Source organism: Lissotriton vulgaris, chromosome 7 (genome assembly GCF_964263255.1).
Source record: "Lissotriton vulgaris chromosome 7, aLisVul1.2, whole genome shotgun sequence".
NCBI lineage: Eukaryota > Metazoa > Chordata > Amphibia > Caudata > Salamandridae > Lissotriton > Lissotriton vulgaris.
The window spans coordinates 149,547,741-149,691,919 of NC_141695.1; the positions used below are offsets into that span (position 1 = coordinate 149,547,741).

Here is a 144,179-nt window from a genome sequence, read left to right on the forward strand (position 1 = left end):
CCCTGGAAGCTCGCTCTGCCAAGTATGAAGCAGGCATTCACTTAGAAGCATAAGTCTTCTTCCCTTGCACCTCAGCAGGGCAAACACTTCCAAATATCAAACTGACTGATCATTAAAACTGAAACGTTATTGTCTTTCCAGAAACACTTAACTCCTTTCCCATCACACACAACAATCTACCAGTCTGCGGAGTCTGTGTGTCTACATCACAGTAATGAAGGAAGTAGACCAGTGACTCACCTTATTGATGTATTTCACTACACCCACAATAGAATGCCTCATCCCTCCTGGGTCAAGGCCATTGTGATGAAACTGGATACATGTGGTGCTATCTACTAGGGATTTAAAAATAAATCAAATGTGCCACTTAGAGGTATGTCAGGTCTAACCTGTTTAAAGAGCAGATCACAAGCACGCTATCACTGTTAGCAGTAGTAAGGTGTACACAGTCCTATGGCCAGCAAAAACTGATAAAGGAAACAGAGAAAAAATCTACGAGAATACCACATAAAAGATGGTCATTACCAACAGTCATGAAGGCTTAAAGATACATGAAGATAGCCCCTTGTAATTTCCAAACCAAAAATGTGTCATACTGCCATCACCACAGTAGCTAAAGTATGACAAGTATCATAGCCAATTTGATGACTGATTTGTTTGCCTCAGACAGCTTTCTCTGTGTTTACTTGTTAGCACCCAAAAAAAGGGATGTGGCAGAGAAGGATCAATATTATAACGCATAGGAAAGTCGCACAAATGTTAGTGCATTCTGTGTTGTAGAACTGTAAATATTCATTGTGGGGAGACATTGGCCAGAGGTGGAGAGGAAAATGGGGATTATCAGCTACAGAGCTTGATAATCTTCACTTTTTGGAGTCCTCTCTCAGAGGTGAGTCGACCTATTCCTGTGAAGAAGCTGCTCAAGATTCAGATGATACTACAAAGAAGGGAATGCAGTTAACTAGTCATGCAGCCTGCAGTACATTTCAAGGTTAATAAGACAAGCTAATCAGGATCAGCCATGCTATCCCTCTTTCAATGGCACATTTGTCTCAGACACAATGCCAGGAGGAAGTTAAACCCCTTTGAAGCCTGGTTCATTGGTCAAACCTGCCCCATGCACCCAGCCACTACTACTGAGACCTCTCGGACCAAGGAGATCACAAATCAATCAATAATCAATCAATCAGGGAATTGTAACCTCGCTACTCACCCCTGAGGGTCACAAGGCACTGAGGGGAGGAGGTGTTCAGAGGTATGTTAGACAAAGAGCCAAGTCTTGAAGGTCTTCCTGAAGATGGTCAGGGAGGGGCGCATCTGATGTCTGCCGGTAGCTCGTTCCAGGTCTTAGCTGCAATGTGAGAGAAGGATCTTACACCTGCTCTTGCTCTGTGGATGTGCAGGTTTTCAGCCAGTACGAGGTTGGAGGATCGAAGGTTTCTTTTGGGTTTGTGGAAGTTGATTCTGTCGTTGAGGTATTTGGGTCCGTTGTTGTGTTGGCATTTGTAGGTGTGGGTGAGAATTTTGAAAGTGACTCTTTTCTCCACAGAGAGCCAGTGGAGCCTTCGCAGGTGTTTGCTGATGTGTGCATGCTGGGGGATGCAAAGGACGTGTCAGGTAGCTGTGTTCTGTCTTGTCTGCAGTTTGTGGAGTAGCGACTTGTTTATGCCGGCGTAGAGTGCGTTTCCATTGTCGAGTCTGCTGGTGATGAGTGCGTGGTTGACTGTTTTCCTTGACTCGGGGGGGGGGGATCCATTTGAAGGTCTTGCGGAGGATGCAGAGGGTGTCGTGCAATACTAAAATAACTTAGTAAGTTTTGACTAATTATATAAATGCTCAAGGTATCTGTCTCCTTATTGCTCTTCAAAGTTCACCACTCAGGAATGTTTCACTGCTCCAAAAATTCCATCTACTCTTTTTCTGCTCTCTCAGTACTGTCAAACTCTACCATCCACATCACTCCATTTCCTCTCAATAAGTGACGTACATGTACACATACATATACTACCTACTCAAAGCAACAATGTGACTACAGGTGTAACCCAACCTAAAGGCAAAGCTGGCCCTATGGAGGTGGGATTAGCCGACACACAGCATGCTGTTTTATAGAGTGCCTCACTTTGGGCGAAATATTTGTAGCCAGGATGTAGTTAGTTCAAATTGTGGTCCTGTTTGTAAAACCTAACTCTCAGCATCAGATGGTTCGAGTCAAGTGGCCACAGTAAATTATTGATGATGCTACCAATGATTAACAAGGAGGGATTGTAGACCTCTAGGGTCATTTCAAACTTTATTGGGAGTAACACAATTTACTTTAACACGATATCCTTGAGGTGACATTTTGCTGAAAATTCCGGAGTCACAGGTATCCTTGGTAGCACACCCTTTCATGCTGTACATTTTCTGCGACCCACCTGAAACACAAACACAGCACACTTCAGTTTCCCATCCTCTAGTGTACTTTGTAAATTGGTAAAACTGTATAACTCTGCATAATATTCATTGTTTGTCTGGGTGGAAGATTGTGTGAGTATGAAAAGCTGTACATCACATAACTTGCATGTTTCATGATAGAACTGAGTCTTTTTTCTACACAGAGGCATCAAACAATGGCCTTATTTCTGTTCAGTTATTATGCTAAGAACGTAATAAGAGAACATAGTGGCACATGCATCATTGTAAATTGCAGTGGCGGGGCCGCACTTTTTGCATCACCCCAAATGCAATAATCGCTATTTAGTTAATTGCTAAATTTGCGATTACTTAAATTGTAATTGCATTTAGGGAATTGCAAATTGTGATTCCCTAAATGCAATGCAACAATAAAAAAAAATTAATTGGTGAAAACTTTGAAAAATGCACAAAAGTGCATTTTTCAAAGTTCTATGTTGCACACACACATGCCCTTTGGGCATGTATGCGAAATTGCAATTTCAGGGGTACATCATAGTGTCCTTTTGGGACACTTGCACCCTTGAAATTGTATGTGCAATTTCCGAGTACCTATTTTCTACTCAAAAATTGCATATGCAATTCCCATTGATTCCTATGGGCCTCTAGGCCCATAGGAATGAATGGGAAGCATTTCCTTATTTGTGTTTTGCAATTTGCAAGTCGCAAATGAGGAATGTGTAGGAATCGCACATTTTTTGCGATTCTTTCATGCATAAGCATTTGCGATTCCTAAATTACGATTTCATAATATTCACAATTTAGAACTCAGAAATGCATACTTTGATGCATGTGCCCCATAATGTGCTATTGACTGCACTTGGTGGGAACCTCATACCCAGATGGGTAAATTGCACAGAGCAAAAATAACAAATTTCTAGAATGAACACTTTTGCTGCCATAAGTCACTTCAATATTATATTATGTGCTTGTTACTTGTTCATTGTACTGCATTCTACATTCTTAAAATCTTTAAGCCGACACATGTTTCGCTTGGTGTTTGTATTGATCTAATAAGCTGCCTGAAGGCTGAATTGAGCAATAAAACATGAAACCAAAAGTTGAAACAAATAAAGAACCTCAAGTTCCTCTTACATTTTCTCAGGTATGCAGTAAGTATATTAGTGGAATTAGGGCAGCATGTGCTTGATTAACAATACATTTTAAGAGCTTAACACTCCACTGCAATAAGTGAGGACTGGTGCCCAACCGCCAAGCAGCCAGTACAATGAGATATACGGATACCACTGATGTATACTTTAGTGAACAGACAGCAAGTGCACTTAGAGGGATAATCACTTGTTATGTGGCTATCACAGCATAATGTTTTATAAATGTGTTGTAATATCATAGCTGCTGTGGTTGTTCATGCTAGCATTTACTAAACCATTGTACATATGGGGCTCAACCACTTTTAATCTTTTTTAGTTCATAGAATGAAGCAAATCTTGGGGGGATCTACTTTGGCTTACCATGCAATAAAACATAATAGGAAGAGCATCTTATTTATTTTATTTTTATTTAAGGAGTTTTATATAGCTCTGGCCCGACCCAGGAATATTGCAGCGCTTTCCAACAATTTTTCACAAAAGAAATAAAAATAGAGTAGTGTTAAGCACAGATGTTCGGAAAGTCCAAGAGCTCTGTGCAATGTTGAGGTAGTACGTGAGTCCTGAGGTAACCTCAATGATTGCACATTGTCTTGGGTTGAACTGAGGTAGGTCCTTGTGAATACACAGATAGAGAGCAATAGCTTGCTTTACGGCAGCTGATATCCATTTGGGAGGGAACAGTTGAGGAAGAGGACTTTAAGGTGTTTTTTGAATTTGCAAAGTATGAGATAGTTCGGTAATCAGCTGAGATAGAGTTCCCGATTTTGGGCGCGTTTCCGGCGAAAGACCGTGCACCTTTATTTTTGTTTGCGTGTTTTCATAGGGATGAGAAGTAGGGAGATGGAGATCCTGAGGTTTCTGGTCTGGCCAGCCCTCTTGACTATGGCGGCCAGATACTCCAGCTTTCCTGTGTGTAGGGCTTTGTGCGTGAGGCAGGCAGTTCTGAAACTAGCACACTGTTTGATTGTGAGCCATATTAGTTCCATAAGTGCTGGTGAAATGTGATCGTATTTCCTAATTCTAGTTACCATTCTGGCTGCTGCGTTGAGGGGAGTTTTTAGGGGAGCTAGGTGGGATTTTGCTGTACCAGTGAGGGTTGCGTTACCATAGTCGAGTCTGGATAGTACCAGTGATTGGGTGGCTTGTTTCAGATCTTTTGTGTGGATGAATGGTTTCATTTTATTGAGTAGGTTCAGATTGAGGAAGGCACTCTCTGCTGAGTTTGTAATGTGATTTGCAATGTCGAGTTTTGGGTTGAGGGTGATTCCTAGTGATTTTACGGAGTTTGCCAGAGTGAGATTACCGTTGAGGGCATCCAAAGCATTTAGCCATTCTGCAATTTAAGGGTTCTCTTCTTTGTTGGAGATGAGGAGGATTTCCACTTTTTCTTGATTACGTTTTAGGCGATTTAGAGACAGCCAGTGTTGGATTTCTTTTAGACTGTTGTTTAGTTTGATGATTTCATCTAAGGAGGAGAGTTCTGGATATATTTGGGTGTCATCAGCATAAAGGTGGAAGGGTATGTTAGCATTTTTAAGTATGGTGGTGAGGGGTTCCATGTATATGTTGAACAGTTATGGTGGGAGCACTGAACCTTGTTGGACTCCCCTGCTGACAGGGTGTAGGTCGGAGGAAGAGTGTTTGATTTTCATCCTTTTCGAACGGTTGTGTAGGAAGGAGGAGAACCAGAGTAAGACCACCTCCTCAGCACCTACCCTTTCTTGTAGGGCTTTGATGAGTAGTTGGTGATCACCCGATAGGAGAATGAGTAGGCAACATTGGTCGGAATCGAGGGATTTATGGATGTCGTCTGTGATGTTGAGGATCGCGGTCTCGGTACTGTATCCTTTTCTAAACCCAGATTGGTGAAGATCCCAAAGGTTGATGTTGTCCATGTGTTGAGTCAATTGTGAGAGGACATATTTCTTGAGGATTTTGGATAAGAGAGGGAGATTGGAGATGGGTCTGAAGTTATTCAGGTCCTTGGAGTGAAGGCTTGTTATTTTTAGTAGTGGCGTGATTTGGCCGACTTTGAGGCAGTCAAGTATGCTTCCTTGGAGGCCTTCATAGAGGATTCAGGGGGGTTGGAGGTGTGTTGCTTGATGAGTCTAAACAGTTTGTTGGGTCTGCTCTTTCCGTTGTCCATAGCGGAGCAGAAAAAGGTGGATTTTTCACTGCAGATGTGTTTTTTGAACTTTCTTTGAGCTGCTTTGAGTTGTTTGAGTAGGTTAGTGGAGGGGTTGCTTCTCCAAAGACTTTCTGTAGCTCTTAGTTGCCTGTGTTTGTTGTTAATGTCCATGTTGAACCAGGATCTAGATGGAATGTTACTGTTTTTTTTTGTTTCAGGGGGGCTACTTGGACTAGAATGGATGTCAAGGTAGTGTTGTAATGGGCAGTGAGTTCTGTAGTGGATACATCATCCGTGGAAGTAGTGAGGAGGGAGTTACCCTTTTCTCTAGGTCAGTCATGTTGATCTGAGAGAGGTTTCTGGTCCATTCAGCGTGGTCTTTGGTGAGGGGTTGGAGAGTGATCGGTTGGGTTAGGTGGAAGATGATGAGTTGATGATCTGACCACCTACTGGCAGGGTGTGATTTATCGGGACTGTGTCACGTTTGGCGATAATGGCATCCAGTATTGCTCCTTTGTTGTTGGTTTCCTCTGTGCAGAGTTGGGTAAGGATGTTGTTGTGTAACAGCTCATTCAGGTTCTGGATTAGCAGGTTGTTTTCTTCTTTCCAGTGTAGGCTGAGGTCACCCGAATTAGGTTATTTGCATCTCGGAGAGAGCAGTGAGCAATCAGATCAGACAGGTGTTCAGTGAATGTGGAGGAGTTGCCTGGGGTGGTAGATCAGGTGGCAGGTTATTGTTTTGTTGTTGCTAATGTTAATGTTGATGGTGAGGCATTCAAAGGAGTTGTAGTTGAAAGAGTCTGTTTCCGTCACTGAGATATTGTCTCTGTGGATGATTGCTATGCCTCCTCCTCTTTGGTCTATTCTATCTTTGTTAGTGATTGCAAAGCCTGGGAGACGACAGTGTCCAGAAGTGGTAGGGAATAATCATTTAGCCAAGTTTCGGTGATAAATGCTAAGTCTCTGTCATGGGTGAGGATGGATTCTGCTAGCTCAGTGGCATGTTTGGTGGCTGATCTGCAGTTGGTGAGGGTCATCTCTGTTTTGGAATTCTTCGTTCCGGGAGCTATTGATATGATAGTGCAGGTGGCCGGAGGTCTGGGGGATTTCAGAGGGGCCTGGTCTCTTCCTAATCCGGTGATAACCTGGATTTTGGATTGTGGGGTGATAGGGGTAGGATTATCGTACGAGGAGGCAAGGTCTGCCGCTTCACTCTCAGAAATTGCATCTCTAGTTCTTTTGGGTCTGTATGTCGGATAGGAGAGGGGGGTAGAGATCCAACTCTGGTGGGGGTTTTGGGAGGCTTTAGTTTGTAAAGGTGGGGAAGGAGCTGGTGTGCAGAGACTAAAGGGGCACGGCAAGTTTGTATAGGATTTCACTAAAACCCTGGATTATGGTTGCTATCTGGGTTTCCGGTAAGGTGAGTTGCTGCCTAGTCTCTAAGTTGGTGGGGTATCTGTGAGGGTCCTGGGTGGATATGCTAGACCTGGGGGGAAAGACTTGTGTTGTTGTGTTGCCTTCTTGTGGTTGTGGTTGCCCGTGTGGGTTTTGGGCTGGCAGTGAGTGCAGGGTGGCCAGGGTCGTGTTGGGGTGTTGGTGTTTTATTGTAGTTGGGTTTAGAGGAAGATGGGAGTCAGCGATTGTGAGTTAGGGTTGTTCGGGGTGAATTAGGGAGGAAGATGGTGGGTGGCGGGTGGCGTGAGAGCCGTCGGGGGACGTATGTAGGTCTTGTTCTCTCTAGGGGTGGTGCAGGTGATGTCGCCTGGCGAAGGGTGTGTGTGGTAGCTAGGGAGCACTGGAAAGCTGGATGAGTTCTGAGCGTGGGCTTGGTTCTTCAGGGGGAGGACTATGGGCAGGAAGTGGGGGAGTACATGAGAGTGGGTAGTCCGGAGAGAGGGGAAAAGGTTGTCAAAGGACTCTAGATTGTTGTTATTGGCTTGTATCAGGACTGTGCCATTGGAGTATATGGTCACAGTGGTATTTCCAGTACGTCTTGGCGGTTTGGAGTGGATAGTGTCAGCTTGCAGCTGTGTGTGGTGCTGGTAGTTTTGGGAATTGTGAGCTGAGATCTGAGAATGGAGTTCAATATTTCAGGTCTTTTAGTGTGGAAGATGAGATCCATTTTTACCTGACCTTTGAAGGAGCAATGGCAGGTGTCTGCGAACGTTGATTCTGGATGTTATTTGATCAGTTTTTGCTCACATTTTTTTATTCGCTTTGGGTGAAAGGTTAGGCGGGAAGCTGATCGAGAAGGAGTTTGGGCTGTGTGGTTGAGTGGTTTGCATAAGGGGGAAGGTGTGGTCTGTCGTGGTAGAAGGCATAGTGTCTAGGTATGATGGGACAGGTTTCCTTTTTGGAAGGCGGTGGAGAGTATCCAGAGCTGTCTTAAGATGGTAGAATGAGAGTGATACAGAGGTTTGTGTTAATATTCTAGTGCTAGTTGTTGAGCCTAACACCTAGGCATCTAACACCAGTCTACAGATGACAACATGTTTTCCAGCCCAGGTAGTCCATGCCACAGCAGTTCCTACTGGTTTGAAAATAATACAACTGCAGGGCCTTGTTCTGATTGGGAGAATGCTTTGTCAATATGATATTCAATAACATACTCATTCAACAATTCTGATTGGGCATGCTTTCAACCAATTAGAAAATATTTCATAAAGGTAAGACCATTTTGATCTGGCTACTAGTCGTTTTCTGTGTTTGGGTGCAAAACCTGCATTTTTTGCCTTTTTGTAGTCTGCTCTTCGGGTGTATTTTTTTGCTTGCAGTTTTATACATTCTGATCTTGGTTCACAAGGAGGGTTCTACAAGAGCACCACACTAAGTTACATATACATTTCTGTCTTGTAGGGAAGCATGATGTAAAGATCTGGATTGTAGGTATCTAGTTGCAGAATAGGTTCAGAAAAGAGAAGCCAAGTAATTGTCAATGGTGAGGTTGTATATGGCCCAAAAAAGAAGATGTTTAATAAGCAACACTTACTCATAGACATCCAGTAACGGAGAGGATGATGGACAGAAATGCTAGTTTTCCTGCTCAGCCACAGAATAAGACGAGTGGCTGCACTCTAGTTAAATCACAGTTTTTAGGGGAGATAGCAGACAATACCAGAAAAGAGGATTTCAATACTCCAACCTTGCGATGATGAGGGCCTGAAATAGGTTTTTTCTGGAACATCTCCCCAAGAACTGAGTAATTTTCCCGATTACTTTAAGCATAAAGAAGCAGGTGGTAAGCTTCTCAATTTGTTCCATGAAAGAGTTTGTAATCAAAAATAACATAAAGAATTATTAGACAAAACGTGCCTATGGACAATAATTTGGTAGAGCCTCAAAACAAATCACCAGTCCAGTAATCCCCCACCTATGCAATATAGTCAAATGGATCCTGGAGAGATACAAATACTGAATTTTTAGTGAAGACAGAGTATTCGTCACAATTTCAGATGATTTTGTGGAAACAATTGTTTTTATTTCAATTGGCTGTAAGTGCTGTAGTGTTAAACTTGACCAGGTATTTTTTATTAATTTATCACAAAATGTCACATCTCTATCATTCTCCGGTCTGCAGAACATTAAATTTAGCTCTGTCTCCTAGGGCATCAGGATGTGCTGATTAACCAGCTAGAGTTGCATACAAATTATATTTGAAACATGAGTCTTGTCACTTGTGTGAATTAATTTATTATTCAATAATTCCACTTTGTGTTTAGATGTTGTAGTCACATCTCGTTATAAATATAATTTGTATGTAACTCTAGCTGGTTAATCAGCACATCCTGATACCCTAGGAGACAGAGCTAAATTTAATGTTCTGCAGACCGGATTATTATACAGTCACTCAAGAGTAGTGGGTGATACCTAGGAGCACGGAAAATAGCAGTAACCTATAATTCAAGTGGCAGTGCACTGTCCAACACTACAATTGGACATCTCTATCATTCTCTTTCAATTATATGTAAAGCATCATATGTGTTTGCACCCAAGTGACTTATATTAAATGTGATACAGTGCTCATGACTTGTATACAGAATATGTCACATACATTAGCATTCAGGCCCAATACTCTACTTACACATTCTCATTACCTCACTTCCACCACATCTACAAACTTCAGGCACAATCTTTATAAATCCACCATAATTAGACATACCCTCTCTATACACCTAATAACTTTCCCACCGACACTCCTCCACCCTGTGCTACACTAAGTACTTTGCTGCTTCATCGAACACTATCCCAGTTATCAATGTCTGCTCACCCTTCTTGAGCACCGTCCCACCCTTTCAGTCCTCTAAACACTGAGGGACATATTTAGAAGGGTATTTTTCCGCCCGTACGTCACTTTTAGCAATATTCTAGTGGTGATATGCCCTTCTCCATATTTACAAAATGCCATTAAGTAATGGTGTAAGGCTCAACGCCACCTTGTAAATAAGGCCTCTTTACATGGGTCCCTTAGCCTGAAAGGGGCATGCCATGATTCTACCTGTGATCGTTCCACTCAACACCCATCGCTTTTGACACTGCCCCAGATTGACAAGGATATGTGAATCTGAGGCAGCACCAAAAACTATTGCCATAAAAGAGCAGGCATTAGAACAGCAAAGCGAGGAGAAATACTTTTATTCCTCCTCCTTTATGCTTTTCCATGTGTGATGCATTCCACAGCAGACATAGAAAGCGCCTCCACCTGTACATAACAAATTGTGAGAAAGAGAACACAATGCATTGTCTGGTAACATCATGTTGTAGCAAATGTACTTCCTTCTGATGCTTTGCTATGTTGGACAGAAAAATATAACATGCTCAGCCGACTCAGTCACCTGAGGGCCGAACAGGCAATTCGATTGCAATCGGCCCCACAAAATAGTTTGGGGCACAGCAGCTAATTTTAGGGCCAGCACTAGGGAGAGGGAAGGAGAGTGTCACATGTCAGCAAATTTGGCACTCTCCTGCTTGTTTCATCTCACTCAGCGCAGAATTTGCGGCTACTGCACTGCGCTGCATGAGAAATTGGTACATCTGGCCCTAAGTCTCTTGGATCTAGCAGACATCAAATGAATCTGTGCAAAGACATCAAACAGGGTACTCATGTTTTGACACCAAGCCATCAACATTCCAAGAGACCATCTAACTATGGGAGTGCAGGTGCAGCGCAATGTGGCTCAAAACGTGAGACTCTAAGGCTATGGGGGATACAAGAGGAGGCTCGACAGAACTAATGGAGGGCATACACACTCCAGAAGGGGTAGGGGCAGATCAGGGGGATTAGTGGGGGATGGCTCCAACTTGGTGGGAAGTAATTTGGATAGAATATCGCTATTGCTAGTAGACAGACCAGGTTATCAGTCTAAACTATCCCGGTCAGAGATAGGAAGATATCTGTTGGAGGTCGAGACTGAAACCCCATCCCCAGCAGCAACCCTGGAGGGCAAGTGCCTGGATCCCATCGTTTCCTTGGGTGCCAAATGCTTATAAAACAAGCATTTGCAATGTAAATTGGTCCCGCATTTGAGAGAGTCAGATGTATTGGAAATGTAAATGACAATGTCTTTTACACATGTGTTTTGGATTGCAGTGTAGTGGGTGTATGTGGTGTGGAGTGGAATTATGTGGGTTGGATTGGAATTGTTAGTTGTGGAATTTTGTGTGGTGAAATTGTGTGAAGCTGATTTGTGTAGTGAAATTATGTGGCATGGTGTGCAGTGGAAATATGTGGATAGTAATTATGTGAGATTGTGCGTTATAGAGTGGAATTATGTAGAACCACATTTTGCGTTGTGGAATGGTATGATGTGGAGTTTAATTATGTGGTGTGTTGTTGAATTTTGTGGCATGGTGTGGAATTCTGTGGTGTGAATTGGATGCCTGTGGTGTGTTGTGTAATTGTGTTGTTGAGTTGAAATATGTGGTTTGTAGTCAAACTATGTGGTGTGGAAAAGAAATGTGTAGAGTTGAATTGTGTGGCTTGGAAGTGTGTGGCGTTGTGTGAAATTATGTGGTATGGTGTGGGGTGCCCAAACTGAGGTAGCATGGTGGGAAAAAAGAACAACAGTTAAAATACTGTCCTGAGCAATTGGCATTGTTGAAATTCATGCAAGCAGACCTCCTATCACATTTTGTACAATTTCAGTGGCCCATGCTTACATTTGCCTGCAGTCAGTGGCACCTCACACAATAAAGCTTTGCAATGAAACATGATATATAACTTCCACTATGCCACTAAGTAAGTCTAATGATTTTAGTACTGAAGCACATAGCATATTACAGCAAATGTCTACCAACAATTTTATCTGTGCACACAGGCCTTCTTTTTTCTTTTTTTTGATCTTTTGCAATATACCCAACTACTCTGTTGCTCTCCTGTCTGTCCTACCCCCATTATTCCCATCTCTCCTCAGCTTTTAATTTTTTTTTTTTTGCAGAGTTTTATATTGCGCAAACTTGACCCGAATCGGTTATCAGAGGGCTTTACATAGCACCAGTTACGTTACGTGAGGACACACATTCTTTTTTTTAGGCACTGGGAGATCAAGTGATTTGCCCAGAATCACGGGATGTTGAGCGTCATTTTCAAAACTCGAACCCAATTCCCCAAATTCGAGGTCGACCGTCCTAGCCGTTAGGCCAACTCTTCTCCTCACTTGAACCCCTCTGTGTGCTTAAACGCTGATCCCCTGTCTTTCGCCCCTCCCCATAGTGTTTTTTTCTGCAGTTTTTATTTTCAATCTTCAAATCAGTCTAGGAAGTGTGTTCATCAAGCTTTGAAAACCATTCATCAAGAACGCCCTCATCATCAGCACACCAACCGCTAATAGCACAGATGAAGGTTACAAAAGTGCAAAAAGTCCACGGTTGGCAAATTTGAAGATTTCATAGAACAGCATACCAACCCCCTGCACTCCTTAATTGGTCTTACTCGCCTCAGGCTGCTGCCTAAGCCTTCTCAAATCTATTTACAGATGTGCCAGGTGAGCTCTAACAGGTCAAAGCCCAAATTCTGCTAGTGGCGGCTGATTGGTGTAAGCCATGAGGTTCGCAGCCGGCAAGGACAAGATGTGGTGGTGGGCCTCAGCAAGGCCTACCAGTACTAGGGGTTCTCCCTTCTCTGCACAGAGTCCTCAGACCATAGAATAGAAGTTGGCACAGAAACTGGAATAGAAAATACAAGATTTATCAAACCTCATGAGGTGGAACTACATTCACACAACAATCTTCGGTAATGTATGAAGTAGCACACTGAATGGAAGGAGCTTGGTCCTTTTATTCCCCCACAGGGGCTCAAATGAAGGCGGTACAAGTACAAAATGCTGGTTGTAGGTACATATAAGGTCATACAGAAATGCAGTCAATAAGTGGGAGGAGCCAACATTTGCTAATTCTGGTGAACACATCCTGACAGTTACAGACTAACAGCAGCTGCATGGACAGATGCAAGCTCAAGTGAGCAAGTGCGAAGGTGGAAGATGCTAAATATAGTTAGTCTCTAGGCAGATTTCAAGAGCAGTTAACAGAAAGGTAGGACAGAGCACATGGCGAGCACATGGTAGCACATGTCAAACAAAAGGGCTGACAATAATACAAAATGGATTCCACAAAACGGACAAGATAGTCTCTAAATGCAGATGCTTCTGCTAATACTAACCTAATCGCTGCCAAATTACAACAAAGGGGCCAAGTCAAAGGCACCACCCAAAGTTGGCACCTACTACACAATGCTCAGCATTTCATCTTTGTGAAAACAAATCCAACAATTTCAATCATGAGTTCAGGTACAGAGCATAGTTCAGCCTATGGGCAGTCTTTTCCCCCAAAAGCTATGCCTTCCTGCTCAAGAAAATGGGGATACAGATGAGCCACTTTGAAGGGAACAGAATTTTACTGATGTGACTAGTTTGCCTGTAATGAAGCTGCTTTGAGAGCATTGTTCATTGGAGAAAGTACTACATAGAGCCACCTTGAGTCTTTACCTCCCACTTAAATTGTATGCATATGGGATCTTCTTTAACAAACACTCAAAGCTAAATTTGAAGAGTGGCTAATCGTCCTATCTGTCTCTGGGCAAAACTTCACAGGGCAACCACTAAAGAACAGATGGGTTCTTGTAGGGCAATTACACTGAAAAACAAAAAACACATAAGCTCATGTGCAAACAACAATCGAATACCGGCAGGTACGACTTAGGCACCTACTGCAGAACAGACAGGTTCCTATAGGATTTTACTATAGAACACAGATGGTTACATATAGGTTTAAACGTACTGTATAGTTGTTTATTACTATCCATATGACAACTATGCTTGCTACTACGGCTCCACTGTGATCAACATGGCAAGCCACTTGAGTAACTCGTTGCTTTCTATTCGTCTTCTAGTTACTTTATACTTCTTATGATTTGTCAGCACTCTCATTTTCGTTTCTGGTTGTCATCTCACCATTATTTTTATCATTATTAGTGTATCACCATTATGTATTTGTTCATTTCTTTAAAATGTAATAAAAATGACTTTAAAAAAAAAAGAAAACAGGAAAAAATACGTATATAACAGACAGCTTCCTGAAAGGCATCTACTATAGAACACAGATGTGCTCTTGTAGGGCCAAGGACAACAGCACAAAGAGGTGTGGGTGAAGCAACTGTTCAACCAGGGACGACTACGGGAGAACAGACTACGGGAGAACAGACGGGTTTCATGGGGTCATTCCGAAATAAGGTAGACGATTTTTCATTTATCACACAGCAAGTACTCTCTCCAGCCTACGTTTTTTAACGACTTAATGCAGCTAAAAAACCTAAAAAAAGCTCAATCTAAACTGGGGTCCTTGCAGCAATTAGTCTCCAAACTATCCAGCGTTTTGTCTGTTGCTTACTATATTAATTTGCTTGTATTACGATCTCTTCTACGCGCTCAATCAATACACAGTGAAACAAGTCTGAAACTTGAGCACAATCATCCACGTCATATCGTCTACAGTCTCTGCCATGAGCCACCTGAGACAATCAGTGCTCGTGGAACAGGGGCTGCCTTCTTACCTTAAATGTGCATCCGAGCTCAAAAAATGGAATGACATAACTTTTTTAATGATCTATCAAACTGAATTATGCACTGAAAAGCTGCCCTTGCGTTCATTCCCTTAAGCGTGCTTGGGAAGTGAAATCTGCTCAGGTCTGTTGCTTTGGAATCTTTCAAGGAGGAACCTGTGGTGGTACCTAGACATGATGTGCAAATTATTTAAGAGAGGAGACGTAGCTACTGCCTGTTCCTGATGTAAGCACAACCACGACTCCATTAGCACGGCTGCTTCCTGTTTATGTCTTCAACAACCAATCACAGAGTTGCATCTGAAATATAATGAAACGCTTCGCAAATATCCATCATAGTTGAAAGCCATTTATCATGTCTATGAAATCAGCAACAGGTAATAAACTACGCTTCTGGGAAGGGTCACTGGCGCAGCAGGCTTGGCGAATGATTCACGGGACGGCTATGAGAGTCGAACCTTTACCTGAAAATGATCACTTCTCTGAAATCGTGGGAAAAAAACATCAAAGAGGTAGACGGATTTCCAGGTTATCTGCCTTGAATCTATTTGTTTTTGACGAAGCACAAAGCTATCTCAGAATAATTAAGAAATGTACTGCACAGCAAACAACAATACCCATCGAAAATACTGGAATATAAATCTCCAGAAAGGAATGTACCAACGGCGCCAGACTATTTTTGCCGGCTATAACTCATCATCAATCATATGGGTCAATGTGACAGACTCAACTCGGCAATTAAAATATCAGAACCACAATACATAAGTCACGCTGGAAATTAAGTATGCAGACCGTGAACAATTACACCACTCCAGATACAGCTACGTAGTCTCCATTTTAATTCATATGTCTTGGTAATAAATCTCACTAACTCCAAAATCTCCATTGCTTTTTTAGTTTGTTCAAGGCAATCAGAAAGCAGGCCCAGTTCCAAGGTAAATTAAACAAAAAAATGTGCAATGCAATAGGTCCCGCATTCAAATGCAAGACATATGGCATTGGATATAAGTGGCCGCCTTTGTCCAGGCTGCTTGAAAGCGAAAGAGAGCATGGAGGGCGAGCTGAATGTTGTCATGTCGCTATGCCTGACCTCTGTCCCGAGAAAGAGCAGGCGAACAGGAAGGGGCGGGACAGGAAACAGGAACCGGAATGACACGTAGTCTGTAAGCCAGTTGAAGTCTGGCAGGGAATAAAGAAAGATGTACACATACTAGCTCCGACTCCAGTGTCTGATTGCTAGGGGCGAATGTGACATTGGCGACGAGGGTGGGATCAATATGCTCCCACAAGTAAAGTCACGCAGCCCAGCCGTCTACACCCGGCCCGACCAGCGAGTCTGCAGTTTATCCCACCGGCAGCGCGGGAAGAGCGCGAAACAAAGACCGGCGTCGGGAACTGCCAAGAGCAGGCCTGTCAGAGGATACCGCGCCGCTTGCTCGAGAACCGCAGAGCAGGCAAGAAGCTTGTGCTCCGCTGTGCAGACGATCACAAGGGAGCCCCAGACACCGAGCAGCGCTACTGTGGACTTGAGAGACCTGTCCACCCGCGGAGGCGCGAAGAACCCGATGAAAGCAGGGGTGAGTCCCGCTCCAGCAACAGAGAGAGAGAGAGCGTGACTGTGGCAACCATTCGGAGTGCAAGCAAGCAAGTGGGTAGAGAGCCGCCAAGGCCCGAAGATACAGTGTCCCACACGGCGGCCATCTTAAGGTCAGGCGCTGCCCATTGGATAACCCACGATCTAAATACGGCGGCCATCTTGAAGTCAGGCGCCCTCCACAACGATTCACAAACTTTAACAGAAAAAGAGCGGGAAAGCTCCTATTCAGCCGAAATTAAGTCCCTGCAACAATAAAAGAGCGGGAGAGCTCGCATACAGCTAAACCAAGCCACGGCTCCCAAATGTCCGACACTGAACCCAACAGCACTTCTGGGGGAAACGTCGTAGCAGGTCCAGCAACACAAGCCAACGCAGCCATGATGCCTCACGCGCCAAGGGGGCACCCTTTATGCGACAGCCACAGCCGCTGGCGCTGACGCCAGGCAACAGCATGGGGCCTGCGTGGAAAAGCTGGAGCAAAGACTTCGATGACTACATGGTCGGGTCTTTGGTAAAGACCCCAAACAAAAACTCGTAGCCTTAAGAAACCTAATAGGCCAAGAAATAGCACAGATCATAAAAGAACTGCCAGATGCGGCGACTGCTACATATGAGGAGGTAAAAAGTGCCCTTGACAGACGATTCCTCCACAAGCGCAACGTGGACTACAAATGGTACACGTTTAAATGGCCACCCAAGAAAAAGAAGAGTGCATGAGTGACTTCATCATGCGTATCAAAAGGATGGCATGTTACTGTGGGTTTGACAATTTCAAGACAGAGGACGCACTGCGACTCCGCATTATTGATGGATGCCAATCCGAATCACTACATCGGCGACTCCTGAAGAAACAATACACCCTGGAAGAAATCGAGGAACTAACAAGACTCAACGACCAGGCAGAAGAACATGCTAAATGGATGGAAACTCACAAGCCCGACCGGAAAGAACACGCTCTCCGGATGCAGGCACACAAAGTCACCAGACCCGCGACAAACTCCCACAGATCGAGTAAGCCAACCTACACCTCTCGGAAAACATCTTCCAGACGAGAATCGCGACATCACAAGTCCATCAAATCAGCACCCGCATGCTACAGGTGTGGACAAGACTACCCACACTCAGGGCAATGTCCAGCAATTGGTCAGCGATGTCACCGCTGTGGGAGAGACAATCACTTCGAGGTAGCGTGCCAGGCCAAACAGTCAACGCGCAGGTCATCGATCTCGCGACACGACACCACGCACGTGCCATAAAGGGGAGAGAAGGACGCTCATCCAGCTCCTCAAAATCCAGCAATCAATCAACAAGCCCATATCAATCACGAGGCCGATCCACGAGCACCTACCGCTCCCGACACCAAACAGTAGATTCATATCGATCACGCAGACCCACGTCCAGTGACTCATCACCACACACGCCTGTGTCGCAAGACAGTGACGAATATATCTGCATGGTATCAGACCCTGACCATTTGAAACGATACCCCAAACTAGATATCGTGATAGGAGACCACCCAGCAAAGTTTGTCCTGGACTCAGGAGCATCACTGAACTACATCTGCGCACTTGAATATTGACAAATGTAAGCAAAATGGGTTGTGCCTGCAGTAAGAGAAACTCAATAACCAAAATAGTGCTTACAAGACTAAATATTCGTACCATGTAACAACCGAAGTAAAGGGGCTAGAAGCCATGGGAGGTTATAAATGAAGACAAGGCGGTACCAAGGGGGGACAAACAAGCCTATTGAGTAATGAGAAGCCAATGAAAAATATGGGCGGAGAGTGAGCAGGGCTTCTTAGTTCTCTTCCATACTCAACTCGAGCCGTCTTGTTGAGAAGCGCATGCGCACTGACTGAGGTACTACCTAAAAATGCGCGGGGTAAAAAGTTCATGTAATTTTTCACTAAGCAGACCCTAGCCCCACTCTTGACCAACTACTGAGCCAGACCAGGGTTCCTACAATTAATAGCAACACAATGCCCTCTATTGTTTTTGGGTGATGGGACCACCCAACCCAACTCAACCAACCAGCCTTACCAATAGGTTGTTGTCATATTCAGGGATTTAGAAATATGTATGATTCATCGACCAATGACATACCTTATTTTTAAAGTGCCCATAAAAGTCCTCACGGGATCTCAAGGGTAGGGGAACTCCAGTTAGAATGGCCACATAGGGACAGCAGGCAGGGGAGAGTTCAGGCAGACCAGACAATGGGAGAAGGCAACTGAGTCTGTTAGTGAGGCCCTTATTGATGTGCCCTGTCGAGGGCACTCAATCCTAATGTTTGTACACCTGAATCATCTACCCCTCTTGCCCCTGACTGTGGGGGGCACAAATTACCCCGAAATTGGGAGGACTGGTCAGGACCTATGTTATCCTGTAACCTTGAGGGGATCTCTGAAGGAGCACTATTACCATCAATGCTAGTCAACTGCAGCTACGCCAAAACCTGCCGACCTGAGACAAAGTTTAAAAAAGAAATCAACTGGCTAACAGTATGTTCATGGTAACAGATCTTATCCAACAAGGGAGAAATACATGCAGACGAACATCTGTCCAAAATGCCATCCCAGTAGATAGGAGGTGGGACACAATCCTCAGCTTTAGGGTTTAATTGAATCCTGCCCAGACAGCAGCAAAGAGGGGGTCTGCAGACACCTTGTGAGCTGTACTATGACTGAAACTGTGTTGTAATTTAACATGTCCCCCTTGCTTCGTTTTATGCTTCCTTTTGGAGCTAGGTTCACTGTTACTGACTTGCAATAATATTTGAATTGGAGAAAGATGTAGAAGTAGGCAGAGCAGCCATCTGGACTGTAGCCATATCCCACATTAATCCAGGGGAGCAAGGAGGGACTGGATGGACCTACCAGGGAAGCAAGAGGACAGCCAGAGGCAACTTCAAAATCGAGAGAGACGTCTTTCGGCCAGTGTTATGTCCTGTGAAACTACATTGATACCATGAATCAAAAATAGAGTCCAGTGTTGTACCTCCTGAGGTATTGGCAGCAGTAATGACTCTGTCACTTGAAAACTTTTGCCCATGATTCTTTCTCTGCTCTTCAAGACCACAAGAAAATGTGGGATAGGAGTGAAAGGTTGGTGCTAAGCGCACTGGAGCTGACAACCATTTATAGGATGCTTGGAGGGGCAAGTCACCTCTCCTGCTCCAGTACCCACGCCGGACACTGTCAATGCCTGAGGAAAGCATCCCCACCCCCAAACCGGTGCAGAGATAGCAAGTTTAACAGTTATGTCCAACGCCCATCAGCCTGTGTCTACATAGTTGTGGAAAAGGTAAATGGATGAGCAGCGTAATCTGGAGGCAGTAGCAAACCCCCAACCCAGCGGCTTCCTTAAAACTTATAGTTCCTTGATAAGCTAATGGTATTTAGTAGATGGACATGCATTCCTGTGCTCATGCACACAAGAGCACGCTAACAATTACCAAGGATACTCGAGCAAGTAAACAATGCTGGGGCTACAAAACACACAGGGCACTGTAGTCACAGTACCTGCATCTGCTCCAGAGGGTCCAGTGGGTTCAGGAACTTAGATGGGCCAAGTTTAAAAAAACAAGTGGGGGCCCAGCAAAACCTCCTCTGGGCTCTGTCAGGCATGGATGGGCTTGCCCTTGGCTCGGGCTTTGCCTGGGCATAACCCACACGCAGGGACGGATTGGTCTTGAAGGCACCCGGGCATTGGCCGAAAGGCCGGTGTCTCAGTGCCCTCTGTGGGCCATTTTTTTCTTTCCTGGTCCACAGAGGGCACTGGGCAGTGAGAGTAAAGCAGCCTCGCTGCATTTGATATTTGACACCTCTCCCACAGCTCTTCTCATTCAGGGCATGGTGGGAGAGGAAGAATAGGTTTATGCTTCGGCCTCACTGTTGGGGGCACGTAGTGCTGTAAACCTAGTCCATCTTCACCTCAGCTTCTCCCCAGGCGCCGTGGATGGCACAAAAGCTGTGTTTTATGCTTAATCTCCTCCCCTGCCAGGCCATTGCCCTGAGGCAGTGAAGGGCTGGGGAGGACTGAGTAATTTAGTAATAGAAGGGGCCTTGCTGTTCGGTTGCTCTGGCAATCGAGGACTGGGGATTAATTTTGTAATAGAAGGGGCCTCACTGTTTTTCGGCTGTTCAGCTTATAGGCCACTGTCACCATGACCCCTGTGTCCTTCCCAAGAACAACATCCTCCCACTTTTATCTTGTGTGTGTATAGGCATATGTGGCCTGAAGACAAGAGTTGCAGAGATGAAGAATCAGGTTTGAGTCACTGGGGATAAGAATTTATAGATTTCCATCCCACCTCCTGATTACCACACCCATGTTAGCGACATGAAAGCATCTGCCCAGCCACTTGCATCAGACAATTTCAAGTTGAACTATACAGCGCCCATCACCAGGAGGATCTTTTCCAGATCACAGCAGGAGGTCAAAGCGAAGACCGGCCCAGTCCTCTGGTGCCCGGAAGACCTGCGTCAACAGGGTGCCGCTTCAGCCTACATCTTCAGCTCTTTAGGCCCCAACCTTTTCCTTCCCTGTTCCGGAGGAAAGAATCCATGCTTAGGCCTTCAGTAGCCCAATTCAACTCCTGAGACTTAGGCAGAAGACAGTCCTGACCCTCTCTCTACATGGCTGACCAAAGTAGTACTCAAAGCTACATCTAGTGCACCTCAATCGCGGTTCCACCACATCCACAAAATACTGCACTAGGCTCAGTGCAGTAGGTCTGCCCCGAAGCTTTAATGATTTATCACATCCAGCTCCCAGAAAGGCAGTGTGTTGCTTAACGATCACTTTCTCTGAAGCAAGAAGAAACAGATTAGAATCGTTTGTAGGGATTTTCTAAAACTTTTTTGCACAATGAACTGATTCATTTGTGTGCCAATCAACCTTTTAGCTCTACTTTAAAGGCTTAATGGAGAATGCAGACAACAAACTTATTTCTATACATGCCAGGAATATTAATTAGTAACTTTTGGTTTGTTTCTGGCTGTAGCTTGTAGGTCATTCTGACTAGGCTATGTTTTAGGTCCTGGGCTAGAATGTGCCAACATGTGTGTGTGTGTTGATTTCAGGTTATGTTTAAGACTGTGTGCAATGTGCGTTCTCAAAAGAGAACTGTTTGACCCTCATTCTAAGCTAGGCCCTGCTTGAGGTCAAAGCGAAATCTGCAAATTTGGCGCTTCAATCTCTGTGCAGCAGGATTGCTTTTTCTAACATGTTAAGGTTATACGTCCTTATAATTTTCACGGTTATTTCCATTCATACAGGTGCTTTCCTGAAAGATAATTGCCTTGGGTCTGTGTCATGGCTTAGTCCCTGTTATGCCTAACATGTGGCTCTATTTTGCCTGCAAGAGGAGGGCCATTGGCATATGCACAACCTTTTCTGTGTTTTGTTATCATGCATGTGGCCACACAGAATGTGTTTCAGATTTGGTGGTACAGATTGTGTCCTACACATGTGAGGTATGTCAAGAATTGTGACAGATTATTACACAGATGGAATATCACTAGTTGTCTGCAAGTCACTTGAAACATGATGCTGAGAACAGAAGGTGTTTATTGCTTCTTCTGAATTCCTAGTGACATTTGATACATATTCTCTTTGGAGAAGTGAAGAAGGTTCACTTTGCAGTTTTGAAAGTGTTTTTTATGACCATAAAGTATTACCTATATCTCCACCTACCTCTTTCTATTTCTATAGCAATGCTTCCGGGTATCCGATCTTTCCGTCTTTACCATTGGTCTCTCCCCATCACACCTATCACTACTTCATTTCCTGTTCTACTTCACCTCTCTTGTTATACTGTCTCTTTACCTCTCTATTCACCTCTTATTTCCCCCAGCTTTTAAGTTGGTACTACTCAGCAGAACTGGGGATCACTGTATAGCCAGAGTAGGGCACACAAAGAAAGATGGTTGGTGGGACAAGGCGGGGAAGAGGGACAAGGCGGAGACGAGGAATAAGGAGGAAATATTAGATTTCATCCGATGGAATGGTGAAAATCCTCAGAACAGTGCATTGGTTTTCATTGTTGCTGTAAGAATGTCATTAGTAAACATAACTAAAGCTACAATTGCAAACTCAATGCCCATTTAGTTTACTGTGATATTAAATGTAAATTGATACTTGTATAGCGTACTACTCACCCGCAAGGGTCTCAAGGCGCTTGTACGAATACCGCAGTGGAACCCATCCTGGCTTTCCCTGTGAGGCGTCCACTCCTGGGCACCCCCAAGGTGGAGGCCAGGCATCCTTAATGTTGTGGGGGCCGTTGTGGAGATTAAGCAAGCTATTGCCTAGAGTTGCAGAGTGGGACTCCATGATTGGAATAGGCACCGAGGCGAGAATTATCAGGTCAGTGGAATTTTGAGCCCAAGACCCGCCGAGGCGGGGAATTGAACCCTGGTCCCGGGCTAGATCTCTGCATCAAGGTCTGCCGCTCTAACCATTGAGCCACACTTCTCCACTTGCGATAGATGATATTATGTGCTGGCTCAATAAACATAAACCAAATCAGTTCACTCAAGAAATGTTTTTGGAGTATTATTCCAGATTGTATTATGTTATGATATAGGCTTGAACATGGGTGCTCACAACATTTTTACAGGAGCCACCACATTTGGTCTGTGTTGAGACCAAGGGCTGTGTTGATACCAGCAGATTGGAAGTTGGGGGTAAAGTAAGTCTAAGCAAAGCAAGACATGTACATCTAGTGTCTGAGTTGAACAAAGTGAAACTAAAACTTGGAATTAATACCGGCTTCATAACTTAATCAGATCATGTGATCATAGGCAATTGTGTAATTTCACTTTCTGACCCATTTCTTCATTATTACACTGTACAAAACCTTCTCCTGTGTTTGATTTAATAAACAATAATATTGCTCATGTATAATAGACACCCAGGTCAGCCAAAGAGTATGCATAACAACTGACTTGCCTCTTAGTACACTACTGGCATTGTTGTAGAAGTGGGTGAAAAATGAATGTTTTTGAATCCATGTTTAAAATCTATCACTTCTGAAAAAAATATTTCTCAATGCACTGATATAATTTGAGGTACTAAGGTGAAACAGATCTGCATGTTAATGAAATACACTACTTGAATTTTGAACAGACTTAAGTCTACTTTTAATCTTTTGTTGCAAAATGTCTTTAAAAATGAAGGTGTATTTAAAGTGGAGTGGTGTAGGATACCCTAGCTACTTCCTTTCTTTAACTTCCATTAGCCTTTAATTAAATGCTTGCCTGTTTATTTAGCATCTTCTAATGTTAGTCTTGAGTTTAGGAAGCAGAAGCCCAATGCTGCTTATGACCAGGGGGTCAGCAAGTTAAGGTGATGGGGGCCACGGATGTATGACGTTACAACGCATACTTTTAAAAATCCTACCTTTACAACACAATTTTTACACCGCAACATCCATTACAACGCATACCATTACAACGCATGCCATTACAACAAATTCTTTGAAACTACCTTTACAACGCATTCCACTACAACACATACCATTTCAACCCATAACATTACATTGCATGTAAGGTAAGTATTGGATAGTGTAGGGGTAAAAATTACTATTCTAACTCCAGGGGGTGCAACAGTAGGGTAAGTGTTGGATAGTGTAGTTATAAAAATTACTATTCTAACTCCAGGGGGTGCAACAGTAGGGTAAGTGTTGGATAGTGTAAGGGTACTATGTGTTGTAATGCTATGCGTTGTAATGGTATGCGTTGTAATGACTGCGTTGTAATGGCATGCCTTGTAGTGGTGTGTGTTGTAGTGTCATGCGTTGTAATGGTTGCGTTGTAAATGCATGCGTTGTAATGGATGTTGCGTTGTAAAAGTTTTGTTGTAATGGTAGTGCGGTGTAAAAGTTGCGTTGTAAAGGTTGTTTCCCGGGGGACACATCCGGCCCCGGCGCTGTACTTTGACTATCAATGGGCTAGAATGTCTGTTCTTTTGGTATCACTATCCTTTAAAAATAAAATGACTTTGCTGGACAGGATGGGGGACTTTGTGGAGGGCCACTTACTCTTATTGGGGGATTTCAATATGGTCTGGGACAGGGGTTTGGATAGTTCTGGGGGCCGCAGAGCAGACACTGGAGTTTTTTCAGATGACACTAAACGTCAGATAGGGGACATGGGACTGATTGATAGTTGGCGCTCTCTCCACTCTCAGGCCAGGGACTACACCTTCTTTTCCAACGTACATCACTCGTATTCCCGCATTGACTATGTTTTGGTTAGTCAGGCCCTCCGGGGGGATATACAGTTAGCTGACATTCTTCCGCTCTCTCTCTCGGACCACAGCCTCGTGGTTCTGGGGCTGCATTGGGCCACCGGGGGGGATGGTTGGCGAAAGTGGTATTTTCCGGCAGCTCTAGTGCGCGACGAGGTGTCGTGTAAAGCTCTGCGCAAGGCGATTGGTGACTTCTTCCTACTCAACCCACCTGCAGACACGTCGGTGTATACCACATGGGACGCATGTAAGGCCTCTATACGGGGCACGTGCATCGCCCTCAATGCTAGTTTGAATAAGCTGAGGCGCAAGGAACGGGAAGCTCTGGAATTGGAGCTAGCCTCCTTAGAGCAGGCTCACAAGGCAAACCCTTCCAGAGTGACTCTGCGCCCCCTGACGGCGGTGCGAGGGAAACTGAGGGCCCACTACAATAACAGGGCGGAGTTTACTCTTCTGCGTCTTAGGCGCACCTCCTATTCCCAGGGCAACAAGATCGGGCGCCATCTTGCCCGACAACTCAGAGATAAGCGCGAGAAAGAGTATGTAGGGGGCATTCGCGACCACATGGGCTCTGTTCAGCACAGAGATGCGGACAAAGCGGCCATATTCGGGCGCTTTTATACGGCACTCTACTCGAGGGACGCCCTTGACTCGGACGCACAGTCCAAATTCCTGGAGGGTCTATCTCTCCCGAAAGTCTCTGCGGACTGGAATGATTCACTGTCCTCCCCCATCACCCGGGAGGAGGTCTTAGCCGCCATTGCTGGCCTGAAGCTGCACAAGGCCCCAGGGCCAGACGGCTACACGGCCCTCTTCTATAAAACGTTCGCCTCGGAGGTGTGTGACTACCTAGTCTCCCTTTTCAACGCGATGGCATGTGATGGCAGAACCACGGGTTCTATGGCGGAAGCGCTAATCACTGTTATTCCCAAGCCGGGGAAGGATCCTACTCTTTGTACATCCTACCGGCCGATCGCGCTTCTCAACTTGGACGCCAAGCTATATTCCTCCATCCTGGCGAGTAGAATGCAAGACTTGATGCCTGCTCTGATCCATCCCGATCAATCGGGGTTTATTAAGGGCAGGCAGACCCATGATAACCTGCGTCGCGTCATACACCTCATTGAAAAGGCGGAACGTTTTCGCATACCTGCGGTACTGGTGGGGCTTGATGCAGAGAAGGCCTTCGACCGCGTCGACTGGGGGTTTTTGCACAAGACACTGCTGGCCTTCGGTTTCTCGCCCTCTTTCGTGAGGATGATTGAGGCCAACTACAGCGGCCCTTCATCTCGAGTGCTGATCAACGGCCATAGATCCTTGAATTTCCGTCACTCCCGTGGGACGCGTCAGGGATGTCCCCTCTCGCCCCTACTATTTGCTCTCAGTATTGAGCCGTTGGCTGTGGCGGTACGGGACAATGAGAGGATTTTGGGTCTTCCCTTTACGGGCGAACAGCACAAGATCTCGCTCTTTGCGGACGACGTCCTGTTATCTCTCGGGGAGCCGGCGCTATCGCTCCCACATGTCCACTCGGTACTCACCGCCTACGAAGAGGTGGCGGGCTTCAAGGTCAACTTCGACAAATCCTACATCCTGAATCTGACCCTATCGGCAGGAGAGGTTCAGCTGACCCGGTCGCTCACCAAGCTCGCTTGGGCGTCGGAGTCCTTGCTTTACCTGGGCGTGCGGTTGACCCCCTCTGTGAATGCCCTGTTCCAGGCTAACTTCCCTTTGATGTTCTCCTCTATTAGGGCGGAGCTGGAGCGGTGGAAGCCTAAATTCATCTCGTGGCTAGGCAGGATACACGCTCTTAAAATGGTGCTCCTCCCCAAACTGTTATACCTCTTTCAGGCGCTGCCTATTCCGATGGGGCTAGATTACTTCCGCAAACTGAAGACTATTATGCTGAAATTCGTTTGGCAGGGCGGCCGTGCCAGGCTTCCGTTCTCGGTCCTACGGCGCCCGCGCTTGGAGGGAGGGGTTGGCTTTCCGGACATGCACTTGTACTACAAAGCCGCCCAACTGAGGGTCATCGTGGAGTGGTCACAACAACTGTCGGAAAAGCACTGGCTCCACATGGATCGGAGCGTAGCGGGTCGATCCATCTGGGATTTAGCCTGGAAGCCTAAAGCAGACCGGCCCAAAAATGCCTACATTAGCACCCCCACGAGTACGGTATTGAAGGTCTGGGACACGGTGAGCGGTGACGACCGCTGGACCACATTCCCGTCCCCGTTCACCCCGATCCACTTCAATCCGGCTTTTGCCCCGGCCCTGGAGGAGGGTCCCTTTGACGCTTGGAGGGAGGGAGGATGTAGATCCCTCACCCATTTATTCCATGGCGCCGAGCCCCTCACTTTCCACAACTGCATGAGGGACTATGGCGTCCTTCCGACAGAACGCTACAGACATCTCCAACTCCTACATTGGGCAACATCGCCCGCAGTAGTAGACGCGGCTACTAGACCCTTGTCGAAATTCGAGTCTTTCATTCTTCACACCTCCACCATGAAGGGAACGATCTCCTTCCTGTACAAACTGTTGTTAGACTCTATCGTGGCACCACGACCGCGCTATCAGGACCATTGGGAATCCACACTGGGGAGGGACATATCTGTGACTGAATGGCAGGCCCTATGGAGAGATGTGTCGACGCATAATCACTCTACTGACCTTAGAGAAGCGCACATGAAGCTTGTTTTTGACTGGTATCTGTATCCCTCTAAATTGCACCACATATTCCCTACTGCTTCGGATAGGTGTTGGCGGGGCTGTGGGATGCTTGGAGACTTTAGCCATATATGGTGGGATTGTCCCGCCATCAGACCATTCTGGGCTGAAATTCTCTCCCACGTGAAAGATATCCTGGGTTACCCGATCCCTGACACCATGGCCTTTGTTCTCTTAGGGCTTAGGGACCCACTGCTTGAACATCAGACTAGAGCGGACAAACGTGTTTTGTGGTTATGTTTGGGTGCGGCCAAGATGACTCTGGCGGCTGCGTGGAAGTCCCCGACCGCCCCAGCTCTTTCCTTGTGGCATGCCCGATTGTGGCGTCTGTTGAGCATGGAACGCCTTTCCGACATCTTCTTGGGGCAATTTAAAAATTTTATGTACAACTGGGGCTCACTTGTGAGATTTCTGTCCCGAGGCTTGCCTTCGGCTGTCTGCCCGCCAACGCTGCGGTCTCTTCATCTTTTCCAAATTTGATTACGAGAATACCTACATTGTATTGTGTGCCTGTTGGTTGCCGCCACCTGGGGGAGGGTGAATGTTGGGGAGGGCTGTGGGTGGGGGGATAGTTGGGGTACTTATCTAGTGTTCTTCCTTTCTTTCTTCTCTCTCTTGCTGCGACTGGCTATGTCTAGGGAGGGTTGCTGGACTATGGGCGGAGCATGGGCTCTGCGGACACCTGTTCTGGACTGAAAGCCGCACTGGGTGGGGTCTCCCCCATTGTTGTGCCTCTGAACTGTGGAGCTCTCTCGCCCTTCCTTATTTGAATGCGCCCTCCCTCCCCTTTTTGCACCCCCTGTGTGGGGCTGAGTAGCGGTATGTCGCTGTCTTTCCCCCCTTCTGGTTCCCTTCTTCCTATTACCCCCCCCCTTTTCCGTTTCCACTGATATACTGCAAAATAAAACTTTTACAAAAAAAAATAAAATGACAAATTATGATTAGCAAATAACCACACAGCAGTAGAAGTCCAGGAAGATGTATTCGTTAGTAGTTTTTTTTCTGGTTGTTCTCACTAAACCTAAATAAATGACACAAATAACAGGATGTTTTTTATCGTCTAGGGAAAGAAATGGAACAGAAAAAAAGAAAAGGGAGTGCTGAAACATTATGAGAGAAGAAGAGGAGACGACTTGAAGTAGAAGTGACAGATAACAAGAAAAATGTCGACATATTTATAATTAGGGCTCCCGGTTTTATGGTATTTATTTTTTTAACATTTCCGTCTGTATTTATCCATATTTATTTTTTTGTCATTTTATCTGTATATATCCGCATTTATTTTTGTCGCAAACAAAAAAGGACAATGCAACTAGTATTTCTCCACATTTATTTAAATAGGCTGTGCACACAGTTTTTTTTATAGGTTTAGCTATATGTATATAAGCTCCAAATTAAACACAATACAATGTGTGAGAGTCTAACATAGACATTTGGAAGACCAATGTTGTGTATGTTTCATACAACTTTCACAAACAGGACCTTCATATGTGAAATGGGAAGGTGTTGCAGAGATTACTTGCAGTAATATTAGTGTCAGCTGCTGCTGTGTTACAATATTAAAAACACTCTTGCAGGCCATAATAAACACATTTAGAATTTAGATAAGTGCACATGTGCACTTTCAGTGACCTGGCCAAAGATTGCATGAAAGAGCTGTCTACGTTCTTCATATATTACAGATATTAAATGCCTTGTTCTCCTTATTGTCAGTTCCATGCTTCTCTCTTTGGTGCGGGCTGACTATCCACAGCTGAGAGAGTAAACTACCTCCTCTGAAGCAGGGAGCTCTCATTTCAGAAATACATTTCAATTAAGGCCTGAAGGTATCCCGAAGCAATGCTGCCTAATTTCCCTAATGTGTTAATGCCACCGGACTTTCTGACCTTTTTGGGTCACATTCATTTCTGCCAGTCCTACATTTGCGCGAAGTACTCGCGCTGCTAACACCATCCCCCGCCTCCTTAAAGTTGAACTGGGTAGAGGTGCAAACCGTGAAATACAAGTTCACCTCCACCCCCACCTTTTCACTTCACTGTGACTTAAAACTGACTGCTGTGCTGGCGCAGCGCTCACTACAGAGCTGGAGCTGCAGAGCTGATGAATGATCAGCTGATTTGCTAAAAGAATGTAACAGGCACGTCATCAGGGCTGTGGGGGTAGGTCAGAGGCAAGAGCTCCTAGGAAATGTTTTCCCGCGCCTAACAAAGATTAATGGCCCCAGCAGGTGTTAAATTGGGCAGGCATACAGGGCAATCAGGACAAGGGGCGTGGGGAGGCAACCCTGGGCTGCAGCACAGATCGAACAATTCTCAGAATCCAATTTGGTCGTAATATTCCGTTTCTATGTATAAATACAGATGGAAAAAAATATTTTTCCGTCTGTATTTATATGTAAAAATCCGTTTAAACAGAAAACCGGGAGCCTTATTTATAATGCAGACCAAAAACAGGTGTCAAAATACCTGGTCTACAGTACTGGGTCCTCTATCTTCAGGTGCAAATGTTTTGGCCACTACTTTGACAGAAGACTCCACTTGCATGCAAATGATAGAACAAAATCATTCTGAAAGAATGGCAGATATAAATTCAGAGGAAGCTGGAGTCCTGTCTATTGATCCAACTAAAGGTGTCACTAGAGGTAAGGAATTACAAATCAGTACTTTTGCAACACTTGGAACATATGTGGAGGAAGCAACAGAATCCAGTGCAAACTCCACTCCAGTAGATGAAACAACTGGATCCACTGTGTCAGAGAGATCTGCATCCATCTTATTGAATGTACCATAAGTTGGGTTCCAAGATATGACAGCGACACAAGGAATGGACTAGGCACAGATAGTTGACCTTTCACTTTCAATGGTTAAAGCATGACAAGCTTTCTGCATTATTTCACTATCACCTGATTCAACCTTCCAAAAGTCAACAGTTTAATGGGCATTTGGCATTTATGAGTAAAGATGGGAGAACACAACACTGGTTAAGCTTTTCAGAAACCCAAAAAAGCTTTATTTGGCTTGCTTTGCATTTAGCAAATGTGAAGAAAGTAGTCCCTTTATTAGAAGACTGAAAAACTTTAGGCACTTGTACATGCGTACTACAGAGCATGAGGCATCCCAATTCCACAAAAGATGCTCTGATTCGCGTAAGATGACAATTTTTGGAGTGGACATACCCACTCTCCTCTTCCCTCGCCAGACAACAAATCGTGCAGTACAAGTCAGAAAGAGTGGTGAAATTTTGGAGTGTGTGGTTGAAGTTATTAAAGGGATTGGTAAAAGAGGGCTCCGCTATCGGAGAATTCAGAGTCTGTTTTTGAGTTGGATAACGATTTGATGGACCATGGAAACTTTCTTGAACACATCCTTCTTCTGTCATAATATGGCCAACCTCTTAAACAACACATTGAGTCTCTCCCTTCCAATGCAAAACAGAAAGGTGACTGTGGTGCATCTGTGAAATTCATGTCAAAAACCACTATGGCTATGTAATAGAAACATTTCCAAACTGATAAAAAGACACAATTCTAAAGAAATAAACAAAGCAAGTATGTACTCAAACCAGAAAGACTCAACTCAAGACATAAGTATTACTGACCAGTGCTCAGTTATCATCCAGTATGTCACAAACAATGTACATGAATGCTGAAAAGCAATCAGAAATTGCACTTTGTCAACGGGAAAAAGGATTGTTTGAGTTGGTACAAACTGCAATTCTAAAAAATGGTCTTGGTATAGTGCATTGGAAATTCGAATGATCGTGTTTCCAACATTCAAAGATAGTACAATGAACTCAGCACAAAGTGATGAATCTCCTAGTCATATACATGTCCGATATTATGCACATGTCTTAAACCTTGTGCTTACTGATGTGACCCAACCATATACAGCTTCCACCTTCTCTTTGGACTGGTACATGCATTCTTTCTCCGGGAGTCATATAAAAGGACAGATTTGTGGCATGCGCTGGCAAAAGATGGTCAGACAGTCCAGATCATTGGAGAAACTAGGTGGTGAGCAAAATATGCTGCTCTTCACAATGTGTTTGACTCTTTCAATAGACCTGCAAATGCTATATTTATTGATTTGATCAAAGTCCTTCATAATATTTCTTCTGACAATCTTCGATTTATTCCAAATGTACTTATAATTTGCTGAGGGGCTATGCAAATTTCAAGCTGTCCTAACAGACCAATTGCATCTTTACATTTTTGCCTCAGCCACACCACTGTCTAAGTAATTCCAAACAAGTGTAAAGGATATCCTGCAAGGACAGAGAATGGTGTTAGACACTATAAAACTCCTTGCCACTGCAATTTAGATGCTATGTATTCTGCCGCCACAGAATTTGCAGAGTAGGCCAACAAAAGTTGAGAAGAAAGGAACTGTGACCAAGAAGTAGAAATGGAACTCCCTGAAAGGCGAGTGTCCTTTAACAAGATGCCTGGGATGATCACAAAGGATGAGAGTATAACACTAGCCAATGATCGATTTGTATAGGGGTCTATAATACAGTAATGGACACTCTTCTCAAGACACACTTAACTTTGGCCGCAAGTTATAGCATGCCTGGACCCAAAGAATTTCAATCAGGCAATGCTCTTGTGATTTCTTTGCTCCTTGCTACAAAACATTGACAGCTCCATAACTGTGCAGAATTTGCAGGAAGAAACTAATGATTTTGCTTCTAAATGGGCAAATTTAAAAAGGACCCTACCTGAAGAGTATGATAGAGAAGACCAGACTAATGAAGACTAATCACTGCAAGTAGAAGAATTTGACCAAGAACCTGAGGCTGGGCCAACAAAGTGCAATAATTGCTGTGACTGTGCTGTTTGTTGTTACTCTAGCTTTAAAAAATACCTTCTTTTCAGCAGTGCCTACCAGCATTTGCATTTGACATACAAATATGTCTTGACCATATCCTGTTCACAAGTAGCCTGTGAAAGATGTTTCTCGAAACCAAAGTGCATTAAAACCCACCTAAGAAGCCAAATGGTCAGGAAAACCTTGAAGCCTTTATGCTCATGTCAGCTGAATGGATGGTGCAGTCTCCGTTGAAAAGCAATGACAGTATTGACGTAGTTGCAAAAAAAATTGGATTGCTGCATGAACTCTTGATTGATTAATCCTCAGTTTCCCCAATGACCAAACGTGAAGGCAGCAACAGATATGAATAAAACAGTGTTTATTTGTATATGAACATCAAGTGTTGCCTGTGGAACACATTTGCTACTGGATTGTATGGATACATTTTTCCAGTATTCTTTACACCCCAGACTGCCTTTTCCTCATTTGTGAATTCAAGAGAAGAATTACAAGAATATATTACAAGAATATATGATAAGATATGGCACATTGACTTCAAAGCTGCTCCTTTCACCAAACATCACTCTATTCTTTGGAGATAACCCAGTGAAGAGTTTAACTAGAAACTGCAAATGATTATGTAGAATACCTCATATACTACAAGAATCAGGTTTTATGTATGTTGCTCAATTTTGCATGATTTTGCTTTTATTATTTCTTTTATCTGTTTGTATAGGTTATGTTATCTAGAGCAACAGTAATGAATTTGAACAAGAGAAGTTTCTAAATGAATGTCGAAGACAATAATGAGATTAACTCTAGTCTTCAGCAGATGTCCTAGTGAAAACTTTAGGAAACAGGTACATACATTTAGGTAAATGATAGCAAATTATGCTGGCTTGGGTTAACTTTTTGTTTTTTTTGGGTGTATTGTTTGGTAGATCCTATTCAAGTGTTATTTCCATCCCATGTGAATCAGGAGCTGACAATGATCCACAGAAAATTCAAATGCACTCTGATCCTTCAGGGATAATTCTGTAAAATACTGTGGAGAAAAGATTGATACTTTCACGAACTGATCAGGTGTTGTGATTGAGCTACATGAAGGGTACTTTGAGCAGGCCCCATTTCAATATTATTTTTATTCTTTCTTTCTATATTGTAGTAGTTCTGTTTTCTGGAGTACTCCACAGTGAAGCTGGACAAGGGCATTATTGACATAAATGCCAGAGCCCTTAGAGCTGAGACAAGCTGTCCAACAACAACCGGTAAACGGAGAGTCCTAGGGCATATTTATAGACCAACACATAGACACAGCCCCCACACACAGTCAATCATAGAAACAAAGGGTGTCTAGGGGTCTGGAAAATCAACTTAACGTCCTTTAACTAGCAAAAACTACTCATGAAAAAGAAACTAATCCTATATGTGATACTACCAGGGTATAAAAGTACCCATCAGTTATCATCTGATACCGCCCTTTTCATCATCTGGGTCTCCTCACACCAAGGAGAAGAATCCTGCTGCCACTTGATGTTTAAAGTGGATGCTCCAGTGTTACTACATGAGTTGAGTGGATATCTGGAGTGACAGTGTTCAGATAACTGAATTGCAGTGTGTAGAGAGGTGTAAGTGAGAAAGTGGTGATATGTATAAAATTGGAGAGGTGAGAGGAAAAGGAATTTTAAGAGTGCCTCTCAGGCTTCCAATGTTTAAAATCAGTGCAAAAAAATAGCAGATTTAACAAATAACTACTATCTAAAATTAGTAGGGCAACATGTTTCAGCAGTAAGTGGACATTTAACTCTCCGCTGCTTTCTTCAGGACCAAATAATCGCTACTGCAAGATAAAAAAAATTGAAAAATGCTTTTTTTTCCAACTATGTCACCTGAGTATCCTAGGTGCACACGGTAATTTCTCCGGGGTACTAGATGGTATCCAGAGGTCGAGAGTAGTTAGGCCAGAATGCAGGAAGCAAGGAAAGAAAAACAGGAAATTGGTGTCAACATTAATATATACTGCCAATTAATGCTACAAATGCTAATGAACCATATGTGTCATTTGTACACATATGGAGCCCATATATGAGCTGTGAATCTGCTTACCTATTGGGTAGGAGGATAGGGCATCACCTCACCTGGCTGCGGCTCAGGTAAGTTAAGCACCGCCCTGATAATAACAAAAACAAGAACAAAAATGAATGGAAACCAGGGATGTAGATCATGTTCTCCTGACTCTCCTTATCAGCTGAAGAGTAGTGTACCGAGTAGTGCCTTTATCAAGTATTCATAAATACAAATAAATGTCACTTGTGGGCATATCCTCTATTGCAGAAAATATACAATGAGTTATACACTAAAAACCTTTCTTTCTCAGACGGTCTCTATCCTTATAAGCGCTTGTGCTCGTATAAAAGCGCTTCTAACAAACGTGTTACTGTTGCTGTCAGAAGATCCTCGAGACATATGGACACTTAGTGTTTGTCGTAGATGCCAGAAAAACGGGATCCGCCTCTTTAAGAGAGCGAAAAATTCCACGGACATTCGCCTAATGTCGTGTCCACTTAGCACATGCTACGATTTAGTACATGTCATGAAAAAGCATTAGTAAGGTACGGTAAGTGAAAGCTTAGAAAACCCCAACTTAAAGATTCTCGTATTATGTAGAGGTTTAATATTCTCTCATGCTCAACAAAACCCAGGGCCATGTCGAGAAGAAACAAAGTTGTAAACAGTGCCAAAATTGAGTGAGACGATCGCGTTTTGGCGTTTTCTCCCAAACCCTGAGCTAAACAAGTAAAGGCACTCTGGGCCCGAAAAAGAGTGGAGAAAACAAGACCCATGGGTGCTTACCTGACCGTCGGTACTCCGGGCGTCCCTTCAATCCGATTCGGGGAAGTAATCACATGGTCCATGGCGCCATTTTTTATTTAGGAAAACCTCATCTCGATAGTGACGTACATGCGTGGTACGTAAGTTTTGATAGAGGACCGTGGGAAACGTAGTCCTAACTCTAAGTTATGCTACAATTAGTCATACTACGAACGGTCTGTTAAATATTTGTAAATAACTGTCAAATCAATTCAATTGCAGACAACAGTGTTACTATTATTCAGAAACCTCACACTGTGGCATTCACACTGATATCTGCCAAACCGAATTGCGAAGCTTTTTTTCAAAGCTTTTTTCAAAAGGCGCCATCTTAATAGTGACGTCTGTACATTGTACGAATGTGTTTCAAAAGGACTGTGGGAAGAGGAATCTTAACTCTTGTCATATAGCTTCCGTCTGGATGATGTTTTCAGCATACTCCAATGTATGCGTATAGATGTCAGTCGATACGGTGAAATTGCGGCCAACAGTTTACGTTTTTCCAGAAAAACAATCTGGCACTCAGTCTGCCCGAGTCTGCAAACCTCATCACAAATATACATGGTACACATATAATGTGGCTTCAGATGAAGATTCTGACTTATGAATTCAAACGGAATATTCATCATTTGACAGCCACAAGTTTGACGAAAAGGCCACCAACGCGCTAAGTAGCTCTTGATTGTTATAGATGTTAATGTGGTAAGGAAAGTGTGCATATTAATCGCACCCAGAGAGAATGTAAGGAGATAGAACGATGTCAGTGCCAAACAGCATGGGTATTACTCATCTAGTAATATGAATATATGGTAGTTAACCCAACTATGATATTGGCATGTTGATATGTTTATATGTTTATAGGTAGGAAACCACATCACAATTAAGTATAGTATGCGTCTCTATCTCCCGTAATTCCTGAATGATGACCTCAAAAAGCGTGGAAACTTAGAGTGTATATCATAAAGTCAGCCACTTTTGTTCCTTCGTGAATAAGTATTTACTGATGTCAGCTACATGGTCAGGGATGGAGGGTTGTTCTATCACAGTCCATGTAAATTCTGTGGGTCCATGGCCTACTTCTAAAAAATCGATTTTGGAAAAGGGGGTGGTGATGGATAGAGTTTCTGAATGATGCAGAATACTCTTACCCAGTCAAGAGATAAGGGCATGATCCATCACCGTTTTTTAGCTCACTGCACCATCCCAGCTCAGAACTTGGCTACATGCAAATTAGTCTGTTCCTGTCCCAGTGCATGATGGGAACAGTGCAAACCAAACTACCAAGCCAATTCTTATACTGGGAAGGAAACAAGTTTCCAGGGACCAGTTTCTGGCATTTCAACCATCGTCGGCCCGGCTTGCTTGAATCCTGATGGTGCAGTGAGCAAGGGACTCACGTCTGAGTATACCCTCCCACACTTAGTGTGGACAAAATCGATTTTGGAAAAGGGGGTGGTGATGGACAGAGTTTTTGAATGATGCAGAATACTCTTACCCAGTCAAGAGATCAGGGCATGATCCATCACCGTTTTTTAGCTCACTGCACCATCCCAGCTCAGAACCTGGCTACATGCAAATTAGTCTGTTCCTGTCCCAGTGCATGATGGGAAAAGGGCAAACCAAACTACCAAGCCAATTCTTATACTGGGAAGGAAACAAGCTTCCGAAGACCGGTTTCTGGCATTTCAGCTGTCGTCGGCCCGTCTTGCTTGAATCCTGATGGTGCAATGAGCAAGGGACTCACGTCTGAGTATACCCTTCCACACTTACTGTGGACAAAATCGATTTTGGAAAAGGGGGTGGTGATGGACAGAGTTTCTGAATGATGCAGAATACTCTTACCCAGTCAAGAGATCAGGGCATGATCCATCACCGTTCTTTAGCTCACTGCACCATCCCAGCTCAGAACCTGGCTACATGCAAATTAGTCTGTTCCTGTCCCAGTGCATGATGGGAAGAGGGCAAACCAAACTACCAAGCCAATTCTTATACTGGGAAGGAAACAAGCTTCCGGGTACCGGTTTCTGGCATTTCAGCAGTCGTCGGCCCGGCTTGCTTGAATCCTATGGTGCAATGAGCAAGGGACTCACGTCTGAGTATACCCTCCCACACTTAGTGTGGACAAAAACGATTTTGGAAAAGGGGGTGGTGATGGACAGAGTTTCTGAATGATGCAGAATACTCTTACCTAGTCAAGAGATCAGGGCATGATCCATCACCGTTTTTTAGCTCACTGCACCATCCCAGCTCAGAACCTGGCTACATGCAAATTAGTCTGTTCCTGTCCCAGTGCATGATGGGAACAGGGCAAACCAAACTACCAAGCCAATTCTTATACTGGGAAGGAAACAAGCTTCCGGGGACCGGTTTCTGGCATTTCAGCCGTCGTCAGCCCGGCTTGCTTGAATCCTGATGGTGCAATGAGCAAGGGACTCACGTCTGAGTATACCCTCCCACACTTAGTGTGGACAAAATCGATTTTGGAAAAGGGGGTGGTGATGGACAGAGTTTCTGAATGATGCAGAATACTCTTACCCAGTCAAGAGACCAGGGCATGATCCATCACCGTGTTTTAGCTCACTGCACCATCCCAGCTCAGAACCTGGCTACATGCAAATGAGTCTGTTCCTGTCCCAGTGCATGATGGGAATAGGGCAAACCAAACTACCAAGCCAATTCTTATACTGGGAAGGAAACAAGCTTCTGGGGACCGGTTTCTGGCATTGCAGCCGTCGTCGGCCCGGCTTGCTTGAATCCTGATGGTGCAATGAGCAAGGGACTCACGTCTGAGTATACCCTCCCACACTTAGTGTGGACAAAATCGATTTTGGAAAAGGGGGTGGTGATGGACAGAGTTTCTGAATGATGCAGAATTCTCTTACCCAGTCAAGAGATCAGGGCATGATCCATCACCGCTTTTAGCTCACTGCACCATCCCAGCTCAGAACCTGGCTACATACAAATTAGTCTGTTCCTGTCCCAGTGCATGAAGGGAACAGGGCAAACCAAACTACAAAGCCAATTCTTATACTGGAAAGGAAACAAGCTTCCGGGGACCGGTTTCTGGCATTTCAGCCGTCGTCGGCCAGGTTTGCTTGAACCCTGATGGTGCAATGAGCAAGGGACTCACGTCTGAGTATACCCTCCCACACTTAGTGTGGACAAAATCGATTTTGGAAAAGGGGGTGGTGATGGACAGAGTTTCTGAATGATGCAGAATACTCTTACCCAGTCAAGAGATCAGGGCATGATCCACACTTAGTGTGGACAAAATCTTCTAAAAAATGACTCGTAAGGAGAGTTATTTGTTTTTTGCATCGAATCGTGCTTTCATGCTCAGAGATGCAGATTCTAATTTTCCTTGTCGCCATACCAACATACTTGAGCTGACAAGGGCATGTTATCAGGTATATCAGGTTTTGGCTATTGCAATTGGTAAATTTCCTTTGTTGCCACTGACGGTTAGTCTCGATGTCTATACTCACTGATTTAGAGGTCTGGGGGCATGCGGCACACGTGCCACAAGGATGATGTCCTTCAACTGCCGGTAGATCCCAGAGTGTGCCAACTGCACATGGGATCTTACTCTTTGGTCTCGTATGCACCAGCTTGTCTTTGAGGTTGGGACCACATTTAAAAGCAAACAAAGGAGGTGGCTGATTGTCAGAGCCAGTGTTGAGAATGGACCAATGTTTCCTAATTATTTTCCATACATTGTTCGACATTGTACTAAATGTATTGACAAATGTTATTCTCTGGTTTTTTTCATTGGGGACTCCCGGTTCAAGAAGGGATTCTCGATTGTTATTCGCAGCTCGTTTTAAGGATTGACATACAAGTTTCTTAGGATACTTTCTTGTTCTTAACTGTTTCTCCAATGTATGTGCATGTTCGTAAAAGGTTTCTTTTGTCGAGCAGTTTCGTTGGATCCGTAAGAACTGTCCCTGTGGCAAATTGTTTTTCAAGGCCTTAGGATGACAGCTATCGTAACACAGTAAAGAATTACGTGCCATTGGTTTCTTCAGCTAATAAGGAGAGTCAGGAGAACATGATTTACATCCCTGGTTTCCATTCATTTTTGTTCTTGTTTTTGTTCTTATCAGGGCGATGCTCTACTTAGCTGAGACGCAGCCAGGTGAGGTGATGCCCTATCCTCCTATCCAATAGGTAAGCAGATTCACAGGTCATATATGGGCTCCATATGTGTACACATGACACATATGGTTCATTAGCATTTGTAGCATTCATTGGCTGTATATAATAATGTTGACACCAACTTCCAGTTTTTCTTTCCTTGCTTCCTGCATTCTGGCATAACTACTCTCGACCTCTGGATACCATCTAGTACCCTGGAGGAATTACCATGTGCACCTAGGATACATAGTTGTAATAAAAGCATTTTTCAATTTTTTTTATCTTGCAGTAGTGATTATTTGGTCCTGAAGAAAGCAGTGGACAGGTAAATATCCACTTACTGCTGAAACATGTTGACCTACAAATTTTAGAAAGTAGTTATTTGTTAAATCTGCCATTTTTTCGCACTGATTTTAAACATTGGAAGCCTGGGAGGCACTATTAAAATTCCTTTTCCTCTCACCTCTCCAATTTTATACATATCACCGCTTTCTCACTTACACCTCTCTACGCACTGCAATTCAGTTATCTGAACACTGTCACTCCAGCTGTCCCCTCAACTCACATAGTAGCACTGGAGGCTTGAGATCTAAGTGTATCATGGTATGTCGTATTACGGCTCATTCCTAGGGCTGCGTGCTGGCGGGGGTAGGTGTGAATGTCATCCCCGTGTGTATTTGTGAAACTTTTCCAAAATGGTAGTTGCGGTTAAGTGAAGTGTGTGCCGGTTTCAAATCTACCGACTGAAACTAAGTGTGGAACTACGGGGAAAACTTTTCCTAGATCCATGGGCGGTAGGAGAGCGCACAGCGGGCTGGCTAGGGTCAATGGACATGGTGGGCAGGGGGCGCTAGGGTCTGTGGTCTAGGGGGTTGGGATCATGAGGGCTCTCGGGATCGAGGGGATTGTCTTGCCAGGGGTGGCGGGCTGTGTCTCCAAGAGGGATCGATGCTCATTCTGTCTCGTCTAGTTGGCGTGGACCTCAGGCACCAGGCATTTGACCAGGTTGGGGTGTTGTGGGGAAACTTGGGCGTGAGATGGGGAAGGTCTTGGTGTGTCGTCCGGGGTTGTCTCTTGTCTAAATTGTATGAGCAAGTGTGCCCATTCCAGGGAGATGGGGTTCTTGCGCGTTCCCTTCACTTCCTATTCCCGTAGAATGTCCTCCTCTCCTGCCCCCCATTTGCCCACCGCTCCGATCCAGGCAGCTTCCGGGGGGTCCGAAGGGGCTCTCCAGTGCATGGCGATAGCCCGCTTCACCAGTTTAATGGGCCTTCCATATCACTTATCATCACTAGAGTAGTATGCCCTCTGAGCTGAAAATCCCAGACTGGTATCAGAAACATTGATGTGTAAGTATGAGTGACTTACTATTGTAGTACCCCTAGCTTACTCATACATTTCACAAGTGAACCAGGAATACTCCTGGAATTCTCCTGGAATTAAGGAGTGTGAAAAGTGTAATCATACTAACATATTTGTGAATCTGGCACCTCTACCTTCACACTATTGCCAAGCTGACTGGCTCTTGGTTAAGGACAGGACCTTCCCTCTACAAACTACTAGAAATAGTCTTCAAAGCCATTCATGCTAATCCCAAAATTTATTTTCTGACGCCAACATATCTCTTCAAGCAATAAATGTAACTGTAGTGCTTATATATGCACGTATTCATGCAAGGGGTCTCAAGGCTCTGTACACGTACCGCTGTGGAACCCTTCCTGGCCTTTCCTTGTGAAGTGCCCACTCCTGGGCACCCCCAAGGTGAAGCCAGGCATCCCTGTGCTTTTGGGGCCGTTGTGGAGATTAAGCAAGCTATTGCCCAGAGTTGCAGAGTGGGACCCATGCTTAGAATAGGCACAGAGGCAAGAATTATCAGGTCCGGGGAAATTGAGCCCAAGACCCGCCAAGGCGGGAATTGATCCCTGGTCCAGGCCAGACATCTGCATCAGGGTCTGCTGCTCTAACCATTGAGCCACACTTCTCCACATTGAGCCACACTTCTCCACAATAGCAATAGCAGCTCATCATTGCTTCTTAACCGCAGCTAGACTCCTAACATGCACCTCTAGGTCCAGTCCTTCTAGGACCCAAACAGTGGAACACTCTTCCGCGGGCTAACAGGGCCAGCCCAACAGGACACGAGTTCAAAGGCCATGTGCTTAAATGTTTATACAGCCAGGGCATTAAATGGATTGGGTCCCTCCAGCTGTAAGTCACAGTTGTATTTTAGTGAGGTCATTGAAACGGGTCACTTTCAGGGCCTATATTCACGCCCTTGACTTTCATGGGGAACAATAAATGTGATAGAGTTTTAGGTAATCCAAGTCAGTGATTCAGTTCTGGTTTATATTTCACATCTTTCCCCGAATGATGCCCTCCATTAGAGTGTTAACTATTTCCAGGATGTTTCTTTTCTGTATTTGTTTGTAGCACATTACTCTTGTATAGTTTATGCTTTGGAATAAGGCATGTTCTGGTGCTTATAACAGCCGCGACTGAGAGCGCTAGAATATAGGCAGTGCGAGTTTCTCACTATGCGTGTCAATGGGATGCTCAGAATACATGGTCAACCTATCCATGTCTTTTCTCCACACAAACAACCATTGACAAAGTCATGTCTAGTTTGAGGTGTGTTTATGTTGCTATGTTATTATTTTTGGGTACAATGACAATAATCTCAGAGAGAAACCAAAATACTGGTTTGGTGGCACACAACACACACACATACACACACAGAAAACTGTTTGTGCTTAAGTCACAGCTACATTTGTAAAGGCCACACCCCTTTCAGAGATCCCCCCCCCCCCACCTGTTATCCCATTTGAGCTCTGCATGCAGTTCTTCCTAAGATAAAGCTATGTCGGTTGGGCCTGTGTGCCTCAAGCAGGCAGTCATTTGCCCTTTACACTGACCTGTTGTACAAGTTTCAGGTTTTAGGTCACTCAGATGTCTATTTATTCTCACTGGTTTTGCTGCTCCCAAACAACAGTGTGATACATATCTCTGGCCTTGTTGTTTTCTGTTCCACTCCACCCGTTTTCAGTCCCTTGTTCTAAATGTATTCTTTCTTTAATGTACAACACTTTTTTCCAGAATGTTGATTGCTGCTGCATTGAAATAAACACATATATAATTTTGTTGAATAAAAAAATGTTTATTTTGTTTTAGCATTCATGTCTAGTGCTCTTAGCCACAGCGTATCAGCAGGCCTTATATTTATACAACATGATGTACAGACGCACTGAATATTTAGGGCGCACATTCTCAGGTCATAATTCACTGATGGTTGGTTTCTACCCCACTGAAGCTATCACTTCTACCTTGCAACTAAAGTCTGCCCTCCTAACAGATAAAGAATGCTGTTACTCATTAGTTGAGCTAGTCACCGAATACTTTCAACACAATAATGAATCAACGGACACTAGGGCTATGGAATGGGAGGCATTTAAAGTGGTGGTGCATGAATACTGCCTGGGCCAAACGGTGGGTCTGTGATCAAAGTTATCGGCAGACATCACCAAGTTTGAAGCTGATTTATACGACTATGCTTTGCAACTAGCAGGAGATGAGCAGTCACACAAGCAAATGGACATCACAAGGAAGGTTTATAACAGGGTATTGGAGAGGCTGAGGACTTTGCACTTATGTGAATATCTCTCTAGAGTGAACGAGGAGGGCCGTAAAGTGGGTAGATTATTAGCATGGTCGCACTCAAGAGGGACACCCTTTACTCATATCAAAACAACAGAGGAGGTGAGGTTATACTGACCAACAGTGATTAATGAAGCATTGAGTATGTACTACGAGAAGGTATACAAGGCCCCAGTTGTTCAGGTGGAAAAGACTATATGAGAATTTTTGGTGCTATTACCACTGAGAACGTAAGAGCCACAGGCACAAACAGATTTGGGAGGTCTATTAACGGCGCAGAAAATAAAAGAGGCAGCAAGGGAAATAGCCACTTGGAAAATACCAGGGAAAATGCCAGGCCCATGTTGCACTAGTGCATACTCTTGCCCCTAAACATGAACCACCCGCTGTCCATGCTGAATGTGGACTGTAAAATATTGAGCAAGGTTTTGGCTGCACTCCTTTTACCATATATGGTGCATCTGGTTAATTGCGACCTGAATGGTTTTATACCAACGAGGTCCACATCCAACGCGGTCCACATCTTATTCGTAGACTTTTGTACATTATGCACCACCCGGAAGAGAGTAGATGAATGAATGAATGAATGAATGAATAAGGTATTTGTTGAGCGCACGGTGGCAGAGCGGCTTCCTGGCGCTGAGAGCTCTACTGGACAGAACAGAACGGGGCTGAGGAGGTTAACAGGAGTAGGCCTGAGCAAACAAAAAGGTTTTAAGCACTTTGCGGAAGTGTGAGAAAATGGGGATTGAACGCATAGATAGAGGAAGGGAGTTCCAGAATCGGGGGGCAAGAACAGAGAATCTAGTACAACCAGTGCGGGATTTGCGATAGCGGGGAACAGTAAGGAGGGCAGAAGTAGAAGAGCGGAGGGTACGGGCAGGGATGGTGAGTGGAGATCAGGGTATTGATGAACGCCGGAGCAGAGCGATCAACAGCCCGGAAAACTAGGCACCCTAGTTTAAATAGGGATCTCTGCAAAACAGGTAACCAGTGAACTGATTTGAGGACAGGAGTGATATGGTGAGTTTTGGGAAGATGAAAGATAAGACGGGCAGCCTGGTTCTGGATTGCTTGAAGACGGGGGTTTCGTAGGCGGGGATGCCCACGAACAAGCTGTTTCCATAATCAAGGCGGGAGGTGATGAGGGCCGAAATGATAATTTTAAGGGAATCCAGGGAAAAAAAGCGGGAGATTTTTCGAATCAGACGGAGGGAAAGAAAACAAGAAGACACTACAGAGCTGACCTGGCCATTGCATTGACCTGGCTGACCTTGATGCCCAGCGTTTTGACAGAGGAAACCGGGGTAGGATGGGGGCCAAAGATGGGGGGCCAGAAAGCAGAGGACCAAGGACTGGATGAGCCACCAGTCAAGACAAGCTCAGTCTTGTCTGGGTTGAGCTTGAGATGATTGGCACTCATCCATCCAGAAATAAAAACCAGAGTGGAACGAAAAAATGATAAGGATTGAGAAGAGGAGGAAAGATCAAAGACGAGCTGGAGGTCATCTGCGTAATTATACACAGAGACCCCCAGATCAAGAAGAGAAACAATAAGGGGACGAATATAGAGGTTAAAAAGAAGAGGAGAGAGAGAAGAGCCTTGAGGGACCTCACAGGACACCGGGAGGGGAGAGGCGGAAAAACCAGAAAGGTGACCTAGCTTAGGACACCCCCGCGCCGCACGGCCACCAGCTGCTGCGTGTGCCTCCCGCCACCCGCCTGCCTCGCTGACCCTACCGCCGCCGTCTGACCACGCCCCCTACCACCGAGCGGCGTGGTCTCCTGCGGTCTAGTGCTGTGTTCGCTGTGATTTTAAGGTCCTGTGCCCCGTTTTTCCCTGCTGTGTGCCCCTTTGCTGTTAGTGAGATTGTCTTTTGCTTTTGTTGTATTTTTCTATCGCCTGTCCCCCTGTTCTCGCTCCCCGCTTCCCGCCTCCACCGCTAACCACGCCCCCTTTCTTTCTGTGCCCTCCCCGCTCCCGCCTCCCAGCTGCTCCGCCCTCCCTCGCACTTGGCCATATATGGCGACCGTGCGACGCAGGTGAGTGTGACCTAGCTTAGGACACCCCCGCGCCGCACGGCCTCCAGCTGCTGTGTGTGCCTCCCGCCACCCGCCTGCCTCGCTGACCCTGCCGCAGCCGTCCGACCACGCCCCCTGCCACCGAGCGGCGTGGTCTCCTGCGGTCTAGTGCTGTGTTCGCTGTGATTTTAGGGTCCTGTGCCCCGTTTTTCCTTGCTGTGTGCCCCTTTGCTGTTAGTGAGATTGTCTTTTGCTTTTGTTGTATTTTTCTATCGACTGTCCCCCTGTTCTCGCTCCCCGCTTCCCGCCTCCGCCGCTAACCACGCCCCCTTTCTTTCTGTGCCCTCCCCGCTCCCGCCTCCCAGCTGCTCCGCCCTCCATCGCGCGAATGCGCAGCGGTCACGCGCAGCGGGAGCGCCGATTGTGCGCCGAAGGCGCGCCAAAGGTAAGCCCGTCTGCGCCCGTCCGCCCCTGGACCGCGCCCAGTGCCGGAACCCCTGGCCCCCGCAGACCCCTGCCCACCCGCCGGACGTACGACGCCGCCACCCTCAACGCACTCAATGCCGGCCGAGTCCCGGGCTGCTACCGAGCCACCCCGAGACGCACCCACGGACCCTTCTGCTGCAACGCCTGCAAGTTCACCTGCATCCGGACCTGCACCACTCCAGCAGTGCCCAAGACCTCAACGAGCAACAGCAGCAGCCACCTGAGATGCATCCTGCTCAACACCCGCTCCGTCCACAGGCACGCCATCGAGATCTGGAACCTGCTCGACACCACAGCCCCAGACGTCGCCTTCTTCACGGAAACCTGGATGAACGCCTCCTCCGCACCTGACATCGCCATCGCCATCCCAGACGGCTACAAGATCATCCGTAGGGACCGCATCAACCACACCGGAGGAGGCATCGCCATCGTCCACAGGAACACCATCCGCATCACGACCAACACCGATGACACCCTCTCTACCGCCGAGCACCTGCACTTCCAAGTTCACATCAACCCCAAGACCACCCTCAGAGGCACCCTCATCTACCGACCCCCTGGACAACGCACACAATTCAGCGAAGACATCGCCGACTTCATCAGCCCGCACGCCCTCTGCTCCGCTGACTACATCCTGCTAGGGGACCTCAACTTCCACCTGGAGAACAACAACGACCGCAACACCACCACCCTGCTGGACAACCTTGCCAACCTGGGACTCAAGCAACTGGTGACCACCCCCACCCACTAGGCCGGACACACACTCGGCCCCGTCTTCTCATCCAGCAAGGACATCCCCTTCAGCCACGCCACCGGACTCCACTGGACGGACCACAGCTGCGTCCACTTCAGCTTCGCAAGGACCACGATCCACCACCACCAGCAACAGGCTGCACGCAGGAACAGGAACAAGGTCACAGTAGACCAGCTCGCGTCCTCCCTGAGCACAAACCCTCCCACCAGCACAACGAACCCCAGCCAGGCGGCCACCAACCTCACGAAGTGGATCAACGATTGCGCAGACGAGCTCGCCCCCCTAAGGACCCCGCCCAGCAGACCCGACAGCAAGAAAGCCCCATGGTTCACCGACGAACTCAAGAGCTCCAAGAAGAACTGCCGAGCCCTCGAGAGAACCTGGCCCAGAGACCCAACACCGGACAACATGACTGCCCTTAAGCTCGCCACCCGGAAACACCACCAACTCATCCGCGCCACCAAGAAAACTGCATTCAAGGAACGACTGGACAACAACGCACACAACAGCAAAGAACTCTTCAACATCGTCAAAGAGCTCTCCAACCCCAACGCCGGAAACAACAACATCACCCCTTCGCAAGACCTCTGCAACTCCCTCGCCTCCTACTTCCACAACAAGATCGCGGACATACACAACAGCTTCAGCACTCAACCGACGAGCACCACGACCGAACCACCGCCCCCCACCACCACCCTCCGCGCCTGGACTCCGATCAGCACTGAAGACACCATCCGCACAATGAACTCCATCCACTCCGGATCTCCGACCGACCCCTGCCCTCACCACGTCTTCAACAAGGCCAACGCTATCATCGCACCCCACCTGCGGGACATCATCAACACCTCCTTCGACACCGCTACCTTCCCGGAGAGCTGGAAGCACGCCGAACTCAGCGCTCTACTCAAGAAGCCATCGGCTGACCCCACCGACTTCAAGAACTACCGCCCCATCTCGCTGCTCCCGTTTCCTGCAAAAGTCATCGAGAAGACCGTCAACAAGCAGCTGGCCACCTTCCTCGAGACGAACGGATCCCTCGACCCCTCGCAGTCTGGCTTCCGGGCCAACCACAGCATCGAGACCGCCCTGATCGCAGTCACAGATGACATCCGAGCGCTGCTCGACAACGGAGAAACAGTGGCCCTCATCCTCCTTGACCTCTCCGCGGCCTTCGACACTGTTTGCCATCATACCCTAGCACAACGCCTCAGCAACATCGGAGTCCAGGAGAAGGCACTGGAGTGGATCATCTCCTTCCTCTCCGGAAGAACACAGAGAGTCCGCCTCCCCCCGTTCAGATCTGAAGCCACTGAAGTCATCTGCGGCGTCCCTCAAGGCTCCTCACTCAGTCCAACCCTCTTCAACATCTACATGAGCCCCCTCGCAGACATCGCACGCCAGCACAACCTCAACATCATCTCCTACGCCGACGACACCCAGCTGATCCTCTCCCTTACCAACGACCCAGCCACCGCCAGAGCCAACCTTCACAAAGGGATGAAAGAGGTAGCCGAATGGATGAAGAACAGCCGCCTGAAACTGAACTCGGACAAGACGGAAGTCCTCATCCTGGGTTCCTCACCCTCCGCCTGGGACGACTCCTGGTGGTCCCCCGCCCTAGGCAGCGCACCCAAACCACGCACGCAACCTGGGCTTCATCCTGGACTCCTCCCTCTCCATGACCAGACAAGTCAATGCCGTCTCCTCGTCGTGCTTCAATATCCTGCGCATGCTACGTAAGATCTTCCGGTGGGTCCCCACCGAGACCAGGAAGACGGTCACCCAGGCCCTCGTCACCAGCCGTCTGGACTACAGCAACACCATCTACGCCGGAACCACCGCCAAACTCCAGAAGAGACTCCAGCGGATCCAGAACGCCTCAGCACGACTCATCCTGGACATCCCCCGTCGCAGCCACATCTCCGGACACCTGAGAGAACTGCATTGGCTCCCGGTCAACAAGAGCATCAGCTTCCGTCTCCTCACCCACACACAAAGCCCTACACAGCCAAGGCCCAGGATACCTCAACAGCCGCCTCAACTTCTACGCTCCCAAACGCCAGCTTCGTTCGACCAGCCACGCCCTCGCCGCCGTCCCCTGCATCCGCAGAGCCACCACAGGGGGACGGTCCTTCTCCTACCTCGCCGCCAAGACATGGAACTCCCTCCCCACCCACCTCCGCCTGACCCAGGACCACCTCGCCTTCAGGAAGCAACTCAAGACCTGGTTCTTTGAGCAGTAGCGGATCCCCCCCCCAGCGCCTTGAGACCCTCTGGGTAAGTAGTGTACTATATATATACGATGATTGATTGAGTGAACGTCCTGTAAGAAAGGACGTGATCCAGGAGAGAGCAGAGCCCCGAATGCCCGCTGCGCCGACACAGTCAAGTAAGATGGTATGATCAACCGTGTCGAACGCAGCGGACAGATCGAGGAGAACCAGAGCTTGAGGAGAGTTGGTATTGTCCTTGGCTTTCAGCTCATCAAGAACCGCAAGCACCACTGACTCCGTAGAGTGGCCCGAGCGGAAGCCCGCTTGATGGGAAGCGAGAAGATGGTTCTGCTCAACGTAAGAGGAAAGGCAAGAGGTGACGTAACTTTCAAGAATTTTGGCGAGATAGGGTAGGCGAGAGATGGGTCTGAAGTTAGAAAGGAGAGAAGAATCCAGACCAGGTTTTTTAAGAATAGGAAAGACGATCGCAGATTTAAATGAGGAGGGGACCAAGCCAGTAGAAAGAGAGGCATTAAGAAGAGAAAGGGGAGTGGTAGGGCAAGAGGTAAAGAGAGTTCTCAGCACGCGGGCAGGAGCACAATCGGCTGGAGAGCCGGACTTGGTTTTGATGAGCAAGGCAAGAAAATATTCCAAGGAAATGGACGGGAAGGAATCGAAGGAAGAATTAGGAGCAGGGGGGGCAGGATGATGGGAGGGGAAGGGTGTGGTAGGAATGTTAGATTTTATTTTAAAGATCTTCTCGATAAAGATGTCGTTTAAGGAGGAGCAGATGGCCTGGGAAGGAATGAGCTTGGGGCATACACGATCAGAGGTGGCCAAGTTGTTGACCAGAGAAAAAATCTCTTTAGATTTATTAGCAGACAATGCGATCTGCTCAGAGAAGTACTTGGTCTTAGACGCAAGGATGGCTTTCTTGTAGTCGTTCAGCAGGCGTTTGTATTTAGCCCTGAGGTCGGGGCAGTAATTACGGCGCCAAAGACGCTCAGAGCGTCTGAGTTCCAGTTTAAGAACCTTGAGTTCTGAATTGAACCATCTGTGGGCCTCATGTGGGCGAATAGACTTAACGATCTTGAGAGGGGCAACTTGGTCGCAGGAAGAAGATAGCCAGTTGCTAACTGCAGCGGCCTGGGCATCAAGAGGAAGGCCATTAAGGTCAGGGGGAGAAGATGCAAGAGAAAGAGAGAGAGAATGCAGATCCGCACGGTTCCAGCTGCGGGCAAAGATGTTCCTAGGGCGAAGGGGTTTGTGAAGGGAGCCAAGATTAATGGTGAAAAAGATGAGAATGGTCATACCATGTGCAGGGAGGAATGCTAGGGGGAGAGACTATGTCCTGAGAAGACCAGACTTGATCTAGTGTATGGCCAAGGTTGTGGTGGGAGCAGAAACATGGGACTGGAGGTTAAGGCACAAGAGAGTGGCCGTGAAGTCCTTGGACGCTAAATCCTCCCTGGGGTCTCCAGGCCAGTAATTGAAGTCTCCCAGCAGGAGAACCGAGGAGTTATTAACTACAAGCGTAGCAAGGAGTTCCTGCAGGGAGGCCACAAATAAGGGCATACTCAGGGGGGGGCGGTACACAAGGACGACTGTCAGAGGGACGGGGAGGTTAGTGGAACGGGCAACCAGAAAGTCCACCTCAGCTATAGAAGGTTGAGAGAGAAGCTGGAATTGAAGACTGGCCCGAACACCCCTCCGAACCTGCCGTCAGTGCGATCAGCCCGGAGGGCATAATAGGAATCGGGGAGGATGGCCAGGATATCAGGAAGTTAAGCCTCAGAAAACCAAGTTTCTGTTAAAAACAGAATATCAGGAGAATCTGAGGTAAGAAGGTTGAATAATTGCAGTTGGTGCTTGCCTGCCGAACGAGTGTTGAGAAGACAGGCAGAGGCAATATGAGAAGGAGGAGAAGTAGTGATAGATGGCGTGGAATCCTGGGAGTGCGAGGAAGGGATAGACTGCAGGAAAGCAGCACGGCCAGGATGGGGGGCGTAAATACCTAAGGAAGTGAGGTGCTGTGTTAGGGAAAGAGGAAGAGGCACATCAGCCGAGCAGGAGAGGAGTTGCACAGATGAATATGCGTGCGGAGGGGCAGGGTGTGAGGCCCCAGGTCCCGGCCTGTCGCGGACGGGCGCAGACGGGCTTAACTTAGGCGCAACATCGGCGCGCCTTCGTCGCACCTGCTGCTCTCTTCCGCTACGCGGCCGGGATAGAAGTGCCATAAAGTAAGCCGCAGGAAGTGGAAGGGGCGTGGCAGGGGGTGGAGGGACAGAGGAGCTACACCGCCAACCCCAGAGCAGCCGGAGATGGAAGCTACGCCCGTCCCCGCCCCAGTGACCTGCCTGTCAGAGGGGGGAGAACGCTCAGCGTGGGGCACTCTGGCAGCGTGAGCCAAGGGGGGTGAAGTGGCGGCGAGGGGTGCACGGCGTCCATAGTGCAGCCCCAGGACAGGTAAAGTCAAAGTCTTAAAAGCGTTTTAAAAATGCAAGGTTGCGCCACAGCAGGTAGCGTTGTTGCTCCCGGCGAAGCCTCGGGAGGTCTGTGTTACAGGAAGAGCTGGGGCGGGACTCGCAAAGTCCGGAAGAATTAGCCAGGGGGGGAGGGACAGAGGAGCTACACCGCCAACCCCAGAGCAGCCCGAGATGGAAGCAAGGCCCGTCCCCGCCCCAGTGACCGGCCCGTCAGAGGGGGGAGAACGCTCAGCGTGGGGCGCTCTGGCAGCGTGAGCCAAGGGGGGTGAAGTGGCCGCGAGGGGTGCGCGGCGTCCAGAGCGCAGCCCCAGGACAGGTAAAGTCAAAGATACCCATATGCACTCATAATGTCAGTTGCTTTTGAGTAAGTGTTCGACTCGATTAGATAGGATTTTTTGTGTGCCACGATGTTCACTATGTGGTTGGGAACCGGGTGAATACAATGAAACAAGCTGCTCTATTCCCACCCTATGGAACAAGTGAAAGCAGGGGGAGTGATATCTCGCTCATATTCAGAGGCACTAGACAGGGGTTCCCATTATGCACACTCCTGTTTGCTTTAGCCATGGAGCCATTGGCGGAGTTGTTCTGGCTGGAGGACCAAGTACATGGAATGTCCTTGGTCCTCCAGGACGCAGAGAGGAGGGATGCTAGGTAACTATAAAAATCCAGGCCCATGGTGGCCCCCAGGACCCTGGGGTTTTCAACCGCCACCTTTTGCACAACAAATGCACCCCTACTCACAACACCCTCAGTTCTTTGCAGACCCGTCTTTTTTAGGGCGAGGCCAAGGCCAAAGTAGTGGAAGAAAAAGAGGAAACATTGGGAGACAGATACCACATTCCCCAAAACGCGGAGCAGGAAGGCAGCGCAACAGACTACCAGCACAGGAGCGACCGGAACCTAACGGTTAACCTCAGATCCTGCACTTTGACACCGGATGAACAAGATGTTTTGGAAAAAGGACTAGGTTTCGTTCCCACAAACAAAGGTGATCCCTTTGAGACGAGAATAGAGCTTGAAAAATTCTTTAGGAAGGTACGCCTCCATTTCTTTTTTAAGAACAAAGATGAAAATGAAATGACAAAAGACGATAGCCTAATTAACACAGGGCTATGTCCTAAATCGACATTCACCCCTCTCAGTCATCAAGTTCCATCACAGGTGACCACGTTTGAACAAGCTGTAACAGACAACATTATGGCCTTATACGACACCAATCTCCAAAGTTTCCAAAATCTCTCAAATAGAGAAACAAATGCCCTTACGAGTTTATCCAATGATCCATCTATCATCATAAAACCGGCGGATAAGGGAGGTGCAAAAGTGATTTTGGACATGGTCATGTATCGTGAGGAATGCCTCAGACAACTGAACAATTGCCAAGCTTATCATCTGTTGCCCAGCGATCCTACACCATGATTGCTTACAGAAATTCAGACTTTGATAAATGAGGGCAGTACAGAAGATGGATAACACCTCAAGAAGCCAGATTTTTGGTGACATCCAATCCGGTCACCCCTGACTTCTACTTCCTACCGAATATACATAAAGCTACTAGACCACCACCGGGATGCCCTATTATCTCAGGGATTGGTTCCCTTTTGAAACCACTTTCCACATTTGTGGACTTTTTCCTAATACCCTTGTCAAATAGATGTCTACCTATTTACAGGATACAGCAGATGTTCTCAGACTCCTCCCTGACAGAGTTTAATGTCGAGACTGACCTGTTGGTCAGTTTCGACGTAGAATCCCTTCATACCTGCATTCCGCAGGAGGAGACCCTTGAGACAATTCGACATCTCCTCTCCTTGCGTGACTTAGACAGCATTACCCCTGTCAACGTCATTATGGAATGTGCTTGATTAGCATTGACGGAAAACTTCTTCAAATTTGAAGATCAGTTTTTTCTTCAAATCCCCGGAACATCTATGGGGAATTTTTTTGCCCCTAGCCTCGCCAACCTGTATGTCCATCAATTTGAACAGGACCATGTTCTCAACCATAGCAACCCTTATTTCCATCGAATGGTGCTATTGAAGAGATACATAGGTGATATCCTGTTGGTTTGGCGAGGCTACCCCTCAGAGATTCAATCATTCCATAAATGGCCCAATGAACGAAACCAATATCTGAGGTTCACTGTTGAATTCAGCCGTGAGCATCTCCCCTTCCTGGATATTCTAATCTTTCCAGAAGGAGGCAGACTACAATGTGAACTTTACACCAAACCAATGGCAAGAAACTCTTTACTTGTGTTTAATAGTCACCATCCACGAGCGTTACGGGAGAACCTTTCCGTTGGTCGGTTCCTTCGGCTCAGAAGAAACTGTTCTTCTAGAGGACTGTTTGTCAAACACGCGAAAAGCCTTTCTCTGCAGCTACAGGAACGACAATTCCCTAAACATCTGGTCAAGAAAGCGTGGAAACGCGCATCCAATAACAACCGGGAGGCTCTTCTGGACAGGCGGCCTGAGAAACCTCCACTGGATAGACTCACATTTGTCAGTACATTTAGTGTGCTCTCCAATAAAATCCAAAAAACAGTACGTAGACATTGGGGAATCTTAAACGTAGCGGACACTAATGTACCATATCCCCTATTTTCCTTCAAGAGAGCACCCAGTTTACGTGACAGCCTGGCCCATACAAGACCAAGAGCACAAATCATGGACAGTACCACCACACTTTGGTATCTGCCACCGGTCCAGGGCCACTATCCTATCCTTGTGGCTGTTGTAGTGTCTGCCCACAAACGTACAAAACAGAAAGAGTGGATCTAGGAATGGGAAAACCTTGGCTTCTCAAAAAACATACAAATTGTAACTCAGAGAGAGTTATCTACATGATAACCTGCCCCTGTTCACTCAGATATATTGGACATACCACCCGCAAAATTTAATTGAGGATTAGTGAACATAAAAGCACTATCCGATGCCACACGGTTGACCAATCACTTTTTGTCCCTCAAACATACGGCAGAAGATATGAGGTGGGTGATCCTTGAACACCCGTTTATCCCACCACATATCAGTGACGTGTCTAGATTCCTGTTTTTTAAGGAGCAGAAATGGATTTTTAAGCTAAGGAGTGACAGTAAGGGCCTGAATGATGACATATCGTGGATATCATTGTAGTCACATTCCACCTACAGGTTTGCCTCAATACCACACCACAAACATTCTAGGGTCATGTAATTAGACCTTCCCTTTGGTATGATGGCATCTGTTAGCCCCTTTCAAATACTCATATATCTGAATCATACAGTCAAATATCAGCGCGCAAGTCATGCTTAGACATCAGATCTCTTTATAATCTCACATCAAAGGGATTTCTATTGACTTTCTCATTGGCCCCTTGATGTAGGATCAACTATCTATACCACTATTACTTCCAAAAGAATTAAAAAGTGTAGTTTTTACAAGTCTCTAGATTTTACAGTATTTTATCTAATATACTGGGTAGGCATATATTGTCTTGTTATTTAACAAGGATACACCTTCAATTTACTAACAGGTTTCACTTTGTTAAGCATATCTCTCTTTAACTTATGATATATGCCAGCACCGGTGCCATATTTTTGGTCACGTCGTAATAAACGAAAGAATGAGACATAAAATCAAAGCTTTGCTGTGCCCCTACGGTTTCCTGGCAAATGAAATACCAAAATAGTGTCTCTTTTTCACACGAGATTCATATATACCCTCGAGTGATTAGCAAATAAAAGGCACGGTTATTTTGTAGATGCTGTATAAAGCGCTTTTTCAACAGCTACGTGTGTTAATAATTTAAAGTTCACGCCCATCGGCGCAAGACGAGCGCACATTCAACACAATATTTGCACATGTGCTATCGAACTTTGCTACAGCGCATCAGCGCGAGACGAGCGCACCTTTACCATACCTTCGCGCATGCGTTATTGGACTTTGCTACAGCGCATGCGTGAGTAGAATAGTGGCCCGCTTTCCACACGACTGCAGCGGGAGCTATTCGGCAGTCCTTTGCCAGTAATTGACTACCTAATTGGAGCTAATTTCAATTAAGCACGCTATAAAGAGTGCGATGACGCACCCTCCGGTACCTCCACTTCCTCTCGGACGCCAGAGAGGGATACCGACGGTTAGGTAGGTCCCGGGTTTTTCTTCGAGAATGTTGATCTACACTAAGAGAGCTCCAAGCTTTCAAACCAGCTACTCTTTGAACAATCCTCCCCTTATTTTACGAGCACAGAGACCTGGGGATTTTCACCATCTTTAATGTATCCCTATTTTGTTTCACTTATATGCTTTTTGCCATAAGTGAATTATTGATCGTTAAAGAGGTAGACCATCTCATGCCACTAGCAATCTTACTGCAAAGTTTCAGCCTTTTTGTTCATAGAGGGAAGGTCTTTAAGTAACAACTGGGTTCTTTTTAAAGTAAAAATGATATAGCAATCTAGCTGGACACAACAAATAAGACATCGACTGTGCCCTCATTTTCATTTTTACATAACAGAGCGGGGCCTCATTTTCCCGAGCAGTTGCTGGGCGAGGTGAGGTTATTTCCCACATAATGTTGGGTGAGTAAGATATCAAACAAAACTATTAATCAAATAGAATTTGACATACAGAAGGACTACAGCCTTCTGTTTAACAAAGAGACGTTTCTCTTCGTTTTTTGTGTGTTATCTGTACTGTCTATTTATGTCATTTTGGGATATATGTATACAACCTTATTAGATACTTTGTGCAGTTTTCCTTTTTTTCTTTTAGGAAAGGACAACTAATTCAATCCCACCAGATTACATTGGGGACCCAAGTTCCTGGTTGGAGTAATTGAACATTTGTTGCTCAGTAATATTTTTCAGATTTTTCTCACTTGCACCTTTTGCAGTAGCTATCCATTCTGGGTCCTGAAGAAAGCCGGACAGTTTGTTCCGCTCGGCTGAAACATGTTGACCTCACTGTACAGCACCAGAACATAGTTATACTTTCAGACTATTAGGCGTTATTTTAATTCTGACACTAGGACAATCCTTATTAAACTTGACTTTTTGCCCTCGTAGCCAATTTCAACATTTCACACACATCCTCACAGCACTGCACATCATCAGCATCATTTGAATAACACTGTGGCTAGAGTTCCACCTCAGAAATCCATCTCTGCACCATCGATTGATGGGTTGGGCGAGGTTTGGATTTACTATCTGTATCCCACATGATGATATTCCGCCATAAGGGTGGGCTGATGGGAGTTTCTCAGCCCTGTGTCATTTCGTTTGTTTGCTATATGATCCCACCTTGTCTTTAGCTTCTAGTACAGGACACACATTTATTTGACCGGACATCTTTTCTTTTGTTATTACATTTGAGTTGGGGTTTTGAGATGTCAGGGTCGGTAAACTGACCCCTTTAGACCACCCCTTACTTTTCTTATTTTCAGTACTACAAAGGACCCCAGAAGAAGGAGGGTTGGGGGCCCCAGAGTTTGAGCTCTATTACCTTGCGGCCCAGCTGCAATGGCTGGCCCAATGGCTGAAGGACCTAAACTTGGAACTCTTAAGCACTAGGTAATGAGAGCCTGGATGGGTGGAAGAGAGTAACATACTGATGAGCATGGAGAAATTAATGAGGGCACAGAAAGGACTAGTGATATATCTTCTAGACCATTAACAGGAAAACGGATACAGATAATAAATATAACTAGTGCACTGCAAACGACACACCATCTCACCCCCCAGATATGCGTAAGATACATGAAGGGCTTCATGAGAAATTGCACTGACTAATACCAGACGTAGCGAGACACCACCGGGCATGACTAAATTACTTTCTTTTTCAAGTTACCAGGTTGACTCCCAGGGTGGATGATGACTGTAGTCTGGGATTCCTCCACGTCGCCAGTCAATTTGAACATACGAGGCTGACAACGAAGAGGAAGGACAGATTGACTGGCGACATGGAGGAATCCCTTGTTTTCACTTAGTTGACATATGAGTCACGGTGCCCTCTAATGATTTATGTTGGGATATCTCGTTTTGCTGCAACACAACTATAGAGGCATTTTATAAACCTCTTACCAGGTGTACATTGGTGTCTGTTAAGATATGTGATTTTTGTCATACTGACTACAGTCATCATCCACCCTGGGAGTGTCCTGGGTGACCTCAACAGCATATACCTGGTTACTGATACTTGTCATACGGGGCCGTTTTACCACATTTGGAGCCTCTCTTCCAGGAATTCCAGTGGGAGATGCTTTCATGTTTAATACAGCAGTACATTTGAGTATAGTGCTCCATGTGAATAGCGACTGATTTCCAAACATCGACCATTGACCATTGACATTTTGTCATTGCCTTCCTTTTCGAAGTGTCCACAACATGTGACGTATTGTTTGCCCTGAGGAAGTTCCCTATAAGGGAATGAAACGCTTTGGCTGGACTTTCTTAACTCAATAAATTTATAAAGAATTTTTAGAATAAAAAGTTATTTTTCTACCTATATATTGGGATGCCTGTGATTGAGTTTTAGTACGAGTATGTTCTCGTTTTTACACAGCCTGATTGCCTGAACGAAATGGGGTTGCTTCTTTCTCAAAAAAGTTGACTGAGAGTTGGCAATGATCTCTTGGAGCACTGCTTACTCTCCATGAAACTTTTACCCCAATTCACAAGGGGGAAAGGGATCAAAGAGAACCCCTCCTCTGTCCAAAGAAGTTACCAACCCCAATTGAGAGTCAGTAGCTTTTCAATGGTTTGTAACCTGAATATTAGTATCTAAATGGGACACCAAAACACAGCACTATTAAACATCAAACCAGTACCCAGTTTTGATCCCATTTTAGGAGTCGGTAAAACTTTATTGACCCCTAAAAAGTGTTTTTAACATGGCCAAAAAGTGTGGCTGGACAACAGCAGGAAGGCCACCTAGTATTACTGCACTCCCCCCGGCCTGTATGTGTTCACTCGAAAACATGCATGCCCTACTATTGCATTACTACTACTGTGTACTACTGTAGCTGGTTTCTCTATGCGTGCTCGTAAGGACATGCAAATGCTGCCTCAGTGTGACAATATCATTGTTTGGCACCAACACCGTTCTTACATTCCCCACTACTGCAACACACATACTCCCTACGGGTTTATTTCAGTTAGTCATGTCCCAGTGGGACACATATGATGAATCCCAAATATGCCAGTCACTTTAGAAGAGTTTGCTGCATTTTAAGATTTATGCCAAAATGAAGTTACTGTAACCACGTATGATTACATTTTCATTACATTATAATAATTATTAAAAGGAAACTTAGACGGTGGCTTTCACAATTAAATTGGATGAATGATTATTAAGAGATTTTTTTTGCGGGGAAGCAGTGTTCCATAGTTTGCAATTCAGATAATTTGCATTTTTTCCAATTGTATTCACCTTCGTCGAAGCGTGGGCTTTTTTATGAGTTTCTGCAATCTGGTGATATGGGCACCCTAAGAAATGAAATACATTTTCAAAGCCACCATGAGAGTCATGTGTGATGCATCATCCATGAGGGTACCTCGGTTGGCTACTGATGCAGTGATGGAGGCACACTGGACCTCCTTGCCTACACAGAGAATGTCCCCCGTAGATGTGCATCCATCAGTCGATTTGTCCGTGTAGCAAGCTGGACACTTGTAACCGTTCTCCGTCACATCTATAGGAGGCACTAAAGGAACAAGAAAATACAGTTTAAAGGTTATTCCTTTACATCATTTGAGGAATACAAAATGTCACAAAGGTGATGATGCCTGATCCAACTTCGACAAGATACAAGGACCTGTCCTTACATGGACCACATCACTCCCAGTAAGACTGTCCCAGTTTGCCACCTCCCCAACGTAGCTACTCTTTTCTCAAATCTCCCATAGAAAGAGAGGCCCAGTGCGCACTCCTGGACAAACATACAGTGTCCAGATAGGGGATAAGCAAGTCTATCTGTACATCTCATCTACTGGGGACATGCAGCACCCAAGTCGTGTCAGTCTCACCTGCAATGCCAGCTGTCGCGGCATCTTTGTTTCCCCCAAACCTCTGATCACAACACTGTGGCTCGTGGAATCCACAGAATACACTTTTGAGTCAACCCTATAGACTTCGTATCATGTGGACTGTGAGGCCTTTTCACTCTCTACTGGGGTATTGAAGCCATGCCATGAAGGCTTATTGGAGAAGTATTTAAAGAGACTAAGATATAGCACAATAAAGTGAACAACACACAAACTGAAGATGGAAAGGGCTTTTATTGACAGGTGTAAAAAAGAATAAATTAAACACAATACATAGAGAACCCTGAAAAGTCCCAACGCCTTCTTGGGTTGAGGAACAACTTTTTGCACTCATATAGTGTTCATGCACTCGGTTACGATAACATTAGTGTCCCAATGGCTATGCTTGAGGAATCTTTGGGACTTGCTACAAGTGATGCAATGGTACATTATTACAACAATCTTATGATATTTCAGACTCTGTTCTAAGTGCTATGGCCCAAGAGGATTAGTCTGCTGGTAGAAGCTTCAGCTACTCAGTGTTTAGTCAGAACGCTGTTCAAAACCTATGAAGGCTGTAACTGGCTGTCAGTTTATATCAACTGAGGGATATGATAGTAGATCAATACTCACTGTGAAATCCTCCATTGATTATGGATGATGTTTGCCACACTTCTAGTCACAACCAAAATCTTCTACTTGCAAGGAACACCAGTCCCAATTGGAACAGGACTTTAGGATGGATATCCATCACAAAGAAAAATAGTATCATCTCTATAAGTTCCACCATCTAGTCTTTGTCTTTGCGTTCTTGGATGTGGAGCTTCATGGCTCTAGGATGGGCTCTATTAATTGAGGCATCCTCCCAGGGCTGGACTGGGAATCCAAAGCAACCCTGGCAAAGTTTGTCAGACCAGCTCCCCTATGGTGCATATAATGTGCTGCGAGCAAGCCTGACCACTATAAAAAAAAAGGGTTTTGAGGGGGAGGGGTTCTCGCCCTGAGAAAATGTGGGAAACATTGGTGCTTCATACAATATATTTGTCATAATATATTTGTATACGCTTTTAAATTATAATAAATGATAACCTGACAGCGCACCAGGATACAACAATCTTTATTGGGGCTCTTTAATGATTCCATCACTATTACCCTCTATCAGTGCCTCTCATCGCTCCGCAGCCTGACTCACATGTATTTTATTTAATTTACAGCACCTCTCATACTGCTGTCGGGTGTTGGAGCACTTTACATCACAAACACATACAGAGTCAATGCATTATACATGTTTAAATCAGAGTATAGAAAATGTTTCATAAGACATAGGGACCCCAAGGTGTAGGATTCACACCATCCATACTGGTAGGCACGTTTTGAGAATGCTTGGTCTGGAGAAGCACAGATTTATGATTCAAAACATAACAAAGTGGTTGGGGTTGACTTTACTAATAAGAATTTATTTCTAGCTAAACAGACCTTTTTTAGCAACATCAGGATGAGGTTAGTCTGGGAAAAACATAACTTTCTAACCTGTACCTGCAGCTTATGTGCAGCTCTTTCATGGCAGTTCATAGTTCACTGTGCTAGATTATGATTGCAATTTACAAACTGTACAGTAACAAAACAATCTCTGTGAGAAGAGCAGTAACCCACTGAGCTATGCTCATACAATAAATTTCTTTGATGTGCATGATACATGCACTTTTCCAGCAGTCATCCCCTTGCCCACCAGGTATTAGACCTTCTTTTAGGGTAATTGTTGCAATGATTATGTGCCAAGGGATTCTTTGGAAAGTCTTTGGCTGGCTGACTGTGTATGCATGAGACATATTTGAACAGGGAGTGGTGGTGTTACAAGTGAGTCAACCTGATGCCATTTACAAACACAGGCTCCAGGTATTCCTGGCTGTTGGCTGGGGTTTGAGGTTTGGTACCTTACCTCCTACCCCGGACATCCACAGCCAGCTCTAATACCTCCATGGGAGATTGTAGCAACTCAGATGAAACAGCAAGACTGAAATCTGTTTATCTCGGGTACTATTTGGGAAATTACACTTCAAGTGATCCTGTGCCACATAGCAATAACACCTATCCATGTTGATCTGAGGTAACTCCTTCCTACCTCAGCCATGCACATTTTGGGGACACAAAAAAGGGAATTACTGTTTGCATTCTAGGCATTTCAGCTATTTGCCTCATTTTCTAGTCACCATGGTTGCTTCTACTGGCCTCCCTGTTCACAACTCACTTATTAGAATGTGATATACATGACGTAATGCCACTGCTCTATAAATGAATCATGACAAAGATTTTCTGAGCAGAATTAGCAAAATTGATTTATGCAGATAAACCCGTTACCGCCGCGGTGCGGGCGTTTCCTTGTGCGGGACGGGCCGCATCGGCCGTTGGATGTGTGCAGCACTACGAAGGTACTGCTCTCAACGGCCAACGGCCGACGGCAGCACGCAACGGGTTAAACAACCCCTGAAAGATTGCCATCAATAAAAGTTTTCCAATTCACATTCAGCATATTCTTAGGACCTTTAAATTATTTTAATACTGATTAGAACATTGGAATGTTGGGAGCTCCAATAAAAACAATGGAGTGCTCCGGGCTTCTAATAGCAGGTAGATGCTTGGACCTCCAACATTCCAATGTTTAACAAAGACCTCACAGAAAAGGAGGGGATTTCAAATCCTTCAGTCTCCAAAAAGCCTTTGATTTTCAAATGAGAACATTGTGCTCTGGAGTGGTACGTTCTCATAGCCTTAGAGCCCTTCATAACGGGCTCTACCAGCCATTGAAGGCCTACTCCCTTGTTAAAGGCCCTCACCTTTGGCTCAGGCCTTTAAAGCTGGAGCAGGCTTTAATGGCAGGGTAAAGTCCTCTGCAATGGTTCTAAGGCTGTATTAATGTTCCACCCAAAATCAAAAATCATAGAAATCTTCAGGTGGTTCTACTACGCTCCATTGGAGCCACGCTGCCTGCTAAGGAAAGTGCTTAGTAAAGCAGCTATATTCTCATCTACACATAAAAGAAACAGGTTAGGTGCCAATTAAAAATCTTTCACCCATAAACTTACTGGACATGGAGGGGTACCAGTCAAAGATGCATCTCTCCCCGTAAGGTGCTACAGTTGGAAGATCATACTGTCTCTATTCTAGGGCTTTAGCAAGTTTCATCTCATGTATCTTTCTCTTTCTGCTGGATTTATTCCTCTCTGTCTCTTTAATTCTGTTTTATTCTAAGTGGCTTTATTTCTTTTTCACTAGCAAGCCTTTGCTTATTTCTTTGAAACTCTATATCTCATTCCCATCTTTGAACTTGCACCTTCCCTTTTAGCTTTCAAAGTGTGCAACTCTATCTATCGAGGAAAGTACTGCTGCTGGATTAGGTATATACCCAGTGGGGGACACCAGGGGTACATGAATAGCAAAGTTGGAGGGTCAGTATCAGAGAGTACTATAACAACTTCTGTTTCTGTAGTGGCAATATTTTCACTAATAAATGTTTTGAAATTCATACTGATGTTACTATATAACCCACAATTATACTAGCTGTGTACTTTTCACGTTTCGATAAACCACAGCTAATATAGGCCACATTTTAAAATTGTTAGTGTCTGGCTGCCATCTTAATCCATGTTGTGTATCTTTCTTTATTTCAGGATAACCTGAACCAGCAATCTCAAATGGTGTCACTTTTGTTTTCTGTCCCTATGTGAAAAGTTGTATTTACATAATCCATTTAGAACACTCTAACGAGCAACTGCAGAGACCTTCTTGGGCCAAGTGTATCTCATTATGTTGCAGTTAACTGTAAGTTCAAAGTACGTTTAGAGTGGGGTCATTTATTTATTTATTTATTTGTGGGTTTATATCGCGCTCAAATCGACTCCCGGAGGAGTATGTCTGCGCCCTAGGAACACCACAAGCACATTCAGGGGGAACTTAAGAGCATTAATTCTGAAACAGAAAAGTTTTAAGCCGCTTCCTAAACACCAGATGTTCTGGACATTGTCTGAGAGCTAATGGGAGCCTGTTCCATAATGAGGGCCCCACAACAGATAGAGATTTACCTCCATGTCTGGCCCTCTTTGCACGGGGCACACATAGTAGAACCTGGTTGCTGGATCTAAGGGAGCGCACAGGAGAGTAAGGAGTGAATTTGTTTTTTAGGTATGCGGGACCTAATCTGGTTAAGCTCTTGTGAATAAGGCAGCATGTCTTAAACTTGATTCTTTGCCGGACCAACAGCCAATGTAGTGTGTCCAGAAGAGGTTTGGACGCAGATCTAGGAGGGGCGTTCAAGACCAACCGGGCTGCAGTGTTCTGTACAACTTGGAGTTTGGCTAATACTCCCTCATTTGAAGATATCAGCAGGCCATTGCAGTAATCGATACGGCTAAGGACAAGAGACTGTACCAATGTTTTCCTGATGCAGTCAGGGAGTAGGGGGAACACTTTGCGTAGAAGGCCTATCACATGAAAACATGAGCCCACAATGTAGTTGCTGTGCTACTTCAGCGAGAGCTCATGATCTAGTCGAACTCCTACGTTTTTCACAACATGTTTGGGGTCAGGAGCTGTCCCGAGATCTTGTGGCCACCAGTCCAGAGTCCATAGGATTTTAGCCTCTCCAAACAGCATGACTTCGGTCTTCCCTATATTGCACTGCAAGCAGTTTGATGCCATCCACTGAGCCACAGCTTTCATGCCCTGAGAGAAGGAGGTTTTAACCTCGGTGGTGAGAGATTTAAAGGGAAAGAGGAGCTGCGTGTCATCCGCATAAGATACTGGGATGAAACTAAAGGCTCGCATAATTCCAGCCAGGGGTGCCACATAGATGTTAAAACGAGTTGGGCTCAGACAGGAGCCCTGTGGCACCCCCTCAGAAATCTCTACCTCCTCCAAGCGATATTCACCCAACCACACATTCGGTGTGGTTGGATTAAAAGCTCCTTAGCCAGGCCAGAGCCTTACCCTCAATACCGATGTTTGCCAGCCGACCTGTCAAGATGTTATGTGACACAGTGTCGAACGCTGCAGACAGGTCTAATAATATCAGGACAACGGAGTAGCCCCTGTCCTGATACATATGCAGATCGTCCGTAACTGACAGTAGGGTTTATTCTGTACTGTGCTTTGGCCTAAAGCCGTATTGAGAGTAATCCTGGCCTCCTGCTTGTTCGATGTAATTAGATAGTTGTCGGTTTACATGCTTTTCTATAAGTTTACCTAAGAACGGTAGCAGTGAAATTGGTCTGAGATTAGACAAGTCTGTCCACGCAATTGCAGAGTTTTTTCTAATTGGTCTTACCAGAGCCTTTTTCCACTCCCTGGGGACCTCACCTTCGGTCAGGGAGAGATTTGCAAGTCTCTGGATCCCAGGACCGAATTCTTTGGCAAGCATAGACATTATTCTTGCTGAAATGGTATCGGTTGGACACCCACTTTTGATTTGACTAGTTAGAGATGTTACCTCTTCTAAAGAAATAAGGGGAAATATACATAAGGTATGGCTGGTGGAGTGAGTTTCTTCCTCAATTTGTGGTCGTGATTTATCTCCGCTGAAGAACAGGTTGGAGCTGATGATCATTTCGTAAATCCCATCTATTTTCTTGGTAAAGAACTGTGAGATTTCATCACATAATCGTTGTGACGTGAACTCAGAGCTCTCACAAGCCACAGGTTTAACAAATGATTGCAGAATTTGCTAAAGGACTCTCGGCGCATTTCCAGCAGCTGTAAGTTGGGACACAATATGATTCTTGCCGGCCGTACAAATTGCTTTATGGTATGTAGTGAGGGCTTCCCAATAATGGTTCTTATCATCAGTCAGATGGGAGGATCTCGATTTCTTTTCAAGTTTTCTGGCGGCTTGCTTTAAGGACCTTAAATGTTCTAAAAACCAGACTTACTGCTTATCTGCAGGGCGTGGTTTGAACACCTTCAAGGGGGCAATAGCTTCCAATGCTGTTAAAACAGCCACTTCAAATTTGGTCAAAGCCGCCTCAATGCCCTCTGTGTGAGTGAAGGAGGGTTCCACAAACCTCTCACAGAAAGCTTCTTGGGTCATTTTATGCCATTGTCTCCGTTTACTAGGCAGGGCCGCTGGACATGAGGGAGGTGTGCTGATGTTGGGAGTATAAAATTCCACAATGAAGTGATCAGTCCAGTTTACTTGTATTGGAGGTATGCAATTAATCAAGGGGGAATTAGATAATAGTAGATCCAATGTATGTCCAGCTAAATGTGTTGGACCAGTATTTGCTCGTATTAGGCCCAATAAGGACAGATCCGTCAGTAAGGACTGTGCCTCATTACACTCTTTTAATTCACTATGTACAAAACAAACGATCGGTGACCCAGGTTAGAAGGGCGCTCTGCAAGTAAGGGAATGGTACGAATGTCCAAGTGTATATTGGTGCTCCTAAGGAAGGGTGCGGTCACCAACACCCCACACAACCTATCCAGTAGGTCTACAAAACAAATTAGCTATTTAATGGATATTGGCATTTGCTGAAGACAGATAAAGATTTATTGCCCTATATAGGAGAGAGACCGAGCATCACCTACAGAAAGGGAAAAACCCTGGCCAATTCAGTCAGTCCGAGTTATCCAAATATGAGACCAGATAATTGGTTAACTAACAAGACAAAATGTTTCCACAAATGTGGACGTTGCAGCTCTTGCAGGTGGGCACAGAAGAAGGTACTGAATTTCAATTACAATGGCTCTGGGAAATATGATATTGTGAGTTTTATAAACTGTGACACTACATATGTAGTGCATGTGATAGTCTGCTCATGTGGAAAGATCTATGTGGGCAGCACAATCCGGAGGCTACGAGACAGGATAATGGAACACATAAGGGCGTGGAAAAATGGTGATACTCGATATCCCATTGCAGCACATGCAGTTCAAAATTGTGATGACAGGGAAGGACATAATTTCAGTTATCATGGGAGTGAACACATTAGCCCACACCCAAGAGGAGGAAATAGGCAACTAAAACTGAGAAGGAATGAGGTTATGTGGTTGATGAGACTTAAGGCTGTGGAACTAGGTTTAAATAATGACCATGAGCTCCAGTATTACTTGGGAGATGACTGAGACGTTAATTGTCATGATATTATTACTAACTGAATTTGGCTGTGACAAATGGTAAATTACTATGAATCATGAATATTGTATGATATGTATTGATTGGATGAGCAATTGTTGAATTGTGGAATTTTCCATCTCGTGAATCTACATGTATTTGAATAATGTATGAAGGTCTTTGTTTACGGTTAAGACTAATGTATGAACTGTTTCATATGAATCAAGAGAAGTTAAAACTTGAGGATGCTATTATTGTTTCACCTAAACTCCAATTTTCTCATTTCCATCTACTACTTTACTGTAGAATCAATGAGACTATGTAACTAACACAAACCCAAGATGAGAACCTTAATTATTATAATAGATTGATTTAAATACTTAGTACTTAATTTAACATAATGTGAGAAATGACCTACTTTATGAAAGCGTTTAAAAAAAAGTGAACTCTCAGGAGTCCAATATGGCACCCGAATAGGACACCTAGTAGAAATGAAAGTTTACGTAATAACCCACTTAGAAACTACAAGATAACTCTATAATGCTTAATAATGATTGTCATAACATGAAAATGAATCCATCAAATGGAGGTGCTTTAGAAATGATTGAACTTTTAGGAGTTCAATAGGATGCCCGAATAGGACGCCGATTTGAAATCCGGTTTGCGTACTAAACTATTGAGCCACTACAAGATGGCGCATGGTTTTGGGAGGATATAAATAGGAACTCCAATATGGCGCTGGTGCAGAACGCCAGATAGGGAAACGCGTTCGTGGATAGACGAACACGACATGAGATAGAGGTATGTATGAATAGCGTCTTGAAGGGTCAAAATATGTGAGTTAGAAATAACTAGTTTCTAAGTTGTAATTATAAAAGAACTATTTGATCTTATACTCGATCATTATTACAGATCGTGAATTACTGACTACTTTTGAAGATATCTTAAGACTCCTGACCGCAGAAATAGATTTAAAGAAGTAGGGTAAGTGTACTATGGATTCACCTATAATATAGGTTGCTCCACAAATAACGGAAGATATTTTTCTAATTTAATCCTTGGGGTTGTTTAAATTACAGGGTCTTGTACTTCACAATTTGAAGTGACGAAGAGATTGATTATTTTCAACTGAAAACTTTTCAAAATATTTGGATTACGGTAAAGAACCCTTTTTTAATAATTTTTTTAAATAGTGTTTAGTCACTGCAATTGACTTTTGCTTTGGGGAGTGACGAAGAGTTTATAAATACTCTATAAAATTAAAATTAGTAGAACGTGAGATTTAGTAACTTTTGACTAGAAATTACCCGAGATGGGGCCGAACATCTATGATATAGATATATTAGATAACGGATCCCCAATGGGGCATTATTTAATGGACATATGCGTTTCTCACTATAGGTAGGAGGATTCTATGTTATATATGATTCTTTAAATGTAGGTTTGAAATTGATGTATATGACTTGGTGGTGGCTTGCTAGAGACGTGCACATATGGGGTGTATGTTCTTTTGGTAATTTCTCGCCGGGTTCTTCTCTGCTCATCACAGGAGACTGGAAACTGTCACAATTATATGTTAGCTCATATGAATTATAGTGATGTTTATTTTGTATTATGATTTCAGCCCTAATGAAGTCGCTGTGTAAATAATTTACAAGACGAAACACGTGTTGGCTGAATAATCCAATGACTTCTGTATGTGGATTGTGGAGGATTTGAATTTGGAGAAAATAAAATAAAAATCCATGATTTGAAGGACCTTGTTGATATATTATTTTGGATTACCCACCTGGGACTGCTTTGGATGAATCCAGTGGAACTTTACTATTTTGGATACTGAACTTTATGAACTGAGAGTGCTCAGGAAGCAAATTTAATTCACTATGTACATTGAAATCCCCCAAAAGTAGGAAATCGCTGTCTTTATTCATATAGGGGGCCTGTGCTTCCACTAGTGTGATGGAGAAATTGGCACAAGGCCCAGGGGGGCGATATACCAAAGCTCCTTTCCGGCTACCTTTGGTATGCGATGTTAATTTTAAAAATTAGTAATTCTAGTCCTGGGGTACAGAGTTCGTCTAGGATGGAGATATCTATTTCCTGTTTGTATACAATTGCTATCCCACCCCCTGTCTTGGTGAGGCGACCTAGTCTGACTATTTTATACCCAGTCGGGATTCCTAACGTTATAGCAGGGACCGAGTGGGGTTTCAGCCATGTTTCATTGTGCAGTAGCCTTCGAAAACAATAAGTTTGCGTTATCTTCATGTACCTTAAAGCAATTGAACCTTTGTGTAGGAATCATGGGTAGGTGTATCACAAGTTAGAATGGTGTGATATACTGTAATGCAAGGTAGACAGAGATTCAGGTGCATTTACAGCAGATGCCCTTTCACTTGCCTTTACAGTAGAACTCTTTTTCCTGGCATCCTATAGTAGGGTGGTCTCCTTATGGTAGAACTGATCTTGCTTATCTTACCTTTGAGACAAGTTTATAATAGTGTATGTTCATGATCTTTGATTTACTTTGAATATGTTGACTAACACCTTCATGTATTGGGTATTGATTATTTTAAACTAATTTGATGATTTGATTTTAAAACATTGCTAATCCTTTGATAAACCTTCACGGTTTTGAAACTTAATCACCTTCTGTTTTCCTTGTGGAACCAAATGTTCTTCAGGGTATTGAATTGCATTGATATTTGATGCCAGCCTCAGTCTGAACAAAAGATTCATCAAAGAGTGCTTTCTGAAACTGAATTTCTACCAGAATTTTCAAGGAGCAAGCGCTATATCACTAGTCACACTGAGGGCATCCCATTACCTCACAACAATCTATCTGCCTTATGCAACCCTGCATATGTTGGAAGCATTCTGTGCAAGCTGCTTTTAGTTGATCACCTGTCCTTTAATTGGTGCACGTGCAGTTCTTCTTTGAAAGTCCTATTAAGATTTACCAAATAACTGCAAATTCATCTGATAATGAGTCTATGGATTGAACTCCCTTCTGGATTCTGTGGTGATGGTAAGGCTTTGCTTTACGTGGGCTTCCAGAAGTCAGCCGTCTTAGATCTAAAAGTATGTATGGGTAATGCTACTATGGTGAATTTACAAGTTCTACACATTGAGGTCCCCTTTTAAACATTTTAAACCATTTTCATTTTTAGAAGCCTGTTCACATTTTGGATGGCCAGATCAGGCGTGTTCCTTACCATTGATTTTTTGACTGTTACATTTGTCTGAGTTGCAGCACTTCCGTGTGATCCGCACGGAACCTGTATTGCTTGTGAACCCAACTTCTTTTCCACAGGTGGCCGGCTCCACACAACCCTTGAACACAGATAAGGCGGGGATGGGCCCTCCTTAAAAATAACACATTTTCTAGTTAATTGAAAAGGGAACAGCAGAAACACACAGCCTAATATCTAACACCTACACAAACACAGGCACTCTATCTCCGAATGACACTGTGGCAGCTTGTGCCATTTTAGACAGTTTTTAGAATTTAATTCCTTTTTCTAGCTCCTCACTACATTATGAACTTTCTTCTCTCAGTTCAATATGTGTTGTTGAGACCAACACCTACTTTTCTGAGTTGTACAGCAGAAAATGTGAAAAATGTGCTTCTGGCATGGCAAAACAGTTCTATAAATGTTCCAGAGAATAAAATGATGTCATATTAAGTGTAAGAGGGCACAACTGATTGATATGCAATTCAAACGAAGGGACATACAATTACATTTATATATTGAGCTAGTCGTGTGTGGGTAACACACACTTCTCTCTCCCATAAATCCCAACACATTTGTAGAAAACTTCAAGACCCTTAACTGGTCTCCTTCTGTACTGTTTACCAACTTCTTACAGCATTTTGCAAATTGTCTTTATAACCTAATTTCCAGAATATCTTCTCATCTATGCTCTTTAAACCAAGTTTGACTGCATGTAAGTTTAATTGGACTGACTGTCTTAACCATGTTCCAGTACTCTACCAATATGGCACCAAATTTAAATCTTCCATATATTCTACACACAAAGGAGTACGAAATCTCATAACTGTTATACTGAAATTATGTGAAATGTCAGAAAATTGTGAAACATTACACAAGCGCTCTTCTCTCTCGTGAAAACTTAATGCAGGTGCATTCCTAACATTCAAATGTCGCCAACAAGGGGAATAGTTCAGATTTCCTTATGGCACATTTTTTGCTAGACTCTGTCTCCCATAAGACCTTTTACGTTTGAACATCTGGCGTAACCTCTGACATTTGGCAAAGTTTGCATGATGGAAAATGATGTACATTACACAAGCTTTCCTTAAAATTAGCATGGTCTTACTTTTCACACGCTGTGCTGACCTGTGCCCTGAGCAAATAAGGAAAGTCTGCCATATTAGAATAAATGTGCTATCCTAGAGCAGCTGCCAAAGCAGCGCATTCAAGTGAAATACCGATCAGCTGACCGCATCGCTGCTGCAGTGATTTTTGCGCTGTGCAGCTGTTTTCGATTTACCGCGATACATGACGAGCTCAGCTCGTCATCCGCACACGTCACCCGTGGCTGATGACGAGCTGAGCTAGCTGCTTAACGTTTCACAGTGCAGGCGGCAACCCATCTGCACTTTTACGGGAGATTAGGGATTCCCTTGGAATCAGGTGCAGTCAGTGACTGCATCCGCATGCAGGGGGTTGTCGGTGGAGGTCCCTGAGAGGGCTGCTGTTAGAAGGCACACAGAAATTGAGCTACCTTTTTGTTGCACACTTCCAGTGCACTTCTTAAAGGCATGTTTGCGTCTGCACCCACATCAGTAATACGGCACGGGCGCAGAGGAAAAGTGATTTTCTCATTTGCAAGGAGCCAAGCCCCCATGCAAATGTGGAATGCCCTCTCATGATAGCACTGGTGCATGTGCACAAGCACTATATGTATTACAGAATGGGACGCACAAGCATCAGAGGCTCCTTCTGTAGTACTGTTGTGCCCTGGGAGAGCTCAAAGTGGGTGCACATGCCTGATGCAACCCCTGGGCACAATGTACAATAAGGGCCTAGGTCGGACAATTCATCCATGTATCCATGGACACATACCTACTGTTTTATTCTCCAGGCCCGTGACACAGTGAGTGACTCCTTTGGGGCAAATGTCAAACTTGCCAGAGCAACTGTCGCTGTCCATGCTGAAGCACTGCTCACAAATGCGGGAACTCCCTAAAAAGAAAAGAATGTTTATATTGTCAGATTTTGTCTATTGTTAGATTTCCCATTATGCAACTTTTTTGATACTGGACCTATCATGTTTGTCGGAAAATTATATTTATGTTACGTGTTGTCTCCGAGAATGTTTTCAAAGGTACATGCTGCTTCTACTGTAATACATATTGTAGAATATATATTGGTATTTGATTAATCAGCACCTAAACATCTATTTTTGAGTCTATTGTCCAATAAGGGGTCTATGTACAGTAATATATGCTGAACCACATGCTGGTGAAACATTTTCTATATTTTAAGCAAGATAAGAATTGGTGTGAGAAGGAAATTGCTAAAAAGAGACACATACTGGTATTGCTAATAAGTTTGGCTTATAACTGAAAGTTCCTCTTCTGTCATTGATGTATTTAAGGCACTCACTAAGTCAAAGTCAAAGTAAGCTTCATTCAATTGCATAAAAGCACATTAAAAGCAAAGCTTTCAATGTACAAAAAGATAAAAATAAAATAAGCATTAGAAACATCTTAAAAATCAGTGTAAAAAGCAGCATGATTAAAAACAAACAATGTTGAAGTGACAGCGGGCCCAAACTATCCCGCTGTTTATATCACTATACTCTTCCTTTGACAAAGCACTTTCTTCAGAAACATGCACGTCCTCCAGGCTATATGCTTATTTTCTAAAAACTGAAGCTTAATTAGTGCTGGGCGAGATTGCCTCACCCCCAGAACTTTTAAAATAGGAACCAGCCACACCTTTCTTAACTCTGTGTAAAATGTACAAAATCAAACTATATGGATACTAGATTGGACCGAGTGATTATCACAAGGACATATTTGTAATTCTCAAAACCAATCAGTCATGTCTAAACCTGCTTAGTAGCAGCCTGTCATATCCTCTAGGTACAAATGCTAAATATGGCTGCATACTAAAAGTAGTTAAAACCATCTGATGCTGCTGAAAGCAGGGCTTCAAAGTCTACTCAGAAAATCTTGACATGTGCAGCATCTGGAGACCCTTCTTTCTAGAAATTGACTGGATGGTGCTTGGGTTAGGGAAATATTCTGGATAGCCTAAATCTCTCATAAATTCTTGCACAAACTTAACCCATGAGATCTCTTAGGCCCCTTCCAGGTGCAAACTGTCCTGTAGAATCTACCTGTTTAGCTTGGTCTGTTCTTTTGACCAGATCCGATGCCAGTGGAGAATAGGTTCCTATTTTATAAGGTCAGAGATATATGGGAGGCCCAGCTCAGCATAACAAGCATATGTGGAGGTACCAGCTGGGACTGACAAGATATACCTAAAAAAGGTATTCTCCACTAATTGTATCGGATGTGTATCAGCAAAACCCCAGACCCCCGCTCCATACATTTCTGTAGAGATGCATTTAGCTTTGTAAATTTGTATAAGTTCTCCTGGCATTTTCCTACCCAATTTCAGTTGTTGTTCTAATAAACACCAGCTTTTTAGCAGTAACAGCTTGGTCCATGTATCGTTCTGATTAAATATGATGCCAAGGTATGAAAAACTCTTGGCGGGGCTATTTTGTGCCCATCCACAAACATGTCCATGGAGCTCTGGCTCCCACGTCCACATCTCATTATAAAGGTCTTAGTTGTGCTAATACTAAGGCCAAATTGTTCATATAATTAGAAAAATTGGTAGATACCTTCTGGAGACCAATCAGCATGCGGGTCATTAGTACAGCATCATCCACATAAAGAAGAGCAGGTATGGGACGGCCACCTATTTGTGGAAAATCTCGACCATCCTTGAGGAGTGCCTGCCCTAACCCCCATAGTCTCATGATCCTCCCAAAGTTTACCGTGCCTCACAGAGTGGAAGGCCGCGGTGAGGTCCACAAAAGCTGAAAACAATCTGCCCTTCTTCACCCTAATATACTTTCCCAGGAAGATGTTCAAATTTAAGCTCTGCTCTATTGTCCCTAGCCCCTCATGGAAACCGTATTGAAAATCAGATAGGATCTGGTTGACTTTGGCCTAGGTATGTAGGCATTCCAAAATAATTTCCCCCACAACTTTGGCCAGGGAATCCGATAAAGAAATGGGCCTATAACAGGCCGTATCTTGATGGTCCCCTTTTTAAAAAATAGGAACTATGATGTATTCCACCCATGTAGATGGAAATGAGGTCTGGCAACTGGCATGTATTACTGTTGTTATAATTGGGCCCCAGAGATCAATATTTAACTCAAACAAGTCCACTGGGCTTGTTTAAGTTGACACTTGCTGAGAGTACATTGTTTACACTCTCCAAGGTAAAATGGAGGTCCTCGTTATTAGAGGTTTCATCTTAAATATTGCGATGTTGGATCCAAAGATACTCTGATATAGCAATTTCTAAAGAGGGCCCCCTTACCGGTGATAAAAAAGGGGCTTTAACTGCCTTCCAGAATGCAGCACTGTTTTTTAATTGTGAGACAGTGTGGAGGGATTCCCATGCTTATTTCCTCAGGGCATTCTTTCTTTATATGAGGGCCAGCTTACAATTCCTCTGGCCTGCCTAATGTTAATGATGTTTCTTGGTAAACTGTGTAACTAGAGCTTTAAGTTAGTGTAAGCTTGTGTACACTTTGTGTCAATTCAACCCTGAGGACCCGCTTTTTTCGATTTTGTACATGTTATACTTGCCTTATCATACCTGCTATGGCTTGGAAGGAAGATACAATACTTTTTTTTAATTGAATTTTATTCCATTGAAACACAAAGACATACCATGGTACTTCAGTGCACGCTCACGGCCTCCGGGCCTACAAAACACTCAGAGCAAATCTATTACACAGCCCATATGCCAACAACCCAAATTGGGCAAGTGGCGGATTATGTCGTAAAACCTAGTGACTATCTTTCTCGATCTTCGACTTGGCATTCCTGGGGCTACCTACAGTATCATGTTCCTAGATTTTCACAGTTCAAGAGTTTGTCACTAATTTCAGTGTTCAGAAACAATACTGCATGCTCTCTTCTGCACCCCTGAAGTTCCCTCAATGTCCCACTCCCACCCCCCCCCACCTGTCCCTATATATATAACAGCTTCTCTGTATGTAACCATTACACTTCTTTTCTAGCCTGAACCTCTACTCCACTTGTGTTATCAGTTGAGCAAAATCCCACCTCCAGGGGTGACTCACTCTCCCCACTCTCCGACCCGCAAGTGGCGCTAAGCTTATACGTGGTACATAGTCCCCAAAAATGTTTTGCTGGGCTCCTAGTTGGGAGCAATTCACTGTAATTCTCTGATTGCATGCTTCAGTATAGCATATCATGTGACCATTGCTGAAGTGTTGGCACTGGACCTCTCATCAAACACAGGGCCACCCTACGCTTGGCCATGAGAAGCCCCATATCCACTATCCGGCGTATACCCTTGGGTAATTTCTTGGAGTACCCCAGTAGCGCCACTGCAGGATCTGGCTTGAGTTCCATTTCTACCACTCCCCCCGGCTCTCCAAAGATATCAATCCAGTAGGCATGTATTCCCGGACCTTGCCATGCTAAATGCATAAAATCCACTGTCGGAGTGTGACATCTCTCGCATATCGCTTCATACCTGCACAGCCTCTCTGGTGTGTAATAGGTCCTGTTGATGTACTTAAAATGTATGATCTCTAATAAAAGAGAGGGACCCAAGTACCAAAGGGAATGGGTACCAAAAGGACAAATGTCAGTAAATAGGCTTCCCCTGGGGCTTATTAACTCTAGTGAAAAACACTTACAGATATTCACAGACCACAGTCACATTAATACACATATAAGAAATACGGAGGCATTGCAACAAATCTAATACACTTAGATGTACTTCATAATTTATTTCAAGTAAATACAAATAACCAATATGGTTAATAAATACCAAATTCTTTCACAATAGATTAAAAACACATTTACTGTTAAAATAAATGCTCTAAGGGACATACACAAAAAAGTAAAAGTAAATTCCTATTAGTAAACAAGGAGATACAGAAAATGATTAGATCAATTCAGTTTAGCATCAGAATTGTTGTCTCTCAAAACTTAAAGTATTTCTCCTTTCTGTTAAAGCATCGACGCATTTCGGCGAATAACTATGATAAAGCCACCTTCTTCAGGAAAACATTATAACCATCCCATAAAATCTGCAATTTAAAAAAAAATTAGTTTCAATCAACACTGTTTTAGATGTCACACAATACATATCATTGTAACAAGGCCTCAATACTAATACAAAACATACAAGAAATATACACAACATATATAACATATATAACATCGCCCATAAATATGGACCACTAGGGCTATATAACAACATTACAATTCTCTACAGGTCATAAAGCCATTTTTCTAATACAAATCGAAAGTTGATATTCATGATTTCCATTTGGTAGGCAATCATTGCATTGTAGATATCCGCCCCCCAACCAAGATGCATTTTCATTGTATCGAGGATGATGTATAGATACATTCATATTACATTCACATTGATATACCCCAGTTTATATATCCCATTTCATTCTTTTTGGCTACCCATTCATTAGAGAGGGATCTCTTACCATTTTTTTTAATAATGTGGCCCATTCAGATCAGCAAATAGTGGTTTATACTGGAGAAGAAAACCATGTATGGAGAGTTATAAACAGGTTGTAATGCATGGGCATATGCCTCCAAACAGAGAAACGGAATCCCACGGAACTATTACTCCTAATTCTAAAAGTCATTTAGCTGTGTAACAGTTCCAAAAAGTGTAATGCATATTTCTGGGAAAACAATATGCCTGAAAAAACCTTTTTCTATACACACTTGTAGATAGTTACGTTTAGCTAAGAGATTGGGGGTCACGCGTGGGAACAAATATAGTGGTCACTTAATTACTAATGTGTTCACACGTTTTTCACTTAGGGAACCAATCTTCCACTTCATATGATAGAAAAAACTCTGATGGCTTAATGAAGTCACGTTCGACCTATAGCGTAGGAAAAACAAAAGGTGCTTCCATTACACATAGGGTATCGCCGCTGTAAATATATTCATAGACGGCACATATTATTAAAAATTGGATTCTCAATTGGATTATGGTTCCTAACACATACCTCCAAGAAAGTATATTTCCACACAGATATTTCTTCATATTTTGTAGGCCAACAACGGGGAACACGTCTCCCGGTCCGATTCAAATCCTGTATGACAACTCCCCTGCTACACAATCTATGGTATACACGGAGAAAACAACGGAAACGACATTCGCGCAATAAACAGACCACGCAGTTATAGGCGTAAAAGGCCATTTATTAGACCAGAACTGCGCATAACAATAGAACAGTAAACAATAACAGAAAACACCCCACTCATCCATCCCCCCCATTCGTTTCAATCATTCATGTCAATACTGAGCCCTAGCGGCTCCAAACACCCTCCACTTGCCGTCAATCACCCTTCCAGCCCCCAGCCATTGCCAACTTCAAACCAACTTCGATCCGTCCTGCCCAAGTCTCCCCCCCAAGGGATGGGTATGCCCGCTCTTGACCCCCTATCCCTTCGGAACCTGCCTACCGCAGCTCTGGCCTAAACTGGCAACGCAACAAAGCCAACCCAAGAACCACCTCTAACTGCCGGGTGGGTGGGCGGTCTTTTCGAGCTCCCTCCCGATGGTGCCAGGCGCGGAAAAGAGGAAGATCCCTTCCTCCCCCGCGCTTAAGTACCCACCCCCTAGCTCCTCCCCTTCCCCTGCCTGGACTATCCCCTGCGCGAAAGACCCCGGGGAAAGACTAGTCTGCGACTCTGCTTTCCCCGGGGCCCGGCATCGCGCAATAAACAGACCACGCAGTTATAGGCGTAAAAGGCCATTTATTAGACCAGAACTGCGCATAACAATAGAACAGTAAACAATAACAGAAAACACCCCACTCATCCATCCCCCCCATTCGTTTCAATCATTCATGTCAATACTGAGCCCTAGCGGCTTCAAACACCCTCCACTTGCCGTCAATCACCCTTCCAGCCCCCAGCCATTGCCAACTTCAAACCAACTTCGATCCGTCCTGCCCAAGTCTCCCCCCCAAGGGATGGGTATGCCCGCTCTTGACCCCCTATCCCTTCGGAACCTGCCACCCAGTGGACCCCCTGTAGGGCGGTACACTGCCCCACCCCCCCCCACCAAGGGGCCGTCCGTCCGTCCGCGCAAAGTCACTCCCTCCGACACCAGATCGACTCGTTCCACAACTTGCTCACCACATCCCTCAGTTCCATCATATACCATGCATTCCCCAGGCGAGACAGATGCACACCGTCCTCCCTAAAGGCTAAAGGCTCCTCCAGGCGAAGTCCAGGATGTGAGATAACTTTCACCCCCCTATCAACACAGTAGAGTCTCATTGCCCGATTCAACTTTCTCCGGGCCTTTCCAATGGCCCCGTGTTTCATGGCCCCTCTCCAAACTTTACGGGGGACCAGCTCCGTCCAGGCAATGCAGGCCCTGGACATCCTTGATTTAAGCACATCCAAGTCCCTCTGCATCAATTGCAACAGAGCCAGTCCAGACAATTGCACCAGGTCGTTCTCGCCCAGATGGATGATCAACAGATCCGGGCACCCCCTTTGTGGGACCATCTTCGCGAGCCAGGGCAGTAGTGCCCCCCATCGCATTCCGCTCTTTCCCCACCATTTCACCTCGTGCAATTGTCCTCTCAGTCCCAGGTTACGTCCGTAAACCTGCTGGTCAGCGTACTTGGATGCCCAGTGCACAAAGGAGTGCCCAACGATCCACGTCACCGTCTTACCACCCGGGCCACCCACGCAACCTACGAAGAAAAAAGATGTTAGAAACGGGCAAAACAGAAAACACAAACCAACAAACTGCCTGGGACCCCACCTACTTTCTCACATACCGCTCGCAGCAGCGAGACTTCCAACGACCAATACTCCGGATCCGGTCCCAGGACCAACCCAAACGAGCCGCTGCAGTGGCAGCCCCAATACGGAAAGAATGAGTACCAAACCCCGCACCATTCATCCCCAGTCGACCCAAAGCCATCCTCAACCCCGCCAACAGCTGGCCCGCCGACAACCTCGCACCCGAAGTATGCTGGAAAATTTCACCTCCCGGCGGGCCCCCAGCCCCGCAGAAGGAGCGCCACTCTCGCACCGGGCAAACCGCCCCACCAGACTCGTTCAGCCACACCCACGTACCACGGCCCATCTGATCAGTCTTCGAGCGGCCCAGCCAAATCCCCAAACGCCCCGCATCCACCCGCACATCCTCGTACAACCGCCCGGGCCCCCGCCTCGTGCCCAGCAACTCAGACACGCGAAACGCCCCGAAAAACATCCACACCATGCACAGGCGAAACAAGCCCACCTCGGCCCCGTCATAGCAACACTCAGGCAACACCCCCACCAGACGCACCAACAGGTCAAACGTCACCGCCTCCCGCAGGCGCCTCCCCCCGACACCCCTCTCCCGGCCCCACCCCCGCAACATGCGAGCCAGTACCACATCCTTGGTGGGGTCGAAACCCAGAAACAGAATACAGTAAAAGGAAATGCCAGCCAACTTTCCAGAAATCGTTGCAGCAGTCAGGCCCCGGTCCATGCAGGAGAGCACACAGCCCCTCACACCACCCAGCACCTCCGACTCCCCACTCATCACACCATCCACCATCCAGCCCATAAAAGAACTAAATTCAGACCATGCCAACCGATATGTCCTCCTTGTGGACGGTGCCAACGAACCCTCCACCAGACCAATCATCCTCACTCCCCCAATGCCCAGATGCCGGCCGGCAGCTCGGTCTTGCAGGCGTCTGCTCCCGGCGCCAGATGTCGGAACCGCTGCCACTGCGAACGAGACAAAGCATCCGCAATGTCATTATTCGCCCCAGGGACATGCTTGGCCCGAAACACCACATTCAATTGCAGACACGCCAGCATGAACCTTCGCAACAGCTTCAACACTCGCAGGTCCCTCGCCCTTTGGTTATTCACAAGGTCCACAACCGTCATGTTGTCTACGTGGAAGAGCACCGTCCTGTCCCGAAAGTCATCCCCCCACACCACCAGGGCCACCAGCAAAGGGAAGAACTCGAGAAAAGCAATACTCCTGCCCTGCTTCATCCAGGAGGCTGGCCAGCTCTCCGCGCACCACCGCCCATCCCAAAAGACTCCAAACCCCGCTGACCCAGCCGCGTCAGAAAAGATCTGGCATTGCCACACCGCCCTCTCCTCATCAAACTCCAAGGGCACTCCATGAAACTCCTGCAAAAAAGCGATCCAAGTCCGTAGATCCGACCGCACCCCCAGCGAGATCCTCACCCGGTGATGCGGAAGCACTGCCCCCGACATGGCCATGCCGAGCCGCCGACAGAACGTGCGCCCCTCCCGCACAACCCGGCAAGCAAAGTTAAGGAAACCCAGCAGCCTCTGAACCGCCCGCAAAGGGATCCTCCTCTCCCCCACAGCCCACTCCAGACACTCCAAAATCTCCTTCACCTTAGCCGCAGGCAGACGCGCCAACCATGCAACCGAGTCCAACTCGATCCCCAGGAACGTGAGGCAACAGCTGGGACCAGCCGTCTTCTCCGGCGCAAGAGGCACCCCGAACTGCACCGCCAAGGCCTGGAAACGCGACAGAGCCCTGCCACAATCCCCCGACCCCGCCCTGCCCAGGAAGAGGAAATCGTCCAGGTAGTGAGTGACCTCGCGGCACCCGCTTACCCTCACCATGACCCACTGCAGAAACGTGCTAAACAATTCAAACAAAGCACAGGAAATGGCACAACCCATGGGAAGGACCTTGTCGACATAGATGGCACCCCCGAACTGCATGCCCAAGAGCCCGAAATCCGCTGGGTGAATCGGCAAGAGCCGGAAAGCCGACTTGATGTCGCACTTCGCCAGCTCAGCCCCGGGACCACAAGAACGCACCATCCGGACCGCATCGTCCACCGACGCATACAGCACCCTCGAGTCCTCTTCCGCAATGAAGTCATTCACAGACCTCCCCTCCGGCCATGACAAGTGGTGAATCATCCTGAACTCCCCTACCTCCTTCTTCGGCACAACCCCCAGTGGCGATACAATCAGGTCCGGCAGCGGCCAATCCAGGAACGGCCCCGCAACCCGCCCCTCCGCCACCTCCTTCCTCAACTTTGCACCCACCACACCCGGCAACTCCTTCGCTGACTTCAAATTCTCTGCCCACCGCCGCTCCCTGGGGCCCTGATAACCCACCCGAAAGCCTTCGGTGAAACCCCAAAAGAGCCGCGCCGCGGCCTCGCGGTCAGGGTAGCACGCGAGCCACGGGGCCATAGCCTCCACCTTAACCGGAGTAGGCGCCCTTCGGGCCAGGCTGTCCTCGCCCCCTGGCGTTCCGCCACTGTTCAGAAGGGGTGGCGAGCGAGAGGCACTGAGTGATGGGGTGCTTCCCTCCGCACTTAGAACACTCATGTTTAAACTTGCACGGGTACCTGGAGCAGAAACCCCGACTGTAGCTCCAACACACTCCTGTGGTGGCCCCCCCCGGTTTGGGCGGCTGTCCGGACACGATGGTGCTGGGCACAGTTCCGCCCCCCGCCCCGCCCTGGGCGGGACGCGTCGGAAAAGACCGATACAACACCGGCAAACCGCTGGCCGTATGCATAGAGGCCGACGAGTGCGACAACGCCATCCACTGCATCCAAAGTTCCTGATCCACCTCCCACCAGCTTTTCTCCGGATCGGCGCTGACCCTGGCCCGGAACTCCTCGTCATAGCTCAGCCAAGCAAACCCCCCAAACTGCATCTGAGCCTTGCGGATAATGTCCATGTATTTGAACAACGCAATCGCCCGATCGAGATACTTCACACAATAGATGCTAGCACAGATCAGAAAAGCCGAAGTCCAATTCTCCATGGTGATAGGCACTCTAGGCCGCCTCGTCAATTCCCACTCCTCTTCCTTGGAACCCTCCTTCGCCTGAACCTCCCGGTGCAGTAACTTAAAAACATCCACAAACTCATGTCTCCAAATCTTCTCCCTCATTTTCTCGGACAAATGTGACCCCAACGGCATTGCCAGCCCCATGTACGGCATTTTCTTCGGGACCTTCACCCCCTTTTCATCTTTCCCATCACTCTTGTCAGTCTGCACCCCCAAAGTTACCGACTTACCATCCACCTTCTTACCATCCTCAGGTGGACCGCCCGAAGGCGCCCCCCCCTCCCTCACAGACCCATCCCCCACTCCCACCGACCGGCAGGCCCGCTTCCTCCCCTCCCCACCCCGGGGTGCGTCATCCCAAACCGCCCACCAGGCACTCTCACCTGTTAGTGCCTCTGTCCGCTCCCGGGGCCATCCTCTGGACTCCTTTCCACGGGCCTTCACCGGTCCAGTCTTCTTCCGAGATCCGGGGTCGACCTGCAAGACACCAAGGTCGTCACCCCCCGCTGCGCGGCCTACGCCTTCCAGGTCATCCCGCACCTCCCCCTCTTCCAACTCCTCGCTCTCAGCACTGTAATCCAGTTCAAGCACCGGTTCCTGATCCACACCTTCAGTCGAGACACACTTCACTGCACGCTTCACACCCTTGGCTCCACACTCGCGGCCACGCTGTACGGTGGCGCCACCAGAACTCGTTGCCCGATCCCGCGGGGGAGGGACAGCCGCCGCGGACGGCCCTACAGCTTCCGACCTGCGTCTTGGAGCCGTGTTGCGCCCCGCTAGGCCCCCCTTGGCTCTGCCGACAACTGCCGACTTGGATCCCCTCCCGCCCCCCAGGTCGCTCGAACCTGGCAGGGCCCCGGCACCATCGGGCCTCAAAGCCGTGCTGGCCGTCCCTACCCCGGCCGCGCCCCCAGTAGAGTGGGCGGCCAGGCCTGACCTCTTTAACCTCGCCTGCCGGATCTCCTACTCCTGCCTCTCCGCCTCCCTCTCCTCCTCCGAGGTAGGGGTGGGGGGCCCCTCAATGTCGGGGCCCCACACAGAACCAACCCGGGCCCTCGTCTCCTCAGCCCACCTGACCTCCTGAATCTGTTCCAAGATACGCTCTCCCCTGGCCCTCTCCTCCCAGGAGACAGAACCCCAAATCGGAGGGGGGAGCGGCTGGCCGTGGCCAAAAAATTCGCCCCCCCGTGGGAAGAACCCCACCTGGTGGAAACCTTGGACCCAACCCGGGCCGCCAATTGGAACCAGGGAGGGGGAAGCACTCCTGCCCACCGCAAACCCAGGCACCAGCGGCCGAACCACGGCCGGGGTGCCCGCCCTGGAGCCCCGGGACAAGTCAATCGGGCCGCCCCCAGACACCCGCAGGTCCAGCCCAGGCCCATCCCCACTAAAAGAAGCCCCATCCAAACGAACCAAGGCCCCGGGGGCCCCGCCGTCACCCTCCGACCCGACCAGGCCCAGCGCGGGCCCAGCCCGGGCGTCACCTAGCTCCACCCCCTGCGCAGCACCGTCCGGCGCCAACAGAGGACCCTGGAGCGGAAGCTCCTCGGGCACGGCCCGCACGGCCGCCCCCGAGGCCCCAGGCAAAAACTCCAATTGGGGGAAGGGGCGTGTGGAAGTCGTCCGACGCTTCCCGCCCCGCGCAGTATCCTTAGGGACACCCGCCCCCCTCCTGGCCCCCGAGCCACCCTCCTGAACCTGGTCGTCCTCCAGGCAGGCAAAAACCGCCGCCTGCACCCCCGCCAAGGCAGCCCTCGTGCCTCTGGTGGCCCCCACCCAGGCCTGGTCCATGACCCCGGGCCTAATCAAGTCATCGCGGCCGGCCCTAGCGAGCAGTAACAAGGCCTCACGGACCTGTTCCGCAGACACCCCAGACATACCGGCCAAATCAGCAACAAAAGCAAGAGAAAGAAGTACAAAACCCAGCTGTCGAAAGAACAGCTCCGAGAACAATTCCTAAAAGTAGCACTAGGCCTCAAACTACGCACTAACTACAACTCTTTTCGAGCTCCCTCCCGATGGTGCCAGGCGCGGAAAAGAGGAAGATCCCTTCCTCCCCCGCGCTTAAGTACCCACCCCCTAGCTCCTCCCCTTCCCCTGCCTGGACTATCCCCTGCGCGAAAGACCCCGGGGAAAGACTAGTCTGCGACTCTGCTTTCCCCGGGGCCCGGCATAGCGGCAAACAAGACAAAACGAAGGGAGTATCTCCAAAGAGAGATTACGTATATTCACCTCAATAACTCTTATACATCCTTCATAGGTATGCTGGAGAAAGTCTTAAAAACCGTATACTGAGCAATGTCAATGCCGTAAAGGTCATCACACGCCCGTATCTGTAGAATAAGTTAAAAATAGATGCAGGAAAACAGTTAACGGACATTCCCACTATGTATCGAGATATTAAGGTTGTTCGCAGCCCCTACCCTTCTGTTCCTATGCCTCTTACCTAGAATTGTTTTTCGTTGGACGATACGTGTTGCGTCTTCACAGGTCGGTCTTAAATGGGAAAGACGCCATTCAAAATTAGACCGCGTTATATACACCAGCGCGCAGGTGCATAGACCTTCCACTTTATTTCCGGGATACATGTTTCTCTGAAAACACTAGGACGCTAACCCTTGTGCCGTGGATACATGAACTTTTGAAAAAAGACCCAGCCAATATTGTGCGGTAATGACTCAACAACGTCCTGTATCGCAAAGTTTAAACCCCATAGTTGAGTAATGGACATATTTTCTCCTACAGTAATTGAAGAGGTTTTTTCTTAAAAATTATTTCACCCGAGACTTTATGGAATGAGACATAAAGAATATATATGTATATCCCGCATCCGTCGATATACGTTCTCACTATGTCTCTACTGAAATGGCTAATCCCAATAGGATGTGCGCTAACTGATCGAGCCACACCACAAGGTGGGACATTCACTCGCAGAGCCACTGCTATTAACCTTAAAAATACAGAGAAGCTTAATTTGCTACTGCGGTATACAAAGGACCCAAAACATTTACTTACAGAGATATCTGCTATACATTTGCCCCCGTGTGTAAACCCACATATATGAGGCATTTATTCAGACTTTCAAATCGTGTCTCAAAAGCATTTACTTATCTTTTAGTTGTTAACCAAAAGAGTCCCGATACAGAAAAGATACATACTGTACAGAAAGGGTGTGTTCAAGAACTTACATTAATCGGGTGGGAGATTATACGGTTCTTATAATAGTTGGAACCCTTCCTATGGTTACATTAATAAACAATTTAAATTGCTCCTATAATTCGTTCCCACTCCTCTTTGAATTGAGGCCCTTCCTAACCGTATTCAGATAGGAAATGTACCATTGTTCTTGGTGCTTGTGTGTGGTTTGGATATTACCCCCTTTTTCCAATCTTGAATCTCTCCAGAATAAACCACTTCAACTCATTTTCACCATGATTCTCCTCCAAATAATGTGGGACTAGGGGAGCCGTCACCTTCTTTGTTTTTATTGCTGACCTATGTTCCTGGAATCTTACACGGGCCTCTCTACCCGTCTCCCCCACATATGCCAGTCCACATGGGCACACAAGAAGATAGATAATGTATGAGCCTGTGCCTGTCATGAAGCGAGATCTTTCTAATGTTCATACAGCAGTAGGCTCACATTGCGTCATCTATCTGTGTCTGTAAATCACTTTGCCAGGCTAGCCTCACCACAGTATATTTATTTTCCCTGTGTGAAATAGTAATTTATATATGGCGGTAACCATCTTACGCAGTGATTTGGTTTTAAGCACATGGGATAACTCCCGCACTTCTGGGGGTTCTGTTAAGTCATCTCCCAACAGTTCACGCAATGCTCTACGCACCCTGTAATACTGAAATCTGCTCAGCAGAGTGGTAGCCTCTGCAGCTTCCTCAACTTGTTCCCAGGTCTTAACCACCCCATCTTGAAAAAGATCCCCGGTCACTTCTATAGCTAATGCACGAAGAGACTGAATCACTCCTTTGTCCCAGCATGGCCCCAACCATAGTGTCCATTCAATCGGCATATCCGGGGAATATAGTACCGCTCCCGCCTGTAGGTGCAGAATGCTGTGCCAGGTGTGACAAGTAGAATTAATGGAGTCTAATATGCCAGTTCTGTGGTCAATAGGCTAAAATATCGTGGGCGGTAGCGGAATCGGATCAGCAAACAATCTTTCCATATGAAGGAACGGAATATCCGCCTCTCTGTGAATCCAGGCGTGCACTTGGGCTCCATGCGCTGCTCTATAATGTAATTCAAAATCCGGCGCCCTTAGACCCCAATATGATACGGTAGTGTAAGGACATTCCACCGCGTCCTCGCCTGTTTCCCAGCCAATGCCAATTTTATCATTGACTGGTTAACCCTATGGAAGAAGGTACGCAGCAAGACTATTGGGATGTTCGTGAATAAGAACAAAATCCTGGGCAGAACAACCATCTTTGAGATTCGTCCCATCAGCGACAAAGGAAGGCGGGACCACAACTCCACATTGTCCTCAAGTTTATCTATGGCTGTGCCGTAGTTTTCCCTAAACACTATTTCTGAATCCGTATGCAGTCTTATACCTAAATATCTAGTAGAGTCAGTAGACCATGGTAAGGGGTACTCCATGTCAAATTCCGCCGAGGCCGGGGTGAGAGGGAACACAATCGACTTTGCCCAATTTACTTTCAGGGCCCTAACAGCGCTCCGAAGTGTAAGACCTCCCTGATGACAAGTTATTTTCAGGATCACGTACATACAGCAGCATATCATCCGCGTAGGTTGATCCCACTATTCTGTATGTTGGGAACCCAATTCCCTTGTTTCCATGGTACTCATGCAACGCACATGGCAACGGTTTGGCCATCAGGGCATATAGCAGTGGCTATAGAGGGCAGCCCTGCCTAGTCCCCCTGGAGATGAATACTGGGTCAGTGACCAAGTAGCCCAGGCGAATACGTGCCATAGGTCTGTAGTATAAAATACCAATTAATTGTAAGAAGACCGATCCCAGTCCCATTCTCGTCAGCACTTGCCTCATGAAGGCCCACTCCACCGAGTCAAAAGCCTTCTCCATATCCAGAAATACTGCTATCGCTTTAGCATCTTGTTTCACATGCTGCATGGTACCGAACACGGTACGGATTTTATAAGTAAGGTTCCTAGTCGGTATAAATCCAGGCTGTTCCGTGCAACTTAGATAGCAGACAAGGGGGCGAGTCTGTTAGCTAATATTTTAGTGAATATCTTGGTATCTACGTTAAGCAGTGAGAGGGGGCGGTACGAGCCGCACTCCTCAGGAAGTTTCCCCGGCTTGGGAATGGCAACCAGAAGGGCTTCCCTCATCATCATAGGCATGGTGTCCGTGAAGCACATATCATCAAATAATGTAGCTAGGTATGGGAGCAGTAAGTCCATAAAGGCTTTATGGAAGGCGACGGTAAGACCATCTGTCCCCTGTGCACTCTTGGTTCGCATTCCCGCTAAGGCCTCCGTGATTTCGTCTTTCTCAATAGGGAGCTTCAGGAACTTTCTATGCATATCTGAAAGAAATGGTAATTTAATGTGTTCCAAATAATTCTTACTTTGCTCGTCTGCTCCCTCTGAACAGAAAGTGTACAAATCTGAGTAAAATCGTTTTAAGCGCTCTGCAATTTCTGTTTCATCTGTTAATAAGGCACCTTCCTCTGATCGGATCTCAGGGATCTCCGTCTTACCTCGCTGCGCCTTTCACCCTCCCCATATGAACGGGCCGTGGCATACTAGCCCATGTGTTTCACTTCGCTATCTGCAGCATCGTGGTATTCATCTAACAGTGTTTTAATCTCTGTTCCCAGGTCGACGCCCCCCGGCAATCTGTTGTTGCTCCAGGTCTTTCAGCTTTTGTTCTAGGTCTGTTAACCTCTTCCCTATGGCCCTAAGCACTCCTGAATGTTTAGACATTGCGATGCCTCTTATGTTTTTAAATGCTTCCCATATTGTCTGAAAGTTGTCTACTGAGCCAATGTTTTTGGCAAAAAACGTTCCTATGGCTTCTGCTAGTTCCTTCTTAAATATCGGGTCCAGTGGAGAGTAAGGGGAGAATCGCCACAAAAACGTCGGCAGAGTCTTCTTCGGAGTGGTCAATATCAGCAATAATGGGGAGTGTTCAGAGAGCGTGCGCGGAAGTATTACACAATGGCAGATCTGATCAATTAATGAAGAGGAGGCCAGCCAATAATCTATACGCATGTGTATATTGTGGTAAGCTGAGTAGTGTGTGAAACCACCTTTGTCATTGTTGCGTACTCGCCACACATCACAGAGATCCATGCGGATCATTATGCTATCCAACATTCCCGCCGCTGCCACCGGTCTTCTAGTACGGCCTGCCGATCGGTCTAGGTCTGGGTTATGTATCAAATTGAAGTCACCACCCCCACAGAAACTTGTCATTCTGATTAATTCTCTGTCACATTAGCTAACGCTATGAAAAACTCAGGACTGTCATAATTGGGGCCATACACATTTACTATGATTAAGTCCAAGCCTCGCCCTTGACAGTTAGATATTGTGTACCGACCTTCTACATCTGCATGCAGCGGTGTAATTTTGAAAGGTGATCTTGGGTTAATCCAAGTCAGCACCCCCCTGGCATGCATTGTAAATCCTGCTGAATTAGAATTTCCCAGCAATCACTTACTACGCAGCATAGGGCTCAATTATGGTAAATGTGTTTCCTGTAGCATGGCGATATCCAAGTTTTGTCTATTTAGGTAGCTGAGCACTTCCCTAAGCTTACAATGGTCATTAAGCCCACTAACATTCCACGACACAGCCCGCATGGCATCTACCGGGCATCTAGTGTTGGTAGCATCATGTGTCATCATCACTGTTGTCTATTCTCATCTTGAGTCCTAGTGTGTTGTGTGCTTGTGCATAGTGTACCGTAGGTAAAAACAAAAAACAACCACCCCAACGACCCTTAATCAAGAACCTCCCTCCCGCCCTCCCTAACCCCTCCCATAGCAGACTTCCCCTAACTTGGTTGCATGTGAACGCTGCATACTCCCCCTTTCCCATTCCCCTCACTCAAATACCCTCCCCAGTTTCAACAGTTGTGCAAGGCATTCGTGGGCGGAGGTAGCTCCAGATGCCAAGCACTATCACCAACCAACATTCTCTATCCCCAGACCTGTCCCACATATGTCATCAATAACAGTGTACAGTATTTACCGTTGTACAGACCTCATCTGTATGTGCATTGTTACTCTATTCTCGCTGTCCTGACTATCCTGACTGTCCCTGCCCCCCAGTATCGCCAGTCGAGGTACCATTCCAGTCTTGCTACTAGTGCAGTCAGAAAAAACACTTTTCACTAGTTCCTGTTATAAGAACCCGGAACTTTCCGGACTTACTATTGCTGCTGTATCCACTGCATGTTTCCTGGTAATTCCCCAAACCCCCATCCCCTCACCCTCACTCACCCCTCCCTTCCATCTTAATCATCTGGGAGTCACAGTGTCCCTGTAGCAGTCCTGATCCTAAAACGAGCCTCCGGCTGCTTCATCCAGTAGCCGTCACTCCAGACTTTAACGCTGCTCCTTTGACCAGCTTTTGATTGCCTGCTGTAATGCTTTGGGGTCGGCATAAATGTGCGAGCGTCCTTGTCTATTCACTCTAAGTTTTGCAGGCTACAGCATAGCGTAGTCGACACCTAGGTCTCAAAGCTGTTTCTTAAAAGGAACAAAAAGTCTGCAAGCCTCCTGAACACGAATAGTGAAGTCAGGATATAGCGACAATTCGGAACCCTCGTATCTCAAGATTTTCTTCTCTCAGGCTATGCGGAGCGCTGTATCCCGGTCCCGGTAGTTAAGCAATTTCGAAATTATCGGCCATGTAGGGGCGCCCACTGGTGGCTTGGGGCCCAGGGAGTGGTGCGCCCTCTCCACCACAAACATTGTGGAGAACACACCCTCACCCAATAGTGGCACCAATAGCTTCTCCACGAAATGCTCCATATTCCCTGTGGGCGTGGTCTCTTGTAGACCCGTAATTCGTAGGTAACATTGACGGGAATGCCCCTCCAAATCTTCGGTTTTGTCCTGCAGCGTACGCAGCACCTTCCCCAGTTGTTTATGGTCCACATCTAAGGAGGTGTGCGCTTCCTCTACCTCCGTTAGTCGCCTTTCAGACATGTCCAGTCGTTCCGCATGCTTGTAAAGACTGTCCGCCTTTCTATCCATTCTTTATGAAAGGGCGTCCATTTTTGTCCCAAGTGATGTGTTGCGGTGATGTAGCCTCTCCCCCAGGGGGGGGCCAACGATTGCTTCCCCTCCACCTGCTGGTAACCTGTGTTCGCAAGCTTTCAGTGCACAGTCCGATGGGGAAAGGCCTCTACCGTTGCCACACCTGTTCTCTGTGGTGGGGGCCTGCTGAGATGGCGTGTCCCTTCTGCCGAGGGGTATAATGCTACTGGTCCCAGTCCACCTTTCTCGTCTGGGGCTAATGATGTTCAGGTTTGGAGGTTACATGCATTACTTCGACCCCGGAGTGAACCAACCATAGGCTCTGCCCCCACTACACCCCTCTCCACGATGGAGGTCTCCCGTCTCTGCAGTCGCGTTAAAGCACCCTGCTGCCCTGCCCAGTGTGATAGACACCCTTGTGCTCTGTGATTGTTTGTGGGGGGACCTCTGTCCAGTCTTTTTCAGTGGCACATGCTCTGTTCTCTGCCTCAAATCCTGCCACGCATCTCTTGTACCTTCATCACTGTGATCTGAGCTCAGAACCCGCGTGCACTCCAATATTGTCTTCTTTCACCTTCTACAGCGCTGATGGCAGCTCCCATCCCCGGTGTCTGTCGCCGCCCACGCCGCACTCGCCCGGGCTCACCAGACCTCCCAGGTCATCTCAAGGCTCGTTTTAGGGTGTTCGCAGTATGAAAGCGCACCTAGCCTAGTGCCGTTCCTGCACCAGGGCTCGCTGGTCTACGCTGCACAGCCTCCGCCCGGTCAGCGTAGTCTCCGTTCTATGGGAGTTCTGTGGCGCATTGACTCTGCTTAGGCTTTCTCGGGCACACTGCGCCTCCGGTCCCACCTGCGTGTTAGAGTCTCGCTGGACAGCTGCTGCCAACCCCACAATGCTCCCCAGTCAGTGAGCCTGCTTATGTTAAAGCTTGATCCCCAAGCACCTCCACTCCTAGCGGTGCACACCGTGAGTCGTCAGCGCACACCGCACGTCGAGTGAGGCAGCTCTGCTTCCGCCGGCAATTGAGCTCGGGGATTTTCGGCCTGCCAGCCGCTCCATTGTATCTCTCGGTATCCGCTATTGTGCATGTCGGATTTTCAGTCCAGACGGCTCCAGCGCTCCCGCTTCCCTTCCAATAGTTAGTTCATGGACGAGGAGAGTAAGGGTACGCAAATACTGTTGGAAAACATCAGGATATTGAAACAACACAGCGGAGCACTGGACTCATGCAGCCATCTTGTTCGCGAGCTAGCTCCGCCCCCCAGGAAGATACAATACTATCAGGAGTAGCTGACTAACTCAGGTAGATCTCAAGAGCCAGTCTACATTTGGTTACCAATTGTTTTGTGACCACTGTGGGTTCCACAATGGATCAACGTAGAGTGTGACCATTCGTTTTATCGATTTTAACATTAGCTAATGCCTGGTTGAGCAGATCATCCCTTCCCTGTTTGCTAGTAGGTAGAAAAACCGATATGCACAGGGGAAAATGATCACTCAACGAGTTATCATCAACAATAACTGAATGCAGCCTGGGTGCGTTGATATTAGACAGCAATATATAGTCTATTGTTGAGAATAGGCCTCTGCTATTGAAAGTCTGGGTCATAGAATTGGGTCTAACACATAGTTCGTTTGCAAAACCCAGGTCCTGGCTAAATAAAAAATAATTAAACAGCTCCCCTGAGCTGGAGTGGAAAAAATGAGTATTACTTATATCATCATCATCATCACTAAAACCACATATTTTACCATTCTCATAGGGGCACAAAGCGCAATTCAAATCACCTGCCATTATTTGCATCCTATCTTTAGCATTATCATTTCACTATACTTTCAGTTCATTACCCAGAATTTAAATCACATTAAAAAGTTTGTCTGGTGGGACAGTGTTGTACAGGTTTGCCAATAAAATACAGTGGGTTACACTCAGATGCTGAATAATTATTTGATAATAAGTTTTCCCAAGGTAAGCCTCAATCATATTTATTGTTAATTTATTAGATATATAAGTGCAGAGCCCACCTTTAGCTCTACCAAGGTTTTGTATCCGTTTATATGTATTGGTTCTTAAAATTTGATATAAAATCACTCCATTGGGGGTTACTAATCTTAGAACGCAGGCCTGATAAATTCCAGTAGATAAGACTACAGCCAGAATTGGCAAAAGTAGATGAGGTTCTGACAGTTACTTGTTTATAGGAGCTAGGGTCATCAACACCAGTGGAAACTTGGGCCAGAGACTGAAGATGAAGCGTTTTGAGGATAGAAGCCTGGTTCTGGGAAGTAAAACCAAAATCTTGGGCTTTTTCCTCAGTAGAGGCTGGGGAGGAAACACAGTCTTCTATCTCAATGTTAACTTGATCTGTGTTTTCCTGCCTTAAACCCTTATCTCCAGACTACCCATGTCTTCTACCAGCGGATTTTCGACAGTAGCTCTGGGGGGTCAGTCAGTCAGTTAATGTCTTCTAAAGTGGTCAGAATGTCAATGTGGTTACTGAATGGGACTGCGTAATTTAACTGGTTTGCCAGTGTGAATCTCTCCTCTTCTGCGATATGCCATAGATGTCTAGGTGGTTGGTAGAAAAACCCCAGGAGATGAATAATAATCTCATTTGACCTTTCAGGCCAGTTACCATCCCTTTCTAGTATTGTCTGTACGAGACCAGGGGACCTAATTGTTAGTACAACGCAATCTCCAGGCAATGATTTATTAAACTTTCCAACACAGGTCATCTTAAATTCTTAGAACTGCATGTTAGTTATACCCATTCTTCCACTCAGGAAATGTATGGATTTATTCCTCAAAGTTGACCAGTGCTCTTTGTCACTGGACAACAAGGTAGGAACATTAGCCAACACCACTGGTATAGAGAGTTGCTTCGGGGGGTAAATGTAAACTGGGCCAGACCATATGGTCAAAAGTCTGGCCACTTACAATACTTGTTGTCTGGGCTCTCTCAGATTCAGTATGACATTTTTAAGCAGGAAAGGCCATGTTTGAAATGTGAGAGTTTTGAGTGTGCCTAGTGCCCGTACCCCCTATCAGGTGTGGGGTTATGATGTTATTCAGTAAGTTGGATGTCAGGTCGTTGTTAGCCATGTTGCTGGGTTTAGATGTAGGGTTATGAGGTCTCATATGGGGTTTAGAATGGTACACACCCCCATTCATACCTTGCGTCTCAGGTAAGTTATTAGAGGAAGTGTCCACAGCCCTACTTTGACATTTTTCAGTAAAGGTTGAGGTAGTGCTAATCACAGAATTCCAATTAAGTTAACTTTTCCATTAACACGTTCAGAAGAGCTGATAGCATTGACTCTAGGATTTCCCAAAAATCTACCTGGCCCTGATTTGATGGTAATCCAGTAATGACTACCTCCTCTAGTGCCAAAGTCAGCCCCTGATTAAGCTCATCGTTGATAGGAATAATCTTGCGTCCTAATGGCTTTGGCAGGAGATAACTTTGTGAGTACCCTTCCCCTTCCCTTCCTTTTCTTAGGTGGTGGTGCGAGGCTATTCCCATGAGTTATCTTAGCTTTCTGGCCCCTGGTGAATACATTTGGCCTTGTAGGTTTATCAATTATTTCAGAAACATTAGTAGTATGAAGGTCCTATATCAAAGAGTGCAACATGATTATTTGACTTCAGGGTTAGTTTGTAACATAGTAACAGCAGATACAGATCGATTTTGGGGACTTTGGGGCTATAGGGATAGTCTGCGCTCTGAAAGTTCGATCTTGTGGATGAGTGCCGACTTAGCCCTCAATAGAAAGGCATCCAATGTTCCTATAAATCCCTGCCCAGATGCAGATGTAGGCATATTCATTTTCAAACCACCCAATATGCAGACACTGGATCAAGTATTGTAGTTATTACACAGTACCTTAAGTTGAGAACAGTAATTATCGTCCTGGGATCATAAAGTGACAAGGGTGTGGCCTAGACCGGCCTCCTTCTGCCTCTGATGGGCGTAGATGGGCCAGGCCTTGGTCCGGGCTTTGCACTGGATTTAGTGGCGCCTCCAGGTGCTTTCAGGTGACGAACGTGGCACCAGCCGCAAGTACTGCTGGGCCTTGTGATGGGTGGTGCGTGGGCTGCAGGCTGGACACTGGTAAAAGCAATGACGCCATGTGCACAATACGATCTTAGAATACTAAGGTGTATAGTGCATCAATTTTGTATTAAGCCATGGTGACCGACATAAGACTTCTAAATATAGTGTCCGATTCACAGAACTAACTTTAAACAAAATCCTAAACTTACTACCATTTAGTATTCTCAGAAGACACTTACTCATTTTAGTATTCACAGAATGCACTTACCAATTTCAGTATTCACAGAAGTTAGGAGTCCTAACTTTTGTACCCCTAATTGGCTTTTGTGAATATCGAAAGTCTTAAAGTTAGGATTTTTCTCAGTTTATGAATCCTAAAGATAAGAGTCCTAACTTTACTACTCATAAACTGAGAAAAATCATAACTTTAAGACTCTCGGTATTCACAGAAGGCATTTAGGAGCCCTAAAGTTAGGAGTCCCAACTTTACTACTCCTAACCTGAGAAAAATCCTAATTTTAAGACTTTCGGTATTCACAGAAGGCATTCAGGAGTCCTAAAGTTAGGACTCCTAACTTCTGTGAATACCGAAATGAGTAAGTGCCTTCTGTGAATACCAAAATTGTAGTAAGTTTAGGATTTTGTATTAAGTTGGTTCTGTGAATCGGGCCCATACATCTTGGAACTATAAAACAATGATACACTATGAAAAATATAATTTCAAGACGGACAACTAGTTTAGAAATAGTGACCACAGAAGATGCAGCAAATGCAAGCTTCCGGTAGAAGTGCGTATGAGCTGCAGAAAGCTCATGAAAAAGAATGAAAGAAATAAAAGCTGACCTATGAAATGAAAACATGGAAAACTAATGGATTGGTCACTAGGCCAGACAAAGAAGTGCCCTATTTTTTTAGATGGATGTGCACATACGCTCAGGACAAAAGCTGCTGCTCACAGCCAATAGCAGAAATGGGAAAAACACTTGAACAGATAGAAGAGTCCAGGCCAAAATGCCCTTTATGTATATATGTAAGAAAAGTTTTTTTTACAAACACCTGACAGACACCACCCCACTTAAGATGGCCACACAAGGATTACTATTATGCCAGTACTCAAAGGGTTATCCGAAGTATCTGTGAGATCCCATGTGACAAAATAAATATGAGTCAACAGCCTTCAATCCAGTGTCAAAAAACCCACCTATAAAGGTCTATTGGCTTTAACAAATGTATTTTCCAATCAGCAGTCGAGGCCTACTCCCTTTGTAACATTTAATAATAAAAATCTCAGACCTGTGGTATCTGACATAGCGCTTCCCAATGAACAAATCAAGACTATAGTCTTCATTATTGAAGTATAACCATGACAAACTGAGGCCTCCTGTCTTGCACATAGGCCAGCAATCATCACCAACAGTCACAGTATCACAATACAAATCTTCAACTGCAAGTGTTGTCCAAAGGGGTGACTGCACCGTTTGATTACACTTAAATGCCCATTGGCATTGACCAACACTTTTCACAATACATTAGTCAGGCTTACTGCCTTTGTCATACCTTTCATAATAAGCATATTAGAGTCAGATTGATAGATTGCTGACATGCAGGAAATGCCAGAAATGTTGTGGCAACACTGTCCCACCCCCTTGAGCTGCTGCCGGCACCCTCACAGCAGCGTCACTGCAAGCACTACTTCATGATCAAGGCCGCCTCCATGCCCCAGTGCTTTGACGTTTCGGGACCTCCCTAGGAGGTAACTAGAATCCCACAGGATGGAAAACCACCTAAAGGACAACATCAGTGCCAAGGCAAAGGAAGAAGAAGCAGTGCGAGGCAGAGAGGCGGCATGGCTGGACATGCAGCCTAACAGCAACAGTGTCAGCGGCTGGAGACTAGATCCTGACTAGCCACATGAAGTGAGATGGCAGAGGTAAGCGATAGTACTCCTTGCACAGTTAGGTACCATGGAGCATGGGTGAGAGCTTTAGTGCTCTTATAGAGGGTTGAGCTGGCTAAAAAGTGCTTGGTGTGGTCAAACCTAAGCCACCAGGTGGGGTTGAATGGGGTCAAGGAAAACACTGGTAGCGCTGAACGCAGAGATGCACACTTGGTGATAAAAGTAACAGCATTCCATAAGGTCCAGGGCATATGGTACAGCTGGAGGAGGGGCCCTTATTTTTACCTGCTGCAGTCAAACTGTCCTATCAAGCAAAGCTGAGATCGCAGGATACATTTAGCAGGCAGGTCGCTCCCCACGCTGCTGCAGAGCTCTGTCAGACTGTGATTGCTGCTTGTACTGTAGTTTGCTCTTTCCGCAGACTCTCCTGTGCACCTAAAGTTGGTTCTCCCCCGGGGTGCCTAATTTTGATTCTCTCCCTGTGTGCCTAAACGTTTGCCTTCTTCTGTTCAAGTTCAAGTTCGAGCATTTATATAGCGCACTACTCACCCTGAGGGTCTCAAGGTGCTAGAGGGAGGGGTTCATTATTTGTCGAAAAGCCAGGTTTTCAGTTCTTTTCTGAAGTAGATGTGGTTCTGAGTAAGGCGGAGGTGGGTGGAGAGTGAGTTCCAGGTCTTGGCAGCCAGGAAGGAGAAGCATCTGCCACCCATGGTGGATTTTCGGATGCGCGGGACTGCGGCGAGGGCTTGATTGGCTGATCTTAGTTGGCGGGTGGGTTTGTAGGAGGACAGTCGAGTGTTGAGGCATTCGGGTCCTAGGTTATGAAGGGCCTTGTGTGCGTGGGTGAGAAGGCGGAAAGTAATTCTTTTGTTGACGGGAAGCCAGTGGAGGTCTTTTTGGTGTCCGGTGATGTGATGTTGGCGCGGGATGTCTAAAATGAGTCTCGCTGACGCGTTTTGGATGCGCTGGAGTTTTTTCTGTAATTCTGTTGTCATTCCGGCGTAAAGTGTGTTGCCATAATCCAGATGACTCGTGATCAGTGCATGGGTGACAGTCTTTCTTGTCTCGAGGGGGATCCAGCGGAAGATCTTTTTGAGAGTGCGAAGGACGTTGAAGCAGGAGGACGAGACAGCGTTGACTTGTCTGGACATTGAGAGGGAGGAGTCTAGAATGAAGCCAAGGTTACGTGCATGGTCTGTGGGTGTGGGTGCTGTGCCTAGAGCGGAAGGCCACCAGGAGTCGTCCCAAGCTGAGGGGGAGGATCCTAGGATGAGCACCTCCGTTTTGTCTGAGTTGAGTTTTAGGCGGCTGTGTTTCATCCATTCGGCTACTTCTTTCATGCCTTCGTGTAGATTGGTTTTGGCGGTGTTGGGGTCTTTGGTGAGGGAAAGGATTAGCTGGGTGTCGCCGGCGTAAGAGATAATGTTGAGGTTGTGTTGACGCGCGATAGAGGCGAGAGGACTCATGTAGACGTTGAAGAGGGTGGGACTGAGTGAGGATCCTTAAGGTACGCCGCAGATGACTTCGGTGGTCTTTGAGTAGAATGGGGGAAGTCGGACTCTCTGAGTTCTTCCAGCTAGGAACGAGATGATCCAGTTCAAGGCTTTTCCTTGTATGCCAATGTTGCTGAGGCATTGTATAAGGGTGCTGTGGCAGACTGTGTCGAAAGCGGCGGAAAGGTCGAGTAGGATGAGGGCCACTGTTTCTCCGTTGTCCAGGAGTGCTCGGATGTCGTTGGTCGCTGCAATGAGGGCGGTTTCGGTGCTGTGTTTGGCTCTAAATCCGGATTGAGATGGATCAAGGGAATTGTTGGATTCAAAAAAGGCGGCGAGCTGGCTGTTGATGGCTTTCTCGATGACTTTGGCCGGGAAAGGGAGGAGGGATATGAGACGGTAGTTTTTCAGTTCTGAGGGGTCTGCTGTGGGTTTTTTCAGAAGGGCGCTGAGTTCGGCGTGTTTCCAGATTTCTGGGAAGGTGGCAGAGTTGAAAGAGCAGTTGATGACATCGCGGAGTTGGGGTGATGATGGAGTTAGCTTTGTTGAAGATGTGGTGGGGGCAGGGGTCAGAAGGCGAGCCAGAGTGGATTGAGTTCATGAGGCGAATGGTGTCTTCAGTGGTTATTGGGTTCCAGGCACTGAGGTTGTTAGTTGGAGGAGTGGAATCTGAAGGGGGTGGGGCGAGTTGATCACTGGGAGTATTCTTGAAGCTGTTGTGGATGTCTGCAATTTTGTTGTTGAAGAAGGAGGATAGTGCGTCGCAGAGGTCTTGGGAGGGAGTGATGTCGTTGGATGCTGCTGTGGGGTTAGTGAATTCTTTGACGATATTGAAGAGTTCCTTGCTGTTATGAGAATTGTTGTTGAAACGGTCCTTGAATGCTGATTTCTTGGCGGATCGAATCAGTTGGTGGTGATTGCGGGTGGCTGTCTTGAGGGAGGCCATGTTGTCTGAGGTTGGTTTTTTTTTCCAATTCTTCTCCATGGTGCGGCATAGCTTCTTGGATTTTTTAAGTTCATCATTGAACCAAGGGGCCTTTTTGCTGGCTGATTTCAGCTGGTGCTTTTTCAGGGGTGCTAATTCGTCTGCACTGTGGGTAATCCATTGCCTGAGGTTGGTGGCCGCTTGGTCTGGGTCCATTGAGGGGGTGGGAGGGTTATGGTTGAGTGATGTGAGCAGTTGGCCGGTGGTGATTTTGCTCCAGTTTCTCCGGGGAATGGGTTGTGGGCGGTTGTGGGTAAGGGTAGATATATAGCTGAAGTGAACACAGCTGTGATCTGTCCAGTGGACAGCTGTAGTGCGATCGAAAGAGATGTGCTTGCTGGAGGTGAAGATAGGGTCGAGCGTGTGTCCGGCTGTGTGAGTGGGGGTGTCAACAAGTTGTTTGAATCCAAAATTGGCCATGTTGTCCAGAAGCGTGGTGGTGTTGCTGTCGAGTATGTTTTCAAGGTGGTAGTTGAGGTCTCCTAGAAGAATGTAGTTCTCGGAGGCGAGGGCGTGCGGGCTGACGAAGTCTGTGATGTCATCGCTGAATTGAGTGCGGGTGCCTGGAGGCCTGTAAATGAGGCTGCCTCTAAGGGTGGTCCTGGGGTCGGTGTGGATCTGGAAGTGGAGGTGTTCGGCGGTTGCAAGATTGTTGTCGGAGCTGGTTGTGATTGTGATGGTGTTTCTGTGGACGATGGCGATGCCTCCTTCAGTTTGATTGGTGCGGTCTTTTCGAATAATCTTGTAAGTGTCCGGTATGGCTATGGCGAAGTCGGGAGCAGAAGATGCGTTCATCCATGTTTCAGTCAGGAAGGCGATGTCAGGTGACGCAGTGTCGATTAGGTCCCAGAGTTCTGTAGCATGTCTGTGGACCGAGGGGGTGTTCAGTAGGATGCATTTCAGGCGGTTGGGTTCGGAGGTGTGTGTGGAGGAAGTGGGTTTGGTGAGGGTACAGAAGCAATTGAACTTGCAGGAGAGGCAGGTGAATGGGCCGTGGCGGGCTTACCTTTGGCGCACCTTCGGCGCGCATAGGGCGCGACCGCTGCGCGTGAACGCTGAGCGAGAATGCATTTGTCATATATGGATGGAGGAGGGGGAGGGGCGATGGAGGGTCAGCAGGGAGGCGGGGCGGGCTGTGGGGGCCCGGCTCTGAGGCACCAACAACAACAAACTTAAGATGGCGGCAGCGTAGGGAAAAACGAAACTGAAGGTAGGCTAGGGCTCAGGTAATTGACTACGCTTGCTACAGAATCGCGCTATTTAAATCAGCGTTACAAGATAAAGCGCCATAAATATAATGCCCCCAACGTGTTCCAATGTACAGACCTTGGAGCGCCGTGTCAGCAGTTCCCCAGAAGCTTTTTTAAATGTCCCAATTATGTCATAGTGGCACTCGCGCTGCAGTGCTATGCAGAGTAGTTAGGCAATTCAAAAACACAATGCAGATCAATAAATATAATGGTAACGATACCGCACAGGATCAGGGCAAAGGGAGCGACCGCTTCTGAACTCGTCAGGATGGTCTTGTGCCTTGTCTCTCCCTCGCTTCCCCCGCCGTCCCTCACCCGCTTTCCCGACGCTGCTTCCCTGTGGCCCCGTCCCCCCTGAGCTCCCATTCGCCACCCCGCTCCAGCCTCCCAGCACTCCTTCCTCCCACCCCCGCAGGGGTCATCACAGAAGGGTGGCAAGATCTTATGTGGAAGTTTGGGAGGGCTGTTCGTAGCAGTCTCAATCTCGGCTTGCTAATGGCTGGGCAAGTGCACAAAAAATGTAATACCGTCTCCTCGTAACTGCCGCATAAACTAAACTAAGGTGCAACTGCAACCTGTTCTTTTGATGGGAAGACTCCCAAGCTGATTAGATGCAAAAATGTTGGATTGATGGGGATATATGTGTGTAAAGTGGAGAGGTACCCCTTGAGTAAACCAAGGGAAATGGGGTTATCCAACCAAAGTATGAAAGTTCCCCTGAGACAGAACTAAGCACAGATTTGCAATACCAAACCTTACAAAGTCACAAGTGCATACAACAAAAAGATATTGGAAGTAAAACATTTATTTATTGTGAATAAATTTAAAAAAACACAATAGTAGGGCTGACTGATCTAGATCCCTAGTCTAAAAGACAATTAAAACAATACACCCAATTGCGACCTGCACGATTGAGAACAGACAGAACAGGTACAACATAAAATTGTTGAGTACGAATTGTATATTCTGGCTCCGTTGTGATAACACCAGTTTCATAAAACTGAATTATTGCGCTATATGTTAATGCTTAAAGTACAAATGCAAATGTAATCTTTGATAACTCAGTGTGTAATAGCACGGATACATTGTATCGCATAACTGAGTGTGTATATATTTGAATTAGGAGATCTTGGGAAACGGGTTCTGTTCCTTTCTCTTAACTTTGTTCTGACTTTTCTTTTCTTAATTGACCTTTTCAAACTGGCCACCATTTTCTAAGTAGCTACGCGACCCCCAGCCTTTTAATACACAGCTTTTTACTCATGGGTCGAAACGTCGTCGATGATTAAAAAACGTGGCCTCTGTAAGAGAGGACACTATTGTTATATTGTGTACTGTGTCAATTGATGTATATGTTTTATCTCTGCCACTGTTTCTTTAGTCCACACTTGTCAATGTTTACAATTGTATTGGTGTCAGTGTAACTGTCTGAGTGCCCATTCCATTCCAATTGTGGTTTTCTTCTGTATTATATTTAATTTGTATTAAACTTGATTTTTGTGATTATTTATGTACATGGTTATTTCAAAATTATATTAGCATATGTTTCTTTCCTTTTTGCACAGCCTTTCTCCTTTTTTACACTTATTGGTTTACAGTTTGTTACTTTAGCTCTTGAACCATTGTTTGGAAAACAGCCATCCACGTATTGTAGGCACCTCACTGGGCTCTTTGCTAATTTGGTTTAACCATTTATCTAGGCCCGCCATGAAAATGTTAAAGATGCAAAACACTTGTTTTAGGTCGGTGTGTGTGGGAATCTTCCCTGTTGTCCTGTCATCCTTGCCTAGTTTGACTCAAACCCATGTCTGTGAGTATAAGTTGACTTTGACCCCAGTAGCTTTGGTGGTGTGTCTCATCTGGCCATCTTTGCCCAAAGGCGCTGTCCCATGACCATGTCAAAGGGTGCTTTGAGGTCAACGAAGCAGGTGTATAATTTAGAGGTCTTTTGAATAGCTTTTTTGACAAGAAGATAAAAGGGCAAGAAGGTTGCTTATTGTGCTCATGCCAGTTCTAAATCCCGTTTAGGAAATTGGAATAATGTTGATGGCTGCAGCTCAAGCCTCAAGGTCTAATAGTAGATTGGAGGAATACAATTTGGCTTCAACGTCAATAGGCATGATCAGTCAGTAGTTCACTGGTGAAGAACCGGGCCTTTGGGCCTGGCGGCGCAGGGCACGCCTGAAATCTTTGTGTTCACCTGCCTTGTTGCACAGAGATGCGGAATACTCCATTGGCGTGGAAAACCACGTTTTATTAGCTGCAGCTAAGCACAGTTGTCCAAGAAGTATATCAAGTAGGTTCTCAGGAGACTGCCACTTTACTTTGTGGCTCACAAGCTTTTACAGCCAAAATACATCTGTTCAAACATACACCCAATGCACAAAGTTTAAGCCAATCAGACGTGTTTGAAAACAAGGTGTTGTGCAACCAGAATGCTCTCTGCTTACATGTTGTGTTATCCTGCCCCCCAGAGTTAATCAATACTGGTACCCATAGTTCAGTGTTGCAATGGCAGAACATGTCTGTATGCTTCAAAAGAAAGGTTGTGAAATGGGAAAACATGGAGAGAATAGCGAAGGCCAAAAGATAGGATACGGCAAGAGAAGAATACTAAAGGGTAACAGCTAGTTGATACAGGGATTAGGTAGTCCAGACAAGGAATATTTAGGCCGGCTGGTGTCTGAGATTGGTTTCAAAACAAGGACGGAGGGGGGGTTTTGACACGTTGCAGTCCAAAAGGGCAGAGACACTTCGTTCATCGAGCAGCCTGTGTAAAGGCAACACAAAATGGCAGCAAATGTAAGATTGAGTCAAAATTAAAGAACCTCACTGGGTTTGATCTACTGCCTACTTTGAAGATTGGATTTAATTCCAGTCCCTAAATACAAGCCCTGGGGACAGCATGATGAAATTGATAAAGGCTCAATGTTACATATGACCTAGTAAAACCCTTCTCTACAGCACATCACTACCACTGACATCTTAACAGTTGCATTTCCGGCGACCAACGCAGATTAACGCAGAAGAATCTATCATTATTACTTCGGCAAATTCACAAATTGCACAGCAGGTATGGAAGGAGAAAACATCATTTGAGAATTTGCACAACACAGGGAACTTGCATATTCATCATTTTTAGCTCCAAGTCAAAGGCAACAAATGGAAAGGTGCACTCAGAAATATTGTTGTCTATAAAGGTAACATATATGTTTCAAATGACATGTTTTATTCTTTGTTTACTATATGTCCATAAACACATTTCTCCCATACATAGAACATCCAGTCAATGTGTTTCGTTCAAACTGTATTTTGAACTTCGTCAGGGCTGTAGGTAACTTACAACACCTTGTACAAGTACATGAAGGGAATTAGCATAGGACGTTTGTTCACTGCTATACGTATGTCAATACATAATACAAAACAATTATATATGAACACAAATAAAACATGACAATACTTCGAAACAAGAATACACAACATATCATCAAACAATGATCACAAAATATAAAGGTCAATGGGCCTATAGAAACACATGTGCATTGAGGGGGACTCAAACATGCAAAAATAATACGCTCACTCCCATCATCTATTGCTTAGCTCTTAGTAACTCAAGCAAAGTAATGCACTATTAATGCATCTTATACAAACAGTACCTGGATATTTTATAATGAACTCTGAATACCCAGTCATAAACATTTGTTGACTTTATACTCCTAGTACGGAACATTTTTTCCCACCTTTGTGAAATATTTCAAAGTGTGTTGGATAAAGGTCTAATGTGAGAAACAGCTCTCATATTCATGTTTGAGATCCATCTAGAAAAACACATTAATGCTATCAGAAAATATTCTGAGAGGAATCCCTCCAGAGATGATACTGATATGAACGGTATGAATGTTATATAAATGATTAAACACAAAAATAAGTCATCAATATCCTGCAAATAACATGCTAAATATCAGAAGGATTATAAGGGTAAAGAGCACAAAATCTCTAATATGAAAACCTCACATGGCAACCCAAATTGGGTACTTAATCAAATCCCCAATCTGTCAAGACACACAAAATACAGTAATGTATGGGTAAATCTCCCAATAGTATGTTCAACCTAAGTGCAATTAGTGTTTGTGTACAATAGCACATAATGCGCATAAATCGCCATTTGTGGTGTACCAAAATACCTCGAACTGCAATATGACAAGCAACCAATCATGAACAATAAACCCTCTGGACCTCACTTACTCATATACAGTGAGGCTAAAGTTCACCAGATTAAACACTTCCTTCAAAGTTTTTGAAAACTCGACCACAATGAAGAAGGACGTATGTTCCTAAGTCCTATCCGAGAACTCACTGCCAAGAGTTTTGATATTCTAGGTGCAGCTATGTTCAAATGGGGGAAAGGGGATGGGGAAGAGAAAAGAAGAGACTGCCACTTAGTGGTTCATCAGGAAGGAATTTCTTATTTTCTTCTTGTTCGATAATTTCCTTTGTTAATGTATAAACTGTAAAAGACTGTTAAACATGGTTATCCTTCTCTCTCTCCATCAATGTCTCGTTCTATTACTATTATTTACTTCTAACACTTTACATAACGCCACTGCTTTGTGCTATTGCTCCTCTTCTTTTTAGGTAGTAATTGACTAGCTTCCTAATACTATTTTCTTCAAGTAAACCTTTTCTTAACATTAATACTTTGCTTAACACTGTAATTCTTTTCTTTCTTTCAGGTTCCTACTTGCGTGTCTGGAGGGCTTCACCATTGAATCAAGAATATCTTGTAGAAAACAAATTCACTTGAAAGAACAAATAGAAAAACAAAAGCATTCATGTAACACTTGTGCCAATATCTATGTTACAAGTCTTCACTGTTTCTTCATAGAAAATCTATACTGTAGAATCTTATGATTTATGATTTTGACTGAGGGTCTTCAGATTATATGTTGTTCATAAATTCTAATATCCTCTGGAATCTATTCAGACCCCTACATCATAGAGAGAGAAAGCTGAGACACTGCTCTCTTGAGTGTTCCTCAATTACCGCTGTCAGAAAGGAGAGAACCTCTGACTGTTACAAGGAGGGTCAAGCAGAGACTTGAGAAAGAGACACTAATCTCTCTTGCAAGGGTTTTGCGTGGAAACGAGACAGATATAAGCACTGATACCGAAGGAGCTAAATGACGCCCCAGACGAATCCTACCTTAACTAACTAACTCAACTGAGTTCTCTGAACGCTTGGCTTCTGCCTCAATATTCGCAGGTGAAGTGCAGCATCGTTTAGCAGTGTGCACCTTACATTCAAAACAGCCTCAAGAAGAGAATAAAGACCAATGTGCTAAAGAAGAAGTTGATCTGAAAGCCACCTTCGATGTCCAAAGTTGCCAGTTCAACCTCCAGTTGTTTGCTGTTTTGGAATTCCTTCCTTTTCATGTTGTCCTTCACATGGAAACACTAGCCAGAATATGACCCTCAGCAGGAATTCTCAATACAACCCTAACGCAAAGGCAGCGGCCATCTTAGTGTGGCAGACAAGAGCATGTATGCTTATCAAACCATAACCATATAGATGGTTATCACAGATCCCTGGAGAGTCAAGGTGCAATTAAAATTACTGCAATATCATAATTGTTTAATCTTAATGTAATATACTCTTAAGACATGTTGCACGATATAAAAATCACGTTTTCAATATCCAATTCTATGGCAGGACAGGAGGCTCAGATTATGCTTTCTCGATTTCTTTACTACAAACAGCAGCCAGTAGGAACACAGTAAAGGAAAAGAAAAACTACCATTCCCATGAACACTTCGGCAACCATAGAGACTACATCCCTATATAAACAACCATAGAGGGTATGAATTCCTCTTTCTTTGCTGCTTCGCAGCCAGTTAAGTCATTTACCGATATTTCATACTATTGTTGTTGCATGTTTTCAGTGCCTTGTGCTGTTTACTTACAATAGCGTTGTTACGCCGCTTATCTTTGACCGTTTCCGGCGTCTTGCCTGGTATTACTGTGCTTATTTGGACTTTGTTGTCCCTGTTGTTGCGGCTGCACGGGTTGCCGGTTTTTCATTCTCAGAGAGCGCGGGTAGCCTCTCTTTGTACTGTGGAGTGGGACCTGGGACTCGAGAGGTCGCGCGCTGCGGTCGCGTGTCGCTCCACTTCCGGATTCTCGGCGGGCTTCTGCGCATGCGCATTAGCCCTATTGACGCTCCGTGTCTCTCACGGATTTTCCACACGCAAGAGGCGGCGTTTCGAATAGCCTGTGCCCACTGCCTGCCGGAGAGTCCCCATTATACGCCCTTTCCTCTATCTAGGGTTTGGGGTGGATAATTAATAGAGGCGTTGCCTAGAGTGGCTTTCTTTTGCAAGCCTGTCCCTCCACATTTGATTTACTGGTTTAGGGTGGAGTGTTGCTCTGCCTGCCTGCCTGGCTTGCTTAGGGTTGTCACTCCCCCTGACTGGGTCACTTCCTTAGTGTCTGGCCTTTGGATTATTCCTCTGTGGGCCTTTTCTTTCTTACTGTTCTGCCATATATTCAAGCATGGCTGGTTACGATGAGTCTGAAGATTATTATTATGATGAGGAACCTGAGGAGTCCTTTGAATGTGATTTAGTTGACGCCCTTGACCAGGGGGTGCAACACTCTGTCAATACCGCGCTTGTCCGCGCCATTGGACCATTAAAACGTCATTTAACTGATTATGCACACCAACAATCAAATTGGCTAAGTCCCTGTCTTCCTCCAGTGTTTCTAAGAAGTCTCGTCCACCTCCACCTGACACTGATGATACGTCCTCTTCGTCCTCTTCTTCTGGTCCATCTGGTCCTCCCCCTGCTAAAAAGTCTAGGAAGAAGCATTTTGTTGACGCTTCTTCACATCCTCCGGTACTTACCTTTGAGCCTTCCGACATAGTTCACCCTTACTCTAAATCCTGGCTCCCTCCTCCTGAGGTCGCGGAGTACGTTCAAGCACACATTTGTGAGCCTTTTGATCAGGAAGTACGTTCTCGTCTTCGCTCCGAGTGTCCTCGTCCTGATTTAGAAGACAAACTCTCGGATACTCCAGAGGTGGATCCCACTATTCTCACCTATCTTAAAAAAATCACAAAAGACCCTAAGAAGGGCAATGATAGGTCTTGGCGCCTGTGCCAGGATAAATTGTTGGATCTCCTTGGCCCGCTTACCAAGATTCTGGATTTGGGTTACCAGGCTCAAGGGTGCGCTTCTGGCATCGATCCCGATGAGCTGATTGGTTGGGCCCAGCGTGCTATATGCCAGTTGGGGAACGCAAATTGTGCTCTTTCCACAGAGCGACGACGTTCCATTCTGTTGAAAAGGGACTCCAGATTGACGGAATTAGCTTAGTCGAAGTCGGGCCCTTGCTCAGGTTCTGCTCTTTGGTCAACCCTTCCTTAAGGAGTTGACAAAATTTGTCGCAACATTTAGTGGCCTGGATAAGGCGCAGTCTTCTCTCTGTAGGGCGTTCTGCCCAGTTTTTGGCAGGGCCAGACGTTCCAGGGGACGTTCGTCCGGCCGTGGCTCTGGCCAGCAGCGTGGCAATCAGTCCCAGCTGGGAGGAGGTCAACATTCATCCTATTCTGGCTCCAAGTAAAATTTCCACCCCTCCCGCAAAGGCCGTGCACAGGCCGCCAAAGGAGGCTATGGCGGAAACCAGGGAGGACGTCAGGATTTCTCCACAACAGGTGTGTTTGATTCCCTACGAAGATGTTGTCCTGGGGGGCAGAGTGCAATTTTTTCTTCAGAATTGGTGTACAATCTCCAGCGATGCATGGGTGTTACAGACTGTTCAAGGTTATCGGATAGAGTTTTACCATCCTCCCCTTAAAGTCACGTCCCTTCACCCCTTGTTTTTTCCCAACTAGATCAGGGCGTAATCTCCAAAGAATTCGAATCCCTTCTGGTCCAGGGGGCCATTGTGCGGACTTCCCTGCATCCTCAGGGTTTCATCAGCAATGTCTTCCTGGTGGAGAAGAAAGAGGGAGGCTCTCGCTTAGTGCCCTACCTCAGGGAATTCAACAACGGAGTGGTTTATCCCCACTTCAAGATGGAGGGCATCCATCTTCTCAGGGATCTCCTTCGCGAAAGCGACTGGATGGTTTGCCTGGATTTGAAGGACGCTTATTTGTCGGTCCCGATCTTCCAGCCTCATCGCCGTTTCCTCCAATTCCAATGGTTGGGGACGTGGTTCGTGTACACGGTTCTCCCGTTCGGCCACTCGTCTGCTCCGTGGTGCTTCACGAAGCTTCTGTGGTCGGTAGTGGAGTCGCTGAGGGCACGTGGGGTTCGTCTGATAGTGTACCTCGACGACATGCTATTGATGGTTCAGTGTCCTGTCCGATTACAAACCCATTTGGCCTGGACGATCGAGCTATTGCAATCTCTAGTATTTCTAGTGAATCCTCAAAAATCTCTTTTGCATCCCTCTCAGTCGATAAAGTTCTTGGGTTTCCAGTCAACTCGATCTCTTGCCAGCTGCTCTTGCCTTCCCAGAAGATCAGGTCTATCAAGCGGGAGTTGACATTACTGTTATCCAAACAGAGTGTGTCTTTGAGATCGATCGCTCGGATTGTCGGCCTGTTGGCTTCGTCCATTCAAGCGATCTTTCCGGGCCCTTCGACGTCTCAAAATCAGACACTTACAGAAAGGTTTCCGCTATTCCGATCTTGTTCCTCTGTCGACGGATGCCAGGTCGGAGATGATGTCGTGGCTCAACCACATGGAGGCTTGGAATGGGAAAGCCCTGTTCGGATCTGCCCCGGATGTAGTGCTGGAATCAGATGCAAGTCTTTGGGGTTAGGGAGCCCGGTGCGGGTCTTTGACGACGGGTGGCCATTGGTCGCGGGACGAACTGAGTCTTCACATCAATTGTTTGGAGCTCCTGGCGGGTTCGTTTGTGATCCGCAGTCTTGCTCCTCAGGCTACCAAGTGTTGCATACTCCTCCGCATGGACAACATCTCTGCGGTTCGGTATGTGAACAAACTGGGAGGGACGAGGTTGAAGCTCTTGGCCGAAATTGCGAAGGACTGCTCGACGCCGTTCCTTCTTCCCCAGAAGTGGAACTTGTTGTTGGACCCTCTGCTCAACCTGCATCCTCTGATTCAGTCGGGTCAGCTCCGGTTGGTTGTGTGGCGAATTTCGGGGAACGCTGGAAAGTCCCAGGCTTATCTGGAGACGCTGCACGATTTATCGGTTAAGCTTGGGCCCCCAACACGCACAAGCGTTATGCATCAGCTTGGCGATGATGGTGTGGTTGGTGTTCTGAACGGTATCTGGATCCCGCTTCAGCGGATGTTATTTTAGTGGTTAATATTTTAGCTTCCATAGCTTTTTCTGGTTCTGCTTATAGGATGGTCAATTCCTTTCGCTCTGCGGTCTCTGCAGGCCATGACTTTGTTGACGGGAAGCCTGTTGGGGAACATCCCTTGATTTCTAAATTACTTTGTGGCATTCGGCTGGTAAAACCGCCTTGTCCAAAGTATGTTGCTCTTTGGGATGTCTCCATTGTTTTACGTTTTCTGGAGGCTTGGCCTCCCAACTCCTCTTTGTCTTGTAAGCAGCTTTCAGCAAAGTTGACAATGTTATTTTGTTTGGTGTCTTGCAAACGCATTTCGGATGTGCGGGCGTTAGATCTCGCAGGGCGTTCGTTCTCTCCGGACGGGGTCACTTTTACCATTTCCCGGCGCACCAAATGTAATATGTCTTCTGTGACGTATCTTTTCCACAAAATCCACAGTTATGTGTGGTCCAATGCATAAAGGATTATGAGGTAAGTACTGCTCCTTTTTGACAAAACTTATCTGGTCAATTGCTTATTGCTTTGCAAAAGCCTTTTAAGCCTGTGGCGCTAGCTACCCTGGCGCGCTGGGTGCGTTGGCTTATGTCTGAGGCTGGAATTGATGTCTCCATTTTTGGAGCCCATTCCGCTCGGGGAGCCATGGCTTCTAAGGCTTTACTGTTGGGGTGAGTCTGAAGGACATCATGAAGGCCGCTGATTGGTCTTCCGATTCTGTGTTCAAAACGTTTTATTTCAAGCCTATTGTGGATATTGCTTCTGTTGTGGTGGCTCAGCTTTGAACAAGCATAATCTGAGCCTCCTGTCCTGCCATAGAATTAAAAATTTGCAAACATTCATGACAAGAATTTTCAATTCTATTAAGGACACGGAGGCGAGGATTATCCCACCCAAATGTATTTTACTGCATTTCTCATGTATGTTTATTATTGCTATGGCATCGCTCTAGAATGTTTTCTTGCACTACCCTACCCTTTGTACTTTTACCTTCCATGGTACCGGGATGGTGTATTACGGCTCTGATTTTCTTTCAGGTTTTGAACAGAAGTGAGGTTTTCTTCAGTACGCTCCTGCATCGGTTTCCAGAAGTTCAGATTCTGGATATGTTGAGTTCTCCTGCTCCAGTCTCCTGGTCCTTGGTTCATTGGGACGTCTTCTGCTGGTCGCTATTCCTGTTGCCTTTGGATAGTTTTCCTCCTGGCTGTTCTTCGGTACCACTTGAATTGACTTTTGACTGATTAACCTAACTGGACAAAGAAAGAGGAAGTCATACCCTCTATGGTTGTTTATATAGTGAATTATTAGTATTGAAATTTCTTGTCACAAATGTTTGCAAATTTTTAATTAAGGTGATACTGGAAGGGCATAATGACCAATAGAACAAACATTAAGAATTAAGGTCCTTAGACATGTTCCACGATATAAACAAGCAAAGTGCCAATATCCAATTGAGGTGATACTGGAAGGGTGTAGTGGCCAAGAGAACAAATATTACGAATTAAAGTCACTGAATACTATTATGCTAATGGAGAAGCCCTTAATTATGACATTTTAAAATATGATGCAACACTGGAGGTCCTTCTAGAGGCCATTCATTTATAAATGAGGATCATTAGGATGAGGTAAAAAGCTATAACCAATCCAGATGATTCATTTACATTGTCATTAAGCAGTGTATCAAATAAATTGTGATAAAAAGGTAGAATGCAATAAGTGGGATTACACCCACATTATTACAAATACAGTATAAAATAGACAATGCTGTAACAAAAAAATGAAATGTCAGAAGACTGAAGACTCAGAATAATAGCTATGTCAAAAGTGTGCCATGGAGGGATAGACAGTGAAAGAATTGGCTTGGTAGTTTGGTTTGCCCTGTTCCCAGGATACACTGGGCCAGGGACAGACTAATTTGCATATAGCCAGGTTCTGAGCTGGGATGGTGAAGTGAGCTAAAAAACGGTGTTGGACTAAGCCCTGATCCCTTGACTGGGTGAGAGTATTCTGCTTAATTCAGAAACTCTGTCCATCACCACCCCCTGTTGTTTAATTATTTTGTCCAACATATGCGTGGAAGGGTATACTCAGACGTGAGTCCCTAGCTCATTGCACCATCAGGATTCAAGCAAGCCGGGCCGAAGACGGCTGAAATGCCAGAAACCGGTCCCCGGTAGCTTGTTTCCTTCCCAGTGAAAGAATTGGCTTGGTAGTTTGGTTTGCCCTGTTCCCATGATACACTGGGCCAGGGACAGACTAATTTGCATATAGCCAGGTTCTGAGCTGGGATGGTGCAGTGAGCTAAAAAACTGTGTTAGTTTAAGCCCTGATCCCTTGACTGGGTGAGAGTATTCTGCTTAATTCAGAAACTCTGTCCATCACCACCCCCTGTTGTTTAATTATTTTGTCCACCATAAGCGTGGAAGGGTATACTCAGACGTGAGTACCTAGCTCATTGCACCATCAGGATTCAAGCAAGCCGGGCCGAAGACGGCTGAAATGCCAGAAACCGGTCCCCGGTAGCTTGTTTCCTTCCCAGTGAAAGAATTGGCTTGGTAGTTTGGTTTGCCCTGTTCCAAAAGATACACTGGGCCATGGACAGACTAATTTGCATATAGCCAGGTTCTGAGCTGGGATGGTGCAGTGAGCTAAAAAACGGTGTTGGACTAAGCCCTGATCCCTTGACTGGGTGAGAGTATTCTGCTTAATTCAGAAACTCTGTCCATCACAACCCCCTGTTGTTTAATTATTTTGTCCACCATAAGCGTGGAAGGGAATACTCAGACGTGAGTCCCTAGCTCATTGCAGCATCAGGATTCAAGCAAGCCGGGCCGAAGACGGCTGAAATGCCAGAAACCGGTCCCCGGTAGCTTGTTTCCTTCCCAGTGAAAGAATTGGCTTGGTAGTTTGGTTTGCCCTGTTCCCATGATACACTCGGCCAGGGACAGACTAATTTGCATATAGCCAGGTTCTGAGCTGAGATGGTGCAGTGAGCTAAAAATCGGTGTTGGATTAAGCCCTGATCCCTTGACTGGGTGAGAGTATTCTGCTTAATTCAGAAACTCTGTCCATTACCACCACCCTTTTGTTTAATTATTTTGTCCACCATAAGCGTGGAAGGGTATACTCAGACGTGAGTCCCTAGCTCATTGCACCATCAGGATTCAAGCAAGCCGGGCCGAAGACGGCTGAAATGCCAGAAACCGGTCCCCGGTAGCTTGTTTCCTTCCCAGTGAAAGAATTGGCTTGGTAGTTTGGTTTGCCCTGTTCCCATGATACACTGGGCCGGGAAAAGACTAATTTGCATATAGCCAGGTTCTGAGCTGGGATGGTGCAGTGAGCTAAAAAACGGAGTTGGATTAAGCCCTGATACCTTGACTGGGTGAGAGTATTATGCTTAATTCAGAAACTCTGTCCATCACCACCCCCTGTTGTTTAATTATTGTGTCCACCATAAGCGTGGAAGGGTATACTCAGACGTGAGTCCCTTGCTCATTGCACCATCAGGATTTAAGCAAGCCGGGCCGAAGATGGCTGAAATGCCAGAAACCGGTCCCCGGTAGCTTGTTTCCTTCCCAGTGAAAGAATTGGCTTGGTAGTTTGGTTTGCCCTGTTCCAAAAGATACACTGGGCCATGGACAGACTAATTTGCATATAGCCAGGTTCTGAGCTGGGATGGTGCAGTGAGCTAAAAAACGGTGTTGGACTAAGCCCTGATCCCTTGACTGGGTGAGAGTATTCTGCTTAATTCAGAAACTCTGTCCATCACAACCCCCTGTTGTTTAATTATTTTGTCCACCATAAGCGTGGAAGAGAATACTCAGACGTGAGTCCCTAGCTCATTGCACCATCAGGATTCAAGCAAGCCGGGCCGAAGACGGCTGAAATGCCAGAAACCGGTCCCGGTAGCTTGTTTCCTTCCCAGTGAAAGAATTGGCTTGGTAGTTTGGTTTGCCCTGTTCCCATGATACACTGGGCCAGGGACAGACTAATTTGCATATAGCCAGGTTCTGAGCTGAGATGGTGCAGTGAGCTAAAAAACGGTGTTGGATTAAGCCCTGATCCCTTGACTGGGTGAGAGTATTCTGCTTAATTCAGAAACTCTGTCCATTACCACCCCCCTTTTGTTTAATTATTTTGTCCACCATAAGCGTGGAAGGGTATACTCAGACGTGAGTCCCTAGCTCATTGCACCATCAGGATTTAAGCAAGCCGGGCCGAAGACGGCTGAAATGCCAGAAACCGGTCTCCGGTAGCTTGTTTCCTTCCCAGTGAAAGAATTGGCTTGGTAGTTTGGTTTGCCCTGTTCCCATGATACACTGGGCCGGGAAAAGACTAATTTGCATATAGCCAGGTTCTGAGCTGGGATGGTGCAGTGAGCTAAAAAACGGTGTTGGATTAAGCCCTGATACCTTGACTGGGTGATAGTATTATGCTTAATTCAGAAACTCTGTCCATCACCACCCCCTGTTGTTTAATTATTGTGTCCACCATAAGCGTGGAAGGGTATACTCAGACGTGAGTCCCTTGCTCATTGCACCATCAGGATTCAAGCAAGCCGGGCCGAAGATGGCTGAAATGCCAGAAACCGGTCCCCGGTAGCTTGTTTCCTTCCCAGTGAAAGAATTGGCTTGGTAGTTTGGTTTGAGCTGTTCCCATGATACACTGGGCCAGGGACAGACTAATTTGCATATAGCCAGGTTCTGAGCTGGGATGGTGCAGTGAGCTAAAAAACGGTGTTGGATTAAGCCCTGATCCCTTGACTGGGTGAGAGTATTCTGCTTAATTCAGAAACTCTGTCCATCACCACCCCCTGTTGTTTAATTATGGAGGGATAGACAGGCATAATGATCAAGAGAAAGGAAACTTAAAATTAAAATTCAAAGTCACAATACTATTGTGGTGGGAAAGAAAACCTGACATATTCTACCGTACAAAAAATTTAAGTTTAAAATTAGATGAGGCACTGGAGGTCAGTTCAGGCACCATCCATCTATATATGGAGCTCTTCAATGTACCCCTCATACCATATGAATTGAAAGTGTCTGAGTAAGCCTGTCATAAAGTCACATAGACTGATGTTATATATGGTCATGATCCTAACCCAAGAAGTGATGACATTCATTGTCAGTGTTATGGCCATCAGTGATAGCTCTCAAATTATATAACCATTTGGCCTCTATTTTTCTTAAAAGCAATTCCCTCTTCCCTACCTGGGTCCATTCCAAAGAACCAAAAGCTTGAATTGTTTGAAAGAGTCACTCTGTAATGGTCAGTCATGGGAAAGCTGCTATCTCCATTCCGTAGTGCTCTGTGGTGTTCTTGTAAGCATGCTTTAGGATTACAGGCTGTACTTTATACATACATCATATTGCATTTGTAGCCAATTACATATACTACAAGCATGTGTTACAATTGGTGAAATAGTTTAAACTGTGTTCTTGTGATGTTTGGACATAAACTCTTTTGTTTTGTTTTTGCCTAATGGTCATACATTACAGGCATTGAAAACCACATGGGCGCGCTTAAGGCTGACAAGGTGATTTGTAACATTGCATATAACTGGGGAGTGCCTGGAAAAGGGATCCTTTAAGTAGCTCCTAAATTGTTTTAAAAATTGCACAAAGCTCTGCTGTTAAACTGTATTAGAAGAGCACCTTCGAAAGGGCTCTCACATCTTTGTTTGGTCATATTTTATACTCTTCACTTTTAACTTGTTTTATTGCACATAGTATTTTTTAAAAACGGATGTACGTCATGAATGCGGGCTTTTACACCGCGCTGCCATTACGACGCATCCATTACAACGCAAGTTGTTACAACAACTTGTGCTGTAGGCGCTGGATTTTGGAATAGTATGATTTACTATAACAACTCCAGCCTATGCAACAGTAGGGAAGGTGTTGGAATAGTGAATCTACTATTCCTTAGTCTCTAGCGCCATCCAGCTCAAGTCGTTGTAACGACTTGCGTGTAATGGCAGCGTTGTAATGACAGTGCGGTGTAAAGCCCGCGTTGTCATGGCTGTCTCCCTTAAAAACAGTCTCAATTCACTTGAATAAACTCACCCTTGCATCTTTTACCACCGTCCTCCCCGGTCTGGCACGTATTTTTCCGGTTGTCTGGAGGGAGGCGCCACAAACCGGAAGTGAGGCTCAACCACTTCCCACCGAATCCAGATGGGAGGTTAGCAGTCTAGCTTACCGCTGTATAAAATTACATGCCGGGACATACGCGCTGTAGGCGCGCCAAAGGCAAGCCCGTCTGTGCACCGGCCAAGCACAGGGTCAGCCATGATGGCAGTTTAAATACTACTGCGGCCCGAAATCTGACCTCAGGTACTCTGGGAAGCAACTACGGGCTTTAGGTGAGCATGAGAACAAAGTTGGTAAATTCACACTGGAGAAAACAGCAGGGCCGGTTTCAGACTTTTTAAAGCAGGATGTGTTGAATTATGGCCTCCTGAATGTGAGATCACTTCCAAAGCATTCCATTGAGACACAAATTTTGCTAGATATACATAAATTGGATGCTTTGTTTATGACAAGGATGGAACCAGATTACCTCCGATTCAGAAAACTGCTGAAAACTCACCTGTTTCCCTGATCTCCTTTTCTCCCCCCTTCCCCCTTATGTTAACCTCTGGACTGTCCTGATCTCAGTGCTGGGATGCTTACGGGTTACTACGTGCTTTACAAAAACCTAATAATAATAATAATGACAGAGACTTGGACGGATGTATGGTCAGATCTGGAGCTGGGTCTGATATGCTCGGTAGGGTATAACGCGTTTCATTTGATATTTGATATTTATTGTCATTTGTAAAGCGCAGACTTTCGCTCCGGAGGGAGCATCTTGGCGCTGAGCACACAGAAGGTCGTCTATGGGGGGCATGGATCAAAGAGCTGCGAGAACTGAAGAGTCGGACTGTGCATAAAGCCAGGTTTTCAAGGATTTCCTAAATAGGCTTTCGGAGGGGGCGTGCCTAAGGCTGGGGGGGAGGCGGTTCCATGCCTTGGCCGCCAGAAAAGAAAAGGTCTTTCCACCCTTGGATTTTAATTTTATACAGGGTTCAGAGATGAAGTTGGCACCCGATGACCTCAAACAGCGAGTAGGATTGTAGCGCTGGAAGCGCTTCATCAGGTAGGATGGACCCGTGCCCCTGTTAGCTTTGAATACAGTGACTAAGAGCTTGAAAAGGATTCTCTTATGGAGGGGCAGCCAGTGGAGGGCGTTGAGGGCTGCAGAGGCCGAGGACCTGCGGGGGAGTTTCAGAACAAGCTTCATAAACCTAGGTCCAGTGGCAGAGGTGGAGGGGTTGGGGTTATCTCCAAGGAACTCTGGGATATTACACTCATTGACATTGATGAGGTGGTTGGCATGGAAATACTGGGCTTCTCCATAAAAGATCCTGCAGGTCATGTGTTGACAGGCATGGTCTGCTATAGACCACCGGGGATATTCAGCGGACAATTTCAACAAGGATTGATTGATGTGCTTAACAATATGGAACTTACCCATACACAACTATTGATCTTAGGATACTTCAATCTTTGGACTAATGGGAAAATGGATGCAGGTTACAACAATATCCTTCAATCATGTGCTAATCTGAACCTTCTGCAATGGGTTACTGAACCAACCCATGAAGGAGGGCATGTATTGGATCTAGTCTTTCCTGGGGAAGACTCGATCATAATGGACGGTCGGACCACCACCTGGTTCAATTCAGAGTGATATCTACCAGGATGAATAGGCATGCGCCCAAGAGAGATAGAAGCTATCTGGGGAAGGGTTTCTCATGTGGAGAACTCTTTTGATCTGAGTAAACAGGTGGACAAGAGCTATACAGCCGTTTGTGGATTCTTAAACAGGAAGCTAGATCAGACTGCTCCTCTTAAAAATATTAGATTATTGGGAAGACCATCCACCTTATATTACAATGAAAATTTAAGGAACCATAAATTGGCCTGTAAACACGAAGAGAGAAAATGGAGGAAGCAATAAGCAGAGGATAAAAAAGCGATCTGGAAGGAGGAAATAGCCTTTAATAAAAAAGCAATTGTTACGGCCAAAGCAGAATACTTCTACAATATAATTTCAAAGTCAACTAACAGTACTAAAAGTATCTTTAGAATAGTAAAAGACATGGTCAGCCCTGAATGTGTAAAAAACAAGATCTTACCTACACCAGAGTTATGTGATGGCTTGGCTTTCTTCTTTTTGGAGAAGATACGCAAGATTGTCGAAGGGCTGAAGGGAGAGAACTCATCAAGCATTATAACGCAGGAGGACAGACAAATATCAAAGGTTAGGGACAGGGGGACAATGCCATTAAAGCAGGATGCTAACCTGGACCATTTTGTTCTGCCCTCAGATGAGGAATTTATCAGTGTGGCTTCAGGAGTTTCAACTGGCTTGCCCATGGAACCCCTACCTCATAAAATATGGAGGGAACTTTGTTCTCAATTCTTTCCGGTCCTTTACCAGTTGTGCAACCAATCCTTTGGCAGCGGGTTCGTTCCATCTTGTTGGAAGCAGGCAATAGTAACCTCCCTTTTGAAAAAAACAACTTCAGACCCTAAATGCCCAAAAAACTACAGACCCATCTCTCTACTCCCACACCCAGTGAAGATCACGGAGCGCCAGTTAACAGGTCTATTTCCCAATTCCGGGAGGCTAACAACAAGCTCAAGGAGGAGCAAGTTGGGTTCCGCCCAGGACATGGGATGGAAACTGCTCTGATAACTGTCTTGGACGAACTCCGAATAGGTGCAGACAGGGGTCAATAAGCTATTTTAATCTTGCTAGACCTGTCTGCTGAATTCAATATGGTTAATCATGCGATCCTCCTAGCTAGGCTGGAAGAAATGGGGATTGTAGGGGTGGCCTTGAGATGGGTTCAGTCATATCTAGCTGATAGAAAGCCGGCAGTGGCCCTCCCACCCTTCCAATCAGACTTTGGTATGTTATGTTATGTTATGTTATTTTTGATTTCTATAGCGCACGGCTACTCCATTGGAGTGTCCCGGCGCTTTTTATTGGCAGCTTGTAAGCATAAAAACATAACAGTGGGATAAAAGAAAAACAACAAAACAAAGGAGGGAGCATGCTAAGGGGCAAAGAGCCAAGTTTTAAGGCCCTTCCTAAAGGTCAGCAAATTATAAGTGCTACGTAGAGCCAATGGCAAAGCATTCCAAAGTTGCGATGCCTTCAGCTTGAAGGAGCGGCCCCCTACGCGGGCCCTCTTTACTCGAGGGACCACCGCAAGGAAGAGAGATTCGGATCGCAGAGATCGGGCCGGCTATAAAAGGTAAGCCTCCATTGCAGATATTTCGCGCCCGAGGCATAAAGAGCCTTTTGAGCCAGCGTCAACGCCTTGAAAACTATCCGCTTCCGGATAGGAAGCCAATGAAGCGACTGCAAAAGGCCGGACACTCTGGCTCGCCTGTGAAGGCGGAAGATAGCCCGAGCAGCCGAATTCTGCACCATCTGAAGGCGCTGTAGTAGATACTCCGGTAGGCCCAGATATAGGACGTTGGAATAGTCCAATCTGGAGCCAATTAAGGCCTGCACAGTGATCCTCCTGTGCTCTTCTGAAAGCAAAGGAAGAAACTTCCGGTGCATCTTGAGGAGGCCAAAATATGTTCCCGTAAGACCGAGGATATGAGATCTCAACGTCAGACCATTGTAGATCTTAATTCCCAGATTTTTTGCCTGCTGGGAGGAATGTGCAGGAGGAAACATATTAATCGGCCACCATTCCTGCCAATCAGGATCAGAAGTACAACCGAAGAAGAGTACCTCAGACTTATTTGAGTTGCATTTGAGGCTGTTCAGCTGGAACCATTTGAAAACAGCCCCAAGGCACTCACGAATACTCTCTCCGTCAAACTCCTCTCCTTTCCCACACGTAAGGAGGAGCTGGGTATCATTGGCATACGATACGATCTGGGCCCCCAAGGACTCCGCCAGTGCCGCCAATGGAGTCATAAAGATGTTAAAAAGAGTCGGACTCAGCACAGAGCCCTGCGGGACTCCGAATCCCAAAGGCGGCATCACGGCAGAGCTTGAGGAGGCCCAAACAGTTTGTCGACGGCCCACTAAGAATCATCTAAACCAGCTGAACACCGTCCCCCTCAGACCGATCTCATGAAGTCTGACGAGGAGACCCTCGTGGGGGACGGTGTCAAAGGCCACCGACAAATCAAGCATGACAAGCATAGCTTTACCTCCTGAATCCAGTACCTCCTTAATGGCTTCAGACACCTACAAAAGCGCCGTCTCAGTGCTTAAATTGGGGCGGAAGCCAGATTGAGTGGGATGAAGCAGATCGTTGGTTTCCAAAAAGCCAGAGAGCACGGTATTCAAGTGCTTCTCCACAATTTTAGCCAGCGCAGGAAGGAGAGAGATTGGCCTATAATTGGCCAACGCCTCAGGGTCCAGGCCCAGGCTTCTTGAGGAGGGGGATCACCATTGCCTGCTTTGTTGACATCAAGCATGGGGTACCTCAGGCATCCTCAGTCAACCCTATTCTATTCAATGCCTATGTGCGGCCGCTGATAGGCATCATCAAGTCATTTGGCATTAGGTCGGTGATTATGCTGATGACACCCAGCTGATTCTATCTTTGGAAGGTGGCCCTGATGGTGCTCTGGAAAATGTCCATGCCTGAATGCGGGAAATGGTAAACTGGTTGAGAGATAACTCCCTGCAATCATGACAAAACTGAGATTCTGAATTGTGGAGTGGGTAGAGTTCTTCCTACCAACTTCTACCCTATTCCCACGGAGGTTCCTTTGACACCTGTGTTGTAAGAATGATGAATTGAACTTGAGTATTTAATGTATTGTATGATCTCTTGTGTATAGATATGTTTTAGTTATTGAATATTGGTGATTCTTGAATTGTAAGATTTTAATCAATCATGCAATAAATAAATAAGTTACTTGTGGTGAAAGGTGAAAAATCTGGGGGTCAGCTTTAACGATAAGCTGAACCTAGAGTCTCATGTTAACAAGCTGGTGGGGAGCTGCTATTCTCTCATTAGAGAACTGCGGAAGTTGCTGGCAGTACTACCAACTCAGGCCAGAGCTTTAGTGGTCAGGAGTTTCATCATGAGCCGCCTGGATTATTGCAATGCCTTGCTACTGGAGTCCTCAAAATATCTGCTTGAGGGACTCCAGAGAAATCAGGCTGCAGCAGCAACACTTGCACTTATGAGAACACGTCGGTCGTCTTCATCTCATGCTTTGGCAGAGTTGCACAGGCTCCCAGTGGCTCAAAGGGTACAGTTTAAGTCCCTTTGTATTGTGTTCAAGACACTACATGGACTTGGGCCCAAACAGATACAGAAGAGGTTTGGATGGTATGTTCCCTTCACGTAGCATCCGCTCCTCAGCAGCCAATCTTGTGATCATACCCAAAACAAATAAAGTAACTTTGGGGGGTAGAGCGTTTGTCGTGGTAGCTGCTCACCTTTGGAACAGCCTCCCCCTTGAATTAAGACAGACACAGGACCTAATGCTGTTTTGTAAAAAAATCAAGACCTGGCTTTTTTCCAGAGTATAATCTCCTCAAGATGATTTATAGCATACCTAGGCAGTAATTTAGGTGTCACAGCGCCAGGATGCCTGTAAGGTTACAGTGCGCTTTATAAATGTTCATACATACATACATACATGGTTTGGATGGCAACCAAGTACCTTGTTGTTGTGTTGAGATAATGTAACTCAGGCACAGAGAAACCCTTAATGTGAGTCCCCTCCTGAATTTGTTTTGATACATTCATAACACTGATAATCATTTATTTGGCTGGTGATCTCTTTCATGTAGTCAATCTTATTCATGACAACCACATTTCTGTCTTTGTCGGCCTCCCTGGTTACTATATTGGTATCATTCTGTAATCCGAGAAGCGCTTTTCTCTCCTCATATGAAAGATGATATTGAGGTTGTGGACCAAACTTAGTAGGGGTGTTCAAAAGATGAATTTCACAGGTCACTCTTTCATTGAATTCATCAATGTTATGATGGTATGCTGTTGAGGGAAGAAATTTAGATTTAGGCCTCAACCCACTTTTCAAAGCTAAAGTCTCTGTTATATCATGATTGCAGAGTAATGATTTAATATCCTTGACTTTTTTAATAGACAGAAAACACTGCAGATTATGTATATATGAAATTGTATGTGCTGTGGGAATCGGATCAGAATCACAAACATCAGATGTATGTGATTGCTTAGAAAATAATTCTTTTAATTTCAAAGCTCTTGTGAATTTGAGAAGTTTTGCACATCAACCAAATCCCCCTCTTGTGTGGGAAAAAAAGTAAAACATTTTCAAAACATTAATTTCATTCTTGTCAAGAAATCTATTTTAGAAATGTATATTTTCTAAACCCTTGTGTGTGCTAGTATCATTCAGAGTGTTTGAAGTTAAGATGAGAAACTCAGTATTGCAAGCAATAGCATTACCAGGGATCATACAAGGTGGTTCTTCTTCGAGTGGGTCTGGACACCCTTTATTTCTACCTGTTTTCCCTTACTACTTCCTTCCGCCCCTCCTGTTTTTTTTATTTCCTTCTTGCATTGTCTGTTGCTTATACACAGCCTCTCCAACTCTTTTTGAAAGTCAGAGGTTCCTTCTCTTAAAGGGTTGTTTGATATTAGATTACTGAAGGTGGTACTACTCATAGGCGCAAAGGAAATATTACATACTGACTTGGTTTCCTTGCTTTCCTCTCTCACCCACTTTCTATCCTCCATTGTATTAACATTATCGCACTTTTTTTGCAAAGGTATATATGCGGCCCTCTCTATAGTCACGGTCATCTCGCTTAATTTTTCTCATTTCTTTGTCTTTTAGATATTGTTGCTGATTTTCTATCACCTTGTTCAAGACATTATATTTTTTCTCAATTATCTCTTTACATTTAATTGTCTCAATCTCTTTTCGTAGAATTATATTTCAGATTGCAGTTTTGCCCCCTTTTCACTAGCATGTTTAATTAAGATCTGCATCATAGTGTATGACGCCCCCTCTAAGTTACTCTCCCCTTCTGCCAACAGTTCCTCACTAAGATCTTCAAAAGTAGGCAATATTGGAATGCACAACCCTCTTGGGATTTTTTATTTCTCTACATACTGTTGTAGGGTGACCTCATCCCACCATTATTCAAGTTTCAATTTTTTTAAACTTTCTAAGTGCAAAAAAACAAGATCGCAATCCTACATTCTATGGATCCCTAGGCACTGATGGTGATGAGGTAAACGGTCCTGTGCCTGTTCCCCTCTCTTGTCATTGACTCTTAGCATCATATAAGTTTGGTCACAGATAGTGAGCGCTGTCAGGTCCAAAACTTTAGTAACCAAACACATGTCTCAACAGTGGACTAAAGAGATCGCACCTCACTCAAAGTTCCAACAAATAGTGACCTGTGCACTTTTCTTCTGGTACCCGTCATAGTTCAGTACCACTGTCCAGCAGAGATAGATTAGAATTATAAATGGAAAGGCGCACCTGGAAATATTGCAGCCCATAAAGATCACGTATACCTTTCAAAGTATGTTTTATTATGTCTTTAGTTTATATCCATAGAAATTTTTTAATCATACAAAGGACATCCAGCCAACGTGTTTCGCTCAAACAGGATTTTGAACTTCAGCAGGACAGTAAGTAATATACAGAAAACAAGAGTAAGACAATTCTTAAGGGAACAAAAGATACGTTCAGTACCATACATATATCAAAACATAATACAAAATAATTATATATCAACACAAATAAAACATGAAAATAATTTCGAAATGATTCTAACTTTAGAAAATCAGAATTACAAAATAACGAACAAACATTATCACATTACAAAATTATTACAAAATTATTACAAAATTATAAAGTTCAAAGGGCCCATAGAATCATATGTGTATAGAGGGGGGCTCAAACATGCAAAATAATAAGCTCACTCCCATTATCTAATGCGTGGTTCTTAGTAACTCAAGAAAAGTAATGTAGTACTAAGGCGTCTTTCTTAGAACATTTAGTGAAGTATGGTCTCTTTAGTCTGCCGTTGATGCATGTTATTGGTTACTAAAGACATAATGTTGCCTTGCCGCTGGTAGAAGTTGGCACTTATGAGAAATCTGTCCCAAAGCCAATGGAGAAAGGGGTTCCTACAATATCCCTGCTCAAAGGTGCAATAAGCTGCTCAGTTTTGTCATCAGCTGAAAACAGTTTCCAACTGATGATTATTTGTGATTCCTGTACTATAAATGTGCAAAGCGCTCCAAAACCCTTGGGTCTGATTATTGCTATATTAAACTCCTAAAATAAATAAATAAATAAAATAACTCCGGACAGCAACAGCAAGTGCAACTAATTGTGTATCCAGTGGATTGAGCATGGCTCCCGAGGGTGTTACACTTTAGCTCCAACTACAGTACAAGCCACTGACCAGAGAACATAATTCCTGTTTCCCAGTCACAGGAAAAATAAAAAAAATGCTCATGGAATGTAGAGGGAATACAGACTAAAATTGAAGATTGATAGTTCCTGTATTACCTAAATGCCTTTCATTTAGTAGCACTGCAGAAAACATGGCACTAACTCCTTCACATAACAGGCATACATAGGATTTAACAAGCTGGCAGTAAAAACTCACACACTGGGCTGCCCACTGGTGGCCTAGCAGTCTACATATCAGCTGGTATTAACAGAAAAGTAGCAGAAATGCAAATTGATCATCCAAATTTCCACAATAGGCAGCTGTCAGAGTGTTTTCAAGACAATGTTAACCCACTGCTAATAATAAACACTTATATTCACCTATCCTCCAAAAAGAAAATACCAACAAACGAAACCTTGAACGTCTTTATCATTGGACATACGGCAAATAGGCCTACATCATACTTCCTCTTGACGGGATTTCAAAAGGAACCTGTCCTAGGAATCCAGTTGATCTAGCGTTGCAAATCTCAAACCAAATTTGGCAAATACCACCTTTAAAACCTCAGCTTCCAATGAAGGACAAGTGGGACCTGACCTTTATGGAACCTGAGTACTCTAATCTGGCAATAAGAAGTGACATGCCAGCAGAATACACTTTCCATCCGGGGAAGGAGCATTGAACCCTTGATTACACTTTGGTTGGCTTACTTCTCTACCAAATGGTAACAGGTTTTAAGATTAAAACTTGCCTTGAAAGTGATCACCGCCCCCAAAAGGGATAAACCTTAACTTAAGCTATTAGCACCATGCCAAAGCACGTTCGATAATCGTCAGGGTCACAACGTTATACTACAGAAACCTCAAATGAACACCAAACTCAATTACTCACACTTAAGCTTATGCAAGTACTATATGGGAAAATATAATTATGGTCAAAATAGATACGATAGCACAATGAACCCAACTTCCAGCTACACTACTGCTTGCAAAAATATGCAATCACAGAGGCTAAAATCTTCGCCCATATGCCCGCCCTGAGAAAAGATCAACTGAGATTGCAGCAGCAAAAAGATACTTAATCATACCCTGACAATATCCTAGAGGATGCACATACCACTGACTCATATACCTAGCTTGCGCAAGCTGAGAAGAAAACAATAAATGAAAACTACGAGAAAGAGAGAGATCCAAACTGGCAGGAACCATTGGAAGCCACAAGAAGGAAAAATGCACATGAGTTCTAGAGACTCATGAACAAGACTGTGGAACTCAGATTGCCTTATGCATCATCCAACATAGCTGATAAAGTGTAGGTGGTCTACCTGCAGGAAAAGTGTAGTGATGTGAAGGTGCCATTTCTAAAACCAGGCATGGGGGTCACAAACATGTCAATTGCCCCTCAGGCCCTGAAATCTCTTCTGCTCAGCAACCTATCACCCTGAAAGCTGTCACAAAAGCAATCATGTCAGGGCACCTAGACGTGGCTCCTGAGCCAACAGCCATCTTTGAAGAAGATCCGCAATACTCTGCAAAATATCTGTGTTTGCTCTTTTATCATGTTCTTTTCCATCAAGCAATCCCCGACAGCTGGCGGGTTTCGATAATGACCTCAATTTACAAAGCTGGGAACAAGTCCATACCATCAAATTAAAGGCTGTTTGATTGGTGGATGGGGGGACATAATATTTTGCATCAGTGCTATTTGCTAAGCTCACTGGTCGAAGAAAAAACTCCCTAGTGCCTCTGAACCAAGCTTGCTTATTCAGGGTTACAGGAACTTCAACTAATAGCTTAGGGCCAGGTGTAGGTGAACTCAATGTAGCGAGTGCTTAATAGCCATTTTTACCGAATCGCTATTAAGGACTCACAAAATTTAATGTAGGTAGTAATCGCAAAAATATTTGCGATTCCTTAATATTACTTAATTGCGAATCGCAAAATTAGATTCGCAATCAAGGAATACCATCCCATTCATTTCTATGGGCCAAGAAGGCCTTAGGAATTAATAAGATTTGTGCCCGCAATTTGCGAGTAACCAAGAGGCACACGCAAATGGCGGGCCCAATTTCAAGGGTGCAAGGGTTCCAAAAGGACACCCTGTTGCACTCCTGAAATGTGCATGTGCGTATGTGCACCACATGGCACTCTGTAAAAAGCCAAAAAGTGCTTTTTGAAATGAAATCACAAAATACGACCAATTCGAAGCTGGTGGTATTTTGCCATTTCTTAACCCCTTCCCTGCGGGGCCAATTCCCCCGCTGTGCTGAGGGGGAGGGGGTGTCCACAGTGTTCTTGTGTGCTCATGACGAGCTGAGCTCGTCATGACCACACCCGTTCCTTAGAACGCCCATCACAGCAGGAGAATTAGCCCCGCGTGTGGGCGTTCTAACGTGCTCAGCTTGTCATGAGCACACAAGAACCATGGCTGAGCGTGGGAGGGGTTAAGGCAAAATGACAATTTGCTATGCCTACCAGCATAGCATTTAGGGAATCGCAAATTGCGATTCTCTAAATGCTTGCGCAAAATAAGAAACCCAATTTTTGCGATTCCTTATTTTGCGTGCAGGTATTTTCCTACCTACATTGCTCACAGCCAAATTGTGATCGCAAACGCTGAAATTCTGCGATTTTCAGTGTTTGCGATCCCCCTTAATGCTTTCCCAAATAGTTAACTAGGCAAGTCTCCAGCGCCAGAACTTATATTTATGTTTTGTGGACTTTCGTTCTGCATTTGATGCAGTCCAGCGTAATTTATTCAGGCACAAACTCCAGCAATGTGATATTGCACAGGCATTTCTAAATGCTATTCAGCTCTTATATTCCAACACATGGATAAAATTTAGGATTGGGACTGGAACAACACTCTCACTGAAAATACACATGAGCAATGGCTTGAAAAAAATGCTGCATCCTAGCAACGTTCCTTTTAAATTTATATCTGGCAGAACTCACATCAAGACTTAACTAAGTAATCTTTCACTCCCCAAAGGGTGCAGGCTTTAAAGCTTCATGTTTGCTCATAACGTTGTTTTGTTAGGCCACACAAACGTGGGCCTCCAGAAGCTAATACATTCTTTTGGGGATAATGTTTGATGCAAGAGGGACATTTGCAGCGCCAATGTTTAACCCCTTCCATGCTGGTGACGAACCCCAGCCGTCACGCTCTGCGGCGCTCGTGTGCTGATGACGGCTGGAGTTCGTCACGGCCCCGCCCTGTTCTTTTGTTTACCGCACAGCATGGAAGGGGTTAATAGCAAAAAGGAGCAATATCCTGTTAACTGCGCTCCACAGATTAGGGAACTCTTTAAATGGCCTATCTCTTTAACTTCTGGGTGAGGGCAACACTGCGAAACTAGACCCCACCCTAGTATAAGGTTCGCAAGCCCTCAAGGGGGAAGGTAGTTGGAGTCATTGAAAAATAGATTATAGAAATCTACTGATGAATGGGTTGTATGGCATTACAACGCGGGCTTTTACCACGCGTGTCATTACAACGCTGTTTCTACAACGCAAGTCGTAACAACGACTTGCACTGTAAGCGCTGGATAGAGGAATAGTTTAGTTTTCTATTCCAACTCCAGCTCACATTACAGTAGGGAAGGTGTTGGAATAGAAAACAAAACTCCCTATCCAACAGCACCCTCCAGCGCAAGTCAGTTGTAATAGCAGCGTTGTAATGGTAGCGTGTGGTAATACCCGCGTTGTAAAGGCTGTTCCCCGATGAATGTTCTAGTTGCTGTGCCATACATCCATTGTACAACTAAGACTAGTAATCAGACTATGAAGACAAGACATGGCACGCTTGGTTGCTTACTTGAAGTGTGTTGTAAAGTGAAAAGAACAAGGAAGGCACACTAAACAACACCTGATGGAAGGCAATACCCAGTGCAGGCAAAACCCATGCAAGTGAAAGCCTGATCTTAGTCATGCAAAGGCCACAGATTGAACCACACAGTACTGTCAGTTATGGTGCTTTTAACAAAGCAGTGAATTCAGGGGTTTAAAAATCCTCCATGTTGATGGACAAGAATTTGCTTTCTAAAAGATCCCACTCACAGAGGGCGTTTGGTCCATATAGAAACCTGAACCCACAGAGCTATTTACGGAAACCTTTGACCTTACAGCTAATCTAAAACTGAAGGGGTATAGATTGGACTGCTTTAATATTTTAAATATCTCCCTTCCTTAGAGAAGACCATCTATCAAGACTTCTTGTTGCATTTGCGATTGTATGAGGGAGGAACTATTAAAAATGTATGCATATACCCAGCATTGATAGAAGAACGTAAACGGCTATTAAAGTATCATTTTTTTAAAAATAGCCTCCATTCAAGGAGATCACTTAGTACTCAGTGAAAGATGTTTATAGTTCATGTCATTAGCCAAGAAAACACAGCTGGTGATGCAGTCCTCGCTAACCCGGATTACCTAAAACAGGACAGTGTACTCAATATAGAATAGAGTAGGGGAGGATCTTTAAACCTCAACTTGGGCATTGTTGGAAATAGTGAGGACTAAATGGCAAACTGTTACATTAAATTAGGTCCTGCTCAGCTTTTGAAAGTTTAAAGGCTGTGCCTAAACAAGTGGGGGTGCATTTACTGTGCACAATCTAGCTGTTTAAAAATGTGAGATCTCTATTAAGGTTTGAAAGCATCTGCAATTTTTTGGATTTTGAACGTTTTTATTAAAGAAGTTGCAGTACAACAATACAGTAAAACAGAGAAGTTCCATGCAAAGACACAGCACAGAGTAGCAAGGTGTAATCCATCAAAAGTACATCTTATTCCATCATCAGCAGAACGTTGTCGTTGGCATTGCACAACAAACTATAATCAGGTTGGCGGCTTCACCAAAAACACTTTCTCCCAGGGGAGCAGACATGAATAGGAAACGCCCGAGGGGATAGCAAGTTTGGGAGGAACCAGGGGTATCACTGGGAAGGGGTCTGCCACCGACCGGCACTGGTGGCCACCGCGGAACAAGGGCCGGTGGGGGCGCGGGAGAGGCGGCGGCAGGAACGGAAGGGAAATGGGGTGGTGGCTGGACTCCCTATGGCTCTCTATTAAAGCCGGGTCATCGGGAACGCGGAGAGGGGAGATACACACTGACCAACTCCACGGCCGCCTCAGGGCCGGCAGGGAGCGCGGGGGAGACAAGCTCGCTAGAAGAGGAATGGGAAAGGAGATAGGCGACCAATGGACCTCAAATATCAACCAGGCAAGATCTAGCTGCCAACTGGTCCCAAAATTCTGATTGCAATGTTTGACAATGGGGAGCGTCTTCCAGCCAGGCCAACACCACGGGGGCAGGCTAGCGGCCCCAAAGACATAGCCACCCTGCGCTGGGCCAGCACCAGGAGCATCGAGATCAACCGGCGTGACACATCCGGATAGGGCTTAACAAATCCGAGGAGACAGAGAAGGGGGTCTGGATTGATAGCAGTGCCAGTGATTTCAGAGATTGCAGAGCAGACTTCCAGCCAGAACACCTGCACCCGAAGACAAAGCCCAGCCAAATGGGTGAAATCCGCAGAAGGAGCGGAGCACCGCACACTGCAATCCTCAGGAATCAGTCCTAGGCGGTGAAGCTGCCGTGGAGTTCGGTAGAACCTGTGCAGAAATTTGAAATGGATCAAAGGAGTCGATAGTTTAGGGAGAGTTTTGTAGTTTAGTTACAGCAATAAAGCCAGTCGGCGTCCGAAATATCCACTCCCAGGTCCGCGCTCCAAGCCTTGCACGCCCGCGTCGAGGAGATGGGAGAGGATACCAAGGCAGAGGCATACAATCTGGTGACTAGTTTATGTGGGGATGCTGAGGTATATAAAAATTCCAGGGCGAGGAAAGTGGGTGGGGGCTGCGGAAAGGTGGGATGTTGCCAGAAGTGAAGGAAGCTGGCTGGAGAACAAAGGGCGTAGGGATGGAAATCAGGCGCACCCAGCCCACCGGCTGACATCGGTAAGGGGTAGGATTTCATAGGCAACCTTGGGCTGTCACCCCGCCCAGATCAAGGACACAACGAGCGAACGCAACCTACGAAAAAAGTAAGTGGTAAAGGGGGATGGGTATGTTAGAGAAGAGATAAAGACATTTGGGGAGGACCACCATCTTGGCAATGGCAACGTGTCCGGCTAGGGAAAGTAGCAACCGACTCCACTGCGGGATCCTAGATTCAAACCAGTCCACAGCGCCGCCGAAATTGAACCTCCAGAGTTCGTCCGGGTCCCTGCTCAACCAAACACCAAGATAGCGCGTGGGACCATACGCTCACTCAAAGGGAAAATCGGGCACGAACGGAAGAGTGGCATCCGTCAAGGGGAAGAGTACAGATTTACTCCAATTGATCTGCACCCCCGAGAGCTCACCGAACCGAAGAACTTCACTCACCAGGGGGCTGAGATTTTCCTGGGGGTGGCGGACGTAAATAGTGACGTCGTCCACATACATGGAGACCATGAGGGAGCGGGACGAAAAACCGATACCCCTATGGGTGTGGTGCTGCTGAAGGCTGCCAGGGGCTCCATAGCAATGGCGAAAAGCAGGGGCGACAATGGGCAACCCTGCCTAGTGCCACGTAAAATGCGGATGGGGTCCGTGACCTGGCCATTAAGGCGCAGCTGGGTGGCGGGGTCAGTATATAGCAAATTCATATTTTGCAAACAGTGGGACTAAACCCCATGCGCGATAGGACATAAAAAAGGAAGGGCCACTCCAGCGTGTCAAACGCCTTCGTGGCGTCGAGCAGAGCAGCCACAGCAGGAAGGTCAGGGTTAATTTGATGCAGGACTGAAAAAAATTGTTCGAAGATTATGGGAGGTTGCCCTGCCGGGGATAAAGCCAGATTGGTCGGGTAGGGCGATGGTGGGCATTAAAAGGAGGGGAGGCGATTAGCTTGGCGAAGATTTTGTTATCTATATTAACGAGGGAGAGGGGGCGGTAGGAGTCACACTGATCAGCGGGTTTGTCCGGTTTGAGGAGCAGTGTCAGCGAGGCCTCGCGGAGAGACGGTGGGAGCGTACCAGTGTCAAAGGACTCATTGAACATGGCAGCCAAGTGTGGAATCAGAATGGAGGCAAACATTTTATAAAAGGAGGCAGGGAGGCCGTCCAGGTAGGGCGCCTTATCGCACGGCAGGTTGCTTATAGCCGCCAGTATTTCCTCCTTTGAGAAAGGTTCATCAAGGAATTTGCGGTGATAGTCCGCAACCCAAACAAGGGTGATGGACTCGAAAAACTGATCGAAGTCTTCTGAAGAAGGGGTGGAGCCGGCAGAGTAAAGCCGGGAATAGAAGGCGAGGAAGAAGGACTGTGTGCGATAAGGCGCCCTAACTGGACCGCCTCCCTGCCTCCTTTTATAAAATGCACTACCTCTTCTGAAGAGGTAGTGCGGTCCAGTCCCCCATCACTGAGGGCCGTTATGTAGGAAGCAGCGCGCGGCGGGCGCAGCAAGTTGGCAAGGGTGCGTCCCAGGCGGTCACCCTCTCCGAAGCGGCGAGCACGACCCTCCTTCCCCAGGAAGGGCAACTCGCATCCAGCCTCATCCGAAAATTCAGAATGCTTTTGACGCAGAAGCGCCAATGCGTCGGGCCAGCGCCATTCACAATGGAGACATCAAGGCCTTGGATCTCTCCCTCCAGCCTAGCTAATGTAGATCGGATGGCACAGAGGACTCCCGCCTACTTGGATATACACTCCCCCGAATAAATACTTTAAAACCCTCCTAAAGCGTAGAGGTCGAATCGACAGAGCCTACATTGAGTTTGAAATAGTTAGTAATGGCGGTTTGGATCTCATCACAAAAAAACGAATCCTGAAGGGCATTGGGAGGAAGACATCAGGTGAAGGCACGGTGCAGAGAATCGGGAGGTCGGAGAAGAAGTCGGACCAATGCATGGTCAGAGAGAGTGCAAGCCATATGGGCCGCGTCCATAGTCCAGGAAAGGACATCCGGCGACACCAGCCAGAGGTCAATGCGTGACCAACAGCCCCTAGCACCTGTAACCAAGTACCCTCCCGGGCATCGGGACGGAGATGACGCCAAACATCGATACGCGAGTTGTCAATCAATATAGAAGACAGAGCGGTGGCCAAACGCGAGTGAGACCGGTAAGAGCCCGACCTGTCCAAGTCCACGGAGAGAGTAACATTAAAATTGCCACATCAAATCACAGCCGCAGGGTCACAGGAGGAGATCAGATGCCAGACATTATAAAATAATTCAGGGTCGTAAGAATTCGGGCCATACACCACGGCTATGGTAACGGGCTGGGCGAGCAGCACCCCGTGCAGAATGACGTATCTACCCTCCGGGTCGACAAGGACGCAAGAAGTCTGCCAAGGAAGGCCACGGCGCAGCAGGATCGAGTCATCCCTAGCATAGGAGGAATAAATAGAAGAGTGGGATTCCCCCCAATAGTGTGCGCCGAGTCTGGAGATCGAGTCGGGTAGTAGGTGCGTCTCCTGGAGAAGGCAAACGTCAACCTTATGACGCTGTAGATGGGCGTGTGTCAAACGGGCCTTGCGGTGATTGTTCAGGCTGCGACGTTCCATGACCAGCAAGTCAGATTAGCCATAGGACAGGAGAAGGGGGCGAACAAGATACAGGGTGAGGAGCATAAGGCCTAGTTGCATCAAACTAGGCCAGAGCAGCAATAATGGGGGTCAATGAACAGTGGGGGAGCGCCAGAGCGGCAGGAGCCCGGAGCGGGGGAGACCACCTCAGGGGGGACACCAGTCCAAAAGCGAGGGGAGGAGGATGGAAGGAGCCGGGAATAAGCCACTGTGTCAGAGACAGAACCTGGGAGTTAAATACAGTCATGGTGTTGCACCGAAGACATAGCAAAGAACAAGGCATCTTACATCAGATACAGGAAAGTCTGACCATTAATATAGTACAATGTCTACATTGGAACATGCAGTGTCAAAATGAAGCATCAAAATGACAAGAAAACCCAAACCACCACCTCGCTAGAGAAACAACACCACCCACCCACCCCCCAAAACCCACATGGCGAGTCTTGCACAGAGTATTAAAAACAGACCAACCCACTGTCCCCTGCCTCCCCCACCCACTCCAACCCCCCAATCAGGCTGAGAGCCCCGCCGCTACCCCTCTCAACAGAACCAGAATTGGAACTCAAGAACACAGCCTCAAACCACCCCCCATCCACTCCAACCCCCAATGAGGCTGAGCATACCACCCGCACCGCCCCTGGGACCCACAACCGGGAATGGAAGACAAGATGGTAGAATTGGGAATCATCCCGTGGGGGCATGGCAGAACCCAGCATACGCCCCTGCAAAGAAGCAGGGTGGCCAAGCCGAAGAGGGACAGACATCAATCAAAGAGAATATTAAGCAAGCAGACAGTGAAAACAGCACTACTCATTCAATGTCGCTGAGGTGCCAGGACCCATCAGGCTGAGATCTGGAAGAAGCAGAGCGGGTGTCCCTGTCCAGGTTTTTAGCAGACGCCAGGGCATCCCTGGGATCTGGAAAGAACCTGGCGAATTCGTAGTTCTGCCGGGTAGGCCAACGAATAAGAAACCTCATGCTTGAGAAGAATTTGTTTCGCAGGGAGGAATTCTCTCCGGGCGGCCTGCACGGAGAGGGTGTAGTCAGGGTAGAAGAAAGGGTGTTGCCCTAGTGATTGATGGTTCCCTTCTCACGTGCAGCCCGCAGGATGGCATCCCGGTCTCGGAATCTTTGCTATGATAGGACGTGGGGGAAGGCCCCGGCGCGGGCGGGCCCCAGCGAGCGATGCGCCCTCTCGACAATGAAGACAGGGGATAATACTTCACCAAACAGCTCCCTGATCAACTTCTCCACAAAGTCCTCTATCTTCGCAATGTTCGTGGACTCCGGGAGGCCCTTAATACGCAAGTTGCATTTCCTCCAAATCCTCGTTCTTTTCCCTGATTATGGCAAGGAGCTTGTCCATCTGTAACAATTTATGCCAGTCCTGGGTGGTTCTCTACTTTGGAGACCCGGGACTCCAGGTGGAGCAGGCCGTTGTCATGAGAATCCACACGGGACTTCACTTGGTCGAGGCGGGCCGATAGCTGGTCCAGCTGAGCAGCGATTCCAGTAACAGTGGACTTGACGTCCAGCAAGATGGCTTTGAGGTCATCTTCGCGGGATGGCGGGGACTCCAGGGCCCCCGCAGCAGAGTCTGCACCCTCCGTGCCCGCGACCTCCTGCCGGGAAGATCTGGGCAACTCGAAGGCTATCTTGGGCTGTTTAGGGTCACTCTTCCCCATTGTGCAATGCAATGATGAGCTCGCAGCAGTCCAGATGCCCAAGGGGGCACCAGTTGAGGGACAGCCCCAAACACCAACGACCAGGTAAGAGGGGCACCACCAGGCACCCAATCCAAGGGGGCGTCAGAGGCGGATCAAGCGCAGCCGGCGCCACCGGGTCAGCCACGGCTTACACCAGAGTAGAACCGTCCTGTGCGCCAGCCAGAAGGGATCAAACAGGAAGCGCCTATTAGCAGGTCGAGGGCCCAGCAGCACCACCAGTTAATCAAAGCACACCCCCGTGCAGCCCAGAGGACAACGGCGGCCACTGCCACGCCGGTCAGGAGGGAGGGACCGATGGTAGGACCAGGAAACACCCCAATTCCAACTCGAGAGGCAGGGCTGGATGGTGGCCCCCACCAGCCACAGCTGAAACTTCAAGGCAGCACACAGGTAGACAGGCAGGGGCCAATGCGGGCTGCAGCGGTGCAGGTGCAGGCGAAACGTCGGTCCGAGATGTGAACCCCAGAGCGAGGTAGGAGGAGCACCCCAAGCCCAGGGTAGGATGCGATGGCAGAGCACCCCAGGAGGGGGCCCGAAGAGAGCAGAGGCACAGGCAGGGGCGGCCGCCGCAGCAGGGCAAGGACGGACCTCAGCAGAGGGCCACAGACCACAGAGGGACCTGCAGTCGGTCGGCTACAGCCGTCGGGCACTCGGAGGCAGCCGGATCCCCCAGCACATAGGGACCGCAGCACAGCAGATGACGCCTCTCTCCACAGCGCGAGCCGGACCAGGAGCGGGGAGGCAGGCACCAGCAGGCGTCCCAGGGAAGGAGATCCAGAAGGCCCAGCAAAGATGGGAGGTGGGCTCGGAGGACCCAAAGCGCCGGGGCCGACACCGGCCACGGGGCAGGCACCTAGCGGAGGAGGCAAGGGGGGTCTACTGCTCCCCAAGCCTAGCGCCAATAGCACCGCAGCTTGTGCGGAGCCGGCACCACAACACCAGGCGGCACAGCTGGCAGCCCGCAGGCCCCCCAGGCGACGGCGCGACTCACCGGGTCGGCCAGGGGTCCAGCGGCGACGTCCGCAGAAGGCGCCCAGCACAGGATCGTCTTCCACACAGCGACGGGCCCAGCAGCGAAGCAAGCAGTTTGAGGCCCGGGGACACCGTCCCCACCTCGAGGCAGAGAACCGCACCGAGGAGGCGCCCAGGAACACCAGGCCCGGCCAGGTAAGTGAAGGACACCCAGAGGAGAAGGTGCGCTGCAGAGCAGAGTGCAAGATGGGTCGATGTCTGTAGGATGCGGTCGGATTTAGACGAAGGTGCGGCCATCTTGCAGCCGGCCAAGCCACGCCCCCATCTGCAATTTAAATTTTTATATGTTTTGTGCTTACATTAGTGAGATGGACTTTCTTTGCACAATCAGCACTTGACAAACGTAATTCGTACAAACAACTTTCATTAATAGCACCTTTGCACTCAATGTATTTATAGAGGGCCAGTTGTATGAAGACATTTTCCCATAGACACAGAGCGGGTAAAACTGTTTGATACATCTGGCCCAGAATTTCTTATCAGCTGTTTACATTATTTATGTGTTAAAACTTGATAAACTTCTATTGGCATTTGGTGCACTGCACCATGTTGCTTTATGTTTGATATATAGAAAACAAGCGCCCACTTGACAGTGCTGTTGCAATGATCTGTAATTGTAAAGATTTAATTTAGGTGACTGTGGTCACCCCTGATGGAGCAGAAATCCCTTTTCATAGTATGGGTGCACCATAACAAGGTGTAGCATGCACACGCATATAATCTTATAACTATGAAAACGTGAGAATGTATTAACAGAAGTACATTAAGTGTTTTAGATCATTGAAAAGGAGCATGGAGAATTAACTTAGGAAGTGGATATAACTAGCAGAAGTCGTTAACATTAAGAACGTGTGTATTGAAGTTAATGCCACTCATAAACTGAAAGTCTTTAACTATGATATTTCTATAATTTGGTAAATGTGTTAGTTAATATGCAATAAGGTTATGCCAATCTATAATACTTAAATTGAGACGTTTTTCTGTTCACTGAAATTGTAGGTCAGAAAGGCAAGTCCCTTACAACTTATTAGCTTGAATGTCATGTGCGCTGTGGAATTTCTTCTTTCACAAGTTTTGTATTGCAGATGAAGATGCATTTATTTTTAGGCAGAATAATGTCTATGTTTTAGTAGGTAGGCAAGGAGAGAAGTTACAATCATGTGACTTGGGTCGATAAAGGAAGAACTTTAGGATTCACACAGGAGAAGTCCTGGGAGCCAAGGAGGAAATGTTGCTAAGGTTGCACATGGACAGTGCTGTGGAAAAGTATGCTCAGGCCTACCAGAGTGGATGGCATGTGCAAGGTGTAGTCTGGGAATTCTACCATCTCAGAACAAACTCTTACATTGTGATAGTAGTTTTATGCTACTTGACTCAAGGATGGTGGAAAGACTTCTTAGGAAGTCTCAACATACTGACACCTTTCTTTTGAAAATGATTATGTATGGATGTCACCTTAGTGCTAGAAAAGGGATGGATCTAATTATTTTCACTCAGCAACCCTTGATGCAGAGAAATTTGGAATCATGCTTCCTGGTGTTCTATATTCTACATCATAGGTTAATAGTTTTGTTCATGCTGCACCATCTAAATTGGATGCGTAGATTTGGCTTCATGCTAATTCCTTTGTGTTTCTAAAACCTTGTGCTGAGATGTCTTTATGTTCAGTTATTTTTGGCTTTGTAATAAACCAACTAACCTTATGTAATTGTCAGTAGGTTATTATATATTAAGTGTATCATTGGCTAATTAACTGCTGATTAACTACTTTTCTCCTCTTTATGTTTTCATGCTGAGAAAAGTAACCATCGGAGTGTGTCTCTAGAAAAGGTCTAGAAATAATGGGTCCAGTCCTTTCACACTATTCCCTCTGATGGACACGCCCGGCTGTAGATATGATTTAATTCTATATTATAGAAGTATGGAGATGGGCTTTTTTTTTTGCAATTTTCCTAAAAGCTTCCCAAGTATGTATTTTCCTCTCCTCCCTCTGTGCTATTGAGTATTCAGGTCTGGAACCTGGTACAATGGCCGTCCTATTCCCTGGGTTTGCTGCTTTTGACTTGGGTTCCCCTTCCTCCGCGTCCCCTTCCTGATGGTCCTCGGAGTCTCCTCCCTTGCTTACATACAGACAACATCTGTCTCACATCACCTTTCTTCCTGCTCACACCCTAAGGTTTTCCTCTTGTGTTATACTGCTGTTCTCCCTGAACTACTGCGGTCCTTATTTTATGGTTCGACTCACTTACTCAATCACTAACTTGATATCTCATGAGCCACAGGAGCACTGCTGCTCCCTTATCTTGTGTTGATGGTGCTGGCCATCTTGGAAGTCCCGGGCGTGGAAGCCATCTGACTACTCTGCCTTTCCAGCAGGAATGGACGTGTGGGCCTTTCAGTGACAGGGCAATGAGACACGAAATCTAGATTATTTGCAGCTTCCCTGAAACATGGAAGGCCTGAAATAAAACAGGGTCAGGGACCAACTGTAGCACTTTAGGGTTTGAACTTTATGCAGTGCCGGCCAGATGAGGGGGGCATGATCTGTCAAAAGAATAAATGTATGACCCATTAGGTAATACTGTAGGGCTTCCATAGCCCACCTGATGACAAGACATACCTAGTATTTTGTGCCATAATGTACTTCCCTGGGAAACAAATTGTGGCAGTCATACTAGATTGGGCGCAGGCCACACTGCTCGTTGATAAAACAACACCCAAGCCTTGAGCACAAAAGTCCTGTCAACGTTAAGACGCAAGGGATATAATGCCAACTTCAATTGTTGGAAGCTATGCTACTGAACCTCAGTTCATTGCACATGTTTTCCTATGTACTTTTGAGGTAGAAGGTCAGTGATTTCAGAAAACTATGGAATACACCTGCATTAGTATCCCACAAGTCCCAAAAAGGAGCTTAGCTCCTTTTTTGTTTATGGGTTATGGAATCCTTTGAATAGCCTTGAGTTTGTTTAGCTGTGGTCAGATGACCCCTGCATGTATGATGAACCCTAAATACTCAATGTGTTCTGTGGTAAAGTTGGCCTTCTTCAGTTTCATACTGTGCCTGCTTGATTCAGGGTTTGAAAAACCTGTTTTAGGTGTAGCAGGTTTGTTCCCCAGTAAGGATTATTTACCATTATACAGTCTACGTATGCCCCTGCCTAGGCCTGATGAGCCCTCAACAATATTACCATAAGTCTCTGGAAAGTAGCAGGGGCCCCATGAAGGCCCAATGGTAGAACCTTGAAGTGACATATCCATGAATGGGTCGCAAAGGCTGCCTTCCGTCATGCTTCAGACATAAGGGGCATTTGCCAATATCCCTTTGTGAGGTCAGTCATGGACATGACACCCACTACTCCCAGTCTTGCTACCAGTTCATCTACCTGGGACATGGAATAGGTATTGAACCATGAGATGGCATTCAATTTTGCAGAAGTTAATACAGAAATGAAGACTCCTGCTTCCTCTCGCCACCAAAATCATTGGTGAACACAAAGCACTCTGTTTCACTGCCTGTCATCTCTCAGCTGGTTTGTGGTATGGTTTAAGTGTAACCATACAGGTCCCATCTGTGATGATGTTGTGGGACACTAGGGACGCCCGAAATGATGGTCTAAAAATGTAGCTAGCTGTTGTTTTTGCTTGGTAGTTAAAATATTCCCCATTTTAACTCACTCATCATTGATGTCCAAAAATGGTTAAATGTGAATATCTAGGGGGCTATTGGTGTTCCCATAGCTTACTGAGACTACTGGGGCCATTTGAGTGGGAGGTGGCTCCTCTCATGCATTCAAAAGATTTACGTGATATGTTTGTCCCACCAACCTTCTGTGTGGGATATCCTGTAGGTCACTGGGGTCTCTTATGCTAGTACCTGATAAGGACCTTGCCAAGGGGCTAGGAGTTTCTTTTCAGGTGTCAATAGTAATATCTGAACACTCTCCCCCATGGTGAACCCCGTTAGCTTTCAGATTTTACACACACAAAACCATAGAAATTCAGTAATTATAGTTAACAAAAGTAACTATAACGCTTGCTTAATTCAACTAGAACTCATGACCCAGCCATGCACTGCTTCCACACCAATATTTTCACTGCAAAAGTTGCAGCGATACTATCGATGATGTCATAAAAGACTTCATGAGTAATATGTGAGTATATTAGCAGTACATGGCGAGGGCCTAGGTTCTAGTTACATTAGGGCATGTCTTATAGTTCCTTGAGATTATTCTATCTATATATGCCCATGTGGGTCTGTGAGTGGATGAGTGAGTGAGAAATTATCTGGGTCTCAGAGTGAGTGTGAGTGGCTGTATGGGTGTGTTAGTGGTATTCTGTCTCTCTGAGTGGGTGTGGGAATGCCTGTATGGATGTGTGAGTGAGTGTGTGGGTACGTAAGTGGATGTGAGAAAGTGTGTAAGTGGGTCTGTGAGTGGGTGTAGTTTTTGTATAAATTAGGATTTGAATCCGTGGATCTGCCATAGATTCATACGGTGGGCAGTGCCGAGAACCATTGTGATTCTGCGAATCCTAGAACACAGAAAACAACATTTTGGACTAATTTCTTGCCCATGAGGAGTCCTCCACAGACCCCTCCATCAGTCCCATGGGGGTCAGGATTTCTAGGATCTGGCATCAAGTTGAAGTCAAACATTTCATCAGTGTTTACAATTCGTTTTTTCAGTCATTTCTGTTAATTTTCCAGTGAGAACACGCCTGTACCATACAATAATCCGACGTGCGCACAACCTGTACCAGAAGTTTGCATTTTCTTCTGAACCAGAGGCAACAAATATATTTTGACTGGCCATACTTACTTGCTGATGCCTGAAACCTGCCACAGTTTGCCATTCTTGCCGTCTGTGCCCAGGCAAAGCTGGGGCCAAGGGTGGGCCCATCTGCACCTGTCATCGGTCAACAAGCCTGGGCTGGGCCATTCCCTTTGATCCTTTCCTTGAAGGATTTCATCATCCAGAGTGGTAAGGTGTCCCTTCGTCTCATTTTGCACCCACAGTGACACTTACTTATTCATCCGTCTGTGAGAAAAAAGGGGCAAAAGGAAGCTACCGACAGCTGTGGGGAATCCACATACACATAACACGCCTATTACAAAACATTTAAAATCAGCTGTGGGCATGATTGATAGCGAGAGTGTCCTGGTGGAGGAAAAACTGATAGCCACTAAAATAGCATTAGATGCCGCTTTGAAGGAATCACTATCAGAGGGAGGTCACAATCTCATGTTTCAAGGAAAAGAAGACCGTGAGGTCTAAAGTAAAGCAAAAGCTAAAAAAAGGATGTCAACCTGCTAGGGCTTCAAAGGGGGAAAGTAATCCAATAGCTAGTGTACAAGGGACTCAAAAGCTCAAAACTCTATTAAACAAACTTCATTCAAAAATGGACAGTATTGAGCGACATGTAACGCAGAGATACAGCCGGTTAAAAAGACGTGAGCTCCCTAAAGGAATTGGTGTCGGGACTAACACCTTTAAAAAAAGACAAGAAAGCCAATTGTGAGCGACAATTTGACAACAATGCCACAAGAGGGTTTGGGATGTGATAATATTGAGGGATAGCACAAACCCGTGATCCAACACCAACGACCGGACAAGGAACTAAAACCTTCCCTTACAGTACCAGCAGGATTTAATAAGTAAGATCATTTGAGTAGAACTTCGCAACGTAGCAATATTTGTGAACAGACCCTGCATCCCCCACCCTGAAGTGACACCATATGTTATAATTCTTAAAAATGTACATGCCTGGAAGACAAGAGTAGTGAAACATATGAAACATTAAAAAAGCAAGTGATACATTGGATTGCTTTAACAACTTATATTGATACTAATGTACCACAACACAATCAAATAATGCTGAAGAGAGTGAACTGGGTGGGTAGCTATAAGAAATATTGTTCAGGAGATTGTGTAGTGGTGAACTTCCGTAGCAGGGAGTTGTTGAGGAATTTGCTGGCGGTAATATTAAATAATGCAACAGTGATAAATTGTAAAATGGACGATCACTAACTGCAGGCCAAGTTACAGAAATGTAAACCTTCCTAGCATGTATAAAGAAATTCCACGTTTCCCCACTTATAACAGGTATGAGTTGCTCAGAAGCTGTAGCAAGACTGACTGACTCAATGAGGAAGTTGGCAGTTTTTTTTTAAACCATTTGGAGTGTAATCTTAACACTAATAAGTTGGATGGGGGTGCCTGTGTACAACCTGCAAGGGAGGCCAGATGTGATCTTGTGGATAACACTATGGTTGATAGCCCTAATAGCCCCCCTGATGATCTGGAGGAAGGCATACTGAGTATACAAACCCATGAGTCTTTGAATATTATGTCTTGGAACAGCCTCGCAGTCTATAGACTAAAATCGGCAGAAGGTAAAGAGCAAAATCTATGGCTGTTGTCGAAGTCAAACATCAAAAGAATAAACACACAACTCAATTTTCTTGTTGTATTCCCCTTGTAGTGTCCTACAACAAGAAAACCACACCAGCCCTGAGGAAGACATTCTTTAAAACACTTAGGGCCAAACACGAAGGTCAAAACGCGTCGGCACACCCTTCAGTCACCTACCCACAGCACAAGGCCAAGAGTATCGCTACATTTGAAGCAACGAAAATACTAAGAGACAATCAGGTCAACCAACGGACAGTGGTAAGAACCCAGAGAAGTCATTTGTATAGCGTTCTCTGACCTAAATATCCCCCCCCACTTTTCTGGACCACATAGAAGAAAAAGTATTGAGGTTAAGTAGGGAATATCCCGGTACATGAGTATAATGTAGTAGGACCATTTGACACTTAGACGTCTTATTATTGTTTCAATCTTTTTTGATTTATGCACTGTATATAATTATTTCACTATTGTGTATTGATGTACTAGTATGCAGAAGCCAATTGTGTGCATTGTGTTTGTCGAATATATAACAAAAAGAAAAATGAAATAATCATGAAGTAAAAATCTATTTCTAAATGAAGGTTTGGAGTATATATTGAGTATTGTTGAAAACAGATGGATTTTATATTTGCTTACTGACCCTCCAAATAGAAAGTCCATAAGTAATCCAGTCCATTAACTGAACCTCAAAGTAGGGAACAGTTTTGCCCTGCTTTTGAAATAAGATCATGAATCCATGGTACTAGAGGCAACCCACTATTTTTAATGGGTATTGGATTGCAGCCTCTAGGTTCCTTAATTGAATCAATCCCCGTAATCTCGAACAAGAAAAAGTTAATGGACATTGTTAGACATAGGAACTCCTATACAGACTACCTAACTGAAAGAAAGGTAGATAAAATAAAAAAAAGACATTTGCTTCTCAAGTAAAGAAAGTACATATCCCTACTTGTCGAAGAACTACTACAGTGAAAAAGACACTGCACAAAATGAACAATACAATTAGAGGAAACACAATCGTAATTAACCAATTTACAATCATAAAGTAACCACTTTCTTAGATACTTCAGACTTCGACAATGATGGTCCATCTAACCAGTTTGATTCCAGAAGTAATCGATGCATTTCAAGAATACAAGAAAATAGCCAAAGTTTTTTAGCCAGGTGCAATATGAAGAGAGACAATTGGTGGCAGCAATATCAACCCAGATATTGGGGCAATCAACAGACCGATTACAATCAATATCTGGTGACTCACAATGCCCACTATAGGAGAGAGTGACAAATGTCCCTATATTCAATCTTAGTACCTCCAACCCAACTCCGTCTGCTTACTCTTTACTATCCAGAGGGCTTTCACTTGTTCCCCACTCTGGCATCATTATATTTGAGTTGCTTGTAGATTTAATGGCATTTTTCTGGAAAATCTGCCTTAGATCATTTTTCCCCATCAAGATACTATAACTACTTTAAGCAATCACTCTGGTCTGGCCCTAACATCTACTTTTACACCCACAACAGATTAAATACCACCAGAAGTTGCAGTTTTTGAACAGGTAATCTACCAGAAGCTTATTTCAGCTACTTAGTACGTACCAAAAACACTGCACAATCTTCACCAAGAAGAATATAAAGTCCTGTTGAACCTGAAACAAACCCAATAAATCACAATCAAGAATTGTGTAAAGGAGGAGGTATTGTGGTACTAGATACCACAACCTATATATCCAAAATGGTAGAAATCCTAGGAGACACAACTTTATATAACAGGATCAGTATTGACCCTACCAACAAGACGCGAAACAAAAATCAACTCACTAATAAGGCACTCAGGGAAGGCCTCATATGCGATTGAGGAACATGCATATCTGAATGTACAGCACCCAAAGATGGCGAGCATATATGGAGTGCCTAAAGTACATAAAAGCCAAACTGTTCCACCATACAGGCCTATTGTAATAATTATAGGCTCAATCACTGAGCCACTGTCAAAATACTCTGATGCCATACTTCGACCCCATGTACCTCAGATGCCAGCATTTGTCCAAGATACTAGACACACAATCAATCTAGTAGAAGGCATTACCTTCAATCTAGAATCACAATGGTTGGTAACATTGGATATAGAAGCCCTGTATAGCAATACGCCTGTACAAGGAGCCCTACAAGCAGCAAACAGGTTCTTTCTAGACATAAACATCAACTGTGCCAGCACCTTGACTCTTGACTGCCTCAAAATAGTGCTCCAAGAGAATGTGTTCGAATTCAATGGACAATTGTACAAACCAATGCAGGGTGTGAGTATGGGAGCATCTTTCGCACCAATGGTAGCTAAATTCATTATGGCCCAGTTTGAGAGGAAATATGTCTACAATGAAGTGGCTCCATTTTTTAAGTCAGTGACAAAATGGACACGTTATATACATGGCATTTTCTTTATATGGATGGACTCAGTATCTTAGTCAGCGTTTCTAACATGGTTGAATTTATGTGGCAATAATATCCATTGTACATCTAACTCAAGTTGAGTTTCTGGACATCATTATTAAACATGTGACAGGTATATTAGCAGTGGATCTATACACTAAGCCCACAGCACCCAATACCCTGTTACATTATGATAGTTTCCATCCTCCAGCCCAAAAGAGCATCACACACTTCGGCCAATTTCGGCCATGCGCATGATTATACGCAGGAGAATAACAAAGCATGCACATGCGACAACAGCGCTCCTTTTGTTCACCCTCCTTTAAATCTAGGAACTCAGCAGGACTGGCTATAGTATCAAGAGCTTGGAGATTGATGATGCATCTATTGTTAGGTAATCCCCAGCAGCACAACGGTTTTTTGGATCTTTATGGGCCTTTTATCCCGGGATTTGCCATTTTTAACCACTCCTCTATGGTTTGGATGCATGAATGATGCATAAATAAACGGCACCTTATTGCCTTCCCATTGCAAATGTATCAGACTATTGTTAAATCTTTACACCTCCGTTGTGGATGTTTTATGTTCTGGTGCTGCACATCCCCCTCTTTCGGTGAATGACACGCGGGTTGTTCCTGACACTGGCCCTTCATCTTTTTTCTTTCCTCACAACACGAGGGTCCCAGCCTCCCTTCTATACTTGTACATCTAAAACGATCTTCTAGAAAGACGTTAGCATAATATAACAACTGTTGGTAAACCTAATTAGTATTTACTCTTTCCTTTGGGTGCTACGTTTTGAATGTTTTGTGCTCTCCTGACAAAGGCATCTCGGCCGAAACGCGTGCAGTGTGTCAACATACTGCCAGCCTTTTTGCTCATCTCAGCCGTTCACATTGTGGACCCTTTCTCCAATTATGCTATGGTCTGATTAATGATTGTAATGTGTATTTAAATTCACAAGGAAAAATCAAAAGAAAAAGAATGTTCATAAGTGCCTAATCTTAAGTGCACTATTCTACATACATACCTCAATGTAGGACATTGTATACAATTATATTACTGGTTTCATACTGCAAACTATTTATTATTTTCTCATTTGTGATAGTTTATAATGAAAAATAAATAATAAAAATATGTTTTTGTGATAAACAACAAAACAGTAAAGTATGATATCTTGATGCACTGTACCCCAAACAGTATGGTATCATTCTGTTTGGCCCGCACATATGTAACTTGTGACACTTGCCTAGGTTCTTTCTTATTTGTTATATATTTCCTGCATTTGTCACGTTCACCTTGTATGAAGGGGCCCCACTTTTTCAAATGTACTAGAGAAATGCACAGCTGATGCT

General features: G+C 45.7%; 1 protein-coding gene across 1 annotated transcript; it reads right to left on the reverse strand.

Moving 5' to 3' along the window:
• Positions 1 to 2,283: 2,283 nt before the first annotated feature.
• LOC147701031 (uncharacterized) lies at positions 2,284 to 89,202 on the reverse strand. The gene is made up of 4 exons (XM_086929291.1): positions 88,938 to 89,202; positions 70,951 to 71,070; positions 58,287 to 58,436; positions 2,284 to 2,414 (listed from the first exon to the last, which is right to left on the reverse strand). The coding sequence occupies exons 1-4, from the start codon at positions 89,200 to 89,202 to the stop codon at positions 2,284 to 2,286; spliced, it is 666 nt and encodes a 221-aa protein (XP_086785417.1).
• Between the last annotated feature and the right edge of the window lie 54,977 nt (positions 89,203 to 144,179).

What these genes read in the sequence shown, in the direction of transcription:
- LOC147701031 (XM_086929291.1), bottom strand. Translation starts at nt 89,202, where the DNA reads ATGGATAGAAAGGCGGACAGTCTTTACAAGCATGCGGAACGACTGGAC. An exon ending in GCTATTGGTGCCACTATTGG is followed by an intron (nt 71,071 to 88,937) that starts GTGAGGGTGTGT and finishes TTTTCTTTTTAG; the next exon opens with GGAGTTCCCGCATTTGTGAG. An exon ending in TGCATCAGTAGCCAACCGAG is followed by an intron (nt 2,415 to 58,286) that starts GTACCCTCATGG and finishes TTTGTGTTTCAG; the next exon opens with GTGGGTCGCAGAAAATGTAC.